This window comes from Balaenoptera acutorostrata, chromosome 10 (genome assembly GCF_949987535.1).
Source record: "Balaenoptera acutorostrata chromosome 10, mBalAcu1.1, whole genome shotgun sequence".
Classification (NCBI taxonomy): domain Eukaryota; kingdom Metazoa; phylum Chordata; class Mammalia; order Artiodactyla; family Balaenopteridae; genus Balaenoptera; species Balaenoptera acutorostrata.
In genome coordinates, this window is record NC_080073.1 from 66,331,815 (window position 1) to 66,471,197 (window position 139,383).

The 139,383-nt window shown below is 48.0% G+C and overlaps 5 protein-coding genes, 1 long non-coding RNA gene, 1 other non-coding gene and 1 pseudogene across 33 annotated transcripts; 6 read left to right on the forward strand and 2 right to left on the reverse strand.

Moving 5' to 3' along the window:
- The first annotated feature begins 25,569 nt into the window (after positions 1–25,569).
- Positions 25,570–39,812, forward strand: KIFC1 (kinesin family member C1). 3 transcript variants are annotated; one of them, XM_057555751.1, is made up of 11 exons: positions 25,570–25,675; positions 31,695–31,832; positions 31,945–32,038; positions 32,554–32,607; positions 32,720–32,770; positions 32,977–33,377; positions 34,056–34,835; positions 35,636–35,926; positions 36,028–36,101; positions 36,229–36,304; positions 39,686–39,812. In XM_057555751.1, exons 2-11 carry the CDS (start codon positions 31,806–31,808, stop codon positions 39,728–39,730), a joined length of 1,893 nt encoding a protein of 630 aa, XP_057411734.1. In that variant the 5' UTR covers positions 25,570–25,675; positions 31,695–31,805; the 3' UTR covers positions 39,731–39,812. The 3 variants fall into 3 exon arrangements, with proteins under 3 accessions (XP_057411734.1, XP_057411733.1, XP_007186954.2); XM_057555750.1 differs by lacking the exon at positions 25,570–25,675 and adding an exon at positions 25,696–25,869 and having other exon boundaries at positions 31,692–31,832; XM_007186892.3 differs by lacking the exon at positions 25,570–25,675 and adding an exon at positions 25,696–25,869.
- Positions 39,813–41,003: 1,191 nt separating this feature from the next.
- On the forward strand, positions 41,004–46,204 carry PHF1 (PHD finger protein 1). 9 transcript variants are annotated; one of them, XM_057555549.1, is made up of 15 exons: positions 41,005–41,254; positions 41,978–42,156; positions 42,248–42,329; positions 42,430–42,525; positions 42,964–43,064; positions 43,160–43,308; positions 43,489–43,584; positions 43,784–43,852; positions 43,997–44,120; positions 44,231–44,298; positions 44,466–44,570; positions 44,678–44,867; positions 44,952–45,046; positions 45,321–45,398; positions 45,565–46,204. In XM_057555549.1, the coding sequence occupies exons 2-15, from the start codon at positions 41,998–42,000 to the stop codon at positions 45,851–45,853; spliced, it is 1,701 nt and encodes a 566-aa protein (XP_057411532.1). In that variant the 5' UTR covers positions 41,005–41,254; positions 41,978–41,997; the 3' UTR covers positions 45,854–46,204. The 9 variants fall into 9 exon arrangements, 6 of the variants coding, with proteins under 6 accessions (XP_057411534.1, XP_057411532.1, XP_007186951.1 ...); XM_007186888.2 differs by having other exon boundaries at positions 41,006–41,254; positions 45,318–45,398; XM_057555551.1 differs by lacking the exon at positions 44,678–44,867 and having other exon boundaries at positions 41,004–41,254; positions 45,565–45,772.
- A 96-nt stretch (positions 46,205–46,300) lies between these two features.
- Positions 46,301–47,914, reverse strand: CUTA (cutA divalent cation tolerance homolog). 3 transcript variants are annotated; one of them, XM_007186886.2, is made up of 6 exons: positions 47,800–47,914; positions 47,189–47,397; positions 46,970–47,029; positions 46,815–46,860; positions 46,642–46,691; positions 46,301–46,522 (listed from the first exon to the last, which is right to left on the reverse strand). In XM_007186886.2, exons 2-6 carry the CDS (start codon positions 47,368–47,370, stop codon positions 46,396–46,398), a joined length of 465 nt encoding a protein of 154 aa, XP_007186948.2. In that variant the 5' UTR covers positions 47,371–47,397; positions 47,800–47,914; the 3' UTR covers positions 46,301–46,395. The 3 variants fall into 3 exon arrangements, with proteins under 3 accessions (XP_007186948.2, XP_007186949.2, XP_007186947.2); XM_007186887.2 differs by having other exon boundaries at positions 47,665–47,800; XM_007186885.2 differs by lacking the exon at positions 47,800–47,914 and adding an exon at positions 47,580–47,732.
- Positions 47,915–50,036: 2,122 nt separating this feature from the next.
- On the forward strand, positions 50,037–81,072 carry SYNGAP1 (synaptic Ras GTPase activating protein 1). 11 transcript variants are annotated; one of them, XR_009009529.1, is made up of 20 exons: positions 50,037–50,121; positions 53,434–53,555; positions 55,692–55,797; positions 62,085–62,176; positions 62,602–62,723; positions 64,907–65,060; positions 65,286–65,384; positions 66,772–67,398; positions 67,529–67,673; positions 67,891–68,035; positions 69,564–69,800; positions 69,931–70,132; positions 70,347–70,525; positions 71,182–71,223; positions 71,627–72,701; positions 73,104–73,277; positions 74,405–74,616; positions 75,749–75,839; positions 76,704–76,783; positions 79,537–79,673. XR_009009529.1 is itself a non-coding variant. In XM_057555002.1 (19 exons), the coding sequence occupies exons 1-19, from the start codon at positions 50,055–50,057 to the stop codon at positions 79,681–79,683; spliced, it is 4,038 nt and encodes a 1,345-aa protein (XP_057410985.1). In that variant the 5' UTR covers positions 50,037–50,054; the 3' UTR covers positions 79,684–81,072. The 11 variants fall into 11 exon arrangements, 7 of the variants coding, with proteins under 7 accessions (XP_057410985.1, XP_057410986.1, XP_057410992.1 ...); XR_009009531.1 differs by having other exon boundaries at positions 75,736–75,839; positions 79,537–79,592; XR_009009532.1 differs by lacking the exon at positions 79,537–79,673 and adding an exon at positions 77,679–79,260 and having other exon boundaries at positions 75,736–75,839.
- On the reverse strand, positions 68,029–83,122 carry LOC130709070 (uncharacterized). 2 transcript variants are annotated; one of them, XR_009009533.1, is made up of 8 exons: positions 82,963–83,122; positions 79,259–79,362; positions 77,705–77,837; positions 75,301–75,565; positions 73,684–73,870; positions 71,743–71,825; positions 69,937–70,618; positions 68,029–68,209 (listed from the first exon to the last, which is right to left on the reverse strand). It is a non-coding gene; the product is annotated as an uncharacterized LOC130709070 (long non-coding RNA). The 2 variants fall into 2 exon arrangements; XR_009009534.1 differs by lacking the exon at positions 69,937–70,618.
- On the forward strand, positions 81,890–82,415 carry LOC114238454 (GTP-binding nuclear protein Ran-like; annotated as a pseudogene).
- A 142-nt stretch (positions 83,123–83,264) lies between the features above and the next one.
- Positions 83,265–120,645, forward strand: ZBTB9 (zinc finger and BTB domain containing 9). Of its 4 annotated transcripts, none has more exons than XR_009009615.1 (3): positions 83,265–83,516; positions 83,772–86,462; positions 120,364–120,645. XR_009009615.1 is itself a non-coding variant. In XM_057555683.1 (2 exons), the coding sequence occupies exon 2, from the start codon at positions 83,778–83,780 to the stop codon at positions 85,188–85,190; it is 1,413 nt and encodes a 470-aa protein (XP_057411666.1). In that variant the 5' UTR covers positions 83,265–83,516; positions 83,772–83,777; the 3' UTR covers positions 85,191–87,989. The 4 variants fall into 4 exon arrangements, 1 of the variants encoding a protein (XP_057411666.1); XR_009009617.1 differs by lacking the exon at positions 120,364–120,645 and adding an exon at positions 94,686–94,703; XR_009009616.1 differs by lacking the exon at positions 120,364–120,645 and adding an exon at positions 89,273–89,724.
- Positions 97,353–97,425, forward strand: TRNAG-UCC (transfer RNA glycine (anticodon UCC)). The gene has a single exon. It is a non-coding gene; the product is annotated as a tRNA-Gly (tRNA).
- Positions 120,646–139,383: the final 18,738 nt, after the last annotated feature.

Sequence of the window (139,383 nt, forward strand, 5' to 3'; positions counted from 1 at the left end):
AACTGTTGAATTCCTAATCTTATTTTTCCTTTTCTGGTGGGCTCCTCTAGCCAGTTTTTCTAAGTTATCATTTGGGAGAAATATCCCTTTGGACTGTGACAGAAGTTTGGCTGCTGGTAGTCCCTTTAAGGGCAGCATTTCTTGTGGAAATATCAGCAAGGTGATTTCCCTTAGCTTCCAGAGAGTCAAGTTCAGAATGCCCCAGAATCTTACCAATAGTTAAAGTGGCAGGTAAAAGTATCGCACCTAATAATTTCTGAACATAGGGGCCATTTTAAATTTTGTTTCCACTGGAAGTAAGGAAGCCACAGTGCTTCCACAACATTCCAAAATCATGAACTACTCTGAAAATATATCTACTATCAGTATAAATACTGGCAGTTTTGTCCTTGGCTGAAGTACAAGCCCATGTAAAAGCATATAATTCAGCCTGTTGGCCATAGGTAAGGATGCTGCCTCAACATCAAAAGGAGTTGTAGTAGGATACCCAGCACAGTATTTACTGTTGTCACCTTTTAAATAAGAACCATCAGTAAACCATAAGAAGTCAGAATTACCCAGAGGAATTTCCTCAAGATCATCAAGAGGAATCACAAGGTGGTCCATCAGCATTAAGCAGTTGTGAGGGATTTCACTGGTGAAAAGGGGAGAAGAGTAGCAGGGTTACGATTACTAGAACATAAATGAGTTACATGAGACCATTTAACAAAAGGACTTCATAGGAGGGGAGGCATCTGGCTGAGAAATGTTCAGTGTAATGAGAATTCAGGGGCGCTTCTACTGCATGAGGTACAAATGGCTAAAGGGGATCCACAACAATTTTCTCAGTGGCTTCAACCTAAAGGGCAGTGACCATAATGGCTCTAAGGCAAGGGGCATAATGGGTCAATGGTGGTCCCTGTGTTTTTGGGTGAACACCCGAAGGACATTCCCTTAGTTTTCATATACAAAAAGGAAAAAGGGAATCTGATAATTGGGATGCCTAATGGCGTGTGGGTTCATCAGACTCTCCTTTAAAGCCTTAAATCTTAGTCCTCCGGTTCTTTCCATAAAATTGGGTTGGGGTTGTTATTGTTGAGTAAAACATACTGAGGTTTGGCCATAAGAGAGAAATTTGGAATCCAATTTTGGCAATAACCAATTATCCAGAGAAAACCTCACAGTTGGCACTTAGTTTTGGGTTTTGGGAAACTTAGGGTACCATGAAGTCTAACTGGATCTAGGTGTAGCCCTTGTTCTGATAGCAGATGCCCAGATATCAAATCCGGGTTTGGGCAAACTGCATTTTCTCTTTGGCAACCTCATGTCCCTTTAAGGCTGAAAGCTTTAGCAAACTGGATGCTGTCTCCCTGGGAGGAGCCTTGAGAAAGAGAGCAAAGAAGCAAACCATCTAGGTATTGCAACAAAGTAGAACCTCTAGGGAACTTTCTGTCATCCAGATAAGCCTTCAGGATTTGTGATAAATAAGAAGGACTCTCAGTGAAACCCTGAGGCATTACTGTCCCAAGGGAAGGCAAAAAGACATTGGCTAGTTCATCAAGAATGCATTGCATAAACCAATTATAGTAAAGAATTTATTTCCAGTGGGAATGGATGTTAGTGAGATATGAGGGTTAGAAAGCAAAACATCCTTGAGTGGTTTTGAGAACTGTGGGCATTGAAGCAGAATAGAAGAGGAAGAACATGGCAGATGCTTCAAGGTGGCCACAGCTGATGTTTATGAACACATGTAAGGCCTCTTGTGGGCTCATCTAGAAATACCAGGAGAGGGAATTGTTTGCAGGACTGGCCAATGCAGGTTGAGACCTGTGGTGGTCTGTGACATAGGTGATCCCCAGTGGGTGCCTCCCAATATTCACAACCTCGTGTAGTCCCCTCTCCTTGAATCTGTGCTGGCCCTGTGACCTGATTTAATAGAGCACAGTGGGCGTGACTATGTGCCAGTTCTGAGCCTAAGCCTTCAGAAACCTGATAGTTTCTATTTTTACTCTCTGGGAACTTTGAATCTCCAAGTAAGAAGTCTGTCTACCCTGTTGGAGTGACTGCACTGAGAGGCCACACGGAGAGGGAGAGACCCTGAGATTTCATGACAAAGCACTGAGAACTGAGGCCTCAGAAGTGTGACCACAGTTGAGCAGTTCTAGTCATCCCCTGGCCACTGGGAGCCCTCCGAGCTGAGGCTCTAGACACATGAGTGAAGACATCCTCATGGACCTTCCAGCCCCAGTGGACACTACAGGGCTCAGAGGTGAGCTGTGACCTGCCAGAATTCCTGACCCACTGAATTGTGAGAAACAATAAAATGGTTACTGTTTTAAGACACCATGCTTTGGGGCAGTTTGTTATATATCAACAGATAACCAAAACTGAACCAGAAGAGGAACTTTGAGTTCTCAATGTTTGAGGAACTTCCTCTACAGACCAAGGTCTGACAACATTTAGACTGTACTTGAAAAGAGCCAAACATACAAGGCAGCTAAAAGTATATGCTGGTCTGGAAGAAAACATACATTTTTAGAATTTTTAAAAATCTTTAAGAAGAATGAACCATGGGTATTGTTTTCTTCACCCACGGTTATATGCTTCAAAAGCCTAAGTTTAAAGAGAAGAATAGGAAATGCTCCCAAAAGTACCTCCAGACTGGGTGACCTTTGGACCCATCCTAGTCTGAGCTCCTTCTAACACATGGCAAGGGAGCTGGGGCCTCCCTCTCCACTTGTGATTTTTTTTTTTTTTTTTTTTTTGCAGTGGCTTAAATCTGATCCCCTTAGTTTAAAACCAGATTAGGTATACTTACTTTTATGCTTGTTTTAAAAATAAATTTCTACAAAGAAGAAAATACTCACCTTTTTAAAAAAATTTATTTATTTATTTATTTGGTTGCACTGGGTGTTAGTTATGGCAGGCGGGCTCCTTAGTTGTGGCATGTGAACTCTTAGTTGCGGCATGCATATGGGATCTAGTTCCCTGACCAGGGATCGAACCTGGGCCCCCTGCATTGGGAGCGTGGAGTCTTATCCACTGCACCACCAGGGAAGTTCTGAAAATACTCATCTTTATAGAGTCGTCCCCATGTAGTGCCAGCACATTCTCTCAAGAGGCACCTTAATATAGGGAAAGGATGGTGAGGTTAGTAGTCACAGTGGATAAGGTTTGAATCCCACCTCTTTCATGTTTTAGCTGTGAGGCTTTGGAGAAGTTATTCAACCTCTTTCAGGCTCTGCTCTCTCACCATTAAAAAGTAAGAATGATAATACCTACTGAAACCAAGCAGGACCCTGCAGGACCTTCCTGGGGATAGACCTCCCCCCCACCTCCCACTGTGTCCCCTGCCTCTTGTTTGTAAAAAAAAGCCTTAGCCTCCTAGGCCTTCCCCAAGTTTCAAAGAGCAAATTTCATCAGAGAAGTAAAAAAAATGCAGAAACAAAGGAAAACAGTCAAGCAAGACAAAGTAATAATACTTTAGCCATAAAACAAACTCAAGGACATTTAGTTCCTCCTCAGGGGCTATAGATCATATCTTGAGCCATATCCTTGAGTTGTTTTGCAGATACTAAAACCTCCACCAGGTGGAAGACGTTAACTGCATTCTGACCACCAGCACAGAGACAGTTGGAAGATCCCACATGCCGAGGAGCAACTAAGCCCGTGCGCCACAACTACTGAGCCTGCGCTCTAGAGCCCGTGAGCCACAACTACTGAAGCCCGCATGCCTAGAGCCCGTGCTCCACAACAAGAGAAGCCACCGCAATGAGAAGACCATGTACCACAACGAAGAGTAGTCCCCGCTCACCGCAACTAGAGAAAGCCCGCGCACAGCAACAAAGACCCAATGCAGCCAAAAATAAATAAATAAAGTAAATAAATTTATATAAAAAAAGAAACAGTTTTAGAAGAATAATTAAAGAGTTCATTTTTCTCAACACTGTCACACATTCGATACATTCACACACATACATACGCACATATTCACACATGTGTGCATGCACACAAACAGAGGACTAGATAAAAATTCACTAGACTTTGGAGAAGGGAAGTCAAGTAGAAACAGGGAGCTGGAATGAGTAATGTATGGAGAAACTATACATGTGCTTTTCTCTTTGCCCTTAGCAACTAAATGACCTCCTTCTTATTTGGTAGTGGCATCAATCTGCTTGTGAGAAGATTAGGATTGTTTCAGAAGGAATATAAAGAGAAGAAAAGAGCTAATATGCATCTATTGAAATTCAGAATAGGATTGTTCGGGCTTCCCTGGTGGCGAAGTGGTTGAGAATCTGCCTGCCAATGCAGGGGACACGGGTTCGAGCCCTGGTCTGGGAAGATCCCACATACCGCGGAGCAGTTAAGCCCGTGAGCCACAACTACTGAGCCTGCGCGTCTGGAGCCTGTGCTCCGCAACAAGAGAGGCTGCGACAGTGAGAGGCACGCGCACCGCGATGAAGAGTGGCCCCCGCTCTCAGCAACTAGAGAAAGCCCTCGCACAGAAACGAAGACCCAACACAGCCAAAAATAAATAAATAAATAAATAAATTTATTTTTAAAAAAAATAGGATTGTTCAGCAAGACAATAGGCTTGAAATTGGACTCAGAGAGAAATCATTTTATTTATTCATTTAGCTCCCATTTAACATAATCAAGATCCAGATCTAGATCCAAATTTCTACCAAAGGAAGAGTTAATTTAATCTCTCGTCTCTGATTGCCTCTTCTGTCCATAATGACAATCATAACATTTACCTCAAAGGATTGCTTCCAAAAGGAAATCCTGTCTTCTGAAGTGGCGACTAGAGCCAGGAAACCAAGGATATGGTATGAAAGGAATAAAAGAGAAGCCTGCCCCTTCTTGTCTTGGGGACTGAAGAAGAAAGCCGGGAGGTGAAAATGAGATAGACATCAAAGAGGCTTATCTTGGAATTGGGGAAATGGCTTCAAAAACAGCCAGAAAATAGAAGAAATCACTGAAGTTGGTACAAACTTGTGTCCAATATAGATACGTGGGCAAACCAGGGTGAACAAGAGGGAGAGAGGGTCTAGTTTTCACTTTAAGTTCTTCCCTAGGTGGGTACTGAGTTGAGAGCCATGGGCATGGTGTGGAAGGAAGGTGGTGAATGGGCAACAGAGGTGTGCAGTTTGGACAGCTTGGGTCAGGGGCTATACTGGGGACATGGTAGATATTCAGGGGGTCCACTGGGCTCTCCAGAACCACAGGGAGTTTGAGTCAGCCAGGGAGTACCAGTGAGATCAGACCCAGCCATGAGAGACCCTTGAGATACTCTAAGTGCTGACATTAGCCAAAGACCAACAGGGTGAACATGACCAAGTACATATTGACCCAAACACCAGAGGAGCCAAAGGACGCAGTGAGAGCACGAGGACCCTCATTCTCCTCCTACACCTGTCCCCCACAAGAGAATTTAAGCCTCTTCTCTCTCTTCATGCACTCCCAACAGCTACTTGGCAAGAAGCCTGGGAGGAGAGAAGACTTCTGAGATTCTGAGCGTTTTTACCTAGAGAGACTAAGAAGTATCTGAACAGCATGTTTATTCTATGGCATTGTACTGAAACAGCTCCAGCCTTTACTGCTACCCAGTAGATGAGGGTTGTAAGAAAGGCCACATTGCTTATAGATAAACTTCATTTCCTCACACCTCTGAGTTTTGCTGTAAGATAATTGATCCTGATAAAGAGCTTAGACATTGGTAGGGCCCCCAAAATGGCCTGCAATAGTTAGTTTTTGCTGCGTAAACAAACATCTCCAAGATCTCAATGGCTTACCATAACAACCATTTATTTTTATGTTCATAGTGCTGGAAGTTGGCTGTGGTTTGGCTGGTCCAAGTTGGGCTTGATCAGGATGGATAAGACTCCAGGCTTCTGGTTGTGTTTAGTTCTGGTCCAGTGTCTTTATTCTGGGGCCCAAGCTGAAGGGACAGTAGAGGTCTGGATTTTACTTTTCTCTTGTCACATCACAGGAGTGTAAGAGGCCAAGTCAAATTACAAAATTACATCTGCTTATATCATTTCTTCTGACATTCTGTTGGCCCAAGCAAGTCATGCAGCAAAGGACAGGGATGTATACTTAAATGATAAGGGAACAAATAACTGGGAATAATAATCCGAATCACCACAAGGCCATTGTCCCCTGCCCACCCCCCAAGAAGTAATACTCCCAAATTGATCTGGGAAATACAGGGGCCAAGTTTCCCATGTGCCAAGAGAATCATGGAGTATCACAGGGGTCCCAAAAGCCAGCACACCAAGGGTGATGGAGCAGGATGAGGAGAGCCTAGGTCTTGTTGGATGATATACATGAGGGGCTTTACCAGCTGCCTACCTCCAGATCTTTTTGTAAAATGAAACAATTTAATGTCTTCATTATTAGCTGAGTTTTCTGTTGCTTACAGCTGAATGCATCCTAACTGAGACAAGACTCTTATTAGCCCTATTTTTCCATGAGGTCCAGAGAAGTAATTGCTGGAGGTTGAATTTGAACGCAGGATTTGTCTCCAGAGCACATGCTTTTACCTGCTATGATATCCTGCTTTCCAAATCTTGTGTGAGGCCTTCAAGTCTACTCTATAGATCAATATTTCTGAGTCACATGGAAATAGCTCTCTAGGTAGATACCAGAGACTGACCCAACCATGGTCTCCCATACAGGAGGTGTTCAGGCAGGGTTCATTGGATGAATGAACAAACGGTCTAGGAGCAGGGCCTAATGAGCCTCATGGCAAGTCTAAAGGTCCATTTGCCAGTGTACTCAGTTATCGAAGCTCAAGGGGCTAACGGATGCTAGTCAAAGTCACATGAGACAGATAAGCTAGGATACCCGGATATCATGTCTTTCCACTGACTGAATTTCTTGTACCTCTGTACAAGGCACTTACTGGTACTGAGGTGCAGGTGTAGAATAAACATAATAGTTACTGAGCATGAGTCAGTGGGGTCAGGACATGGTGAGGAAGGTTTCTCTAGGGGCCCGCAGAAGCCGTTGAGCCATCTCTGCCTTGAGTAGACTTGGGGATTTTTAAAAATTTTATTTTAGATTTTTTTAATAGAGGTAAGTTTCATGTGTACAACATTATATTTCTACTTCTGTTTACACTAAAGCGTGTTCACTGCCATGGACTTGGGAATTTAAAAAATATAACCTAATTTCTGAGGTTTGGATATAATTTGGTCATACAGTACAAAAATATTAAAAAAAAGAAACTTTTAAAAAATGTATTTTTTATTGAAGTATAGTTGATTTACAATATTGTGTTAGTTTCAGGTATACAGCAAAGTGATTCAGTTACATATTTTTCAGATTCTTTTCCCATATAGGTTATTACAAAATATTGAGTATAGTTCCCTGTGCTATATAATAGGACTTTGTTGTTTACCTATTTTATATATAGTAGTGTTATATGTTACTCCCAAGTTCCTAATTTATCCCTTCCCCCCACCTTTCCCCTTTGGTAACCATAAGTTTGTTTTCTTTGTCTGTGAGTGTTTCTGTTTTGTAAATAAGTTCATTTGTATCATTTTTTTTTAGATTCCACATATAAGTGATATCATATGATATTTGTCTTTGTCTGACTTACTTCACTTGGTATGATAATCTTTAGGTCCATCCACGTTGCTGCAAATGGCATTATTTCATCCTTTTTTATGGCTGAGTAGTATTCCACTGTGTATCACATAGAAGATGTATCACATCTTCTTTATCCATTCATCTGTTGATGGACATTTAGGTTGTTTCCACGTCTTGGCTATTGTAAATAGTGCTGCTATGAACACTGGGGTGCATGTATCTTTTCTAATTATGGTTTTCTCTGGATATATGCCCAGGAGTGGGATTGCAGGATCATTTTTAGTTTTTTAAGGAGCCTCCATACTGTTCTTCATAGTGGCTGTACCAATTTACATTCCCACCAACAGTGTAGGAGGGTTCTGTTTTCTCCACACACTCTTCAGCATTTATTATTTGTAGACTTTTTAATGATGGCCATTCTGACTGGTGTGAGGTGATACCTCATTGTAGTTTTGATTTGCATTTTTCTAATAATTAGCGATGTTGAGCATCTTTTCAAGTGCCTTTTGGTCATCTGTATGTCTTCTTTGGAGAAATGTCTCTTTAGATCATCTGCCCATTTTTTATTGGGTTAAAAAAAAACAAGAAACTTTAACTGATATTTCGGGGGACTCTGCCTGCAGTAATAAGAGAAATCTAACCCTGTCCAAGCCCCTCCCTCTATCTGTGAGAGAATCTCGAGGAATCTCTGCTGTCTTCCCCATGATCCTGCATAGCGCTTGGCTCTCAGGTGGCACAATGATCCTCCCAGAATTTCTAAGTGTCCAGGGCCATCTTTGGTAGAACCCTGGGGTTCTAGCAGGCCTCCAGTAATGGTGGGGTCCCTGGTACTGCCATGTCTCTGCCCTCCATCACTGTCTTTTCATACTGAGCTTCTGCACAGAAGGACCTGGATGGTGCCTCCACCTCCTTCCATATTTCTCTGCTCCCACAGCTGGGGCTGCAGTCTTTCTTGGTTCTTATCTTCTCCCTTGTTCTAAAGCAGAAGGTCTTCACAAGCAGCTTAAAATTTCCCGTATACAGGGATAACTTGATTCATGTCCCATTTTGTGGCTGCTTCTTTCACTCATTCATTTAATCAAACAGTCAACATACATTTATTGATGGGTAATGTTGTGCCATCCATGTGCCAAACACTGGCGTAGTGGTGAACAAAAATGAGGTCGCAGGGAATTCCCTGGCAGTCCAGTTAGAACTCCGCACTGTCACCGCCAAGGGCTTGGGTTCAGTCCTTAGTCAGGGAACTAAGATCCCATAAGCCATGTGGTGCGGCCAAAAAAAAAAGAGGTTGCAGCTTCTGGTCCAGCTGAGAATACTAACATTCAGTGAGACATTGCAGTGAAATGTGAAGGGAGTTATGATAGAGGAAATAAAGTGTGCTATGAGAGGCATGGAACACAGACATCTAACCTAGTGTGGGAGGCAGCAAAGAGCTTTCTAAGGATGTGAAGTTCACGATGAGAACCGAAGGGTGAGCAGAAGTGAACCCAGTAAAAGAGTGGGAGGCTGAGGGGCTCACTGTTTTGTAAAAGTTGTTTCTGATGGTAGAAGAATGCTTCATCAGATTATCATTACCTGCATACAGAGTTACAACCAACATTAACAACAACAACAACATACACCTTTCCAGAGAAGAGATAAAAGAGTATATACTTTAAAACTACCAGGGGGGGGCTTCCCTGGCTTCCCTGGTGGCGCAGTGGTTGAGAATCTGCCTGCCGATGCAGGGGACGCGGGTTCGAGCCCTGGTCTGGGAAGATCCCACATGCTGCGGAGCGACTGGGCCCGTGAGCCACAATTACTGAGCTTGCGCGTCTAGAGCCTGTGCTCCACAACAAGAGAGGCCGCGGGAGTGAGAGGCCCACGCACCGCGATGAAGAGTGGCCCCCGCTTGCCACAACTAGAGAAAGCCCTCACACAGAAACGAAGACCCAACGCAGCTATAAATAAATAAATAAATAAATAAATAAATAAATAAATAAATAAATAAATAAATAAATAAACTATTTGGGGGAATTCCCCTGCGGTCCAGTGGTTAGGACTCGGCGCTTTCACTGCAAAGGGCCTGGGTTCAATCCCTGGTTGGGGAACTGAGATCACACAAGCTGCGTGGCACAGCCAAAAAAACTATTTTCTGAAACTCACTGACAAGCATAGTGGGAAAAATCCTAAACAAAAGTTTTGCAAATCAGACCAAGCAGTGTTTGTGTGTGTGTGTGTGTGTATACTATCAATACTAACTTGACAATTTAAAAAAAACATAAATAATGATTAGTTGTTTATAAGGATTTGATTATCTACATAGAAAACCCAACACATGGACTTCCCTGGTGGCACAGTGGTTAAGAATCCGCCTGCCAGTGCAGGGGACACAGGTTCAAGCCCTGGTCTGGGAAGATCCCACATGCTGCGGAGCAACTAAGTCCCTACGCCACAACTACTGAGCCTACGTTCTAGAGCCCGCGAGCCACAACTACTGAAGCCCGCGCACCCAAGAGCCCATGCTCCGCAGCAAAAGAAGCCACCGCAATGAGAAGCCCGCGCACCGCAATGAAGAGCAGCCCCCGCTCGCCGCAACTAGAGAAAGCCCGTGCACAGCAATGAAGACCCAACGCAGCCAAAAATAAATAAATAAATAAAATAAAACCCAACAAATAAATAAATAAAAGAAAACACAACGCATTATTAGAATTTATAGGGAAGCTTAGAAACATTACTGAATAGAGGTTAATAAGTAAAACAATCAGTTTCCTTTTTAACAGTAGCAGATAGAAAGAAAACATAATTTAATAAAAGCCCTTTACAATACAATAAACATTTTAAGATAACTAGGAATAAATCAAAAAAATTTTCAAGAAATTTCTGAGAAAAATTACCGTATTTTATTGAAGACCTAAATAAACAGACATACGTGTTAATGGATAAAAAGACATAATATAACAATGATGTCAACTCTTCCCAAATTAATCAATAAATCTAAAGCAATTCTAATAAAAATTCTCAGTAATATTTTTTCTGGACTTCATGAGCTGATTCGAAAATTTATATGGATGAACAAAGGGCCAAGAATAACCAAGAAAACAAGTTTGAGGGTTTGCCTTACCATATATTCCCTTGACCCCAGCCTCTAATCTGATCTATATCTATGGATTTGCCTATTCTGTATATACTATATAAAAGTAATGATACAACATGTGACCTTTTGTGTCTGGCTTCTTACACTTACCATAATGTTTTTGAGGTTCATCGAAGTTGTAGAACATATCAGTATTACATTCCTTTTTATGGCTGAATAATAGTCCATTCTACGTATAAATCACAATTTGTTTATCCACTTACCAGATGATGGACATTTGGGCTTTTTCCACCTTTTGGCTATCATTAAATGATGCTGCTGTAAACATTCTTGTACAAGTTTCTGTGTGGACATATGTTTTCATTTCTCTTGTGTATATGCCTAGGAGTAGAATTGCTGGGTTATTCAAAGATAAAAAATGTTGGACACTAGTTAATATGGTAAGAACATATGGTAGTCAGTAGTATACTAATGCATTAGGGAAAAGAGTCCACCATGAACAGAACTCAACTTGGATTTGTACAGAGGTAACTGGGCATTTTAAAAGGAGAATGAGGGAACAGAGAGGGGGGTGAGGGGGAGCTCAGTAGAGTCAAGGAAGTGAAAAATTACAAAAAGCAGGAAGTGGGGGTTTGGTCCATGTGAAATCCATTTGGGTTTGTTAACTGGTGCTTATCCAATTTAGACTCCTACCCTCCCACAGAGGGCAGGAGACAGGGGCCCTATCTTCAGGTGTTGACTGGAACAAACAAGATTATTTTGGCAGCTTTGTGTTTTCTCAGGCAGACACGTTAAGGGTGGCAAAAGTCATCCTGGGGATGTGGCCTTGAGCTGTTAGAAATTATGTTTGTGTTTGTTTAAGTCTTTTTTAAAAAAATATTTATTTATGTGGTTGTGCCGGGTCTTATTTGCAGCAGGCGGGCTCCTTAGTTGCACCTTCAGGGCTCCTTAGTTGTGGCATGCATGTAGGATCTAGTTCCCTGACCAGGGATCGAACCCAGGCCCCCTGCATTGGGAGCACAGAGTCTTATCCACTGCACCACCAGGGAAGTCCTCTGTTTAAGTCTTTGCAGGCCAAAGCAGAAAAAGAGCTTAGAGGAACCTGGCTAGAGTTTGGTCAGGGAGAGAATATTTTTCAGTCAACCCTAGTTATCTTTGTGTACCTTTTGGAATACATGTGAATTATTGCTATTCCAAAAATTAAACGAATAATAAAAAGAACATTATAGTAGACATCATATATAGGCATATAACCAAGAAAGAATTACCATCTAGAATTTATGGAGAACTTCCACAAATCATTATGAAAAAGACAATCAACCCAAGAGAAAAATGAAGACAGTATGAAAGACAATTCCTCAAAGAAGAAACAGAAAATGCAATTTAAAATAACAGTGAGGGACTTCCCTGGTGGCCCAGTGGGTAAGACTACGAGCTCCCAATGCAGGGGGAGCTAGATCCCGCATGCATGCTGCAACTGAGTTCACGTGCCGCAACTAAGAGTCTGCACGCCACAACTAAGAAGTCTGCATGCTGCAACTAAAAAAGATCCTGCATGCCACAACAAAGACCCAGAGCAGCCTAAATAAATAAATACTTAAAATAAAATAAAATAACAATGAGATAACATTTGACATCAATCATATTGGCAAAGATAAGTCTGGTAATATCAAGTGTTGCTGAGGTTATGGGGAGATAGGGACCCTCTTACATTGTGTAAGAGTGTAAACTGGAAAAACCACCGTGGAGACCATTTGGCAATATTTAGTAGAGTTGACAATATAATTCCACTCATAAACTTATATCCAAATTCTCCCATATTTGCATAAGAAGGCATAGAGAAGTATGTTCACTGAAGCATTTTCTTATATAGCAATAGTTTGGAAATATAATATCCATAAATAAAAGAATGGAAAAATTATTTGTGGTCTACTTATATAATTGCATGTTACAGAGCTGTGCTGTCCAATATGGTAGCCACCAGCCACATGTGCCTATTTAAACTTAAGTTTAAATTAATTAAAAGTAATTCTAGGGGAATTCCCTGGCAGTCCAGTGGTTAGGACTCGGTGCTTTCACTACCCCCCGGCTCGCGGCAACTAGAGAAAGCCTGCGCACAGCAACGAAGACCCAACGCAGCCAAACATAAAGAAAGAAAGAAAAGAAAACCCAACACATTATTAGAATTTATAGGGAAGCTTAGAAACATTACTGAATAGAGATTAATAAGTAAAACAATTAGTTTCCTTTATAGCAGTAGCAGACAGCAAGAAAACATAATTTAATAAAAACCCTTTACAATACAATAAACATTTTAAGATACCTAGGAATAAATCAAAAAAAATGTTCAAGGTATTTCTGAGAAAAATTACCGTATTTTATTGAAAGATGCTAAAGAAGACCTAAATAAATAGACATACGTGTTAATGGAAAAAAAGGCTTAATATAACAATGGCGTCTACTAAAAATTTTTTTTAAAAAAAGATAAAATATCAATTTGTGATTATGGTGTTAAAAGACATCTCATTATATATTTTTATTTTATTTATTTTATTTATTTACTTTTGGCTGTGTTGGGTCTTCGTTGCTGCACGCAGGCTTTCTCTAGTTGCAGCGAGCGGGGGCTACTCTTCGTTGCAGTGCGCAGGCTTCTCATTGCGGTGGCTTCTCTTGTTGCAGAGCACGGGCTCTAGGTGTGTGGGCTTCAGTAGTTGCGGCACGCGGGCTCAGTGGTTGTGTCATGGGCTCTAGAGCACAGGCTCAGTAGTTGTGGCGCACGGGCTTAGTTGCTCCGCGGCATGTGGGATCTTCCCAGACCAGGGATCGAACCCGTGTCCCCTGCAGTGGCAGGTGGATTCTCAACCACTGCGCCACCAGGGAAGTCCCCAGGAGTTTGCACTTTAGACTTCAGCAATGAGAGGCAATGCTTCTTAATCCAGGGAGTGATGTGATGGTATTTGCACTTTTGAAAGATCACCCTGACTTCAAAGTGGAGAAAGAGTCAGCGGGAATTAGGAGAGGATGGGAGAGGCAGTTGGATGCCACTGTAGTAGTCCAGGTGAGAGGTGAGAGGTTGGAGATATGGAAGGATGCGCAGCAGGTAGAATCTGCAGGGCTCAGAGGTGGGTGAGTTAGGAGGCTCGCAGTGATGGTGGAGAGAGGGTAGTTGAAGGGAGAATGTTAGATTTCTGGCAAGACTGGTCAGAAAGTGGGAGACAGGCACAAAATGAGGAGCAGTTGCTGCGAGAAGCTGTGTTTGGACATGTCGAGGCAGGGTCGCACCTACGGTGTGTGGGCAAAATCTATAAACAAATTGATTGTAAAATATACTACAAAATACATTTTAAAAAAATAAAATATACTACAAAATACATAGGCCCAAGTGAAGTATAGTGATATATTGGTGAAAATTTATATTAATGGGCAAAATATGTACTTACATATTTCTTTAACTGTCTGATCTGTACATATGAAGATTTTTTGTGGTTTCCAGGCATCGTCTCTTCCCATTCAGGTCCAGGAACCATTGTTTCTTGTTCTTTATTGTTCAATGTACCGTTCCTGGATAATTTCATACCTCACGCCTTGAGGAAATACAATGTCATGGCTCTTTGGAATATGTTTGTATTGGAACAACATAGATCTCTCGCCTTTGAGGTTCCCTCATATTGTTTACTTAATACTGGTACATCATTACCTGGGATGCTGTGTCACGTATGAATCCTGGCTTCTGACAACTCTCTCAACGGTTGTTACATAGCTTCACTGATTATGACCGCAAACGCAAGACTTAGAGTACGCAGGAAAAAGTAAAGGATTTGTTTTCTGGTCATGTTAAACTGATCGCTTGGAATTTGATAATCCACACATACGTCAACCCATGTTTCAACCATATATTCTCTCCGCCTCTCTAGGACACAATCGCTGTCTTCCTGGAATGTGATTGTTTTCAGGATGTGGCACCCCTGCCTTTTACACACAGCCACCGGCAGGGGGCAGCAAGAAGAGCAGTCTCATTTATATGAGGTCCGTCCATCCCTTTGAGCTGCATGACTAGAGACTAACCTCGGACGCCGCCACATCAGCTGAAGAGAAGGGCCGGCCTGCATGCGGAGCTGAGGTCTTGAAAGTCTGAGGAGGAGGTAGGCAGAGCCACGCCCAGGGGACAACCTGGAGTAAGGTGCAGACTGTAGAGCAGGTGGGTGACTTTCCTGGGGGCCAGTGGAGCTGGTGGAGCGATGCCAACAGCCAGGGACACACACGAGGTTAAGGACACCTTTGACCACCTTGCACCTTTTCCAGCCTCATCTCCCCAGATTGTTCTGTGCTCCAGCCCTTTTCAGTTCTGCGCACTTGAAGAGTCTGGCTCTGGCCTTCCATGCCCAGTGATGCAGTAACTCATAGTGTTGTACGTGCTGTGCTAAGTATGTCACATTCATGATCTCTTAGTTTTTTGTCATTGCCTATCTGCTCATCTGTTTGTACTCCTCACTGGCAAGAACTTCAGAAAAGTCAGGGACCACGTCTGTCCCATTCACTGCTGTATTCCTAGCACCCAGCACAGTGTGGCATGTTGGAGGAGCCCCAGGCTCCATGCTACAATTGGCCCAGGATCAAGCGATTTTTACACTGAATTTGAGTCTTGCAAAAAATGAAGCAAGATGTTAACACTGATTTTCTTTAATAACTCAGTTTTTCTGAGGAGCAGTGACCAAACAAAGGAAGATGATTCCCTAGACTTACTTTAAAGGGCGTATCTTGCCTGGACTTTTGACACTGCTTTTTGGAGTGGCTGTCTTCTGGCATGCCTGTCCACGCAGATGGAGGGTATGGCAGTGGTGAGTGATGCCTCCTTGGCAACTGTTTCTGGAGACTGGAGGTGGAGGTCTTCATGTCTAAGGCAGGGATCTCGAGGCAGGAGAGTGTGTGCAGAGACCCCCTGGTTTATTCAACACCTTCCATTTCCCATTAAAGACATGACAGTAGGATGTAGAAAACCACATTTCTTTCTTCTAACCAAACTTCTAGCCCACTTAAATGACCACTTATTTCTAAGTCCAGATATGAACATTTCCAGCATAAAAAACTCTCCGGGACCTTCATTCATTACCGTTTGTCATAGTGGAATTTTGTGACACATGGTTAGAAATAAGATTCCCGTGTAGCTTGACATGAAGCACGGATGACACCTGCTTCTGAAGATGCCCTCAAGCCCAGTGCCACACAGCCGTTCTCAGCCACAGTCTTGCTTCCCCTCCTATTCTAGATCTGTGCCTTTCACTGGATTTGGGTAGTTTGGGAGAGCAGGGAGAGGAAGGAGGAGATGGCAAAAGCAACTCCAGCCATCTGTTTGGATTTAATGTCAGGAGCTCTCTTATCTTTCTGAAAACTGGAAAGCCACTGGGGAAATTACCACATGGACTAAATATCTCTATTAGTCTTTGGGTAGAAAAACGCGAACTGAAATTTTCCATCGTCCCCCGTCTGACTTTTGTGTCCTCAAAAACGTAAATTGGGGCTTCCCTGGTGGCGCAGTGGTTGAGAATCTGCCTGCCAATGCAGGGGACACGGGTTCGAGCCCTGGTCTGGGAAGATCCCACATGCCACGGAGCAACTGGGCCCGTGAGCCACAACTACTGAGCCTGCGCGTCTGGAGCCTGTGCTCCGCAACAAGAGAGGCCGCGATAGTGAGAGGCCCGCGCACCGCGATGAAGAGTGGCCCCCGCTCGCCGCAACTAAAGAAAGCCCTCACACATAAACGAAGACCCAACACAGCCAAAAATAAATAAATAAATAAATAAATAAATTTATAAAAAAAAAAAAAAAAAAAAAACGTAAATTAATATCATTTGGGAGAGGTATCGTCAGTCTCAAGGGAAGCTTTTTTAAAGTAATTTTTTCGTATCTAGGTATGATAACCATGTTACATGACATATGTAAACATGGTGAAAAGTTTAGCATTTTTATTATTTTTCCCCACTCTTTTTCTTATGTATCCTTTTTTTTTTTTCCTAAATATAATTTTGGATGTAGTGTATATACAAGATGGTGGTCTTTTTCACTTACATTACATTATAAATGCTTTCCTTTGTGGAAGATCAGATACAGTGATGTCTATAAAACTCTTAGAGGAAAACATAGGCAAAACACTCCATGACATAAATCACAGTAAGATCCTTTTTGACCCACCTCCTACAGAAATGGAAATAAAAACAAAAATAAACAAATGGGACCTAATGAAACTTAAAAGCTTTTGCACAGCAAAGGAAACTATAAACAGGATGAAAAGACAACCCTCAGAATGGGAGAAAATATTTGCAAACGAAGCAACTGATAATGGATTAATCTCCAAAATATACAAGCAGCTCAATATCAAAAAAACAAACAACCCAATCCAAAAATGGGCAAAAGACCTAAATAGACATTTCTCCAAAGAAGATATACAGATTGCCAGGAAACACATGAAAGGGTGCTCAATATCACTAATCATTAGAGAAATGCAAATCAAAACTACAATGAGGTATCATCTCACACCAGTCAGAATGGCCATCATCAAAAAATCTAGAAACAGTAAATGCTGGAGAGGATGTGGAGAAAAGGGAACCCTCTTGCACTGTTGGTGGGAATGTAAATTGATACAGCCACTATGGAGAACAGTAAGGAGGTTACTCAAAAAACTAAAAATAGAACTACCATACGACCCAGCAATCCCTCTACTGGGCATATACCCTGAGAAAACCATAATTCAAAAAGAGTCATGTACCACAATGTTCATTGCAGCTCTATTTACAACAGCCAGGACATGGAAGCAACCTAAGCGTCCATTGACAGACGAATGGATAAAGAAGATGTGGAACATATAAACAATGGAATACTACTCAGCCATAAAAAGAAACAAAATTGAGTTATTTGTAGTGAGGTGGATGGACCTAGAGACTGTCATACAGAATGAAGTAAGTCAGAACAAGAAAAACAAATACCATATGCTAACACATATATATGGAATTAAAAAAAAAATGGTTCTGAAGAACCTAGGGGCAGGACAGGAATAAAGACGCAGACATAGAGAATGGACTTGAGGACACAGGGAGGGGGAAGTGTAGCTGGGACGAAGTGAGAGACTGGCATGGACATATATACACTACCAAATGTAAAATAGATAGCTAGTGGGAAGCAGCCGCATAGCACGGGGAGATCAGCTCGGTGCTTTGTGTTCACCTAGAGGGGTGGAATAGGGAGGGTGGGAGGGAGACGCAAGAGGGAGGAGATATGGGGATGTATGTATATGTATAGCTGATTCACTTTGTTATACAGCAGAAACTAACACACCATTGTAAAGCAAGTATACTCCAATAAAGATGTTAAAAAAAAAAGATATAGTGATGTGTTTTTTGAAAGCAAATGTGTTATGATATCTTTTTTTTTTTTTTTAACTTATACAACCCACAAGGAGAGAAACTCGAGATTTGGAATCTAACTTGGCAAGATAATACACAGATATGATTTTTTTAAAAAATAAATTTATTTATTTATTTATTTTTGGCTGTGTTGGGTCTTCGTTTCTGTGCAAGGGCTTTCTCTAGTTGTGGCGAGCGGGGGCCACTCTTCATCGCGGTGCGCGGGCCTCTCACTGTCGCGGCCTCTCTTGTTGCGGAGCACAGGCTCCAGACGCGCAGGTTCAGTAGTTGTGGCTCACAGGCCTAGTTGCTCCGCAGCATGTGGGATCTTCCTAGACCAGGGCTCAAACCTGTGTCCCCTGAATTGGCAGGCAGATTCTCAACCACTGCGCCACCAGGGAAGCCCCACAGATATGATTAATTATAACAAAATCAGCAAGTTCCTGGCTGGGTTAACAATGGGATAAACAATGGGTTATCAATATAAGGTATCTATACAAATGTAACTTCATATAACAAATATAACCTTATCTCGAAATGAACAAACATAATTTGCTATAACAAACATTCTGACAAATGCAATTTCCTGTAACATATAATTAAAGCTTTCAATTTTAGGTTATAATTTCTGGAGTTAGAAGTAGCTTAGCACAGGGCTACCAGACTTTATCCCACTTTTTAAAATGGAATGGTAGTTACCTTTATTAGAGACAGAGCATAGGTAAAATCTTAAAAAACCTTCTTCCCCTTGCCAAATATTGGTTGATTGTGACCTGGAGTCTGCCAGGATACTACTTACACCTGTACCTGTACCAATCCTGCACTGAAAAACCTCATGTCAACAAGTTCTTTTCTTGCAATGTTTCCCTTTAGATATCACCGTGACTTGTGTTACTGGTTTGAACCAAGATTGAATGAATTACAGTCTTTTTAAATTTGTAAAAATTTTTATGCCACACCTGTTACTGTCGAGTCTTCAAAATCACAATTTTCAGTGGCTACGTCATGTGCCACGTGTTCTCAAATGCCTTTCTTTCATTGTTCCATCTCGCTTTACAATCGTACACTGAATGATATGGCTCTGTGTTTCATGTCTGTCCTTTCATTTGACTATAAGTTCTCTAAGGGCAGGGCCGTGTCACTTTTTGGGTTTTTTACCTTTTATTGAAGTATGGTTGATTTACAATGTTGTGTTAGTTTCCAGTGTACAGCAAAGTGATTCAGTTTTATATATATATATTTCTTCTATATGGTTTATTACAGGATATTGAATATAGTTCCCTACGCTATACAGTAGGCCCTTGTTGTTTATCTATTTTATATATGGTAGTGTGTATCTGTTACTCCCAAACTCCTAATTTATCCCTCCCTACCCCCTTTCCCCTCCAGTAACCATAAGTTTGTTTTCTATGCCTATAAGTCTGTTTCTGTTTCATAAATAAGTTCATTTGTGTCATATTTTAGATTCCACATATAAGTGATATCACATGGTATTTGTCTTTCTCTTCTGACTTACTTCATTTAGTATGATAATCTCTAGATCCATCCTTGTTGCTGCACATGGCATTATTTCATTCTTTTTTATGGCTAAGTAGTATTCTATTGCATATATATATGCAATATATCTTCTTTATCCATTCATCTGTTGACAGGCATTTAGGTTGCTTCCATGTCTTGGCTGTTGTAAACAGTGCTGCAATGAACACTGGGGTGCCTGTATCTTTTCAAATTAGAGTTTTCTCCAGATATATGCCCAGGAGTATGAATGCTTGATCTCATAGGGCTGTGTCAGTTTTGGCTCTGGGTTGAATCAACCAACAGCAGCCCACACAGTAGATGTGTTGTCCCTAGTGTGTGTATAGATTGAATTTGTATTATGCAATATAGTTTTATCATCTTCTATTTAAAAATTGTCCATGGGGCTTCCCTGGTGGCGCAGTGGTTGAGAATCTGCCTGCCAATGCAGGGGACACGGGTTCGAGCCCTGGTCTGGGAAGATCCCACATGCCGTGGAGCAGCTAGGCCCGTGAGCCACAACTGCTGAGCCTACGCGACTGGAGCCTGTGCTCTGCAACAAGAGAGGCCGCGATAGTGAGAGGCCCGCGCACCGCGATGAAGAGTGACCCCCACTTGCCGCAACTGGAGAAAGCCCTCGCACAGAAACGAAGACCCAACACAGCCATAACTAACTAACTAAATAAATAAAATTTTTTTAAAAAAAGCATTAAATGGGGCACAAATTACTTTATTAAAAAAAATTGTCCATTGGTGAAATTTTTGTCTGTTTTTAGTAATTTGCTTTCGTAAATTTTTTTTTCTTGAAGTATAGTTGATTTACAATGTTGTGTTAGTTTTACGTGTACAACAAAGTGATTCAGGGGGCTTCCCTGGTGGCGCAGTGGTTGAGAATCTGCCTGCCAGTGCAGGGGACACGGATTCGAGCCCTGGTCTGGGAAGATCCCACATGCCGCGGAGCAGCTAGGCCCGTGAGCCACAGTTACTGAGCCTGCACGTCTGGAGCCTGTGCTCCACAACAAGAGAGGCCACGATAGTGAGAGGCCCGTGCACCACGATGAAGAGTGGCCCCCACTTGCCACAACTAGAGAAAGCCCTCGCACAGAAACGAAGACCCAACACAGCCATAAATAAATAAATAAATAAATAAATAAATAAATAAATAAATAAATAAAAGTGATTCAGGTATACATATATATATGCTTTCGTAAATTTTTGTGCATATTTCCGATTATTTCCTTAAACTAAACTCTTAAATTAGAATGCTACATTAAGAGGTTTTGGTACTATCAAGTTTCCTGAACTTGTCGGAAAGAAGTACCGATTTATACTCCCAGCAATAATGTATGGGATTATCGATTTGACAGGAAAACATATTTCATTATTCTCATTTTCTTTTCATTCTATTTATCTTATTGTGTAATATGGTTCAAAATGCAAAAGTACTGCCCCCTGCCCCGGCACACTTTGAGTTGCCTTGTCATCATGTCATCTTGGTCTTCACTTCCTACTCAGCCTAGAAAATATGGGGGCTTTTTTCTCACCCCAAACACTTCTTTCCTTGGGGGATGAAAGGCTGATGGTGCACCTCAGGCCTAATGGTAGTCATGTTCTTCTGCCATGAGCTACTCAAATCATGGTGCCTGGAGAGATCTCCATAACGGTCACTTGTGGATTTGGGGCAAATGATCTGGAGTAGAGCTCCTCCTCTGCTCACTGTGTTTCCAGAAGGTGAGTGTGTGAGGGTTCCTGGAGATCCCCTCTGTGCCTTTTTCCCTAGAGCCTGCAGACAAGAACCAGGGGGTCACTGCAGCATTGGAATATTCCGGGATGAGCCGGAAGCCTTCCTCTCCAGAATAAATCACAAGGCCCACTCCTCCCTGGGACTGTCTGTGGAAGTGAGTGGGTCTCTCCCTCACAGGAGTGGTATCTACCTATGCCTTGGTTGTGTTATCAAATGGAATTCTGGGATACAGGGAGAACAACTTGGGAGAAATCAACCACCTCTGGCTGGGGACCTCAGCTCCTGGCCTGCACCCACATGTCTCCACCCCTGTGAAATGGAAGCTGCTTTTTCTCTTTACTTTTACTTATCTTGCTGCTCCCAGCTGAGATGAGAACTTCCTCTGGAAATATTTCTCCCACTCCTCACCTCTGAGCAAGGTGATCTGACTCTAGCACCTGTCTTCCTTCTACCATATGGTAACATTTTATTGTCTGTGTCCCCTTCACTCCCAAACTGGAAGCTCTGGGAGGAAAGAGATGTTTATCTCCTTCATCAGTGTAGCCCAAGAGCCTAGCACAATGCATGACAGAGTGGGCACTTAAGAAATGATGAACTGTACTTGAAAAGTGAGTGACATTTTTATAACAATTTTGAGAAATAAAATTCATTCTTTTAAAATGTACAATTCATTGGCTTTTCGTATATTCACAGAGGTGGTCAACCATCACCACTATCTAATTTTGGAACACTTTTCATCAATCCAAAAAGAAACCCGTACCCATTAGCCAATCACCATTCCTCCCTCTCCTGGTCCCTGGAACCACTAATTTACTTTCTGTCTCTATGGATTTGCCTATTCTGGACATTTCAGATAAATGGAATCACACAATATGTGGCCTTTTGTGTCTGGCTTCTTTCATTCAGCATAATGTTTTCAAGATTCATCCATGTTGTAGCATGTATGAGTACTTTGTTTTTATGGTTGAATAATAGTCCATTTTATGGGTATACTAAATTCTGTTTATCTAAAGAGTCACATTTTTTGGTTTGTTTCCTTGTTTGGTTTTTATCTTTGGAATTTCAACTAGGCAACAACAGGTATGGAAAAAATGTTGCAAGGCAGTACAACAATACAAACAGTGGTTTCCGTGGCTAGCAGAATGATGGATTTGTTTTCCTCTAAATATTTTCGTTTTTCTTTAAATTTTTTTTTTTACTTAAGTATAGTTGATTTACAATGTGTTAACTACTGCTGTACAGCAAAGTGATTCAGTTATACATATGTATACATTTTTTAATATATTCTTTTCCATTATGGTTTATCATAAGATATTGAATATATAGTTGCCTATGCTATACAGTAGGACCTTGTTGTTTAGCTATTTTATATATAGTAGTGTGTATATGTTACTCCCAAATTCCTAACTTATCCTTCCCCCGCGACCTTTCCCCTTTGGTAATCATAAGGTAACTTTACTGCACACTTTGCCATCTGTGGAGAGGCCTACAAAGGGCTGGGCAGGGAGAAGGGAATCCACCAGAGAAACAAGGAAGAGAAGCAGTGGAAGAGGGGACATGGGGTTCAGGAATGTGATTTCCAAGGTAAGAAATCCTCCTCAGCTTGCAGGAGGGGTCTCTGGCGAGGGGGAAAGGACCACCAAGGGCAGTCCCACTCAGTCTGCTTCTGAGATAGGCAGATGAGAGAGATTCTAGCAGGACCAGGCATCATGGACTCTATCATCCCCCTTAGCCCAACACCAAGGCCTTGGAGAGAACTGACATCTTTACAACATCAAGTCTTTCTCTGCAAGTACATAGTATATCTTTTCATTAATTTAGATTTTCTTGAACATCTTCCAATAAGTTTTATCATTTTCTCCACAAAGGGTTTACATTCCAGTTGTTAAATTTATTCCTAAGTAATTTGTATTTTTATTGCTATTGCAAATGGTATTTTTTAATTAAAATTTTTATTGCAGTATAACATAAAGTGCAAAAATCAAGTGCATAGCTTGACTTTTATATATGTATATAGTTATGTAACCAAATGGTACATTTTAAAAGTTACACTTTCTGACTGATGGCTGCTGATAGAAATGCAATAGATTTTATATATTGATTTTTTTTCTGTATTGATTTCCCACCCAGCAACTTTACTAAACTCACTTATTAATTCCACCTGAATTTTCTTTTGGGGTTGCTACACATGCAAATACTGTATATGTCATCTGCAAATACTGAAATTCTTGTTTCTTTCCAACGTCTATATATTTGCTGTTGTTGTTTATTGGACTGGCTAAAACTTCCATTATCGTATTGACTAGGATTACTGAGAGCAGGTTTCCTTGCCTTGTCTCTCATCTTAAGAGGAAGGCTTTCGGGCTTCCCTGGTGGCGCAGTGGTTGAGAATCTGCCTGCCAATGCAGGGGACACAAGTTCGAGACCTGGTCCAGGAAGATCCCACATGCCATGGAGCAACTAAGCCCGTGTACCACAACTACTGAACCTGCACTCTAGAGCCAGCGAGCCACAACTACTGAAGCCCGCGCACCTACAGCCCATGCTCCGTGACAAGAGAAGCCACCGCAATGAAAAGCCCGCCCACCGCAATAAATAAAAAGAGGAAGGCTTTCAACACTTCACCATTATTGTGATGTGTGCTGTTGGATTTTTGAAGATGTCCTTTAACAGGCTATGTTCTTTTTTTCTTCAATATCAATGGATGTTGAATATTTTGAGTAGTTTTTCTGCATCGATTAAGATGAATAAACTTTTTCCTCTTTAATGTCCATATTTCTCCTAGTCTAACATTTCTTTTTTAACTTTGATAAATGTCTTTTGATATACATTTCTTCTCATGTTTCCCTTCTCAGTTCTCTTTACCCATCCAGTGTTGGTCTTTCCCAGTTTCCTCCATCACTACTCACTCTTCAAGCTCCTGCTCCGTGTACTTTCCTAGGATTTCAAAGGTTGGGGGATGATGGCAGGGTTTTTAGACACTGTGTCTCCCCACAGTCTGCTCCCCATCACAAGCACGTTTGAATTCAAGTCAAAGCACTGGATTAGAAGATATGTGGCTTGAGTTCCAATTCGGTCAATCTCCAATTATGCACCAAGACAAATCCCTTAAGTCCCCTGCCTTTCAGTCTCATAAATAAAATCCCTGCCCTGCCTACCCCCAGGATGGTTGGTAACTAAGAATAGTAGAACAACTCTGCAAATTATTCACAGGTAAGGGGTTGTTGTTTTTGTTACTACGGTTATTAGAAGTAGTGTGAGATAACTGATATAGCTTGGTGGGGTTTTTTGTTTTGTTTTGTTTGGCCACGACTTGCAGCATGTGGGATCTTTGTTCCCCAACCAGGAATCGAACCCGTTCCCCCTGCAGTGGAAGCTCAGAGTCCTAACCACTGGGCCGCCAGGGAAGGCCCATAGCTTGGATTTCGAAACTAGTGGAATCTAGATCCACTCCCAGTCAGCAGTGTGACTTTGTACTTGTTACTTCACCTTTCTGAACCTGGCTCCTTCATCTAGCTTGCAAATAAGAAATGCAAAGCACTTGACACATAGAGCCCAGTGAATTGAGGGATCATTAAAAGGGATAATGCACGGGTACAGTTAGTCTGAAAAGCATAAAAAATATTCCGTAAACGTAGGCAGTAAGGCCTCCATGGACTCTAGACTCGGAAAGACTCAAGCCAGTTCTCCAGCACCAGTTAACAGCGCCCAGGTACGTAGGCGGTAAGGCGAGGAGGCTGACTGGAGAGAAAAATCCTCTCCTGGGCCTCGAATTCCACCGTCGGGCTTCCATGGAGCGCCAAGCTGTACTCAAGGTCCTTAAGTTTGGTGAGAAATGCCAAAGAGACCGGGGAATGGGCAGACTCAGCCACTCTGACACCCGCATAAGAGATCCAGCATCAACTTCCGGGATCAGTTCTAAGCATCTGGGAGACGTCGTGCACCATCCGCAATCACATCGATCCAGTCGGGACTAACGAGTGCGCTTCCTACCGCCGCCGCTAGGGGGCGCTGGTCCGGCTCCGCACCCCGCACGGGTTCTGTTTGCGCACGCGTGATTCCTTTCCTCCAGCGTCCCCGCCCCCACACGAGTTACGTTAGGGCGGCGTGTTCCCTGCAATTTCTGACGCAGCGAGCGGCGGCCGGGAGCCGAGCGGAAGTCCAGCGCGACTCCAGCTAGAGGAGGGGTGGGGTGAGAAAAGAAACAGTGAGGCCGGAAGTGTGACTAACCCGCCTGCCTCCCTGTGCAGGGGAAGCAGGAACGGGAAGGCGGTGGCCGGGCGGGGTGTGGCCTCGGGAGGTGGAGGGCGCTGCGATTGGCCCTCGGCTGTGGCGGCGGCGACGATTGGCCCCTGAGTGCGGAGCGAGGTGAGCAGGGTAGCGGCCGTTGAAATTCAAAAGTGGCGGGTGTGGCGCCGGGCTGGCAGCGCCGGAGCCCGGAACGCGCGTGCTCTGTGTCGCGAGCGCGCGAGAGAACGCGGGTCCCAGGAGCCCCGGCGCCCTGTCCTCTTCCATTGCGCTTCCCTGGCGTGTGTGGCACGGAGCTGGACATGGAGCCGCAGGTGAGTAGGGGTCGGCGCGGGGACGACAGCTGGCCGCCCCACCCCCCAGTGCTGACGTGCCGGCGGCCTCAGTTCTGCCAGCCTGCAGGGCCAAGGTCGTGCGCCCCCGCACAGTGGAAAGAGATGAGGGGTGGTGAGTGGAGAAGGCAGGGAGCAGCCCCAGGAGTTGGGGGTGGGGGGAGTCTGCCTGCCTTCCCGCAGCTTCAGGGTGTCCCCCACGCCCTTGCTCACTTTCATGTTTCCAGGATTTCCCATTTCGAATTCTCAGGCTTGTCTGAACACGTTCCCACCTGTCCATTCCTACTCACTATTGCAGTGTGAGTTCTGAGATGACCACTAGCTCTAGGGAAGTAGTGTCTGAGGCCAAATCCCTGCTGATGTCCTTTCGTGTCCTCTCTCCTCTTTGCGGCCTCTTCGGGGTGTAGGAAGGGGAGAGGGGGAATGGAGTACTGTGAACTGAAGGACTCCTCATTATCTCTCCTTCCCCAGGTTTTGCAGAGATCTCTGCTCAGTGGGACTGGTTAACTTAATTTCTTCTCTCATCAGTGCCCTGCCGCACCTCACAACCACCTGCAGCCTCCCCTCTCCAGTGGAGAGAGGTGTGTTTGTGACAGTGAGAGTGGGTTGACTTCTGGTGCCAGAAAAGGCCTCCTGCCTGAATCCTCTGTTTACTAGTATTCACATTCAGATTTACCCAAAGTCAGGTTTCAACTTGAAGAGATACTCTTTGTATCCTGCCAGCCAGAGAGCAGAGCAGTGTGATGTGACAATGAAAAAGAATAGAAACCTTCTCATATTTATTCATCACATATTTACTGAGCACCTATTATGTCCTTGGGATGCGGCAGTGAGCAAGCAGAGATCCCTGTCATCATGGAGCTGCCATTCCATGGGGAGACAGGCAATATGTGATAAGTAAATTATATAATGCTGTTAAGAAGGTGATAAGGGCTATGGAGAAAAGGAAAATTTTGAGCAGATTAAGAGAGGGAAGGGAGGCCAGCTGGCAAGATAGACTGTTAAATTGGGTTGTCTTAGTAAGCTCCATTAAGAAGGTGAGAGTTGAATAAAGACTTGAAAGAGGTGAGGGAAACAGGCAAGTAGTTATTAAGATCATTCCAGGCAGAGGGAATCCGATAGAGCAAAGCCACTAGAGTTGTGTAGCAAACCCGAAATGGAATGAGCAACGGGGAAGGTTGTGGGAAGGGATGTCAGGTAACAGAGAAGGGGGTGTTGAACGCATTGCTCCTCAAAGGGGCCGTTGTGAAGACTTTGATTTTTTTTCTCTGAGTGAGATGGGGAATCACTGGATGGTTTTAAGCAAAGAGAGACAAGATCTCTCTTACAATTTAAGATGACCACTCTGGCAGCTGCATTGAGATTAGACTGTAAGGGAGAAAGGATAGAAACAAGGAGAGCTTTTAGGAATGGGGCAGGTTTTCTCAACTTTCACATTATTGACTTCTTATGGGGGGCAGGGGGGATTGTCCTATAAGTTGTCTGTTGTTTAGCAGCATTCCTGGCTTCTCCCCACTAGATGACAGTAGCAACCCCCACCTAATCATGACAAAGTGTCTCCAGACATTGTCAAACGTCCCCTGGGGAGTAAAGTCATCCCTAGTTGAGAACCATCCCTAGTTGAGAACCAGTAGAGTGTGATAATCCAGGTGACAGATGATGGTAACTTGGATCATGGTAGTAGCAGGGGAGGTGGTATTAGGCTTCCAAGTGGAGACATTGAGAAGGTTAGTTCCACATGACTTCAGGGTCAAAGTCTGGCTGGAGACAATAGTTTGGGAGTTGTCAGTATATGAATGGTGTTTAAAGCCATAGGAGTGGCCTAGAGTGTAGATAGAGAATAGAAAGACCACTGTTAAAGTTTGGGGAGATGAAGAGGATCTACCAGGGAGGTAGGAAAACCAGGAGAGGATGGTCTCCCAGGAGCTAAATGAAGTGAGTGTATTAAGGAAGAGAGAGTGATCAGTTGTATCACACGCTGTTGATGGGTCAAGAAACAAAAAGATAAAGAATTGATTTAGCAACACAAGCAGACTTGTGACCTTGAGGGCAGTTTTGGTGGAATGGTGGGAGTGAAAGCCTGACTGGGACAGGGTTAGGAGAGAAAAACTCTTTTTGGTTGGAAGTAATAATAGCATGTATTATATACTGATTGGAATGATCCAGGAGAGAGTGAAAATGATGGTGCAGAGGAGAGAAGGAAGGGTTGCTGGAGTGCTGTTCCTGTGTGGGTGAGGGTGGGAGCGGATGCGCACGTGCAGGAGATTCTTTAGTAGCAGGGCATCCATCTCTGATCCAGGGAAGTGGGTATAGGAGGGGTTCCATGAAAATCTGTTTTTATAGAAGGTTAAGTGCATATGCTTATTGTGGAAAGTTGGGAGTCATCCTGTCTAGCTTTATAGATGGGAGAAAAATAAATACTGTACTCTTAGGAGTTGCCCTGTATAAACAAACCTTTGAACACATTTTCTGAACCCACACAAATTCCAGGGAGGTAGGTCTTTAGTTGATCCACTATGGTAGTGTAGGGAGAACGAAGGGCACAGGTAATTTAAAAATTCAGTGTTTGACCTTGAAATACTTAAAAGAAAAATTTAGTTTTCATACTACATTTGATTAAAGTGAATTAAAATCAGCATTCTTTGTGCACATTTCTGCAGGTGGCAGGAAAAGAGAACACCACCTCCTTTTTTTTTCCTTTTTATTTGTATAGGAGCCAATGGTTTGGATGTATTGCAGTTTATTTGAGCATTTCCCTGCTGGTGGACATCTAATTTCATTCCTTGAAAAATGTATTGAGGGAATTCCCTGGCAGTCCGATGGTTAGGACTCCGTGCTTTCACTGCTGAGGGCGCAGGTTCGATCCCTGGTCGGGGAACTAAGATCCCACAAGCTGTTTGGCGCTGCCAAAAATTAAAAAAAAAAAAATATTGAGTCCTACCATGTAGCAGACATTGTACTGGGCACTCTGGTTCTATAGTTGTGAACAAAACAGGCATGTTCTTGTGATGCTCACAGTCTAATGTAAGGAAAGACAATAAACCAATAAGCTAAAAATTTAAAACCCAGGATATCAAATTGTTTCAGAGTTTTCTCTTTAGTGATGTTCTGTGAACATCCTCAACCTCACTTTCCCAAAGTTGAACTTAGCATCTCTTAAAAATTAGCCCTTCAGGCGCTCTCAGGTCTCTCCATATTATTTCTTACAACTGCATGTGAATCTACAATGGTTTTAAAATGAGAAGTTTAATTAAAAAACAAACAAACCCAGATTTTCCTCCTGTGATCTTGGGAACCAGGGCAGGCTTCTTGGAGTCAGACTGGACTCCATCTCCTTCACTGCCTGACCTCTGGCTACTCCCCCTCCCCACCCACCCGCACGCCAGCTCTGCTTAGCCATCAAACTCTTAGAACATCCCCTCTCAACTGAGTTCCAAGAGAATTAAGATCTAATGCCCTAAGGCATCCTTTGTATCTAATGCATTAACTTCTCTCTGAGGCACCTAGGATGGTAAGAGCTGTTTTTTATATTCTTGGGAGAATTGAGAAAACAGATCATTTTCTGTAGAGCTTAATTCTCTTGTACCCCAGTTTGGAAAGGCTGCCCTAGAAAGTAAGCTCTGGGCAGGCAGGGACTTTACATTCATTACTTTCACCCCAGAGCCTAGAAGAGCAGTCATTCAACAAATCTAGTGCAACAAATCCTTGTTGAATGGATGAATGAAGGAATGACGCCATCCCTCTGCTGTGATAACCCTCATCTTCTATTTCCATTCATTCTTTGCATTGCACACAGTTCACTTTTTCAGTAAAGATCGAGTCATACTATTCTCATGTTTAAAAATCATCAGTGTCCCTCTTGTCTTCAGTAGACCCCGGATTCCTTATCATGGCATACCACTGCCACAGTCTTTCCCTTCTACCTCTCTTCTCCTCTCCCCACTTTCTATGCACATCCCTTTGTTCACTTGAACAGAATAATTTGTCATTCCTTACAAGTCCCTCTCCTTGCTTTCTGCTTGGAATGCTCCTCATTGGCCCAAGCCCATCAAGCCAACTCTTCCTCATCTTCAAGGCTTGGCCTAAAAATACTTTGTAGAATTGTGTCTGACACTCTCCCCATCTAAACTGGATGCCCACCCCCTCCTTTGGGATCCTTTTATGATAGCACTTGGTAAAGATTTAATCATCTCTTTAAATGCTTCGCTTGCCTACTGTCCTGTCACAATCTTGAGGGCAGGGACCACGTCTGTTACTCCAGAATCCAGATCATTTCCTGGCATGTAATAGGCACTTTGTAAATATTGAATGAATGAAGTAAACTGAAGGGCAGAGAGAGATTGGCCTTGGAATTAATAGTTACCTATAGTGAAAATCAGAAGTTGATCTATACATTGTGCTTTCCTGATGGTGGGATAGGAGTAGGGTGACCACTTGTCCTGGTTTGCATAGGAATGACCTGGTTTTAGCACTGAAATGCTGTGTCCCAAGAAACCTCTCAGTTCTTGGCAAACCAGAATAGTTGGTCATCCTATGTAGGAGTAACCATAGGGTGGGCATGATCCCCAGGCACTGAACTGGGCTGCTTAGAGGAGAGGATCTTTCTTTCCCACGCCCCTACTTCATACCTGTACTTCGGTGGTCTTCAGACTGGTCATGCCCCTGCTTCCTCGTCTTCCCCATGCAAGTCAGCCTACTTACACCTCATTATTATTAATTTATTTATTTATAAATTTATTTATTTTTGGCTGCATTGGGTCTTCGTTGCAGCGCATGGGCTTTCTGTAGTTGTAGTGACCAGGGGCTACTCTTCGTTGCTGTGCGCGGGCTTCTCATTGTGGTGGTTTCTCTTGTTGCAGAGCACAGTCTCTAGGTGCGCGGGCTTCAGTAGTTGTGGCTCGCGGGCTCTAGAGCACAGGCTCAGTAGTTGTGGCTCATGGACTTAGTTGTTCCGCTGCATGTGGGATCTTCCTGGACCAGGGCTTGAACGCGTGTCCCCTGCATTGGCAGGTGGATTCTTAACCAGTGTGCCAACAGGGAAGTCCCTATTATTATTTATAATAGGCTCTTTTGTATGTTTTTCACATGCCTGATCAGAAACTGTATCTGGCTCTCCATATATGTAGGGCTAAAGCTTAAACTCCTTAGCTTGGCATCAATGCCCTATGAGACAGTGTGGTCAAGTGGTTACAAACATGGCCTCCAGAACCAGACTGTCTAGATTCTAACCCTGGCTTTGCTTTTTATTCACTGATGACTTTAGACCAGCTAGTTTACCTCTCAGCCTTCCTTCCCTCATCTGCAAAATGAGGCTAATAATAGCTCCTCCTTAGTGGGCTGGGAGGTTTAAGTCAGTTGATACAGATAAAGCATTTGAAACAGTTCCTAATAAATGTTACCTGCTCCTCCTGCCCAGTCTTCAACCTTATTCTTCCAACTCGCTCCCTTGTTTATGATCTCAGCTTTACCTAAAAGGGCGTAGTGGTTTCCCAGCTGTACCATGTGCAAGCTTAAGGTTTTGCCTTCTGAAAGAAGTGTTCCTTTTCCCTGCTTTTTTAAGTACTGCCCTTAAACTTAGCTGAAATTCAGCATCTGTCCAGCTATTCCCTTAGGGATTGTGTTACGTCCCACCTCTCTCCATGGTTTTTAGACGGCACATCATCTGTGAGCCGCAGTTTGTGGCACAAGAGGTACTCATATAATGCTTGTTGGTGCTGATGAGAATTAGGCTGGGGGGCCATAAACGGGAGTTCTTGGGACATTTGGGCCACAGGGTATTGTCTGAAGGGTCTCTCTCTTCCCAGCAGAGGTCCCCCTTGTTGGAAGTGAAGGGGAACATAGAGCTGAAGAGAGCCCTGGCCAAGGCCCCTTCCCGGCTCCCTCTTCCGGGAAGCAGGCTGAAGAGGGGTCCTGACCAGATGGAGGAGGACTTGGAGCCTGAGAAAGTGAGCTGGGTTTGGAAATCCATGTATGTTTGTGTGTGTCTGTGTGTGTGTGTATAAAACCATCAGAGAGGGTAACTATGGACTCTGCCCCCCCATCCTTGTCTTTCCCCAGAAAAGGACACGAGGCCTGGGCACCAAAGTTGCCACGTCCCGCCCCAGAGCAACGGCCCTCACCACTGTGCCACAGACACAAGGCCAGACCGCAGGTGGGCTCCAGGGCACAAAGTCCAGTTCTCTTCAACTCACTTCTTTCTTTTTCTTTTCTTTCAATCTTAGCTTATTTTGAATAGGTAATATGTTTCACTTGTTTCAAAATTCCAAAGGCACAGAAGTTGTTATACAGTGAAAAATCTCCCTCCTGCCCATGTTCCCCAGGCACCCAGTACCCCGCCAGGGGCAACTGTGAGTCCTTCCAGGGATGTTCTGTGGGTTTGCAAGCAAATATGGGCGTGTTCCCCAACATGTTTTACACACATGCTAGCGTACTTTACACCTGGTTCTGCCCCCTTGCTCTTTTTGCTTGTCTTGGTTCAACTTGTTTCTTGGCTTGTTGGTCCTAGGAAGGATATCTCTAGGAGTTGGTCAGATTTAAGGAAAGAAGGAAGTTATCTTATTTCTTCTAATCCTCTGAAAAAGCAGCTCCTCTGCCTTCAGCCCAGCCAGAGTACATGCCACCCTGAGAATCATGACTCTGCTTTTCCTCTCTCCAATCTCCCGACAGTGCCGAAAGTTCCCAGGAAGACAGGACCCCGATGTTCCACAGCTGTCGCCACAGGTAACAATGCTTAAGAGCTGGGGCCGAGAAGGAATTGGGGGTAAAGGGAGAAGGATGGAGGTGGAGGGACCCTGATGCTATAATTCCTTATGTCACCTCCCCAATTCTCTAGTGCTGAAGAATCAGAAGCCAGGCCCTGCTGTTCCTGCCCAGAAGCCTGGCAGTAGGTGACAAATATAATCCTTGGGTGAGAGGCTGGGATAGGGAAGAGGAGGTGGTGAGTACCCAGAAAAATCCTTTTGGTCTCTTCCCTGTCTGAAGAAGAAGGAGATGGAGGGTCAGGTGTGAGGCCCTAAAGGCTAGGAGGGAGGAGAGAGCGAGACAGAGCCAAGAGTTCCCTGACCTTTGTCTTTTCTGTGCCCATCTTAGCAACAGCTGCTCCTCCTGTGGTGGGAAGGAAGAAACCCAGCAAACGTCCGGCCTGGGACTTAAAGGGTCAGTTATGTGACCTAAACGCAGAGCTGAAATGCTGCCGTGAGAGGACCCAGTTGTTGGACCAGGAGAACCAACAGCTGCGGAACCAGCTCAGGGAGGCCCAGCAACAGGCCACGGAACTGGGGGCAGAGCGCAGGACACTGGAAGAGGAGTTGGCCAGGATGCGTGCGCAGGCTGAGCAGGGCCAACGGGAGCTGGGGAACCTGAGTGCCCGGGTCCTGGAGCTGGAAGAGCGGCTGGGCACGCAGGAGGGCTTAGTGCAAGAGCTCCAGAAAGAACAGCTGGAATTGCAGGAGGAGCGGAGGGGACTGGCTGCCCGGCTGGAGGAGCAGGAGGTAAGGGCCAGCTTCGCGCCAAATGCTGACCCTTCTTTCTAGGTTGCCTGGAAGTCAGTTTGGGCTTCGAATCCCTGACCACCTCTCACTGGCAGTACACCTCCGTTCACTACCCTGCTCCCCCGTCGCCCCCACCCCCCGCCCACTCCTGACTCTGTCTTGCTTTCTGCCCCACTTCACCCTATCCTGACTCTGTTTCTGTATCTCCCCCGGGTCTGTGTCGCCTCTACTTCTCCACCCCCTTTCTTCTTTCTCTCTTTTCCTGATAAAAATTCCCACGCATTCTCTCTCCTTCTTCTCATCCATTTGACTCCTTGGCGAGCACCAACTAGATTGCATTACTTGTAGTCTCTCAAATGACTCGATTCTCAATTCAGGGCATTTTGCATATACACGTCCCTCTTTGTGGAGTATTCTTTCTGCACTCCATCCTTCCCTTGGTCCACTCCCATACTTTTGGGTGTCAGCCTAGATATCATCCTCCTTGTGCCCCTTCTGGATGCTCCCATGGCACTCCCTATTCTAGTACTATGATTCCTATTTCCGTATCTCTTTCTTTACCAGACTGTGAAGTCCTTGGGGGCAGGGCCCAGCCCACCTCCCACCCTCGCATCCCATCATGACTTGTTCTTATTCTTGGTTGCATCTCACCCTCTGTGTCTGCTCTGTTCTGGACAGGGGAGGCTACAGGCATCAGAAGCTGCTCTGTCGGGCAGCCAAGCGGAGGTGGCATCCCTGCGCCAGGAGGCTGCAGCCCAGGCGGCCTTACTGGCTAAGCGGGAAGAACGTCTCCATGGGCTCGAGATGGAGCGCCGGCGGCTACACAACCAGCTGCAGGAACTCAAAGGCAATGTCCGTGTCTTCTGCCGGGTCCGCCCCGTCCTTCCAGGGGAGTCCACCCCACCCTCTGGCTTCCTGCTATTTCCCTCTGGCCCCAGCGGGCCCTCCGACCCTCCAACCCGGCTCAGCCTCTCCCGGTCTGACGAGCGGCGTGGGACCCTGAGTGGGGCGCCAGCCGCCCCCACCCGCCATGACTTCTCCTTTGACCGGGTATTCCCACCAGGGAGTGGACAGGACGAAGTGTTTGAAGAGATTTCCATGCTTGTCCAGTCAGCCCTGGATGGCTACCCAGTATGCATCTTTGCCTATGGCCAGACAGGCAGCGGCAAGACCTTCACCATGGAGGGTGGGCCTGGGGGAGACCCCCAGGTGGAGGGGCTGATCCCTCGGGCCCTGCGGCACCTCTTCTCTGTGGCCCAGGAGCTAAGTGGCCAGGGCTGGACCTACAGCTTTGTGGCAAGTTACGTAGAGATCTACAATGAGACTGTCCGAGACCTGCTGGCCACTGGGACCCGGAAGGGCCATGGGGGTGAGTGTGAGATTCGCCGGGCAGGGCCGGGGAGCGAGGAGCTTACTGTCACCAACGCCCGATATGTTCCTGTCTCCTGTGAGAGAGAGGTAAGCGCTGAGGGGCACTAGGCCTGGACACTGGGGAGGCATGGGCAGGGTGACAAGGATGGAGGTGGACGAGCAGGGGCAGGAGAACGTTAAGGATGAGGAAGGGTGAGTGGTGAGGGTAGGTTGCACATTCAGTTTTGGCTGGTGGGCTATGAGGTGCATCTGCCTTTGTGGAACCAAGGAGTGGAGAGAAGTGATGGGCCTGCTGAAGCAGGTGCCACTGGGCCCTGCCCGTCAGTCTCAGGTCTCACCTCTGCCCACTCTTCTTGCTCAGTTCATGACATCCATGCTGGCCTCCTGGCTGTTCCTCAGCCTGCTCGTCACACCCTCAGATCAGGGCCTTTGCACATGCTGTCTCCTTTGCCAGAACATTCCTGCTCCTCTCCTGGAAGGGCTTGCTCCCTCACTTAAGATTTTAAGGCATTGAGGCCATCCCTGGCCATCCTTTTTTTTTTTCCCTAACTTTTGGCCGCACTGCACAGCTTGTGAGATCTTAGTTCCCCAACCAGGGATTGAACCCGGGCCCCGGCAGTGAAAGCACAGAGTCCTAACCACTAGACCACCAGGGAATTCCCGCTGGCCATCCTTTCTAAAATTGCAACCGTCACCCTCACACACTATTTTTCTGTTTTATTTTACTCCTTAGTACTCTCGGACACACTGTGTATTTTACTTATTCTTTTGCTGGCTAGAAAGAAAGCATCAGGAGGGCAGGTGCTGAGTCTTGCTCATCGCCTTACCTGACCTAGCTATGCACTGACTTCTGCCTGCCTTTGCCTCTTGCTGCTCTCCATCCCCAGGTGGAGGCCCTGCTCCATCTGGCCCGCCAGAACCGGGCTGTGGCCCGCACAGCCCAGAATGAGCGATCGTCACGAAGTCACAGCGTGTTCCAGCTGCAGATCTCTGGGGAGCATGCTGGCCGAGGCCTGCAGTGCGCAGCCCCCCTCAGCCTTGTGGACCTGGCTGGGAGTGAGCGGCTAGACCCTGGCTTGGCCCTCGGCCCTGGGGAGCGGGAACGCCTTCGGGAAACGCAGGCCATTAACAGCAGCCTGTCCACGCTGGGGCTGGTCATCATGGCCTTGAGCAACAAGGTAGTAATGGGGGTGGGGGCAGGCGGACCCCAGGGAGAGGTTGGGGCTGGCCATGCTGAACCCAGCCCTGTCCTAACCACCTGTCCCCCGCAACCCTCTAGGAGTCCCACGTGCCTTACCGGAACAGCAAGCTGACCTACCTGCTGCAGAACTCTCTGGGCGGCAGCGCTAAGATGTGAGGGGAAGGGGTGGGCTGGGAACCACAATGTTGGGGTCAGGGTGGGGGAGGCAACACCATGAAGACCTGGTCCAGGCTCTGCCCAGCCACTGATGCTGGGGCTTGGCCCCCTCTCTCTCCACAGGCTCATGTTTGTGAACATTTCCCCCCTGGAAGAGAACGTCTCCGAGTCCCTCAACTCCCTACGCTTTGCCTCCAAGGTGCGGTCACTACCAGTCCCATCCCTGTCAGGCCTCCTGGGGATTATATAGGCTTCTCCACCCCTACCCTGCTGTCCTTCAGACCAGGGGGCACGGTTCATCCAGAATGGATGTACATTTGCCAGGCATCTGGGGCACTACCTACGTGGATCCTTTTTTTTTTTTTTTTTTTTAACTATTGACTTTTGGGGGTTTTTAATTAAGTTTTTAAAAATAGGTAGTTGAAAGGTCAAAACTATATCAATAGAAAGCTATATACAACAAGTGAGATTTAACCACCGCCCCGTCCTCAATTCTCCCCACTTGCCCTAGTAATCATTTTCATCATTTATCATTTTACTTATCCTTCCAATGTTTCTTTTTGCAAATACAAGCAACATGCATGGGTTTTACCTCCTTCTTATGTAAGACATCTCTTCTCCCCCTCTCATATATTATGTTGTCCCGTGCTTTTTTTTTTCTCTTTTTGATTAACAAGACAGCCCCAGGATTATTCCCCACTAGCACAGAGATGATCCCATTATTTTTACATCTGCCTAGGACTCCACTGTGTGGATGCACCAAAGTTTATCCACCAGTTCCCTCTACTGGACACTTGGATTGTTTCCACCCTTTTACTATTACAAACAAGGCCATGTTGGCTAACTTTGTACATTATCATTTTATATTTGTTTAGTTACATCTAACTATCTAGGGGGAGATTCCTTGAAATAGAATTTCTGGATCAAAGACGTACAGGTTTTTCAGACTATTCCAAATAGTGTGAATTCAGGCTCCAATCCCCACGAAGATCAGCTGTGTCCATGGCCATGAATTCTCTAGGAGACTTAAGCTCCCTCTACTAGAGTTAAGTCAGGATGTTTCTTTTTTTTTTTTTTAGAAATTCACGGTCTTTTATTTATTTATTTATGACTGTGTTGAGTCTTCGTTTCTGTGCGAGGGCTTTCTCTAGTTGCGGCAAGTGGGGACCACTCTTCATCGCGGTGCGCGGGCCTCTCACCGTTGCGGCCTCTCTTGTTGCGGAGCACAGGCTCCAGACGCGCAGGCTCAGCAATTGTGGCTCACGGGCCCAGCTGCTCCGTGGCATGTGGGATCCTCCCAGACCAGGGCTCGAACCCGTGTCCCCTGCATTGGCAGGCAGATTCTCAACCACTGCGCCACCAGGGAAGCCCAGGATGTTTCTTTACTGTCTGCCTCCAGAGAGTAATTTTTTCCTCTGGTTACTTGTTTTCCTGAGGGTATATATAGCCCTACGATGTGTTCTGGCTTTATTCGGGGTCTCTGATCATGTGTGCCCTTCTGCACTCTTGCTGCCATGGTAGTAGTCAGCCACCTTAGCACCCTGCCCTGGTCTTCTACTTTAATCAGGATTTCCCTTGCAAGCTTGCAAGTTCAAGTAAAGTTCTTTTTTTTTTTTTTTTTAAGTTTATTTATTTTTGGCTGCTTTGGGTCTTCATTGCTGCGTGTGGGCTTTCTCTGGTTGCGGCGAGCGGGGGCTGCGCAGGCTTCTTATTGCGGTGGCTTCTCGTTGTGGGAGCATGGGCTCTAGGCGCACGGGCTTCAGTAGTTGTGGCTCGTGGGCTCTGGGTGCACAGGCTTCAGTACTTGTGGTGCAGGGGCTTAGTTGCTTTGCGGCAAGTGGGATCTGCCCGGACCAGGGCTCAAACCCGTGTCCCCTGCATTGGCAGGTGGATTTTTAACCTCTGCGCCACCAGGGAAGTCCCCAAGTAAAGTTCTATCAACATCATTAACACCCAACAACATGAACTCTTTAATATCCTCTAATACCCAGTTGATGTTGAATTTCCCGATTGTCTCAGAAATGCCTTTTATACATTAGGTTTGCTCTGTTCAGGATCAAAGCAAGGGCCGCCCATTTCATTTGGTTGAAATTGTCTCGAGTTTCTTTTTAAATTTTTATTTATTTATGGCTGCATTGGGTCTTCGTTGCTGTGCGTGGGCTTTCTCTAGCTGTGGCGAGCCGGGGCTACTCTTCATTGCAGTGCGCGGGCTTCTCACTGTGGTGGCTTCTCTTGTTGCGGAGCACGGGATCTAGGTGCGCGGGCTTCAGTAGTTGTGGCACATGGGCTTAGTTGCTCCACAGCACGTGGGATCTTCCCGGACTAGGGCTTGAACCCGTGTGCCCTGCGTTGGCAGGCGGATTCTTAACCACTGCGCCACCAGGGAAGTCCGAGTTTCTTTTAATCTATAATAATCTCATCCCCTTTTATAGCATTTATTTGTTGAAGAAGTAGGGTCATTTGTCCTATAGAATATACCATATTCTAGATTTTGGCTGGTTGCTTCCTCTTTCCTTCACAATTTTTGTAGATTTAGAGGCTTGATTTGAATCAGGTTTAAATTTCGTGGGAAAAAAACTTCGATGGTGTGATACACTTTCTATTGCATCGTATCAGGAGGCACCTAGTATCTAGTTGTTCCACTTTTTTTCCCCCTCCCCCTAATTGTTCCACTTTTAATGATATAAAAATTGATCATTGGATTTGGGTATTGTCAGCCTGATCTATCCATTTAAACACTCCCTATCAACTTTTTCCCCTAGTGATTTTATCAGTGATGCTATCTAGATCTATTATTAGGGAGTTTTTAAATGGTGATTTTTTTAAAATGGTGATTTTCTAATTTTCTCAGTTCTACATTTATTAATCACAATTCTGTAAATAACTCCCCCTTGCCATCTATTTGGTTATTCTGAAATTCAGTCCATATAGGTAAGATAGGATAAATGCTAGATTCTTTATCAATTTTCAGTATTATAAGTTGGTATCCTGGCAACTTTCAAAGGTGAACAGTGAGTTTTTATCCAGGAGGTAACATCTTACAGATGCTTGTACTTTTGGTATATATCCTTTGCGGTCATTATTCTTTCTGATGCTCAAATTGCCCATCTTTGGCCAGTGGAATCTCCACCTTGGCTCCTGTGTCCTTTAGATAGGTCCCCAGTAGTCTTTACTCCAGATCCATCTTGTACATTTCCTCCCCTAGGCTTGGAATCATTAATTTTCCAAATAGCCTTGGTTCCTAAATTTGTGTTGTTCTTGTTTTATCTAGCTTATTAAGCATTAGTGTTGGGAGGGCTTTGGGGGTGTCTAGTCCGAGGTACTGCTAGAAACAGAAGCTCCTCTCTCTGCTCCTGTGTGGGGCTTTTGTCCCTTCTCAGGCCTTTCCTCCTCTTCCAGACCTAGAATACCTCGTGGGCATGGGAGAACTGAGACCAGCCTGAACCTCCTTTCAGAGCCCTTATTTTAGGATTCTCTGAGGGCAGCCCTAATATTGGGGGTTGGGAGGTGATTTGGAGAAAACTGTTCTTTTGGTTACTCTGAAAACTTTACTTTGTTTGTCTAAACCCCCTGCCCGCAGGTGAACCAGTGTGTTATTGGTACTGCCCAGGCCAACAGGAAATGAAGATGGATCTAGATTTTGTGTGTGTGTGTGTGTGAGACACACGGGGAAGGGGGTGCGGTGGGGGGTGCTTTATTGGGAGGGGGGCACTGTGATACCTGGGCCTATGAAATAAAGAAGAGGGTTTTTTGTTTTTGTTTTTTTTTTAATAAAGGTTTTATTAGCGGTTGCCCAATAAGGGAGATATTTTTCATACCTGTAAAGATGGAAACTGTGGATCTTCCATTCTGCCAAGCATTTGTGTGTGTTGCGCGGGGTTAGGGCTTCGGCTTTTCTCCCTAACAGACAATCCCCGGAGTGGGGTGGCCTCCAGCTCCCATACCCTGCCCCCGTCGTCCACGCCTAGGAGTTGCCCACTAGGTATCCACAGTCACTAGTTGTGTTTCCCCTTTGCCAAAGGCCACCCCAGCCCGGGGCAGGAACTCCTCTGGCGAGTGTGGGAAGGTAGGAACCCGAGCCCAGGGGCGTGCCTGGCGCTCCCTCCCACAAACTGCTGGCTCTTTCCTCCCGCTCTTTCCCTGCCTTCCCGTTCGAACCGCCGGGGCTGGCCCCGCCCGCTGCCCATTGGCTGGCTCTCGGCGGCGTCACCGCCTCGGTACTAGCCCTCCCGGTCCGTGGGCCCGCCTTGGAAGCGCGGGGCGGGACGCAAGCACCGACTCCCTCGCGCCAACCGCCGAGGGCCACCGCCCCGTAAAGGAGAGGCTGGGTCCTCCCAGGTGCCGCGCGCGCGGGAGGGGTCACGCGTGCGCAGAAGCGCGGCGACGGTGGGCGGGGGGGGGCAGCTAGGCACAGCGAGGGCGGGGCCGGAGCAAAGGCGGGGGGAGGGCGGGGCACTCGAGGGAGGAGGGCGTGGCGGGGGCAATGAGAAGGGTGAGTGGAGGGCGGGGTCGTGAACTAGGGCTCGGGGGGTGGGACTTGGAATGACCCTGAAGGTTAAGGGGGCAGTTAACGGATATGGCATGGGGTGAGGGCTCGGCCGGAGGCCGGCGGCCGGGAGGGGGAATTTCCTCCTGCCCCGAGGGCAGGTCTCCCTTTGGAGGATGGGGCTGCGGGGATTCCCTCTCCCGCCGGGTCCGACAGTCCGCCCGCCCCATCCGCGGAGAAGGCGCTGCTTGCTCGGCACCCTCCAGGCCTGTTGGAGGTGAGGGAGGTGGGGTGAGGTGGGGCCCGCCCCCCTACCCCCCGGCTCCTCCTTCCCCCCAGTCCTCCCCTCCCACCACCCTCCCCCCGAGCCGGTTTGTCCCTCCCCTCCCCTTTCCTCCCCTTCCCTTCCCTTCCCTTCCCTTCCCTCCCCTCCCCTCCCCTCCCCTCCTTCCCCCCGCCGCCTCCTCCTCCTGCCGCTGCCGCTGCTTTGGCTGCTGCGTCATACGCCCCAGAGCCGCCGGGACGGAGGGGCTGGGCCTGGGGACCCCCCGGTCTCTGCCTGCACGCCCCCCGACGCCCAGACGTGCCCTCCCCGCGCGGGGGGTTCGCCTCGGTCTCCCACGTCTGCCTCTGCCCGGCTCCCGGCGGCCCCAGCTGTCACTGGTAAGGAGGCGGCGGGAGGCGCCCGTGGGGGGGCAGGGAGCCGGGGGTCGGCGCGCAGGGCGCGGGCGGGAGAGCCGCGCCGCCTGGGCATCGGGTCGGGCCGACTCAAGTCCCCTCTCGGACTCGCCGTCATGGGGAGTAGAGACCGAGACTGGGACACGCCCCCCTCCCGGGGCACTCAGGGAAGTTATCTAACCTGGGGGCGGGAGCCCCGAATTTAAGGGTGACCTGACATAACCTGGCATCAAGATGATTGTTCTGAATGAGACACGCGGGCCCGGGAGGCAACCGTTTCCACTCTGGAAAACATCTCCAGAAAAAGCTCCTAAAACACATCTCTGGGAAACAGTACCCCAATTATGATCCTTCTAAACAGCAGTAGAAGGTGATAGTAGAAATTGAGTGGTAACCTTTGCCTCTGCAACCATCGTTTCTGTTAAAATCTCAAGGCCAGGATATAACATCCCAGGGGAGCTCTGGAAGCTGGGAAACTAGAGAACTAGGTTGGTAGGGGGGGTAGGGAGAAAAGAGCCAGTGGTGACTGTGTTGGGAGAGTTGGAGTCAAGAAGCTCGGGAGGGGGGCCCAGTGGTTTCCTATCCAGGTGTCTCAGGGAAATGGAGACTGGGGGCACACCTGCTTGAGTCCTTGACAGAAAAATAGGCATAGAAAATGGGGACCAGTTCCTCAGTATTCATAACTTTCTCCTCCCATCCCATTTCTAGCTAGGCCCCCCCAGGATGCAATGGCACAGCCCCCCCGGCTGAGCCGCTCTGGTGCCCCCCCACTTTGGGACCCAGCTTCCCCTGCTCCCACCTCAGGCCCCAGGCCTCGACTTTGGGAGGGTCAAGATGTGCTGGCCAGATGGACAGATGGGCTGCTATACTTGGGGACCATCAAAAAGGTAAGACCTTTGATCTCTGACTTGTCACCTTTTCTCATTTCCCTTATCTAGTTCTGACTTCCATTTGATCTTCTGTGCTCACCCATTCCAGGTGGACAGTGCTCGGGAGGTGTGTCTGGTCCAGTTTGAGGATGATTCCCAGTTTCTGGTTCTATGGAAAGACATCAGCCCTGGTGAGAGGCCTGAGGGTGTGCATCCCGTGGAAAACAGAAACCTGGTATGGGGGGCAGAAAGGGCTTAAGGACAGGCCTTCTGACACTCTGTTCTTCACAGCTGCCCTCCCTGGGGAGGAACTCCTCTGCTGTGTATGTCGCTCTGAGACTGTGGTCCCTGGGAACCGGCTGGTCAGCTGTGAGAAGTGTCGCCACGGTGAGAGAGCGGGACACCTGAATGGTCCAGCTTGCCCTGGGCCTTCCAGGCTGCCTCTCACTCTTCCCTCTAGCACTGGTCCTTATACCACCTGTCCTGGCCTGAGTCCCCAAGTCACCGCTCTGGCCCGTCTCCTCAACCCTGTAACCTCACTCCCTTCCAGCACAGGGAGCGGCAAACATGGGATGGGACGTGTGAGCTCTGCAGGCAGAAAGTAGTTCAAATACATCCTTTTCTATCCATGTGCCCTTGGGCAAGTCCCTAAACTTTTAAGAGCCACAGCTGCCTCACCTGCTATTAAAATAAAGGTAACACGCCCACCCCAGCAGGACCACGGTCAAGAATGAAATGAGATGGGTAAGACTCCTCCTGTCCCAACACCTAGTGCAGACAGGTATGCAACGCAATGAGTGGTCTATCAATACTATCGTTATTCAGCTTATCACCAGGACTGCCACGTTCCAAGGGCCCCAGCCCCCGGAGAGGGAGAGGGCACATCCTGGGTCTGCCGCCAGTGCGTCTTTGCCATCGCTACCAAGGTAAAGGCACCTTCCTGTGGGAGCCTCCCACCCCCAGCCTCTCCCAAGTCCTTTCTTCCCCCACCCCTGAGGCCGCCTGCCTGTTCCACCTGCAGAGGGGAGGTGCGCTGAAGAAGGGCCCCTACGCCCGGGCCATGCTGGGCATGAAGCTCTCCCTGCCGTACGGACTAAAGGGGTTGGACTGGGACGCTGGGCATCTGAGCAACCGGCAGCAGAGCTACTGTTACTGTGGTGGCCCTGGGGAGTGAGTAGTGAGGGGCGGGGGTTAGGGAATGAGTTGTGGGGGCGGTGGTGGATGCAGGGAATGAAGGAGAAAGAACGGTGGCTGGCTGGAGTGTTGAAGGTGTGGGAGAAGGTGGTGAGCTGGGTTTGGGGCAGTTAAGGAGGGGTATTTGGGGGTCACTGGTCCCGTGTTTCCCCTCAGGTGGAACCTGAAGATGCTGCAGTGCAGGAGCTGCCTACAGTGGTTCCATGAGGCCTGCACCCAGTGTCTGAGCAAGCCCCTCCTCTACGGGGACAGGTGAGCCTGGCTGGGCTCTCCAAGAGCTCTGCTCCATCACCTCCGTCCCCCACCCTTCCATCCCAGACCTGGTCTCTTCCCAACCTCTGCATCTTTGCTTACCCGTTGGCCCCGTCCTTGCTTGGGAGTCCCCCCCCCCCCACCAGCATGATGTAGTTTTCCTGTAAAAAGTATTTTTCTCCCTCTTGCCCATGTCCAGGTTCTATGAGTTTGAATGCTGTGTGTGTCGGGGGGGCCCTGAGAAGGTCCGGAGGCTACAGCTTCGCTGGTGAGCTGGATGGGGCATGACCTCAGTGTAACTCCTCCCTCAGCACCCCCAGTTTTACACCTTACAGGCCCCAGCCCCCCGCCTTGGGACACCCCCTGGCTTTTGTAACCCTTCTACCACCTTGACAAGTTAATGTTTCTCCAGGGTGGACGTGGCCCATCTTGTCCTCTACCACCTCAGCGTTTGCTGTAAGAAAAAATACTTTGATTTTGACCGTGAGATCCTCCCCTTCACCTCTGAGAATTGGGACAGTTTGCTTCTTGGGGAGGTAAGGGGTGGTGCAGCTCTGGGGGTCAGGGTGGACTAGGGAGATGTGGAGAAGAGGGTAAGGGAGAGAATCACTGCTCCCCTGACCCCATTTTCCTTCCCCTCCCCCAGCTCTCAGACACCCCCAAGGGAGAACGTTCTTCCAGGCTCCTCTCTGCTCTCAATAGCCACAAGGACCGGTGAGTTGGAGGGAGGCTCAGAAAGAGATGGAGATATGGTATGGCAGCCTGGGAGGGGAGGGGCTGCAGCCCACCTGGAAGATCACCTCTGAAAAGGACTGAGTAATGGCACAGGAGGGTCCCTTTTCTACGGTACTGACCTTATGTTATTTCTCTCCTTACCCCAGTTTCATTTCAGGGAGGGAGATTAAGAAGAGGAAATGCTTGTTTGGTCTCCATGCTCGGATCCCTCCCCCTGTGGAGCCCCCTACTGGAGATGGAGCCCCCACCAGGTCACTGGTCCAGGGGGGATGGGGAAGTTCTCAGGGTGTATGTATGGAAACGGGGAGGTCTTGGGGTGTCCGGGAGGGGGCTGGGGGGATAAGGAGGCCTCTTACAGCTTCCCTTCAGGGCAGGGCCCTGGGGGAGGGGTCTCACGTCCCCTGGGGAAGCGCCGGAGGCCGGAGCCAGAGCCCCTGAGGAGGAGGCAGAAGGGGAAAATGGAGGAGCTGGGGCCACCCTCAGCAGTGCGCAACCAGCCCGAGCCCCAGGAGCAGAGGGAGCGGGCTCGTCTGCAGAGGGCACTGCAGGTACAAGGGCAGGGGCACCCCGTGGGGCAAATGGTGGTGTGGGAAGAAATCAAGGATTATCTCTCAGTCCTCTGCTCCTTCTAGGCCTCAGTGTCTCCACCACCCTCCAGCCCTAACCAGAGTTACCAGGGCAGCAGCGGCTACAACTTCCGGCCCACAGATGCCCGCTGCCTGCCCAGGTCAGTGCACCTCCTGCCTCCAGCCAGGTGTACTCCCTTGGAACCTCTCTTCCAGTCGTCTACATCTTCTGGACTTTCTCACCCAGAATTCTTTCCCCTCTCTCCCTTGGCTGCCCACTTCTTTTCCTAGAGAGACCTAGAGCCAATATCTGCTTCCCAGTATTCTGGGGACAGGGGTTCCTTGAGGGTAGTGTTTGAGCTCTGCCCTCTCAGGGGAGAGGGTCCTGTTCCCCTGCTTCAGGTCCTGACTTTCCCCCTCCCCCAACCCTAGCAGTCCCATCCGGATGTTCGCTTCCTTCCACCCCTCTGCCAGCACCGCAGGGACCTCTGGGGATGGTGAACCCCCAGACAGGTGAGATTCTACTCCTTTACCTGTGATACCTCTGTGCTCTTCGCCTCTGTGCTCTTAAGTTCCTTGGTCTCTAACCGTTTTTTTTGTTCCTCTAATCCACATACGGTCTCCATTTCTGGTCAGTCCTTAATCTCCGTCTGGACTGACAATTGCCTTCTCTCCCTAGGTCACCCCTGGAACTTCACATTGGTTTCCCCACAGACCTCCCTAAAAGTGCCCCCCACTCGATGACTGCCTCATCTTCCTCAGTCCCAGCCCCCTCCCCAGGTCTTCCTAGACGCTCAGCACCCCCTTCTCCCCTGTGCCGTAGTTTGTCTCCTGGAACTGGGGGAGGAGTCCGAGGTGGGGTCGGCTACCTGTCCCGAGGGGACCCCGTCCGGGTCCTTGCTCGGAGAGTACGGCCTGATGGCTCTGTGCAGTACCTGGTTGAGTGGGGAGGAGGGGGCATCTTCTGAACGGCCTGCCTCTGCCCACTTACTTCCCCATTCACATACACCGGCACTTTCATACCCTGACCTCTGACCTCACCTACAGCTGGGATGTACCTGGGGCGGTAGGGGGTACTTCGCCCTACTGCCCAGGCTGGAATCCAGGTGGGGGGTTGGGGAAGAGGCTCTCTCTTCTCTACTCCCTTCATGATTCCTGACCCTTCCCCCATTCCTCTTCCCATTTCCTTTGATGTTATTTTGTTACAGCTTTTTAAATATTTTTAAAAATTATTTAACCCCTGGGGATGGAGACTGAGGAGGGGAGGATGATAAAGGATCCTGGGCTCTGTATCATTGAAATAAAGATAAATAAACTTAGCAGCTCTGAGTCATTCTGAAAGATGAGAACAAAGGGACTAGAAGCACTTCTGATCTTCCCAACCAAATTCACTTTTTGACAAGGAAAAAGGAAAATGACAGAACTAAAGCTTTATTAAGGGTCCGGTCATCACCTGGAAGGCTGGGGGCACTGAAGTATATGAAGGGAACGTGGCAAAAACAAAGGCTCATCACGGTGGGGCTGTGCCGGACTCAGGAACTGACCCTGTAACCTGGCGCACCCAATGCAGGTACGGGGAGTTCCCCTGTTCCACAGGCAATGCAATCACCTCGGCCACTTCGTAAGGGTGCACAGAACTGGGAAAAAGATGGGGGATCACTCAAAAAGATTTACCCGAAGGAGCCCACCCCCTCAGACTGCCCAGCAAGTCTCACCCCACAGGACACACCCTCACCTCTACCCATAAAGTCCTCACCGAACAAAATCTGTCAAAGCTGGAACCAAGGAACTTTGGGTCTTAATCATCTAAGGGGGGGAAGACAGTTGAATCAAAGGGTGAAATTGATTTCAGGATCTCAGACGAGGGACGGGGATCAAAGTAAGTGGTCAGGGAATTAAGTTTTTGTTGGGTGAGGGAACGTTTCTCACCATCAGCACTTCACTGTCCTCCTCAATCTTTCCTTTCCACTCATAGCTGAAAAGGTCAGGAAGAGAGCGTTGTGGCAGCAAAGATTTCCCCAAAGGAAAAAAGACTGCCAGTCAGACCCGAAAGGTAGGTTAACCTCCCAACTTCTATGACTCACATGGATGTAATCTGAGGAATAAGGTTGACGCAAGCTGCCAGGTGCTTCTCCACCACAGCCCTGAAGGTGAAGAGACAGCCCCATTTAGAGACCCCGTGACCCGGATTTTTGCACTGGCAGCCCAGAGACAGGCAGGAAGCAGCGGGAGGACACTCTTCTCCCCCACCTCCAACTCTCCCTTCCTAAGCATCCTTCCTTGCTCCACACTGAGGTCCCCACCTGGCGATCTCCTTGGCGACCTTCTCGTTGGGGCAGGTGACAAAGGCTGCAGAGACCGAGCCGGCAACATAGGCGGAGCCCGAGGCCGGCGAGGGCTGGGACGGGGGGCTTCCTGAAGCCATGGACAGCAGGGCTCGGGGTAGCAACAGAAGGCGGTAGACTACAGGCAGCAGGGCCGGCATCCAAAGAAGCGAGAGGAGCAGAGCGGCCTGAGAGCAGGAGGTGAATTCTGTGTCTCCCCATAAATACCCCAGGAAATTGCACCCCAGGAACCCTTTGCTTGGATAGACAGGCTCTGCCTTCCCTCTTCTGCACCCCGAAGGAAAAGGTCCCTGAAGCTGAGAGAGAAACTTGGAAAATTAAGACAAGACAAAGACTCGGTTTTCACTACCTCCTCCCGGGCCAACCTCTGGGATTTGGGGTGCGGGTGGTGGTCGAAGCTTCGAGGACCGGAAGAGGCGGGGCCGGTCACTCACCCCTCCGCCGAGCAGGAATGCGGGAGCCCGCCCCCCCCTCATGCAGCCTATGCTGGTAGAGGAGAGTTGAATATCAAAGGCCACACGTTACGCCGAGAAAGGGCCCCAAAGCTAGGAAGAGCGGCCTCTTCTTACCTGGGCAGCAGCCACGTGATAAGAAAACAGCGCTGGCCACGTGACAGTAGAAGCCGGACCGCCCTAACCCCCAGAGCCAGCCAATCCTTGCCCTCACGTGGCCAGTTTGTCCCGCCTCCTAGTGAGGGAGGGGCGAAGAGGGAGCCAACCAATCAACAAACAGATCTGCAGACGTGCACGGAAATGGGACACCCGTTTCCGTGTAAACCGGAAACGGCCTATTGCAGGCTGAGGATAGCTGCAGCGGCGTTCCACTGTCACGTGAGGGGGCTGGTCCCCTCAGGCGGCGGTACCTCAATGAGCTACGCGAAGAGACCAATCGCGGGACAGCCTCGCAGGCCACGTGATGAGAGACCTGGCGCAAGGAAAGGGGGTCTGGAGACCCCGCAGAGTCGATGCGTTAGGTTGTGGAGCGGGGAGTCATCCTTAAACCCCAGAATGTGCCTAGTAACAGCCCCTAAATTGTTCCCGAGGCCTTAAGGAGTGGGAGGGTCTTAGGAGATTGAACCTCAGGGGGTGGAGAGAACGCCCCCTGCCATTTTGGTTAGGAGTGACAGATGCCTGAATTAGGGAATGCACAAGTATAACCTGAGGAACCAGCTGTCCCTGGGTAGGGGGGAGTGATTAGGCAGACACGGCATGGCAAGACCATGCCTAGGTGAGGAAAGATGCATTTTAAAAAAAGGACAGAGTGAGACCCAGTAAATGGGATAGAAGATGATTAAAATGGGGCTGAGGGCGCTCAGCCCTCTTAACTGAAACCCGAAAGCTGGAGACAGACTGGTGAATCGGTATGGGGTGTGGAGGAAGGGCTGCAGGTTGGGGATATGGAGAGGACACCAGGAAGTAGTGATGGTTCTTTTGTCCCTTATCCCCTTGCTGTTTCACTCTCCGGGACAGGTCTACCTCTCAGTCTTGGGTCTCCTTCCCTTAACCCATCCCCCTAGGAGCCAGGACCTGTCCTACATAACCTCCCTGGGGCCCAAGCACATCCTGTGACCCAAAAATGGAGACAGGGGCCAATGAGAGGAGAAATAGGTGGGAGGAGGCAGGGAGAAAAACGCTCTGCGTCACCCCCTACCCAGTATTCCCCCTCCCTCCTAGGTCTGGGGTCTCTGGTCTGCTCTGTGGGTATGACTGGGCATTTCCCAGGCTGAGTTCTCTCATGCCTGCCTCTCTGGGGCTGGGGTCTCCCTGAGATCTCTGTCTTTGGGTTTGGAGTTTGTCTCTGAGATAGATCTCTGTGGGGTCTTTCAGTATTTGCATTGGCATCTTTCTCAGGACTGAGTTTCCTTGGTTTTTGTTTAGGGGGTTTCTGGGTCCGCGATCACCCTCTCTCAGAGATCTTAGAAACTCTTCTTTATGAGTCTGGGGTCTCTGAGTTCTGCATCTCCGGGCTAGCTGAGTGTCTCTTCTGGCCCCGCCCCCACCGCCCCCAGGGTCTGGAGTTTCTGTGTCTCTCGAGTTGTCAGTCTCCGAGTCTGCGGTTTCTTTTCTCTGAGATCTAAGTCTGGGGTCTCATATCTCTCTCTGGGTCTGAGTTCTCAAAGACCTAATTCTAGGTCTGGGTTCTTTCTGAATCTGGGTCTCATCTATTTCTTTGAGTCTAGTTCTTAGGTCTCAGTCCCTGAGATCACCGTCTGAGTCCTGAGTCTAAGATTTCTGTGGCTATGGAGAACCTTTTAGAGACTGGATGCTCAGATTTTGACCTTTGACCCATCTCTCAGAGTCGGGGGCGGGGGGGTCTGAGGTCTTTTTTCTGAGACTGGGGTCTCTTTTTCTCTAGACTTTGGTTTTGTGCCTCAGATTATCCCCCACCCTCCCACCACCCCGGGTGGCAAGGTATCTTTCTCTGTGGGTCTGGGGTCTCCCCATCTCAGGGTCTGGGGTCTGCATCTTTAGAACTACTCTCTCTCTGGTGTGTTTTTGAGTCAGGGGTCTCTCCCTCTCTGGTTCTCACTGAGTAGGGGTGGGGGCTGCAGAGACTCTCTCCTCCTCCTCCTCCTCCTGCTCTTTCCTCTCTCGCTCGCTCCCCCGCCCCCCCCCCTCCCTCTCCCTCTCCCTGCTGCCGCTGCTGCCGTTGGCTCCTATTCTCCTCCTCCTCCTCCTCTCTCCTCCTCTCTGCTCCTCTCTGCTCCTCTCCGCTCCTCTCTCCTCCTCCTCCTCCACCTCCTCCTCCTTCTCCCCCTCTCTCTCCCCCTCTTTCTCTCCTCTCTTTCTCCCCCGGCCCCCCCGCCCCCTCCCCCCCAGGCCTGATGAGCAGGTCTCGCGCCTCCATCCATCGGGGGAGCATCCCCGCGATGTCCTATGCCCCCTTCAGAGGTACGGTGGTGAGGGGAGGGGGAGGGCCAGTTGGGGGGGGAGAGGGGGGAGGGGCGGGGGGGCTGGGCAGAGCTGGGGCCAGGGAGGGGAGCAGCTGAAATGGAAGGGGAGAGGAGGACCGGGAAGGCGGGGATGGGAGCAATGGGGAAGGAGGGATTGGAGGTCAGAGAATAGGGGTAGATAGGGGCCGGAGGGGCCAAGAAACAGGCCTTGAAGGGGGGCTGAGGGGAAAATGATGAAGGGGAAAGAGATCGCCAGAAAGGGTGGGAAGATAGAAGGACAGGGTTGGGGGAAGAGCTGCAGAAATAATTTGGAGGTGGGAGCTGAGAGATGAGGAAAATATCAAGGAAATAGAAGGACAGAGTTTTAGGAGAGGGGCTAGGAGGGGAAAATGAAGAAAATGAAAACATAGGGGTGAAAACAGAAGCCAAGAAGATAGGAGGTAGAATATGGTGGGGGGCTCAGAGTATGGTAGGGGGTAGAAAAAGACAGGAGATGGAGGGAGAGAAGAAGGGGCCAGATGGAGAGAGAAGGAGGCAGTGGGGGGAGGGGGGAAGAGGAATGGAGGGTCCAGATGGAGGGAAGAGAGGAGAGAGAGAATGGGGAATGGGTTGGGGGAGGAGAGACCAGGGCAGGGGGAGGGCCAAATTCAGTGTGTGTTTGTTGGGGGGGGGGGGGGGAGGGGGCAATACAAGTAAAACTGAGTGATGGGAGTAGGGGGCGGGTTAGGACCCTGCCCCACACTCTGACCCTCATCAAGTCCCTTGACCGTTGAAATGTAATCCCTGGGGTCTTATCCACTTCCTTTACTTCACCACTTTTACCCCCCTCCCCCACCTCCAATCCTTATTTCCATTCCCCCTCCCTCCTCTGGTGTCCATCACCTATATCTTTCCCCCCATATGGTGTCCGTTCCTTATATGAGTCCCCCTTCTGTCCTTCCCCTATATCAGTCCCTTCTCTGGTGTCCATTCTCTTTCTCCCTCACTTCTATCTGGTAGCTCCCTTATATCTCTACCACCTCTTTGCCCCCTCCTTCTTGACCCCCTTGTCCTAGTACTCCTGTGAGGTCCACCTCATTTCCTCTGCCCCATGTCCATTTGGGCCCTTCTGGTATATTCCCTGTCCCTAAAGATTTACCATCATTCCTGTCTCCTTTTCTCTTAGATCCATCCTTGTTATTTCTTCTCCACCCCATCCTCTCTTCCCCACCCCATTCCCCATCTTATCACCACTAGTCTGTGCCTACTCACTTTCCCCTAAGACCCCAGCTCTTATCACCCATTCCTCTTTTCTTGGCCCCTCTACTTCCTGGGGTGTTGGAGATTTGGGGAGCAAAGACACAGGTTTTGGTGGTTGGAACAGGACCTACAAGAGATCCCTATCTGAGCCCCGTGGAATTGCTCATCCTAGTAAATCTTTCCCCTTTCTCAACTGTGTTTCTGTCTCTTGCATCTGCTTCCCAGAATCATCCTTACTTAAGTCCAGACAATATTTGTGTGTGTGTATTTCCAGAGTTGCTCCTAAGCTAAGTTCCCCATGTCCTTCCCCGCTCCCGGAATGTGTCCCCTGAAGTCTAACCTGCGTCCCTGTGGCTGCAGCCTGAACCAGTCCCTCCCGTAATGATGATATGTATCAACAGATGTCTCCTCTGGGGGTCCTCAGGGTCTGATTGCAGTGGGCATGTTTCCTGCAGTGTCTGCAGTCCCAGAGCCTGGGTTTTGGTAATCTCTGTATCTAGAGGGTATTGGTTAGAATCTCTGAGGTGGCATTGAGATAGTGAGAGTTTCAAAGTATTGGGGTTTCTAGATACCTGTATTCTTGGGGTTCATCTCTGACTCTGACCTGCAGATTGGGTAAATTTGAAACACGTTTATAGACAGAAAGGGGCTAGATTTTTCAAAACTCCTATTCAGAGCTTTCAGTTGGAATGAAGTTCAAAGACCAGTTCTTTTCCTGCAATATACCCATGATTAATTATCCTGTAAAGGTAACAGGATTTTTCTTCCTCTAAACTCTGACTCTGATTCCTTAAGCCTATTTTCTATCACTTTGATGTCACCAATTTGATTTCTGTCTTCTATAGGGCCTGTCCCCTACGTCCCTGTGATGGTGTGTGGCATTGGGGTTTAAAGGGGAAGCAGTTTGCAGGGATGGCGGCATGGGAAGAAGAACAGCAAAGTTGGGGAAGGGGGACCCTGGGGGGGGGGTCTCCCTTAGTCTACTGTTCTTCTGTTTTAGAAGTTTTGTCCCCAACCCCAGCTTTAGTCTTGGGAGACCCGCTCTAAGTCACATGCCTGGATCTTCCATTCTTCCCTCCCCTCTTTCTTCCTCAAGCTCCTTACCGAGCCTTGGGGAGAGGTTCCTAACTTGTAGAGTTGGCTCCCATCCTGTCCGTGGAGACGCGGCCGGGGTGGGGGCGGCGGGGGTGAGGGGGTGGCATAGGGACAGTATTGACTCTTCGACCTCCGACCTCTGGGCATGGAGTAGGGGAAGACATCAATTCAGTATTCATTCAAACAGCATATTTCCTACCTCCTCACTCCCCATCCCCTCCACAGCCAGATGCCTACAAGACCCATACTCCCCACCACCACTAGCAGAACCAGATCTTTCCCCAAAGGATGAGCAGGGTTGGGCTAGGGGAGGAGGGAGTGGAGGAAAGAGGAGAGGCAGGAGGGGAGGCCCTCTCATGACTCTGACTCTGGGAACAGGTAAGTTCCCTCACTCCCTCTCTCTTCCAGATGTTTAGCTCTCAGAGTCTCATGACCCAAATGTCCCTACATCCCCATCCTTCTTTCCCACAGCTCTGTAGTCTTCCTCTTACTCCCTTGCAGATGGGTGGTGCCACGTCCAAATCCTTGTCTTCTGCAGCTATCTGGATGCCCTCCCTCTTCCCAGACACTTGCCACCAACCTCCCTGTGTTTTTCTTCTGCCAGTTTTGCTGCACCCTCCACCTTTTTATTTTTCTGAAGTGGTTGGAGAGCTCCTTCACCTTTCTCTGCCTCCAATCTTGTACCTTCTCTGTCATGATATAATTCCCCTCTCTGAACCACTCCTCTGTATTTCTTCTGCCAAGTCTCCAGAGCCCCCTGTGATGTGATTCCCCTCACCTCTTTTTCCCCAGATAGAGAAGCTTATCTTCTATTCCTGTAAAGTTACCGAGGGCCTCACCCCCATCTGTGATCTCCTCTAGGCGGGTGGGTTCCCCTTCTGCCCCTTTATGGACTCTCTTCTTGCCATTTTAGACACCTCTGTCTCCCAAATACATAGAGCCTCCCTTACCGTTTCTGTGTGTCTCTGCCCCCTAGATGTACGGGGACCCCCTATGCACCGAACCCAATACGTTCATTCCCCATATGATCGTCCTGGTTGGAACCCTCGGTTCTGCATCATCTCGGGGAACCAGCTTCTCATGCTGGATGAGGACGAGGTGAGCAGGGTGGGAAGGCTGGGAAAAGACCTCTGGGTAGTGTGGGAAAATGTGGAGAGAAGGATGGGGAGAATCCTCATTAGCGAAGGGACGCGAGACACAAAGAAGGCAAAGAGAGAAACACTGGCAAGTGGTAGGAGGAGGGTGGCCACTGAGATTGGGGTTGGGATGTCAGAAGGGGCAGGTGTTCTCTCCCCTTGGCCAGGGGGTCTTTGAGGGCCATGTACAGTGATGGGGAGGAGATATGGTTCTAAAGATTTGTGGGTGCCTCCTGTTTCACCCTGCTCATATTGTGGGATAGGTTAGGCTAGGAAAGGGAAACTAAGGGGCTTGGAGGAGGGGTAAAGACATGGGGATCACTTTGGAGGGATTGTCTCCAAAGCAATCCTCGGGACCCTCTCCTCTCCCCCCACTCAGTAAGCCCCATCACTGACCACTCCCCATCCTTTCCCTGGCGTGGGGCAGAGTACAGGACTCAGAGAGTGGGGTCTCTGAGTGGGGAAACTGGGAAGGGGCTGCAGGGTACCAGGAGAGATGACAGAGGTCAGTAGGCCTGGGTGTGGTTGGTGGTGAAGATGGGGAAGGCTGAGATCAGGGTTTAGAGAGACACTGGGAGGGCTTTTGCCAGGGACATGGGGAAGGAATATAAGGGAAGAGATGCCTGGGGTGAGGGGAACTGGGAGTATGGGAAGTTGTCTAAAGGAGTAAGAGTGGGATAGGGGCAGGGACTAGCCAGAGTGAAAGATGTGAAATGAACAGAGCATCCTTGTGGGAGGTGGTGGCCATGCAGGGTGATTAGAGTGTGGGTTCTGATTTTGGAGCCGGGTCAGCAGTGGAGGGTCCATCAGAGGAAACAAGATGTGAATATGAAGGGTGGACGCCCAGAGGTGTGATTGGGAGTGGGGGTGATTTGGAGACCAGCTTTAGAGAGTGATAGGGCAGCCTGCAAGACCAGAGGGGTGGTGAGAGATGTGCCCCGAAAGCTGTCAGGGAGGGTGTAGCGAGGCAGGGTTAGAACTGGAGTTGAGGTTAACCAGGGTTTCAAGGGATCTGGGGGGCAAGTGAGTGTGGAGAGATGGCTGGGTAGAGAGCTTCCAAGGCACAGAGTCAAGTCCAAGTGTCCAGGGGAGGACACGGTGACTCAAGGGAGAGGTGGTTTGGGGAGTCAAGTTTTAGGCACTGGGGGGCATTTGAGTGATTCACTAGTGGTCACCGGTCTTGACCAAGGATTTGAGGTCTGTAGGATGAACTGGGGAAACTGGAGACTGTGTGAGGATGAAGAGGGAGGACAGTGGGTGGGGGGATGAAGGAATGACAGAGATGGGGACAGACAGGTCCAGGGGACCAGTGGCCAGAGACTGAAATAGGAAGGGTGCGGAGGGGGGGAGTGGGAAATGACAGAGTGTAGGGCCACAGGGAGCTGGAATTGGCTGAGTTGTGGAGCCTGGGCTGGGGACTAGTGGGGTGGGTGGTTCTTGGAGGGGTGGAGAGGGGGAGGTTAGGAAGGAGGTGGCAAGGGCAAGTTGGGGATGAGGCTTAGGGAGAGGTGATGGCTAAAGGGAAGTGAGAGAGGCTGAGTGGGGGGCGATGGAAGGAGATGAAGGGTGGGGGGAGGTGACCAAGCCCTCTGGGGGGTGGGGACGTTGGGTCCCATTCTGGCCGCAAGCCTGGCCGTGGGAGGGAGACAAGCTGTGGATTCTGATTATAAATGCAGCTTCTGCTACCCCCGTGACAGCCACGGAGGGAGGGAAGGGGGTGAGGGAGGTGGGAGGTTGGGAGGAAAACAGGGAGAATGGAGGAACTGAAGGTCAAGGGGAAAGTGGATTCAGGGAGCAGCGAAGGCCAGAGGGGTTGCGGGAATTCCCTGGAGGGTGTTTCAAAAGAAATGGTGGAAGAAAAGAGGAGGGTGGGACGGGAGGGAATGAGGGAGACAGACTCGGAGGGAGAAGGGAACGAGAAATCGAGAAATCCACTCATCCCGAGACACTTAAAGAGTATAGAGGGGCGGGGGCAGAAGGTGGTCAGGCCTGGTGGAAAGGCAGGCTCATCCTTCCTTGGTGGGGGGGGGGGGGGGGGAAGAGGAGGGACGGCCTGGGCCAGGGAGGTCTGACACCCCATCCCCCCCGCATCCCCTAGATACACCCCCTTCTGATCCGGGACCGGAGGAGCGAGTCCAGTCGCAACAAACTGCTGAGACGCACAGTCTCCGTGCCGGTGGAGGGGCGGCCCCACGGCGAGCATGGTACGGCGGCCGAGCAGGCTCGAGCAGGCTCTCGTGCCCCGGACAGTCGCGGGGAGAGGGCTGAAGGTGGACAGGGTTGCAGGGGAGGGGGAGTCCGGGAACCGAGGGAGCTGTCAGGGGCCGGGAGGAGGCGGAGACAAAGTCTCGAATTCTGCGAGTGGGAACCTGGGCGGAGCAGGCGCCCTCCTCTGGGATCTGAGCGGGACGGAGGCTGTGGGTGAGAGGCCCCAGCGGTCCTTGCTGTTTCGCTCCCTTTTTCCTCTCCAGCAGCGAAGTTTGACTCTTTCCCCGGTGCTTGCAAAAATAGTCTCCTTAGATCTTTAGCTTCCTGTCCGAGTGTCCCTTGCCCCTCCCAGCCCCAGGTCTGGGATCTTGGAAAGAATGACCTAGTTCCTGCCCGGCCCCCAGACCTCTGCCCCACCCCCACGCTCTTAATTCTTCTTCCAGACCTTCTGGCCTGTGGACCCTCCCTGTTTTCTTTCCCCTTTTCCCCTCTTCTCATCAGCTGTTTCTGTTTTCTGCAATTCTGTCACCTTCTTTCTCTTTCCTCCCCGATTTCTTTATTTTCTCTATCCCCCTTGATTCCTCTGCCTCTCCCCTCTGCTCCCGGTGGATCTCCATCAGACCCCCATCTCATCTCCTTTCTGCCTGTCTGTGGAGCTATGTGCTCAGTCTGTCTCTCCAACTCTCCCTCTCTCCATCTGTCTCTTCCCCTCCCTCCCTCTTTCTGCCCCCCCTCCACCCCCCTCTTTAGTCATTTAAAAAAAGATTTTTGTCTTCCTGAGAAGTTCGCTTAAAAGGTTTCCATGGGAACAGTGAGGGGAGATGAAGGCAGAGAACAGAGATCTGCAGCCAAGGTGCAGAGAGACGCCCTCAGCCCCCGGAAGCCCCCTTGTCACTGCCCCCTACCACTCTGTTCCCCTTCCAGGACCAAGGGTCCAGGTCCTTCATCCCCTCAACCCCTTGTGACCCCTTTCTTCCACCAGCTACCCCTCCCCTCAGGGAACCAGGCTTCCAGTTTCTCTTCCTTGGAGAGAGCCAGTGGCCTGTCTCCATCCCTTGGCTCCCTTCAGCCCTCTTCTCATAGGCCCAGGCCTTACTGCCCTTGAGGGACAGCTCTGGGACCCTGGGTGGATGGGTGGCCAGGGGTGTGTGTCATTGTCATGGAAACTTCTGACCATGGGGGTGTGTGGGTAGCACATCTCTGTGAGGCAAAGCCAGGTGGTGGTGGTGGAGTGTGTACAGAGAATGTGTGTGATGTCTGTCACATCTGTGTGTGTGTGTGAGAGAAAGAGAGAGTCAGTCATGTCCATGTCTGGGAAAGGTTTGTGTACATGTGTGCATACCTGTGTGTCGAGGCCAGAATGGTCACATGCTTGTGGAACATGTTTATCATATATCCGGTGGTTGGCGTCTCAGCCCACATATTCCCCTTCTTTCTCCTTACCCTCAGTCCTCAGGTCTGGGGTCTCTGGTGTGGGTCTCCTGTGTGTTTAGGGGGAGGGCACCCATGTGTGTTTGGAGTTGGAGGACGGTATGTGGAGGTGTTTGTGTTGGAGGTTCAATAGGGGTTGGGAGGGGGTCCAGGGGTATATATATTTAGGGGGAGGGTTTAGCGAAAGAGTTGATAGCTGGTGAACGTTTGGGGGTCTCAGGTGGACGTGGAATGTGTAAAGGGCATGGAGGATGTGCTGCAGGGAACATAGGAGTCTTTGGGGCCCTGGAGACCTGGGTCTGAGAAGGTCTGTGCAGAGGCTGTGGACTCTTGAGCCCAGGAGAGGTCGCCGGACCTTTGAGGGGCATCGGCATCCAGGGCTCCTCCTCTGCTGGGTGGAGCCGCCGCCCCTCGTTCCCTCCGAGGTTTTGATGGGGGGGTCCTGCTCAGGAGGATGGTGGGAGGCCCGGTTGGTTTTGGGGGTCCCCTCGTCCCCCTCCCGCGTCTCTCTCGCGCTGTCTCCGGGCGACGGGGCTCGTGACAGAGGCGGCCACGGCAGCAGCGGTCGCCTAGCAACGGCGGCGGGGCCCGGGCAACGGCGGCAGCGGCGGGAGCGGCGGCGGAGGGAGCCGTTCCCGCGGCCGTCACCGCTCGGCCGTCCCGGCCGTCCCGGGCCCCGCCGCCGCCCCCACCGCGCCGGGCGGCGCGAGCCGGGCCGCGCCGCCCCCTCTACCGCTGCACCCCGCCCCTCCCCCGCGCAGGGGCGGGGCCCCTCCCCCACCGGGGACACCCCCCCCCCGACACCCCCGGGGGGCGGTGCGAGGTAAGGGCGGGGCCGGGCGGACGAGGAGCGCTCGCGTGGGGGGCGCCGCGCTCTTGGGGGCGGGGGCGCGTGTGTGCGTGGGCGCCGGGAGGGGGGTGGGGAGGCCGCGGCGGCGGCGGCGGCGGCGGCGGCGGCGGCGGCAGCTGCTCCCTCCGCATGTTCTCGCTGCATCTTCCGAGTGGGGGCAGTTATGGTAACTGGAGGGGGACAGCGGAGGTCGGGGGGTCGGGGACAGGCCTCGTGGGGCCAGGGTCTCGAGCGCGCGGGGGCGGCCGGTGTGGGGTGGTCTTGGAGACCCTCGGTGGAGGTGGCAGCCCGGGTGTCCGCGTGTGTGTCGCTGTCCAGGCTTGTGTCCCCTGTGTGTTGGTGCCATGTGCACACGGGGGCCCAGTTCCTCGTGCACACATGTGCAGCCAGCGGTTTTCAAGTCTGTCCTGTCGTATCCTGCCTCTGCCGGCTTCTCTGCCCCTCTTGCCTAGGGGGCTGCTGGGCTGACCACTGGCTTGTGGGGCAGCTTTTGGCCATACTGGTACCTGTCACCTCTGACCCTGAGAATGCATGTTCCTTGCTGGGGCTCACCTCCTATCAGCCTCCTGTGTGTGGGGATGTGTGGCTGCATGAGAAGGATTTTCTGTGTCCCTGGTGGCAAGTGTGTGTCTTTGCATGTGTGTTCCATCATTGGCCTGGGTATCTGTGTCAATCCCAGCATGGGTGTCCAGGGCGTGTCTGGATGTGGGTGGTGTGCAAGTGGGGGGAGAGAGTAAGTGTGTGAGTGTGTTCCTTGGAATCCTACCATGTATGAAACACCTTTGGGCTAGCAGGTGTGAGCCCCTGCTCGGTTAGGGAGTGGGGACAGAAAAGCTGAAAAGGGAAAGAGCGGGGTAAAGAGGAAAAGTGGGGAGTTGGGGGAGAGGGGGAATGAGAGAGGCCTGGAGAGGAGAGAGAGCCTGGGAGAGAGAATAGCTGGAGAATAGCTGGGAAGGTGGGAGATAGTGGAGCCAGATTTAGAAGAGAGGAGAGAGGAGAAGAGGTTTTAAGATGGGGAACTGGTTGGAGACAGCAGAGAAGGGGCCTGGAAGCTGGGGAGACAGCTTGTGGGGCGGAGAGAGTCAGGCCTTCGGTAAAGTGATCTCAGAGGAGAAAGGGCAAGACGGGGTTGGGATTTGTGTAGGCCGTGTAGGATCAGGCTTGGTTGGATCAGGGGAGGCCATCATAGAGGCTGGCTCACAGTGAGGCCTGGCACGGCAGGAACTGCTGTTAGAGGTTCCTGTTCCCAGCACAGAGTTTGCCCCTCATTTCTCTGCTCTCTGTCCAACTCTGTTCCTCCACCTGCTTTGGCAGCCTCCCTTTGTGGCTCCCCTTGAGAGCTGCCAGCTGGGTGTGACAGGGAGGAAAGGCCAAAGGGAAGGTTAGGGATTTGGGGGATTGGAGGGCAGGGGGAGATTCTGTGGGTGATGGCAAAATTAGAGAGGTTGGAGAGGTGGGAGTCTAAGCCCTCGCTGTGTGTGTGTGTGTGTGTGTGTGTGAGTGCAATTGTATGTGTATACAGGGTGTGTACATGTGTGGGTGTGTGCACAATGCCTGTGTTACGGGTCTGTGTAGGTGGCTGTTATGCGTGTGCATGCGTGTATACATCGTGCAGGGATGGGACATGGAGACCCAGGATCGTGGTGTATGCTTATCAGGTTTGCTCTGTGTGTGGACATGGGCGTGTGCCTGTTTTCTGCACATGTCACTGCATGCAGCACTAATAACAGGATGTCCTGTGATTCTGTCACTCCGCCCCTTTCCCCTCTGTGTTTCTGCTCTTCTTTTCACTGTGGCAGTGAGGGTCTTTGTAAGTGTATGTGTATGTGGCCTCCGTGTACCTCTGACTTATATGTGAGTTCATGGATCTTAGTGCTTGGTTGTATGTATAAGGTTATATTACTTCAAGAACCAAGCAAACCAATTAGCAAATCCGTTCTCCTTCTGTTAATTCTTTAGTTCCAAAATGGAATTTTAGTGGATTTGAAGTTAGACTTTCTGCCTTTATTACAGGAGCTTGCATATGAAAATAGTGGCTTGAGCTACATTGCATGGCATGAGACAGGCAGCTAGACCTGAGAAAGGCAAAGACTAGGAAGGAGATATTCTGAACCCTTAGATGCATTGTTGAGTGTGTAACAGAAGGGTAATTAACACGTTTGCTCCTTGGTCTGTCTGTATTCTGGTAGCAACCACGGATTCATGTGTTGGAGTCAGGGAAGGGCTGGGGGAGAAGAAGGGGTTGTCCTGAGACAGTGGTTGTGGTTGTACTTTTCATGTGAATGAAGGATATTTGTGCTTTGGGGATACGGGGATACCTTGATGTGGTCAGGATCATGGTATACTCAAACATGTGTTTTAGAGGTTAAAGTGGCTTCCCCTGTGTGGGGGCCCTGTGTGTGTCTCTGGGTTAAATGTCCCCTTCTGTAACGTGCTGCCCACATGACTGCCCAAGGGACTCGGGCCCCACATCCACACTAGCAGCTCTCATGTGAGTGTCTGGGTCCAAGTATGTACTCCCCTGTTGCAGTGCTCACATATGTCTAAGCATGTATCCTGTGGGGTATGTGGGCCCCAGGGTCTCAGAATGTGGACCCGTGGCACCCCCCATGCTCACAGTTGCCTGTATGTCTCATAAGCACCTAGATCCCTTTTTATTTTTTGTATCATGGGTCTTATGTGCACGTACCCCCCACAGCTCGGTGCATGTTTTTGTGCTTTACACATGTGTTCCTGAGGGACTGACAAGGGTTCCTGTGTCATGGGAGCCACATTTTTGTGTGCACATCTCCTAACATCTCCAGGCTTTAGAGGCCTAGGGAAGCTGGAGACTGATTCTAGGGCAATTTGCAGGAGATTTGCAATTCAGGAAGCCGACAGTGAATGTGTAGCTGTGGCCCTCCCTTGTTTTGGAAACTAGAGGGTTAACAGGCAGCTCTTCCGGTCCAGCCCCCCCAGCATGTAGCTTCTTGTTGCCATGGAGATGGTAGCCCCGCCCCTGATGCAGTACCTGCCCCCCCATTGGCTGCAGTGGTGACTGTGGGGCTGAGGGGGGAGCCCAGGCCTGGGCAGCCATTCTGGAGCTGGAGCCCGAGCTTGGCATCCCCCCACTTTCATTCTCCTCTAGCCACTTGGCCCCTCTAAATTCCCTGGCAGCAGAGCCTCAGCTTCCCTCCTCCCAGCTGCCACCCTTCTTGACTCTGAGCAGTCTGAGCTTCATCGGCATTCATCTCCCCTCCTCCTCCTCTCCCTGCCCTCACTTGGGAGTCCCCCGAGTCCCCACTGCCCATCTTCCCCACTCCCTGCCCGTTCCCCTGCATTCTTCTCTTTTCCCCTCCCCCCCTTCACTTCTGAGTCCCTGCCACTGCAGTGCACGTGGAACCAGCCCCTTCTCCCCTCCCCCCAACCCCTTCCTTGAATTTTCTGTCCCCAGGCTTTTTCCGCTTCCACTCCTCACAGGTCCCTTCCAAGACTTCCCCCTCCAGTCCAGGGAGGGGGTCATGGGAGGTAGCTCTGGCCCTCCAGACAGACAGGGGTTCCAGGAGTGGGGGCCAGGTGGAATATGTGCCCAGCTGAGGGAGGAGGAAGGCCTGCCTCTGGTCAATGACCTTTAACCCAACTTCCCCCACCAGCTCGCCCCTTCCTGGTGGGGTGGGCACCAAGGACCTAGGTTCTGTGGATCTTCGGTGTCCTTTATTCCTGGAGTTTTACTGACCCTCTCAGCCATGCCCCTTTGCTGACTGCCAGGCCCAGCCCCAGTCATGGGCCTAAGGCCTCCCACCCCGTCCCCCTCCGGGGGCTCCGGCTCGGGTTCCTTGCCCCCTCCTTCCCGCCGCCAGCTTCTCAGCCGCCGCTGCTCTTCCTGCTGCTTTCCGGGGGGTAGGTGAGGCTGGAGCTAAGGGGCAGAGGGAGGTGGGCGAGTGTGCTGGGGCCAGGGGTGGAAACCTGGGCTAACGGCGACCCCCTCCCCAACTTCCATTACGGCCCTTTTCTCCCCTCCAGAATACCACTTGGGTCGCTCGAGGAGGAAGAGCGTCCCAGGGGGGAAGCAGTACAGCATGGAGGCCGCCCCCGCTGCACCCTTTCGGCCCTCGGTGAGTGAAGGCGCCTGCCAGATGTGGCTCAGCTGGGTCCCCTCCCCTCCAGCCCCAGCTGGAGCCTGAGGATTATGAGAAAGGGGGAAGGAGGGGAGAGAGAGAAAGAGAGTATGTGTGTATGTGCCCCCACCTCTTTGGTTTCCCCCTTCTTGGCTCTGCCCCCCTGCTTCTCAGACCAGCCCTCCCACCTTCTCCAGGCTGGGGTGTGTGTGTGTGTGTTTGTGTGTACACTCGCATCCGTGAGAGCACAGGAAGACAAACTGGTAGCAGGGCTCCTATCCCCCTTTCCTCGCCTCTAGAGATTTCCCTTCCCCCACCGCCCATTCCCACCTTCATCCAGGGACTCTTTACCAGCTGAGCGGTGAGGAGGTAGAACTGACCCTACCCCAAACCACACCTATCCCCATTTCCCCCCCACCCAGCAAGGCTTCCTGAGCCGGAGGCTAAAAAGCTCCATCAAACGTACGAAGTCACAACCCAAACTTGACCGGACCAGCAGCTTTCGCCAGATACTGCCTCGCTTCCGAAGTGCTGACCATGACCGGTACAGGGCCTGGAGTGGTGGGCTAGAGCGGGGTGGGATGAGTTGGATGCAGTGTAGGGGCCTCCAGAGTGAGGTTGGAGGGGTGGGGGTTCTCAGAGTGTAGAGCTTGATGGCTTCAGATTGATTGAGAGGTGTGGTGGGGCAGGAGTCAGAACAGAGGAGCAGCAGGAGAGGGGCGGGGTGCAGGGTGCCCGGAGAGGGTGAGCAGCGGGGCAGGAAAGGGGGTGAAGGTGAAGCCAAGGAGGGATGGACTCTTCTGACCAACAGAAGGATGGGCTTCAGCCCAGGATGGAAGGAGCTGTACAGAAGGACAGAGAAGGAGTGACAGAGCCTGGGAGGAACATTTAAGGAATCCAGGGAAGGGGTGGTGGGCTGGTTGGTAGGAGGGGAGAGTGTGATCCAAGTAGAGGGTATGAGGGAAGGGTGGCAGGGTGGGGTGGGGCTGGCAGGTATTATGGAGGAGAGAAGGTGCAGCGTAGAGCGTGACAGAGAAGGGGAGGTGGCATGGGTATGCAGGTCAACAGACTGTGGAGGGGAGGTTGGAGGGTTAATCCATGGACTGAAGCCTGAGGAAGAAGCCCGCAGATAAGTCCAGAGGGCACTGTCTCCGAGGTTGGGCTTGAAGGAAATCTTGTTTGCTCCCGTGGTCTGCTCTTTGGGGTCCCTCTTTGGGTTTCCCCCTCCCCCCCGCCCCAGGGAGAACCCTGTCCTTCCTTTCCCCCACGTCTGGCCGCCCCCGGGATGGGGCAGGTAGGGGAGGTTGGGATAGGTGAGTCACACCTTCCCCTCCCCCCTCCCATGTCACCGGAGCTGGATTTGGGGAGGGGGGGTGTGAGGGCCTGGTATTCCTGGCCGCGGGGGCGGGGGGGCCGGGGGAGCGTCGTGCTGACGGCAACAGAGCCCAAGATGACGGGGCTGCTATAAATAGCTCCATGGAGGCTCCCACACCCGAGCTCCCCCTCCCGCTTCCCTACTGCTCTCTACTCTTCATCCCCTAGCCGGCTCTGAGCAAACTGTCCTGTGGTCCCGGCCTCCACTCCCCTCAGTGCCTTTCACCTTCTGCCCTCCCGCACTGATTTTCCCAAGTTCATCCCCACCCCCACCCCCACCCCGTCCCCCACCTCTGTTCCCACGTCCAGCTCTCCAGTGGCCTCTCCTCATCTTCTCCCATCCTGTCTTTCTGCACACACCTTTCCCTCCTCCTTTCTCCTTCTCGCCCTATCTGTTCTTCCCCAGTCCCCACTTTCAGTCCCTTATCTCCATTGTCACTCTTCTGCCCAAAATCCTTCTTCTATTTCTTATGATTTTCCCTCACTCTTTCCCCCGATTCTGCTAAAACTTGTCCTCTTAGCTCGTTCATTTTTGGATTTATTAAGTGCTTTTCAGTCACTACCTGTGTGCCAAGGCCCAGACCAACATCTTTGAACTTCTGCTTCTTTCTTTTTTAAATTTATTTATTTTATTTATTTATTTTTGGCTGCACTGGGTCGCTGTTGCAGTGCGCGGGCTTTCTCTAGTTGCGTAGAGTGGGGGCTGCTCTTCATTGCGGTGTGCCGGCTTCTCATTGTGGTGGCTTCTCTTGTTGCAGAGCACAGGCTCTAGAGCACAGACTCAGTAGTTGTGGCACATGGGCTCAGTAGTTGTGGTTCACGGGCTTAGTTGCTCCGCAGCATGTGGGATCTTCCCAGAGCAGGGCTCGAACCCGTGTCCCCTGCATTGGCAGGTGGATTCTTAACCACTGCACCACCAGGGAAGCCCCTGTATTTCTGGTTCTTTACTCCCACCTTTTCCCCCTTATATTGAAGCTGTGGTTTTGGCGGGGGAGGTGTCATATAGAAGTCCCACCTAGAAGTGTCCAAGGCCCACCTGTTCTTTTTTTTTTTTCTTCCATGGTCCCTTTCTGGGTTGAGATATTTCTACGTGTCCCCAGTCCTCACAACCCCTTAGGTGGTGGACTGAGGGGAGGGAATTTCTTAAAGGGTTCTCATGTCTCTCACATCATTCATGTCCTTCCCCGGGGATAGGCTGGGTTTCTTTCTGTCTGTGTCTGTGTACATGTGGGAAGTGGGTTTAGGAGCCCCTTTCCCCAGGTCTCCATCCTAGAGCCAGGTTGGCGATGCAGGCCTCTGGGTGTGTAAGCAGAGTGGGGAGCTGATTCTCCCTCCTGGACCCCCGCCTGCCAGGGCCCGGCTGATGCAGAGCTTTAAGGAGTCACACTCTCACGAGTCCTTGCTGAGTCCTAGCAGTGCGGCCGAAGCCTTGGAGCTCAACCTGGATGAAGATTCCATTATCAAGCCAGTGCACAGCTCCATCCTGGGCCAGGAGTTCTGTTTTGAGGTAGTGGGTGTAGGGGGCTGGGGAGGGCCAAAGGGCAGGGGTCATGGAGGGGGAGGGCAGAGAGTCCTGGAGAAAGCGGCAGAGGTGGGGACGTCAAGGAGACAGAAGCCTCTGGGGCTGGGAGAAAGGAGGATAGGCCGGGGAGGAAGAGGTGGTGGTGGACTCTCAGTCCTTGGGAGTCATCACTCCTCTAGAGCCCCAACTGACCTCCACACCCCTCTCTAGGTAACAACATCATCAGGAACAAAATGTTTTGCCTGTCGTTCTGCGGCCGAAAGGGACAAATGGATCGAGAATCTACAGCGGGCGGTAAAACCCAACAAGGTATTGGGAGTACAGGGTACACAGACAGCATGGGCAAGGCAAAGGTCAAGCTGCAGGGGAAACTGGGGGCCTAGGGGAGAAGGGGACCGAGGAGGAGGGGACCCCCATTTTCCTCTGAGTCCCCCATTTCTTTTTCCTTTCTTTCTACCTTATGATGTTTCCCTACCATAGAAATCATAGACTTACGGAACTGATGGGGCTCTGGAAGTCCTCTGGTGCATCTTCCCTGCAAGCAGGGATGTCCCACTAATACCTGACAGGTGGGCGCCTGGCCCCCGCTTGCAGTGTTTCTGCAGGACACATAGATTTGTCAGGTAGATGAGTCTTTAGACCTTGGTTTCCTCTCTGTACGACTGGTAGGAATGGTGTTGAACTACATAATCTCTAAGGTCCCTTTGGCTCAAAAATTCTATGAGTTTGTGTTCTTCCCAGGAGAAATGCTCCCAGTTCCGTGAGCTGTTCTTTGTTTTCCAGTTTCCAGTGAGCTCACAGTCCTCTTGGCCTCCTCTGTGGAAACCCTTGTTTGTCAATGTCCTTCTTAAAAACTAGACCCAAGATGCTGGATGTGATCTGCCCCATGCAGAGTACAAACACCAGGCTCTTTTCACACTGTAGCATCACCTGAGCCTCACTGGTCAATTGTCATCCTCCAGGCTCTTTTCACACTAACTATATAGTCTCACCTTCTGCATTTATGCATTTTTTGCAATTACCTTCCGATTGTCTTTGAAGGACTCCTCAGTTCTCCTGTTCAAATTCCACCTTAATATTTTGGGTTTATCATTCTAGCTTTTAAAATCTTTTCTCAATATGAATTCTGTCATCTGATGTATGAGCTCCCTCTGTATCAGTTTCCTGTGGCTGCTGTAACAAATTACCACTCTCTGGACTGCTTAACACAACAGAAATTTATTCTCTGACAGTTTGGGAGATTGGAAGTCAAAAATCAAGGTGTCAGCAGGGCCTTGCTCCCTCGGAAGCTCTAGGAAGAATCCTCCCTTGTCCCTTCATACCTTCTGGTGGTTGCCGGCAGTCTCTGGCATCCCTTGACTTGCTGCATCTGTGCACTTTCTGCCTCCATCTTCATGTGGTCATCTCCCCTCCGTGTGTCTCTGGTCTCCAAATCTTCCTCTCCATATAGACCCCAATCATTGGATTTAGGGGCCACCCTTGTCCAGTACGACCACGTCTTAAGTGACTATAGTCACTTAATATGACTATAAGATATGAATTCCGGGGTGACATGGTTTAATCCCGCACACGCCTTCTCAGCCCTGTGATTGCTGGTGTCGGAGACTGTCTGGCTTTTTCACTGTCTCTCCTCTTTTGGTGTCTCTGTCTCTCTGTCCCTTCCCCTTCATCTGCCGTGCCCGCCCTACCCTGCCAGGACAACAGCCGCCGGGTGGACAACGTGTTGAAGCTGTGGATCATAGAGGCACGGGAACTGCCCCCCAAGAAGCGGTACTATTGCGAGCTCTGCCTGGATGATATGCTGTATGCACGCACCACCTCCAAGCCCCGCTCGGCCTCGGGGGACACCGTCTTCTGGGGCGAGCACTTCGAGTTCAACAACCTGCCAGCCGTCCGGGCCCTGCGGCTGCACCTGTACCGTGACTCAGACAAAAAGCGCAAGAAGGACAAGGCGGGCTATGTCGGCCTGGTGACTGTGCCTGTGGCCACCCTGGCTGGGCGCCACTTCACAGAGCAGTGGTACCCCGTGACCCTGCCGACAGGCAGTGGGGGCTCCGGGGGCATGGGGGGCTCGGGAGGGGGAGGGGGCTCAGGGGGTGGCTCAGGGGGCAAGGGCAAAGGAGGTTGCCCGGCTGTGCGGCTGAAAGCGCGTTACCAGACAATGAGCATCCTGCCCATGGAGCTATATAAAGAGTTTGCAGAGTATGTCACCAACCATTATCGGATGCTGTGTGCGGTGTTGGAGCCCGCCCTGAATGTCAAGGGCAAGGAGGAGGTCGCCAGCGCGCTGGTTCACATCCTGCAGAGTACGGGCAAGGCCAAGGTGAGTACTGGGCCCTCAGGACAAGGTGACCTGGGAGTGCACACTCGCGGGGATAGTAAGGGTAGGGCACGTCTGTCTTCATCAGCTTGGGTTGGACAGAGGCTGACCCTTGCCTTTTCCTGGCCCCCAGGACTTCCTTTCAGACATGGCCATGTCCGAGGTGGACCGGTTCATGGAACGGGAGCACCTCATATTCCGCGAGAACACTCTCGCCACTAAAGCCATAGAAGAGTACATGAGACTGATTGGTCAGAAATACCTCAAGGATGCCATCGGTATGGCCCACCCACAGGTGTTCTTCCCAAACCTGCCAGATGCCCACCCCAGCCCTAAATGTAGCTACTCCAGACTCCAAGTCCACCCTGCCTCAGCTTGATGCTTCTGGGCCCAGAGTCCCCTCCAACCTGATTCCGAGATTCCCCAAACCCTGGCAGCCCCTGTCCCTGCCCTTTGAAAGTGTGACCGCCCTCCGCTGTGCCCCCACCTCCGCAGGGGAATTCATCCGTGCTCTGTATGAATCTGAGGAGAACTGTGAGGTGGACCCCATCAAGTGCACGGCGTCCAGTCTGGCAGAGCACCAGGCCAACCTGCGGATGTGCTGTGAGTTGGCCCTGTGCAAGGTGGTCAACTCCCATTGGTGAGACTGGGAACCCTGGGTTGGGGGGCCAGGGTTGGGGGAGTCGTGTGTTCATCTGTTCATCCATCTGTCCATCTTCAAAGAGGACTGAGAACCAGTTATGGGCAAAGCATTGTGCTTGGTGCCGTAGAGCAGACAGAGAGCCATGAGGCTTGGCCCCTGCCCTCAGAGGACCTGTACCAGAATGAGTAGGGACAGATTAGATATGCAGAAAGCCACAGAACGGTACAGTATGTGTTAAGTTCCAAGTGAGGGTACCCCCCCCACGCCTCCACAATGCAACATAAGGTCAGAGAAGGCAGATCTTTGATTGAGATAAGCAGGGAAGGCTTCGTGGAGGAGGTGCCAGGGCTGCGCTTGGAAGACTGGGTCAGGTTCTGATGTATAGATATGGTGGGCTGAGAAGACGTTTCGGGAGAAGGCTGTGGAACAGGCCCACGCGTGAAGGTGAGAGGTCCTGGGACAGCAGGCAGAGGTAGTTTAGTGGAGCGTGTGGCTCACAGTGGAGAGTGGTGGGAGACGTGTCCGGACAGGGCGAGGAGAGTTAGAATCTGAAGGCCTCCGCTGCCAGGTAAAGGAGTTGGAGCTCATTGGTAGGTCGTGGGATGCCAAGCAGTATCATGATTGAGAAGGTTAATTCTTAAGTGGAGGTGGGTGTGGCGGGTGGCTGGAGAAGGGAGAATGAAGTCCAGGCTAGCTGGGGACTGTTGTTAATGGGTCAGGCATGGAAATCATAGCCTGAGTCAGGATGGTAGCAGGAAAAGTAGAAAGGGGCTACTGTAAGGACCCTCTGTGGAAAGGATCAACAGGAGTCATTGGCTAATTGGAAAGGAGGGGGCATGTCTGTGGGGAGCAAGGACGACTCCCAAGGCCATGAGGCTGGTGGTTGGGAGACCGGTGGCCTCACTGACAGAACTGGGGAGTCAGGAGGGAGAGCCCAGTGGAGGTTGGAGGTGTGGGGGGCGATGCTGAGCTCCACTTTACACCAGATAGAGTTTAAGGTGTCAATGGGACATTGAAGAGGAGGACCAGGGAGGTGGGGAGAGTGAGCTCTGAGCCATTCCAGGGACTGGGGATCATGCCTGGGACACCTCCATCCCCATTTCCCTGGAATCCAGAAGAGTTGGGGGGTCCGAGCTCCCTGTACCTCGAGTGACCCTCCATCTCTCTCCCATCTCTGTCTCTCCCTGGTGTCTTTCTTCTCCTCCTCTCCTTGTCTCTCTCACTTGCCCCTGTCTCTCTCCCGCGTGTTCCTCTTCCCTCACCTCCTCTCCCCTCCATTCTCTCTCCCTACCCTGTCTGTCCCCTCTGTCCCCTCTGCCATAGCCCTCTTCCTCCAGCAGCCTCCTGTCCTCCTCCTGCGCTCCCTCCCTCCCTCCCTGTCGCTCTCACCTCTGTGAGGGTTCCACACCCTCACCTCCTTCCACCCCCCTCAGCATGTTCCCTGGAAGCTGAGGGTCTCTGGGGCTCAGTCCCGGTCTCTCTCTTTCTCTCTCTCTCTCTCTGTCTCCCCACCCCGTCCCCTCAGCGTGTTCCCGAGGGAGCTGAAGGAGGTGTTTGCGTCTTGGCGGCTGCGCTGCGCAGAGAGGGGCCGGGAGGACATCGCAGACCGGCTGATCAGCGCCTCGCTCTTCCTGCGCTTCCTCTGCCCGGCCATCATGTCACCCAGTCTCTTTGGGCTCATGCAGGAGTACCCAGATGAGCAGACCTCGCGAACCCTCACCCTCATCGCCAAGGTCATCCAGAACCTGGCCAACTTTTCCAAGTGAGGGAAGCCTCAAGCTGGGTGTCAGACGGGGCTGGAGTGGGCAGGAAGGGTCTCCTGAGTCCCTAGAGACAGGCATGGGTTGGAGGCCTTCTGGGTGTGACCTGTACCTTCTGGATGCTTTGGCCAGGTTTACCTCAAAGGAGGACTTTCTGGGCTTCATGAATGAGTTTCTGGAGCTCGAGTGGGGTTCCATGCAGCAGTTCCTGTACGAGATCTCCAACCTGGACACACTGACCAATAGCAGTAGCTTTGAGGGTTACATCGACCTGGGCCGAGAGCTCTCCACGCTGCATGCCCTGCTCTGGGAGGTGCTGCCCCAGCTCAGCAAGGTGAGCATAGGCCCCTTGACCCGTCCTCAGGTCTCCAGAGGCTCCTGTAGCCCGGAGACCACCCCCTGCGCAGATTCTTCCCCCCTCCTGTTCCCAGACATGTCACTGCCACTTCCAATGCCACTTCCCCAGCTCAGACTCCTTCTACCTGAACTCTCTGAGGCCCCCTTAAAGCTGGGCTGTTAGCCCCCGGGTAATAGCCTCCCCATTCCAGGAAGCCCTCCTGAAGCTGGGCCCACTGCCCCGGCTCCTCAACGACATCAGCACAGCTCTGAGGAACCCCAACATCCAACGGCAGCCAAGCCGTCAGAGCGAGCGGCCCCGGCCTCAGCCTGTGGTGCTGCGGGGCCCTTCGGCCGAGATGCAGGGCTACGTGATGCGGGACCTCAACAGGTGAGCACCCAGGGCCCCAAACCTGTGCCCTAGGCGCCCTTATGCTTCTGTCCTGGATACACTCCGCTGGGCCCCATGTGGCTTTCTCGAGGGCTTGAAAGAAAGGAAAGAGAAGCGTTTTCTCAGAGAAGACGGTAAGGAGACAGGTCCAGTCAGTAGTTAGCTGCAAGCCAGAGGGAGCAAGGAATGTAGAGCCCCCCCAAAACATGCTGAGATTCCGCCAGCTCCAGCCTGGCGTAAGCCTAGGAGGTCCCTCTCCCTGCTCAGAGCTTGGGTTCAGCCTGTACACTTGGACCAGCCACCTGGTGTCAGAACATTCAGATAGCTCTGTATTAGTTGGTAAAGCAGCACCATCCCCAGCCCCACCACCAGGACCCCTCAGACCTTGCCCCGATTCAGCACTAGAGCAGTAGCCCCTGGACCCCACCCCGCAGAGCCTCCCCACCACAGCAGCCTCCAGGCTGGGAGGCGCACAGAGCTGCAGCTGCTGCTCGTTGTTTTGATGACCATCCTGCTCGTTCCTCTGCCCGCATCTCTCCCTCCATGATGCCATACCCATCCCACCATCCCCGCCTCTCCTTCCACACATCCCCAACTTCCACCTGCCTCTCTCCTTCTCTCTGTCTGTGCTCGTCCCTCTTCCCATCTCTCTCCAGCTCCATCGACCTTCAGTCCTTCATGGCTCGAGGCCTCAACAGGTGAGGGGCTCTCCCCTCCCCCGCCCTCCTCTCCTCTCCTGTCTGCTCCCCCCGCAACCCCGACTCCAGTGGCCATCACCTCCCTCCACTCCTCTTCTCCTCCATGCACCCTCATCTCCTCCACATCTGCCCAGACCTGCCCCTCATGCCTCCTCCTTGCTGCCCCATCTCCCCTTCTCTAGGCCTCCCTCCCTTCCCGGAGGGGCCCTGTCCCATCCTATTTCCTTCGCATCCCCTCCCATCCCCCCAGCCTGCCTGCCCTCTCCCGAGCTGCAAACATCAGCTCTCAGCCCTTCCCTGCGGGTCCCACTCTTCACCCCAGGCCTATGCTGGACCACAGAGGCTCTACTGCCAGTAGTCTGGGTCTTACCTCCCACTCGTGTGCCTGCTTCCCTTCCTGCAGCTCTATGGACATGGCTCGCCTCCCCTCCCCAACCAAGGAAAAGCCCCCCCCACCGCCGCCTGGTGGGGGGAAAGACCTGTTCTATGTCAGCCGCCCACCCCTGGCCCGGTCCTCACCCGCGTACTGCACGAGCAGCTCGGACATCACAGAACCGGAGCAGAAGATGCTGAGTGTCAACAAGAGCGTCTCCATGCTGGACCTGCAGGGTGATGGGCCCGGTGGCCGCCTCAACAGCAGCAGTGTGTCCAACCTGGCAGCCGTCGGGGACCTGCTGCACTCGAGCCAGGCCTCCCTGACTGCGGCCTTGGGGCTGCGGCCCGCGCCTGCAGGCCGCCTCTCCCAGGGGAGCGGCTCATCCATCACGGCGGCCGGCATGCGTCTCAGCCAGATGGGCGTCACCACGGACGGTGTCCCTGCCCAGCAACTGCGCATACCCCTCTCCTTCCAGAATCCTCTCTTCCACATGGCTGCTGATGGGCCAGGCCCCCCAGGGGGCCACGGAGGGGGCGGAGGCCACGGTCCACCCTCCTCCCATCACCACCATCACCACCATCACCACCACCGAGGTGGAGAGCCCCCAGGGGACACCTTCGCCCCATTCCATGGCTATAGCAAGAGCGAGGACCTCTCCTCAGGGGTCCCCAAGCCCCCCGCTGCTTCCATCCTCCACAGCCACAGCTACAGTGATGAGTTTGGACCCTCTGGCACTGACTTCACCCGTCGGCAGCTCTCACTCCAGGACAACCTGCAGCACATGCTGTCTCCTCCCCAGATCACCATTGGTCCCCAGAGGCCCGCTCCCCCAGGGCCTGGAGGTGGGAGCGGCGGTGGGGGCAGCGGCGGGGGTGGCGGGGGCCAGCCGCCTCCGTTACAGAGAGGCAAGTCTCAGCAGTTGACAGTCAGCGCTGCCCAGAAACCCCGGCCGTCCAGCGGGAACCTGTTGCAGTCACCGGAGCCAAGTTATGGCCCTGCCCGTCCGCGGCAACAGAGCCTCAGCAAAGAGGGCAGCATTGGGGGCAGCGGGGGCAGCGGCGGCGGAGGGGGTGGGGGGCTCAAGCCCTCCATCACCAAGCAGGTAGGTGGGGGTGGGAGGAAGGCCGGAGGGGTGAAGAGCAGGGAGGGAAGAAGGAAACGGGTTGGGGGGGTGGTAGAACAGAGTCTGTGGTTTGAAGTTAACAATTTTCTCACTTCCTTTCATTCATTAAACAAATGTTCGTAAAGGGCGCTGTGCACTTGGCAGTGAACGACAGACAAAACTCCCTGCCCTCATGGGGCTCCTGAGGGGAGATATGATGAATAACTAATATAGCATTCACGAGGCGAGTGCTAGCGCAGGGGACAGGCTGGGGACTCTGATCTAGTGCGGGGGATAGGAAGGGGACTCTCGTCTCTTTGGGCAGTGCTCCCTCCCTCTAAAAGCACTCCGCCTCCTCCCACCTTCCCTCTCTCCTTCTGCCCCCACCTCGCCCTGCCCCAGCATTCTCAGACGCCATCCACGCTGAACCCCACGATGCCAGCCTCCGAGCGGACGGTGGCCTGGGTCTCCAACATGCCTCATCTGTCAGCTGACATCGAGAGCGCCCACATCGAGCGGGAAGAGTACAAGCTCAAGGAATACTCGAAGTCCATGGACGAGAGCCGGCTGGATAGGGTACGCAGGGCCCTCCCTGCCCCAAGCCCCGTCTTACCCTTTACCCACAGGGCAGGCTTCTAGTCCCTTCCAAGGGCAACATCTGTGGTCAGGTAGTTATGATTAAAAAAAAAGGACAAAGACCCGATGTCTTCTCCTGAGAAGCCCTCAGTCTGTCAGGGGAGGCCAGATACAGTCCGTTGGAAAACCCATTCCAACTCTGTTATTTTGGGTTACACACATCATAGGCTGTCTGGGGAAAAGCATGCTCTATATTAGGCTGCCTCTGTGTTCTTCCCTGGGGAGAACATGTTGAAGCCCTGGCTCCTGTGACTTCTCAGGAAAGAGGAAGTTACTTCACTAGCAGTGGGAGCTGTACATTGGGCGAGGGGCAGAGTGGTCGTACCAGGACCCACGCACGGCTTACCAGTCACTGTCCCGTGGGCATCGGTGACAGAGGGTTGGTGGTCGGGGGGAGGGTGGTGTGTATTGGCCCACATGTGGAAAGACTGTCCAGACTTTCAGCTGGTGGTGGTCCCGAGCAAAAGTCAGCAGGAGCTCTGGCCTTCACACACTTAGCAGAAAGTTCCTTGGGAGCCGTTTCTGTGAGGACACTGAAGAAGAGGGTAGCTGCAGGGTTAGATTATATATACAGAATACATGACTGCAACTTGGGGGAGCAGAGAGGCTTTTGGGGAGAAGTGGTCTCTGAGCAAAGGAAAATGTTGGGATTGATGTAGATGGACTTGAGCTAAGAGACTATCTTCAGGCCTTATAATAAATTATTTCCAGCACCATTTAACAAGCTGAGGCCAAAATGCATTCCACGCATTGTGTCTGTGAGTCTGTCCAGGCTCCTGTGTGGGTCCTCCCGTGTCCAGATGCACATGTGAGGGCATGTGTGTACATCTAGGGTGGGGGAGTCCACCATTTTGCTCCATCTTGAGGGAGCCTCAGCCGCACGCTAGGGCCTTCTTAAAGGCCAGTTGTGTGTGTGTGTATGACCAACAGGCAGAGAAGGGCTGGAGGAAGCTGGTGGGGTGTCCCTCACCACACAGCGGCTGTGCTTGGCAGGCAGGGGTAGAGGCTGGGTGGTGGGGTCAGGCACAGCCCCCCTCACAGTGCGGGGTCGTGTGCCCGGCGGGCAGGTGAAGGAGTATGAGGAGGAGATCCACTCGCTGAAGGAGCGGCTGCACATGTCCAACCGGAAACTGGAAGAGTATGAGCGGAGGCTGCTGTCCCAGGAAGAACAGACCAGCAAAATCCTGATGCAGTATCAGGCCCGGCTGGAACAGAGCGAGAAGAGGCTAAGGCAGCAGCAGGCAGAGAAGGACTCACAGATCAAGAGCATCATTGGCAGGTGAGGGGCGGCCCGGGGAGGAGTGGCAAGGGAGAGCCTGAGGCTGAAGAGGGCCAGCGAGCTCCCCCCAGCCCCCAACCACCATCCCCCATCCCCCAACGCAGGACACCAGGAGGAAAGCCCACCACCCTCCTCCCAGGGATGCCACCCACTCCATCATCACCAGATGGAGAGAAACCTCCCGCTTAGTGCATTAAATGTCCCTTTACTAAACCCTGATCTCTCTCCTAGTAGAGTAACTTCTGAAGCCCTTGGAAAATGTACCTCTTACTGTCCAACCATCTCTCTGTGTCTGGACCTGGCCTAGCCTGGGACTCCCCACTGGTTATTCTCAACCCAGCCTGTGATGTTCACCCCAAATCTAAGCAGGGGTCCCTTGGCCATAGTAGCCCCTGACCATCCCATCCTGGGCCCACCCTCCTCTGCAGCCGTGGAAAGGTATTCCATCAGAAAGTAAATGACGCTTGTTTTAGCCTGTGCTCTGTCAAGCCCTGGACTCCAAAGAGGTGTCTCAACAAGGGGATCAGTTAGCTAGAGAACTGGGTAGGACCCCCACTCCAACCAGAGCCAGATCCATTTCCACCCATTCTAAATGTATTTTTGAGTAAGATTAATTAGAAGAAAAAGGTTTGACTGGAAACCTTTTTGAAAACCACTGCTTTGATATCCTTTATGAGAAGTCACCTTGAGAATCTTCACAGAAGGCAGGGAGAGTCCGGGAATGATGATTGTAGAGATCCCTCTTGGGCGAGGGGTGTCTAGGGGCTGCCCTGGAGATGGCCTAGTTTCGGTGAGGTGGGGTGGGGGATGGAGAAGCCAGGTCTTCAGCCACAGGGTCTGATGGACGGCACAGTCCTGAGTGGGAGCACGGAGGGCCGGGGTGCCTGGTGGTAGGTAGGGGATCTCTGAGGCACAGAAACCCGTCCTTAGCAGGGAGATGCGGGCGTCCCTGAAAGGAAGGTGAATGACAGGGCGTCTTTTGGAGTCAGAACAATGGAGGGATTCTGACCACAGGGGAGAAGGATGCCCAAGGCTTTTCCATAGAGCGGTGGGGTTCCCCAGGATCGTGAGCTCCCCAGGCAGGCTTCGCGCCCGTGCCCGCCACTAACCCCACTGAAGCCCGTCCCTTCAGGCTGATGCTGGTGGAGGAGGAGCTGCGCCGGGAGCACCCCGCCATGGCTGAGCCGCTGCCCGAACCCAAGAAGAGGCTGCTCGACGCTCAGGTGGAAATTACAATGTCATTTATCTTCTCCGTGTCCCATCCCCATCCATCCCACTGTCCTTCGTGCAGTCACTGCACCAGCCACCCCAGCCCCATCGCCATCCGTCTCTCCCATTGTTCTCCGTTTGTCCACTGGCTGCTCATGGCAGCCCCCAGGCGACCCCATTTTCATCCCATCGTCTGTGCCTTTGTCACTCCCAGCAGTGTCAGCCCCCCTCCCCTGCCGTGCCTCCCCACCCTGCCTTTCCCACTTCTGTTTGCGTTTCAGGACCTCCTACCAGAACCTCAGACCCCACCAAGTTCCTGGACCCCTGCCCCTGCTGGGCCTGCCCCTGTGTGAGTCAGGGAGTTTGGCCTCCTCTGAGCTCCTCTCGGGACGGGAGGGCCAGAGGCTGCAGTTTGCTAGAACAGAGCCCAGGGCAGTAGGAGTGCTAGTGTCCCCAGGCTCCGGCTGGTGCCCTGGGGACGTGGGGTACTTGTCACTGCTGTTCTCTGGGCCCCCCAGTCCCCATCACTCCTTGACAGCCACCGCTGGGCCTCCTCTTCCCGACTCCTCAGATCCTGAAAGCCCCCTGCCCTGTAAGCTCTCCCTTCCTTCCCTCGGTGTTGAAGGCTTAGCCGCCTTCTTTGGCCTGCCTCTCCCTGTGGTCGTCACTCCTGACTGGCCTCTCCAGCTCCCGGCTGCTCTCCCTCTCTCTCACCAGCCAACCTTTAGGACCTCCCTCCTGCCCCCTTAACCCCTCGTTCTCCCCCAATTCTGCTCACTTCCCACCCATGCTCCTCTTTCCTCTGCTCTGACCTCCAGGCTTCCCCCCCAGCACCACCAAGGCTCCTGACCCCATGACCCCACTCTCTCCCCCTGCAGCTCCTCATCAGGTAATTCTCCTGGTTCCGCTTTGACCACGGGCGGAGGACACAGGGGGAGGTGACTCCGGACCACTGCAGGTTGGTCGTGAAGCCCACTCCCCTCTGACTCTCCAGAGCCTCTCCCCCGCTCACTGCTGCCCCCCACACCCGAGGACCTCTACAGACCCGACCCTCCGGACACCTCCTGCACAGACCTGTCTCCCCAGGCATTGTCCCAAGAGCACTTCCTGCCGCCTCCCAGAACTGTTCAGCGACACCTGACCAGTACCAAGCACCTTACCCTAGATGGCCTGCACATCCCCAGATCACACTCCCCTTCCTACACACCTCCCCGCGGCCTCCTCCTGACTCTCAGTCCTCCTCCTCTACCTCTCCAGTGTATGTCTGTCACCCCCCATTTCACCAAAGCGTCCTTGGGGGTTGGGATGTTGGGGTCAGGGTTTGTTAAAGGGGTGGTGGTGATGCTGGGTTGGGGGCCTCTGGCTAAAGGGGCTGTGCTGGCTGCAGCAGGTAGGCTGGGGTTTCCTCTTCCTTCTCCCACACCTTGGTTCTGTAGAGAGCCCTCCTTCCTCCCACCCCTCACCTGTTTCTCTCTCTTCCTTACATCTGTGAGGTAGAAGGCATCTGGAGCTCCTATTCAGCCCCACTGGGTGGGAATTAAGAGTGGGTAATTAATTAAGGGAGACTTTGGGGTGCCAGGAAAGGATGCTGTTCAGATGTCAGGACAGTAAGGGTGAGTGGAGCAAGGAGAAGGAGCGAGAAAGGAACCTTGACAGATGTTAGGATGTGGACTGGTGCATGTGGCATTGGGAGTTGGAAGTGGGGGGAGGTGTCCTCCTAAGTAAGATCGTGGGCTTTGTAGCCATGTTGATTGAAGGCAGAGATGCCAGAACCAGCAGATTAAATAACCTCTCGTCGGTGCTCACAGCCCTGGGCTGCTAATGCCACTCACTCCCCCTCTCCCGCCACCCAGTGGCCTTGTCGGACACAGAATCCTACCTGAAAGGCCAGTAAATGGGAACCAGTCAGCCACTGACATCACTTCTGAGATGCTTTATCTTCTGCGGGATTGATCTGCAGTGGGCAGTGTCTCCTCACACTGTAATTTTAACTCTCTGCCTGCCCGGCCTCTCTGTCAAAGTAGTTGGTGAGTTAAAAAACAGATGCTGCAAGGCACCAGGGGACCTCACCATTTAAAGGACTCCTGTGGTGAATTCTTTTGTAAAATGAATAATGGCACCCTAATTTATCTCCTTTCTAAATTTGGGTCCTTGGGGGTGTTGGGGGCATGCCTGTGTGCCGTTGCCAGCAGACAAGCAGAGGGAAGGGAATCTGAGGTTTCCTTCCCCTGCTCTCCTGCCACACTCAGGATACCCTACCAGACAGGATTTCCTCTCTCACTGGCTGTGCAAAGTGTGGGAGAGGCAAGCTAAGAGGGTGGCTTTGCTTAAATCTTGGGTTTGGGTAACCTTCTGAGAGATGAGGAGAGGTGACCTGGGAGCCTCTGCTTGGAGTTTTTATATCTTTTAGAGATTCTGTCAGACACAGCTAGGTTGCCAGGATTCAATGCCCTATGGTCCAGGAAATAATTTGGACACTTTCTCTAAACCCCTTTCAAGTATTGGTCCCTCTGCAACTCAGCCATTAACATAAAAATTAATTATGTACCTGTATTTTTAAAAGCCTAAGCAAGCAACCCAAAGGGTAGAGCACATGGCTTTCTTCTCTCCCAGCAGAGGAACAGAAGCCAGAGCTGAGGGGAGGAGCCAGGAGTTGGTCCAGGAGGGGTAGGAAGGGGTAGAATAGGACCAGGGGTGGGAGTAGGGTTTGGTACCCCTCACCCTCTAACTGGAAGCCCAGGGTGAGGGAATGAAAGGAGCGTGGGGGTGGAAAGGAATGAAGCCCTTCTGTTTCCTGGGGATGCAGAGCTTGGGGCATGCTGCGTCTCTGCAGAAGCTCCTAGTCCTTTCCTTCTGCCGTTATTGTGAGCGAGAGGCGGCCCCTCCCACAGTGTTGTCTCCTTCCCACATCACTTCCCTGAATCCCCTTCCTTTCCCCCCAGTACAGTTAAACCTCTCTAATTTGGAATGTTATATTTGAGAAGCTGGCCACTCTGAATAAGTGACAAAACTGAATGACAGTGTCTATTTAATGAAATGCATGTCTTCATACTATATACAGTAAGTAGAACTCAATGAACGAGGCTTTCCCACTCGAGGCCCTCAGGGAGCATGTGTTAATGAGTAGATAGGATTGAAAAGTCTGTTTTCTGGTATAGGTTAAATATTCCCTCCCACAGACACGTTCCCACTATTAATTTTGCTTAGCACACCCTTTCTTCACAGATAAAGGAAAACTCAAGCCCAGTTTTTGTTCAAATTATGAAAAAAATCCCCAATCCATGGGAGTTTGGATTAATGAGGTTTTGCTGTACTGCTTCCCCTTGTTCCCTCTACACAAAGTTCCCACCTCTGATTGGGGGTGGCCTGGGAGGGGGGGCACTGGGAAGGGGAAGATGTAAGGGTTAGGTTGGGGGTGAGATAGGAAACTTACTTCTTTTGAACTGGGTTCCTGATGTGACTCCCTGGGTTGAAGGCCCCTGTTAGGAGTCAGGGGTGAGATTCTCTTCTCCCTGATCCCAGAAGATGTAACTTCTCCTACAGGTGAGAAACAAAGGAGGAGGATGCGGGTGGGGGTGTCCTGGGGGAAGGGGGTGGGACGTGGTTTGTGGAGTGGGCCAGCTCTGGGGGAGGCCACTGCTAGGGGGCTGGCACCCAGGCCCCCGCGAAGCGTCTCAATAAGTCCGCGCTCTCCTCTTTGGTGTCTTGCAGGAGAGGCAGCTTCCCCCCTTGGGTCCAACAAACCCGCGTGTGACGCTGGCCCCACCTTGGAACGGCCTGGCCCCCCCAGCCCCACCTCCCCCACCCCGGCTGCAGATCACCGAGAACGGCGAGTTCCGAAACACCGCAGACCACTAGCCCACCCTGCATCACAGACCTCCTTCTCCCTCCCTGTGCACCCCACCTTGGAACGGCACCAACCACCAGGACTGGACGTCGCCGAGGGACAGCGGGATTGCCTCCCTGAATGCCTCCCTGGGGGGCACCAGTCCCCCACCCCCACTGCACCATTTCCAGGAGGGAGAGCAGGGACCCTCAGTTGCTCCCTTTTCCTTCCTGTTGGGGTGCTTCCCCCTGTGACCCCCAGGAACCCTTGCCCCAGGACACCACCTACCCCACACAGACCCCTTCACTCCGGGGTGCTATCCCCATCCTCTGCCTCATCGTTCCCCTGAGCACTGGGGGACAGACCCTCACCCCACCGTGGGGGTGTGGCACCTCCAAACTTTCAACTTCAGGGTGATTTTTTAGCAGTAACCAGAGCTGACAATCTAACTCCCCTCCACCGCCCCATTTTGGCCTCCCCTGTCCCCCTTGTTATGGGGAGGGGACCCCAGGTGAGGGGGCCCTATTACCCCTTGATTTCTCAGGAGCGTCTGGGGGGGCTCAGCACGCACAAACTCCTTCTCCTCCTACCACTCTTAAATTTACTCCCTCCCCACCCAGAACCCAGATGGGGTGGAGGGGCCACCGGGGCAGGGAGGGGGCGGCAAGGGGGGAATGGGAGTTGTCTCCCCTTCTTCCCATACCTGATCTGCTCTTGGCTGGTCCCAGAGCGGGGTGAGGGGGCTTGTGCCCCCCCCCTCCCCCAGTGTGTTGGGTGGGGCGGAATTGAGGTTTGGGGGAGGGGTTAGGGTTTAGGAGCGGGTGTATGTTGGGGAGGACAGACTAGTTGATCTGCCCTACCCTGACACACACAGCCCCGCTGCCCCTCCCCTCTCTTTTCTTGGTCTCTACTCCCAGGGGGAGGGGGAAACTTACTCTAGGAAAAGCCATGTCTCTCTCCCCCAGGGTGGGGGGACCTGTGTTGGAGGAGGGGTGTTGGGGGCCCCCTTCCATGACTCTGTCCCCCGGGGGAGGTAGGACAGGGCTGGGCTTCCCTCTCATCATCCCCCCCTCCCCAATCTCCCTCCACCTTCCTCCCTCCCGCCAGGTCCACAATTTTTCGGTGTTTCTCTGTACATAGCTCTCTGGCGGGATAGGGGAGGTAGGATGGATGGGGTTTGGTGTGGGTAGGTCACAGGAGGGGAGAAGCCCCTCCTTGGCACCTCCTCTTCCCTGACTGCTGTCCCCTACCCAGCCTTGCCCCCTCATCCCTTCTTGCGTTTGGTATTGAGACTCTTCCCAGACTCCACCCTTCTTTCTTTTGTATGGACAGTTCCCCTTCAGTCCCATCCCACTATACACATACACCCAGCCGGGGCCAAATTTATACTTATATAAAAGTTGTAAATATGTGAAATTTTATCCCTGTGCCCTTTCCTTGCTTTCCCAACCTCAGACCCTACCCCTGGACTCCCTTTCCTCTTCTCTTCTTTGGCTGTTGTAATTATCTGGGGTTTGTACTGTACATATCCGGGGTGTGTGTGTGGGGGCTGGGGGCAACCCCTCTGTACAGAGCTTCCTGGCCCCCTCCCCCCCATGCTTCCCTCCCCCGGCCACCACCTTAAGGGTAGGGAGATGTTCTTCCTACCTATTTTATTTTGTTTTCAACGTTCTCCCTCCCCACCCTACCCCACTCCCAGCCTACTCTATCCCCAGCCACTGTCCCTTTTTCTCCACTCCCAGCCCCATTTCCTTTTTTTCTGGAGTGTGTGGTGAAACAGAAAAATCATGTTTAATAAACGGAGATTGTTCTTTTATCGCTGTGCTGACTTTCCTAGGCTGGGACCTCCAGGAGGACCAGCAGGGTGACGAGCTGCTTTTTGAGAGGAAGCTGACAGCCTAGGAGGAACTGTATATCCTTGTGTGGTGCCGTAGTCTTCACCCTAGAATATCGCTGTCCCGACCAGCGAGGAGATTTATTGTTTTAGAGTAGGGGTTTTGCACTGGCCAAATTTCCTCCGTCTGTCTCTCCCCTCACCACTGCACTACTTAACCCGAAGGAGTAAAGAGATCAAGGAACAGCAGCATTAAATAAATAAAACATTTAAAAAAAAAAAAGGAACAGCAACATTCTCTGATAAAAGATTCCAAGTATACATCTACGTGTACCTTAAAAATAATTACCTAACTGGTAAAACTACATTTGTGAAACATCATCTGGTGAAATTGAGAAGCATGTAGCTACCTTGGGTGTTGAGGTCTATTCCCTTGTGTTCCATACCAACAGAGGACCTATTAAGTTCAATGTATGGGATACAGCTGGTCAGGAGAAACTTGGTGGACTGAGAGATGGCTATTATATCCAAGCTCTGTGCCATTATAATGTTTGATGTAATATCGAGAGTTACAAGATCGTGCGTAACTGGCATAGAGATCTGGTATGAGTGTGTGAGAATATACCTATCGTGTTGTGTGGCAACAAAGTGGATATTAAGGACAGAAAGGTTAAGGCAAAGTCAACTGTCTTCCACCGAAAGAAGAATCTTCAGTACTATGACATTCCTGCCAAAAGTAACTACAACTTTGAAAAGCCCTTCCTCTGGCTTGCTAGAAAACGGATCGGAGACCCTAACTTGGAGTTCGTCGCCATTCCTGCTCTCGCCCCACCAGAGGTGGTCATGGACCCAGCGTTGGCAGCACAGTACAAGCACAATCTAGAGGCTGCTCAGACAACTGCCCTCCCGGATGAACATGATGACCTGTGAGAAAGTGAAGCTGGAGCCCACAGTCAGAAGTCTAGTTTTATAGGCAACTGTCCTGTGATGTCGGTGGTGCAGGGTGTTTGCCACTTTATTATATAGCTAAGCAGAACATGTGCTTAATCTTTGGGATGCTGAAGGAGATGAATGGGCTTCGGAGTGAATGTGGCAGTTAAAAAAAAAAACCTTCATTTTTTTGGACCTGCATATTTGTGTTTTGGAACACAGTTGTTTCCTCCTTGAGTTTCAAATATAAGACTGCTACAGTCACACCACAATATTCAGTGATGGAATCTTGTTTGTTACTGTCATTCCCATTCCTTTTCGTTTAGAATCAGAATAAAGTTGTATTTCAAATATCTAAAAAAAAAAAAAAATTACCTAGAAATGAAGTTTATTTAATTGCTAGTTAGAGGAAAAATAAAAATTAGTTAAAATACTCCCGTGCGGAATGGAGGAAAGAACATGGTGCCTCATTGATGTGGGGTCCAGCCCCAGGGCCACCACTTGCCAGCCTCGGTTTCCCCCGAGGAAACGGGATGGAAACACCTACCTCGCTGGTGGCGGAGCCCGAGGGATACAAGGTGATGCGGTTAATACGTAGTCCATACAGTAAGTGCCCGCTTAATCTCGCCCTCTCAGCACCTACCAGAGGCGGGGGCTGTTTAATCACCGGAGGGCACTCCCACCCTTTCTGCAGCCCCGCTGGGGCCAGAGGCTTCTCGCCAGCACCGCCTTCTCACCCGCGCAACCAATCAACATGAGGCTTGTAGGCCGGCGTCTCCCGATTGGCTGCCTCCCTGGCACCGCCCAGCGCCCCGGCGTCCGCGTCCGGCGGGGAGGCGGCGGCTTCCGGCCGGGGCGGTACGGTTGCTGCAGAGGCGCCTTGGACGCCGGGCCGCGTGTGTACTCTCGGGGGCGTGGCGGCGGGAAGAGCCGGGCGGCAGGCGCTGGCGGTCTCCGGGTGGCCGCGCCTCCCCTGGAGCCGGGCTCTGCGGGCACGTGAGTGGGAGCGGAGCGGCGGGGAGAAGCCGACCCGGCCGACGAGGTCCGGCTCGCGGCTGAAGGACCTCCTCATCTCCACAGGCCCTGGAAGTTCAAGCCTCGGTTGGTGTTTTGTTGTGGTTTGTTTTCGTTTTCTCGGCGGGGGAGTGCGTGGGACTGATCTGCCCGAACCGCCGCCGACTGAAAAGTTTCCACACGTTGGGGGGCAGGGGAGGCGGGCGTTTGAGGAGACACGGTTCCCCTTATCCAGAGCTTCTGTGACCCCGTCCCTTTCCTTCACAACCCTCTTCTCGCGCGGGATCTACCCCGCCCCTCACCTCCTGTACTCGACCCCTCTGGGGTTTCTCTCTTCCCCAGGAGGCCATGGATACCTCGACGCCTTTGCCTCCCGTTGCCCCCTCCCCGGCCTGCAACCCAGCCCCACGGACGATCCAGATCGAGTTCCCTCAGCATAGCTCGTTACTCCTGGAGGCCCTGAACCGCCACAGGCTGGAGGGAAAGTTCTGTGACGTGTCCCTCCTGGTGCAGGGCCGCGAACTTAGGGCCCACAAAGCGGTGTTGGCTGCCGCCTCTCCTTACTTCCACGACAAACTTCTTCTGGGGGATGCACCACGTCTCACCCTGCCCAGCGTCATCGAAGCCGACGCCTTCGAGGGGCTGCTCCAGCTCATTTATTCCGGACACCTCCGTCTGCCACTGGATGCTCTCCCTGCCCACCTCCTTGTGGCCAGTGGTCTCCAGATGTGGCAAGTGGTAGATCAGTGCTCAGAGATCCTTAGAGAACTAGAAAACTCAGGTGGTGGGATTTCAACTCGGGGAGCGACCCCTTTCCACACACTTCTTTCCACCACATCCTCTCCAGGAGGCTGGTGCATCCGCTCTTCCCCTTTCCAGACTGTGGCGCAGTCTTCTGCTTCTACCCAGAGCCCCGTTGGAGGGGAGGGGAGTGAACTGGGAGATATGTTACAGCTTCAAGTTGAAGAAGAGGAGGAGGAGGAGGAGGAGGAAGAAGAAGATGAGGAGGACCAGGGGTCAACAGCACCCCCTCAGACGCCTCAGCCTCAGAGAGGGTCAGGGGGTTTTCCCCGCCCTCCTGTATCCCACACCCTGCCCACATCCACTACTCCTTGCAGGCTTCCAGAGGGCGAGAGTGCTCCACCTGAGCCTCCTGCCCCTCATACTGCACTGCCTCCCAAAATCTTCTACATTAAGCAGGAACCCTTTGAGCCCAAGGAGGAGATATCAGGAGGTGGAACTCAGTCTGGAGGAACAAAGGAGGAGACCAAAGTGTTTCTAGGAGGGGACACTGAAGAGAATGGAGAGCTAGGGTTCTTGCTGCCCTCAGGAGCAGGGCCAACATCTGGAGGAGGTGGTCCATCCTGGAAACCAGTGGATCTTCATGGGAATGAAATCCTGTCAGGGGGTGGGGGACCTGGGGGAGCAGGGCAAGCTGTGCATGGGCCTGTGAAGCTAGGCGGGGCACCCCCTGCAGATGGAAAACGCTTTGGTTGTTTGTGTGGGAAGCGGTTTGCAGTGAAGCCAAAGCGTGACCGGCACATCATGCTGACTTTCAGCCTTCGGCCCTTTGGCTGTGGCATCTGCAACAAGCGCTTCAAGCTGAAGCACCATCTAACAGAGCATATGAAGACCCACGCTGGAGCCCTGCATGCCTGTCCTCACTGTGGCCGCCGGTTCCGAGTCCATGCCTGTTTCCTTCGCCACCGGGACCTGTGCAAGGGCCAGGGCTGGGCCACTGCTCACTGGACTTACAAGTGACTACTGAGGCCATACACTAACTTCCAGGACAAGGGAGCCACTGCTGCTGTTGGATACTTACCCCTCACTACCATGGCACCCGAATCCTGTATCTTGTTAATTATGCCAAGAGGATAGCTATATTATGGACCTCTTGTTTTTGGGTGTGGGCTTCAACCTGACCGATTTGGAAACTCTGATTTCTCATCTCACTCCAGGTTTTGGCTAACTACCCTACAGGAAAGTGGTTTACAGGCCATATATAAATCGATCAGTTGCCCATAATAGATATTCTTTTCATACAGGAAACTGGAATTCAGATTAGAAGTTTATTTGATGAGAGAGGAGTTAGCAAGAAAAATTATGATAAATATTTCATTCAGTCTCTGTGAGTAGTTAAGGGAGCTGGTCTCCATCTAGAGATATGTTTGATTCAGAGTTCTAGTAATCTGGAGACTAAGCTCTAAGCTTTACTCTCCCTCATCATTGCTGAAATTATGTGAGTAGAGGTCTTCTTATATACTTTTGTTAAAATTTTCCAGAATCCCTTCAGATTATAAATTGCTTTCTCACTAATAGGTAATTTTGCAACACCTTTTTTTTTGTATGCTGTAGTTGAGCACTTTAACAGATTGAGCATTCCATGTGTCACTTAGACCCCTCTTTAATAGAGGATCTTAGTTCCCGGACCAGGGGTCTAACCTACGCCCCCTGCAGTGGAAGCGCGGAGTCTTAACCACTGGACTGCCCGGGAAGTCTCTCTTGTCTACCTTTGACCACCACTGATCATCCATATTGATCACACTGACTGGAATGTGACCAGTGAACTCAGGAGATGGCCACTGACCTAAAATACGCTCAGGGTAGCACCACCGCTCTGAAGAAGTGGCTATGGTCAGAGGGACTCAGGGCTGAGACGGCACATGCTGAAAACTAGAGAAATAACTGCACAGTGGGACCTCACCCCCTCCCTTTCCATCCCTACCCACACTTGACAGCCCCTTGGTCGACACATAGAAGGATAGATGTTGGAATGGGGAGATTGTCATAAGTTTCTTAATTTCTTCAAATAAACTTTGCCGTGAAAGCTAAGCTGACAGTGGACTGAATTGAGTCATTTATATGGGAGAGACGATGTGAGAACAGAGTTGCAAAGACTTGGACGTATTCCTTATGCGGCTGGGTTATGTTGATGGGGGAAGAATCAGATAGTCTCACACTGCTGCAGAGAACACTGTCCTGGATGTCAGTGGGCCAGATTCTCAGCCCTGATCTGCCCCTGAATAACTTCTGGTAAGTTGCCTTATTTTTCAGAGTCCGAACTGTTTTGTTTATTTTATTTTTTATTTTAAAATTTTTTTTTGGTGGGGTGGGTGGTATGTACCTCCTAACTGGTTCTCTGTCTTCTTTTTTTTAAGGGGTTGGTCACATGATCTTTACCTATAATATTCCCTGACTTCATGTATTAATGTTTATTGTTTGGTTTGTTCTACATTTATTGCAAAGCACTGTACTAGACCCTGACTTATACTCTACCCTCAGAGAGTTCACAGCTACTACCAAAGCTAGACATAATGACAATGTGGTATGGTAAGTCCATGATGGGAGACAGTACAAGCTACTGTAGTGGCACAAAGGAAGCTGAGTAAAGACCTGTGATGGGTCACCAGAGGTTTCACAAAGAACTCCATTGCCAGAGTGTGGCAGTGGGTGTGGGTGGCTGAATTGATGTGGAAATGGTGAACATGAGTTGAAGTCACAACTATAGAGCCAGGAGTGACAGCCTTTGCCAAAGCACGTTCCTCAAAAGTTAATAGGTATGGAACCTAAAGGGGCTAAGAAATATGACTTTATGGCTGAGAAGGTGAGTTGTAGCTGGGATCTGTCAGCCTTTCTAAAGAGCCTTGCCATGATACCATCCCCACTGTAAGGACTGTGACCACATTGGATAAGGGGCCAGGGATGGAGGCTGCCAACCTTGGATCTACTACCATCCCACCCACCTGTCATTCTTTTGGCACACGTTCTGTAGCTGACTATATCTGTTGGCCAGGATCCTTGGGTTGCAAGCAATGGAAAGTGGCTCTGACTAACCTTATCAACACAGGAATCTGAAGGATGTGGGGTGGCTCCTGGAATGGAAGGAAGGGCTAAAAGACCAGCCTTTGGAAGGACAAGACCTGGGTCAGCTCCAGGGGTTCAGGGAGCAGGAACTGGGGAATTTTTCTGGTCATGTGTTTTGGGATGATGACCCAGTCAATCTTATTTCTTCTGTCACTCATCTCAAGATAAAATTTCCCAGGAGAGAACTCTGGGCCTCAGGGCCATCCTCTGACCAGAGCACCTTGATCATATGTTCCATTGAGGCAACAAATCCTGGAATCCTCAAGGGAAATTGAACTTCTGGGACAGAAGAGTGGGGAATGGGTGCTGGCCAGCCCACAAGAACAGAGGCCCACCCCTACAATCTCCATATGTTGCCCATCTTGGGATCCGTAAAGCCTCAGATATACCTGGCACTGAATAGGTGTCCAAACTTAGGGCAGAATTGCTTCCTCCCTCTCCTTAATCCCCATAGCACTTTACTACTTCTGTAAAGCCAATTAAGACACCATGTTAGAAGTTTGGGTTTTCTTTCCAAGTTATAGGATTATAGGGAGATTGAGTTCCATGATGAAAGATTTTGTTTTAAACAAACTTAAACGTGCACCTCTCTGCTTCTGTCCTTTCCTCCTTATAGTGGAAGAGATGTCCCTTCTAATGTCCAAGGCTAGACCCCTTCCCAGAGCCTTTGCTCTTTTAATTATCCTTTCTGTGCTATATCTTCACTCTCTGTCTCTGTAGTTTCTCATTAGCATTTATTATGTTCATAGGGTTGTGAGAATTAATACATGTAAAATGCTTAGAACAGTGCCTTGCACTCAGTAAACTCGATAAATGTCAACTTATTATGAGTGAGAACAGTAGTTCCCCACACCTTTACAGGGATCAGTTCTCTCAGGGAAGGGTCACATACATAAAGGGAAAATATTTTCAACTAAAAGGGAAGTGAAGCATACAGCACTCAGTTAAGGATTAGATGTTATTGTTTTAATTATTACCTTTCTCATAAATGCTAGAGTTTTTCAGGGCCCTTTCCCCCATCTTCTAACTTGATACACTCCTGGGTGATTTTTATCCACTCTTCTGAGTTAAAGCATTTATTTATTTATTTATTTATTTACTTACTTACTTACTTACTTTCGGCTGTGTTGGGTCTTCGTTGCTGTGCACAGGCTTTCTCTAGTTGCGGTGAGCGGGGGCTACTCTTCGTTGCGGTGCGCAGGCTTCTCATTGCGGTGGCTTCTCTTTGTTGCAGAGCACAGGCTCCAGGCATGCGGGCTGCAGTAGTTGTGGCACATGGGCTCAGTAGTTGTGGCTCGTGGGCTCTAGAGCGCAGGCTCAGTAGTTGTGGCGCACAGGCTTAGTTGCTCTGCGGCATGTGGGATCTTCCCGGACTAGGGCTTGAACCCGTGTCCCCTGCATTGGCAGGCGGATTCTTAACCACTGCACCACCAGGGAAGTCCCCTGAGTTAAAGCATTTAAATACTGATGACCCTTAGTTTTTTATCTCCAGTTTTCCGTGACCCCCAGACCCACTTAGATTTCTTCCCTCTTTCCTGCCTTCCTTCAGCAATAAGTGTCTGCTGTGTACCAGGCACTGATGAAAAAAGCAGAAGGTATCACAGGGGATTGGGCCCTGGATTGTCACTTTAAGAGACAGATGTTTAAACCAGCTATGTAGGTATTTCATAGATATATCAAAAAGGAAAGGAAATAAAACAGGCAATAAGGTGGAGAGTAACAGAAAAGGAAGGCATACTGTACACATTTATCTAGTATCCAAAGGAAAAGAAAGACCCAGACATGCAAAACAGGGCAAGGAAAGTGGTTCTAGTAAAGTGTTCAGCAGATGTAAAGGCCAAGGAAGAGAAAGGGAGGTATATTTGATGAGACCAGTGGACCTGGAGAGGAATGAGATGTTGTCTTAGTCCATTCCAGCATCTGTAACAGAATACCACAGACCGGGTGGCTTATAAACAATGGAAGTTTATTTCTCACAGTTCTGGAGGCTGGGAAGTCCAAGATCAAGCACCAGAAGATTCAGTGTCATGAAGACCTGCTGCCTGGCTCATAGACAGTCATCTTGCTGTATCTTCACATAGTGCAAAGAGAAAGGGAGCTCTCTGGAGTCTCTTTATAAGGGCACTAATCCCATTCATGAGGTCTTCACCTTCCTGACCTAATCACCCCAAAGCCCCACCTCCCAGTAACATCACATCAGGGATTAGGACTTTAACATAATTTTGAGGGACATAAGCATTCAGTTCATTGCAGATGTGATTGAAGAGGTGGGCTAGGCTATATAGAGCCTTGCACATCGTGATGAGGAATGCGGATTTTATTCTAACTGCAATGAGAAGGCGATAAAGAGTTTAAAGTAGGGGAGTAATGATCTTTTCACATTTTAAAGAGATTCCTATAGCTATAGAGCGAATATTGGATCATTAAAGGGCAAGATTCTTGGAAGAAAAAAAAAGGGGGGGGGTGGTGCCAAGAGTGGGAGCAGGGAAACAAATTAGACTATTTCATTAGTGCAGACAAGAAGTGAGTAAATGCAGCAGATATGGAGAGAAGGAGATGGATTAAAGCTGTTATTATATTTTGAGGTAGGGCTGACAACGTTTTAACAGGTTAATATAGAGATTGTGGGAAAGTAAAAAATCAGGTATGACTTCTAGAGTTTTGGCTTGAGCAGTTGAATTGGAGGCCATTTAATGAGTGGGAAACAGGAATAGAACTTGGGAGTGGATCAAGGGCAGATGCATGTATTGACCAGGGTTCTTCTAGACCAGGGGTTGGCAAACTTATTCTATAAAGGATAAGATAGTAAATATTAGGCTTTGCATGCTAAGAAGCAAAATCAAGGATATTATATAGGTACATAGAAATTAAGGAAAACAAACTCCCATGATTCCTTTGAATTTATTGACAAAATTCAAATTATAATAATTGAGCACAAATTTTTGTAGTACGGGTCTGCTGCTTAATTGGGGTTCAGACTTAGTGTTTCCTATCATTAAAATCAATTGCAAATGTTCATCTGTTAGTGCTGATCTATAATAAAATTTTATGTATTTCATCTTTGAAAATGTCTTCACACAGATAGTACTGCCAAATATTGGTATCAATCCCAAGAGCATATGATTTTAACTGAGCACGTTCATCACTTGAAAGGCATTTATAGAATTCTGTAATTTATATTCTCTTCATACTTGCCTCTTATCACATCATTACACTGTAGGTCAAGCACATCCAATTGAAGGTTAGGTGGAAGTGCCACAATTGCACAGTTAAATGAAATATAGAAATTTCCTTTGCACTTGCACTGAGGTCTGAAAAACATTGCTGGAACTGTAGTTTGAGCTCAGAATATGTATCTGTTGAAAATTTGTGTAGGAATGGAGATCTTGCTTCTTGTTCTTGACTCTACATGCAATTAAAACAACTTTAATGATTTTGCTGTGATGTATGTTTCCATATAAACTCTGTTTTGCCTTGTAGTTTTTTGGCTTGTAAGAAACGGTACCACATCTGTAGCATGTCCACTGGCCGATGTATGGATGAACAAAGTGTGGTATTTATATACGATGGAATGTTACTCAACCTTAAAAAGGAAAGAAATTCTGACACATGCTCCAACATAGGTGAACCTTGAAGACATTATGCTAAGTGAAATAAGCCAGGTACAAAAGGAAAAATACTGTATGATTCTGCTTATATGAGGGACTTAGAGCAGTCAAGTTCATAGAGACAAAGTATAATGGTGGTTGCCTAGGGGCTGGGGAGAGCAGGAAATGGGGAGTTATTGTTTAATAGGTACAGAGTTTCAGTGTGGAAAGATGAAAAAAGTTCTGCAGATGGATGGTGGTGATGGTTGCACAACAACATGAATTACTTAGTGCCACTGAACTGTACACTTAAAAATGGTTTAAAACATGCTTTAAATTGTAAATTTTGTTATGTATATTTAACCACAATAAAAAAATAAATGAACCACTAATGAGCTAATGGATCTAGGCGTTGAGCATCAGTGGCTGCTAATAGCACAAAAAAGAAACAAACAGACTTTATGTGCTTCTTATGGAAAACACCACCACTACCCATTAATTAGTCTGGCCAAAAATACTGAACTTGAATGTGATCAAGCCTCAAGATATAACTACCAATTCACAGAAGATGCAGAAGGCAGGGAAACATGTTAAACCATACCACAGTGATGCAATCAGCAAAACTGAGACTGTAAGAAATTCTGGGGAATAAATAACCAGTTTTCTTCAAAAAGAAAATTGCAAGGGGAAAAAAGCGATGGAAGGTAATCTGTAGTTTAAAAGATTTTAAAGGACATTAACCAATCATAATGCGTGGACCTTACTTGGATAAAGTTCTAAAAAGATTTTTTTTTAATTTTATGACCTTTATGAGACAACTGACTGGACATCTGATGATATCAGGAGTTATTGTTAAAAATTTTAGCTGTGATAATGGTATTGTGAGTTAAGTTTAAAAAGAGGGGGAGCCCTTGTGTTTTGATGGCATTGGTTATTTATGGATAGATATATTTATGCATAGTTGTGGACTGAATAAAAATGCCAACTACATGTATGAGCTCTAGAGAATTGTATTAATTATAATTTGCATATATATATAGTCACTTTTTTAAAAGATTGAGAAATAAATTTGGAAATAGTTATATACAGTAAGAACATCTAATCAGAAATTTTATATTAAACATTCTGGTTTGTGTTCTAGTCCAAGTTAATAAAACTTTCTACTTGAATCTTGAAAACAAAATAATCAGTTGCTCTCTGTATTGACTTAGAAAGATCTCCAGCATATATATTTTTTAAATTTATTTATTTTATTTATTTTTGGCTGCCTTGGGTCTCCGTTGCTGCATGGGGGCTTTCTCTAGTTGCGGCGAGCGGAGGCTACTCTTTGTTGTGGTGTGCGGGCTTCTCATTGCAGTGGCTTCTCGTTGCGGAGCACGGGCCCTAGGTGCGCGAGCTTCAGTAGTTGTGGCTCGCGGCCTCTAGATCACAGGCTTAGTAGTTGTGACACACGGGCTTAGTTGCTCCGCGGCATGTGGGATCTTCCTGGACCAGGGATCGAACCCGTGTCCCCTGCATTGGCAGGCAGATTCTTAACCACTGCGCCACCAGGGAAGTCCTCCAGCATATATTGTTTAGTGAAAAAAGCAAAGTGCAGAACGATATATATAACATATAACATGCTTTGTTTTGTATGAGAGACAGTAAGAGTAGGGAGGAAATAAGAAAAGTATATTTGCAAAAAGAAGCACTACTGGGATAAACAAGAAACCAATAACAACGGGAAAAGAAGTTGAGCTAAGGACAGAAACAAGACTATGTGTGCTTTAAGACTCCTTTATGTGTACTTTGAATTATGTAATTCCACTAACTAAGCATGGCTTCTTGGAGAAATTGCTGATTCCATGTCTAGAAGCAGACATTTTTCAAAGTGCACCTGGGATACCTTTTCATGTTAAGAAGCAAGAAAGCTTTAGAAGATAATGTCATGTCAAAAGGACCTAGGAGCCCATGTGAAAGTGTCCCCGCTGAACAAAGTTGTCACAATCTTAGCAACTAAAAGAATAATGATTGAATTTAACACTGATTCAGTGAAATTCATTATTTTATGATGATACTCAAAATGAGAGTAAATCAAGAAGTCTCAATGGTTACTTTTGTTACCAATTTTAAAACATTTACTTTGAAAATTGGTAATTAAAGGGAAAATATTAAGTGTTATTTTGCTATTCCAGTAAAAATTTATTTTAGGATAACCAAATAGTCCTAGTTAATGAAGAAGCCTTCACAGACTTCTTGTAAACAATGTGAAAGAAACAAAATAATTAGAAAAACATAGTTTCACAAACTCCAATGAAATTATTGATTCAGGCAAGGGTTATCAACTGGTGTTAAAACCAATAGATGAGGGACTTCCCTAGTGGCGCAGTGGATAAGAATCTGCTTGCCAATGCAGGGAACACGGGTTCGATCCCTGGTCCAGGAAGATCCCACATGCCATGGAGCAACTAAGCCCGTGCGCCACAACTACTGAGCCTGCCCTCTAGAGCCCGCGAGGCACAACTACTGAAGCTGGCGGCCCAGAGCTGGTGCTCCGCAACAAGAGAAGCCACCGCAAGGAGAAGCCCACACCTCACGATAAGGGCTAGCCCCTGCTCGCCACAACTAGAGAAAGCCCGCACGCAGCAACGAAGACCCAACACAGCCAAAAATAAATAAAAATTAAAAAAAAAAACCCAATAGATGATTGATTGTTGTAAACATTCATATAGAGCCAAAGTAACACCACACAGATTACTTTCCAATCTGAAGAGGGAAAGCGTTAACTGTAAATTGAGTGATCAATTTTAGCATCACTAGTGGTTGATCATATGTGTCCTTTAATGAAATGTAATATTCACAACAATATAATAACGATATGACTTTATTCTTTCTAGTACCTCATATTCTAGTTCAGGCATCCCTCAGAGGATTTAATCCATTCGTAAAAACATGTTGGATAGTGAATTTTTAGGTAGTGGGAGTCTGTGCATCATTATTTTAAGTAGAAAAAAATAATATATTCCCAGCACATCTAAAAGCCCCAACCAATTTCCTTCAGTACTTGAAACACTCTAAAATATATATATACACACACATATATAAAACAATCAACGAGGTTTTTCTGCTTAAGATAAAGCCTTTAAAACACCAGCTATCTAATTGTTTAACACTTAATTAACTCACTAATGACTTTATTTGTGCAGTAACCCTATAAGGTACAAATCGTGTTTTCCTTTTAACTGTAACAAACGTGTACTGTAATGTAAATGAACAGTGAAATAATATGTTAAAGACACATAATGAAGGCAAATAACACCAATAATAAACAAGGCAAGTTTTTAAACATGATTACTGAAGATTGCAGTGCTTCCTGAGTGAGGTTTGGAGATGAGAAGGGAGATATGGAGGCTGTAGTCACTGTTGGTGTCTAGGGGTGGATGAAGGTGACGAAGAATGAGCTTCGGAAGAAATGAGTGAAACAGTAAATGTCCGAGGTTCATCCATTGTCAGATCCAAGAAGCTGGTGGATAGTCTGCTTTCCTTGGCAATGGAGTCGTCAGAAGTGGATGATTGTGAATCAGCTTCTGAAAGTATTGACAAAGCATGACCAGAAACTCAAAATGTACAGGTGTTACATTCCCTTTGCTTGTGTTATGCAGCTTCTGATAACCCTAGACTGTGCTGGAAATTGCATTTTTGAATGTGATTTTTCTGTTCTTGTCATGATCATGATCTCTTGTAATCAACAGCAACCATTCTGTCTACATGATCTAAACTTTCCTTTAAAGATTTATTGTCAAGTATTAGTGGCTCTTTGTATTAGTCTTCTAGGGCTGCCATGACAAAATACCACAGGCTGTTGGCTTAAACAAGAGATATTTATTTTCTCATGGTTCTGGAGACTAAGTTCAAGATTAAGATGCCAGGAGGGGGCTTCCCTGGTGGCACAGTGGTTAAGAATCCGCCTGCCAACGCAGGGGACACGGGTTCGAGCCCTGGTCCAGGAAGATCCCACATGCTGCAGAGCAACTAAGCCCGTGCGCCACAACTACTGAGCCTGCACTCTAGAGCCCGCGAGCCACAACTACTGAGCCCCCGTGCCTCAACTACTGAAGCCCGCGTGCCTAGAGCCCATGCTCTGCAACAAAAGAATCCACTACAGTGAGAAGCCCGCGCACCACAACGAAGAGTAGTCCCCGCTTGCCGCAACTAGAGAAAGCCCGCGTGCAGCAACGAAGACCCAATGCAGCCAAAAATAATAAATAAATAAAATAAATACATTTATTTAAAAAAAAAAAAAAAGATGCCAGCAGGTTTGGTTTCTCCTGAGGCCTCTCTCCTTAGCTTGCAGACTGCTGCCTTCTCACTGGGTCCTCACATGACCTTTCTCTTTGCACGTGCACTCCTGGTGTCTCTATTCTTGCAAAGACACCCCTCATACTGAATTGGGGCTCCACCCTTAGGACCTCATTTAGCCTTAATTACTTCTTTAAAGGCTTTATCTCCAAATAGTCACATTGAGCATTAGAGTTTCAACATATGAATGGAGGAGGGCACAATTCAGTCCATAACACTCTTCTTCCTCCAACTTAGTTCCTTCCAGCATTATTCCTTCCAATTGAATATGTTTCTTGGAAGGAACATGGTAAAGTTTTCCAAATCAACATTTTTAATAATTTGTCTTTATTTTCTCACACACAGGAAATAGGATATTCATAGTAAATGGAAAGGTATGTATGGCCATATATCCTTTTATGCTTTCACCTCTTAATATACTTTATCACTCCCAATATACATACTTCTAAGGGTTTTATAGTTTTAGCTTTCACTTTTAGGTCTTTGATCCATTTTGAGTTAATTTTTGTATATTATGTGGGGTAAGGCTCCACAATCATCATTTTGCATGTAGATTGTCTAATGTCCTTTCATTTTAGCCTGAAGGGCTCCCTTAGCACTTCTTATAGAGCAGGTCTCCTAGCAGTTAACTCCGTCAGCTTTTGTTTATCTGGGAATGTCTTAATTTCTTCTATATTCTTGAAGGATAGTTTTGTAGGATATAGAATTCTTGGTTGACAGGTTTCCTCCACCCCCACCCCAGCACTTTATTTATTTATTTGGCCACACTGCTCCCCCACCAGGGATTGAACCCAGGCCCACAGCAGTGAAACACTGAGTCCTAACCACTGGACCACCAGGGAACCCCCATTTTTTTTTCACCCCAGCACTTTAGTTATGTCATCCCACTGCCTTTTGGCCTCCGCGGTTTCTGATTAAAAATAGGTTGTTAATACTTATTGGTAATCTCTTGCACATTATGATTCACTTCTCTCTTACTGCTTTCAAGATTCTCTTTATTTTCGGCTTTCAGCAGTTTGATTATATGTCTCAATGTGGATCCCTTTGAGTTTTTCCTACTGGAAGTCCATTGAGCTTCTTGGGTGTATATATTCATGTCTTTTATCAAATTGGTGTGGGGGTGGGGGTTAGCCATTAATTCTTCAAATATTTTTCCTGCCCCTTTCTCTCTCTCCTCTCCTTCTTGGGACTCACATTATGCCTATGTTGGTATGTCTGATGGTGTCTCACAGATCTCTTAGGCTCTGTTCATTTTTCTTCATCCTTTTATTTTTTCTTCCTGCTCTTCAGACTGGATACTTTCAGTTGGCCTATTTTCAAGTTCACTGATCTTTCCTCTGTCTGCTCAAATCAGCTTTTGAAACCTTCTAGTGAATTTTTCATTTCAGTTAGTGTACTTTTCAACTCCAGAATTTCTGTTTGGTTTGTTTTATCATTTATATCTCTTTATTGATATTCTTTTTTCCCCCATGAATGGGCCATACTTTCCTGTTTCTTTGCATGCTTCATAATTTTTTGTTGAAAACCGGATATCTTGAATATTATGGGGGGAAAAACAAAAGAAAGAAAAGGAAAGGAAAATTACTCTCTAGGTCTTTCCAGATTGGCTCTGGGTTGGGAAAACTCCTTCAGTGCTTAACCAGGCCATTTACAACTCTTTCTTAGCCTGCACTTCCTACATCTGCGGCAGATGCCTTGTAAGTGATACCTGCCCTCTTCAAGATTTGCCCCTGAATTCCTCCGTGACTTCTAGGCTAATAATTTGGATCTTTTATTATGGCCCAACTGGGGAAATACTGACTCTACTTTGGGAGAAAATAAATTATTCACCAAAAGACTTGCAGAATCCGGTTAATATGTACCAGTAGTAACTGGGAGAATGTACCAGGGGATGGGGATCTTGAGGGTGCTGGAACAAGGGGACTGGAATATAAGACCAGATAAGGAAGACATAGTAATATAAGGACACTCTTTTGTGAATAGGATTTAATATCCTGGCAAAGACACCTGGAACTGATCCTAGTACATCACTGAGAAAGCTCCTTAAAGCTTGGGAAAACAATACCCCATAGTGAGAGAGGTGGAGGTGCTGGAACTGCCTTGGAAAAGTTAAAATGTAGACATGCTAGGGACTTCCCTGGTGGTCCAGTGGTTAAGACTCTGCACTTCCAATGCAGGGGGCCTGGGTTCGATCCCTGGTCAGGGAACTAGATCCCACATGCAGCAACTAAGAGCCTGCATGCTGCAACTAAAAGATCCTGCATGCTGCAACTAAAAGATCCTGCATGCTGCAACTAAAGATCCCACATGCCACAATGAAGATACCTCATGCCGCAACTAAAGATCCTGCATGCTGCAGTGAAGATTCCCTGTGCCACAACTAAGGCCCAATGCAGCCAAATAAATAAATAAATAAAATTTTTTTTTTAAAAAAAAGGAATAGAAGGAATTGTCTTTAAAAAAAAATGTAGACGTGCTAGAATAAATTTACCTTAAAATCAAAGAACTCGTCAGTTGACTGTTTTCCCTGGGAGGCCAGAGGACACTCCCCTCAATAAAGCAATAAGAAATCTGCTAGAGATGAGCACTGACATTGTTGAGAATATCAGTAGTAGCTGTTCTATGAAAGCTAAGATTCATCATAGAGGAGGCTGATATGGAACTGGAGTCCGTAGTGTCAGTGGAGATGACAGGATTTTGAAAGAGTAGAGGCCCTGACTTACTTGTCAGGGGCAAGGCAGACATAATTACCATAATAGGCAGCAAAGCAAGAATGGCAACTAGAGGGAAGAGACGGAGATCTGTGGCAATGGCTAATAGGCCAAAGTATTCCCAGTGCAAGGTAGATAGAAAGCCAGGTAGGATATTAACTCAACCTATATAATCAAAAAGAAACAAGAGTGAATGAGCCAAAGGCTGATGTTTGCTACTGAAAAGAAGAATCTTATCCCTCACTCAATTGCTAGACCAGAACAAGTTCTCAGACCCAGAGAAGACTGAATTATCTTGAGGAAGGACTCTGTGACAGCACGGTAGAAGTTCCTCTAATCCTAAAGGGACCTGTTGTACTTTAATAAGGGGACTGTACACAGGAAAAAAGAGGAACCACAAGATCTTTTGTGAGATGTGGATTTTAGAATCCGGAATGACACTGGTATCAGGATACAAAAAGCGACATCATGGCCCCCCTATTAAATGGTATAGGGAAGGTGGGTGATAAATGGAGTTCTGACCCAAGATTTTTTCACAGTAGGTCGTATGGGTCTGTGGAACAATCCTCTGGTAATATCCCTAATTCCCAAAAGCACAGTAAGAATGGATCTATTTAGACTCTGATAGAACCCTCCTAGTAGTTCCCTGATCTATGGAGTAAGAGCCATAATGGTAGGAAAAGACAAGTAAAAGCCCCCAAAACAGTCTCTCCTACCTCCACCAAGCCAAGATCAATTAGAAGTAGTTTTGCATCCTACATGGAATGGCAGAGATTAACATCATCCTCAAATACTTAATGCAGTTGTTATATTTCCTTTTTTTTTTTTTATATTTCCTTTTTTTTTTCTTCACTACTGTGGCTCCTGTAAAAACCAGATTGATTATGGTGGATGGTGGTGGACTATTTGATAATCCATCATAGCCTCTGGCTCTTGGCATATGGCTTTTGATCTGGTAATTGTATTCTTTTCTATCTCTATCAGGAAGGAAGTTCAGAAACAGTTCACACTCACACGGAATAGACACCAGTGTACAGTCATGGTTTTTCCCAGGACTACTCCCTTGCACCCTCTCTTGCTCTCTGTCACAATATAGGCTAACATGACCTTGATCACCTGGATAGTCTCCAGAGTATTATACTGATCCACTATATTGAAAACATCTTAGACCAGGGAGCGGGAAGTAGCAAGTACCCTGGATGCTCCCATAAGACACAGGTATACCACAAGGTAAGAGTTAAACTATACACAGATTCAGGGGTATCTCATATTGGTGCAGAATTAGGAGTCCAATGATGTTGGACATGATGCACCTTATTGTTGATGTGGATAAAGTTTTTGTGGTCTCAATAGATCAAACCAGCTATAACATTCCCTTAAACCAAAGCCTAATCCACAGCAAGGCCCTAACTCTCTTCAATTCTATGAAGGCTGAGAGAGATGAGGAAGCTGCAGAAGAAAGTTTGAAGCTAGCAGAAGTTGGTTCATGCAGTTTAAGAAAAGAAGCCATCTCCATGACACAAAAGTGCAAGGTGAAGCAGCAAGTGCTGATGTAGAAGCTGCAGGAAGTTAGCCACAAGATCTAGCTAATTCATACAAGTGGCTATGCTAAACAACACATTTTCAATGCAGATGAAAAAGCCTTACACTGGAAGAAGATGCCATCTAGGACTTTCATAGCTAGAGAGAAGTCAGTGTCTGGCTTCAAAGCTTCAAAGGACAGGCTGACTCTCTTGTTAGGGGCTGATGCAGCTGGTGACTTTAAGTTGAAGCCAGTGCTCATTTGCCCTTCCAAAAGCCCTAGGGCCCTTAAGAATTATGCTAAATCTACTCTGCCTGTGCTCTGTAAATGGAATAACAAAGCCTGGATGACAGCACTTTTGTTTACAGCATGGTAAAGACAAATACTGTATGATATCACTTAAATGTGGAATCTGAAAAATAGTGATTATAACAAAAAACGAAACAGACTCACAAATATAGAGAAAAAACTAGTGGTTACCAGTGGGGAGAGGGAAGGGGGTAGGGTCAAGACAGAGGTAGGGAATTAAGAGGTACAAAGTACTATTTATAAAATAAATAAGCTACAGAGATACATAGTACAACACAAGGAGTATAGCCAATGTTTTATAATAACTGTAAACGGAATATAACCTTTAAAAATTGGGAATCAGGGACTTCCCTGGTGGTCCAGTGGTTAAGACTCCATGCTCCCAATGCAGGGGGCCCGGGTTCCATCCCTGGTCAGGGAACTAGATCCCGCATTCCACAACTAAAAAAAAAAGATCCTGGATCCCGCAACGAAGATCCCACCTGCCACAACTAAGACCTGGCAGCAGCCAAATAAGTACATAAATAAATAAATAAAATATTTTTTTTAAAAATTGTGAATCACTATGTTGTATACCCAAGACATGTAATATTGTACATCAACTATATACTTCAAAAAAACCCACAAAACTATAGTATAGTGTAAACATAACTTCTTTTTCCTTTTTTTTTTTTTGGCCACACCCTGCGCAGTCCCTTAGTTCCCCAACCAGGGATCAAACCCGTGCCCTCGAAGATGGTTATTTTGAGACTGTAGTCTGCCATCTTCTTGGTCTGCTGGCTTTCTGAATAAAGTCGTACTCCTTGCCTCAAAAACAACAACAACAAAAAACCCCATGCCCTCTGCATTGGGAGTATGAAGTCAAACTGGACCACCAGGGAAGTCCCTGTAAACATAACTTTTATATGCACTGGAAAAACAAAAAATTTGTGTGACTTGCTCTATTGCAGTATGTGCTTTTTTGAGGTGGTCTGGAAACAAACCTGCAATATTTCCGAGGTATGCCTGTATTAGCGGAGGGATCACCCACACCCTTGAAAAGTTCTGTGGTTGCTGTCCATTGTAGGCCAGTTATGCATGTAGGAGATGCCTGATTTCAATGAAGATGATGATATTCCATTGTAGCAGAGGCCAAGTGTAAGCACTTAACCATCACCCGTAAAGGGCATCACGGGTATTTCAGTAATCAGAACATTCTGGTCTTCAGAGATCTTTAGTGATACCTAATTGATCATGGTGTCCCTAGGAACAAAATTGATAATCAGCCTACTAGAATATTGCCTGATCTATATAACAGGAAAAACTCTAGGTCTGGTAGCCCAAAAACTTAACTTGAGTCACCATAGTGGAGAATGATGCCCTCTCGCCCAGTCCGAGGCTTAAGTCAGTTTACAGACCCAGAGCCTTTTGAAAAGGCCAGGTTCCCTTGAGGAAGGACCTTGCACTGCTGCCACAAATAAACACCTTAATCTTCCTCCAAGTATTTCCCAAAGGGACCTATAGCCATTTACTAGATGACTGTACACTGGGGAAAAAGAAATATCCAGACCTGTGGTTATTTCCCTGGTTACTGGAAGTATAATTGGATTAGATATATTTGGCAGCTGGATGAATCCCACATTGCCTCTGCCCTATGGGATCATTATGGGGTCACTGTGGTAGGGAGGGCTAAGTGGAAGTCTCTGGAACTTCCACCCCTTGCCAAGATAGTGAACCAAAAGTAGTACTGCATCCCTGGGGGAAATGCAGAGATTGATGCTCCCATTAAAGACTTGAAGGAAGCAGAGGTCGTGATTCCTAATCCTCCCCACTTAATTCACAGTTTGGCCTCTACAAAAGTCAGGTGGATCTTAGAAAAATTACTGTGGATGATCATAAACTTAATCTGGTGGTTATTCTGACTGCAGCTACTGTCCATGTATAATCTCTTTACTGTAGTATCTTTTACTGGACCTGTGACTCATCTAGAAATTGTGTGTCTGTATTTCAAAATTATAAAAATATGGAGCTTTAAAAGTATCTTTTAAAAAATAGGTTTCTAGCTTAGTTGCTTTGTGGTCTAAGCATATGGTCTTATATGATAATAACCTTGCAATTTGTTAAGACTTATTTTGTGTCCTAATACATAGTGAATTTTTGCCGTTTTTGTAAATGTCCCATGTGTACTTGACAGGAATGTAAATTCTCTAATTGTATGCAAGTTTGCTAATCTATGGTGTGCTAATATATTTCTTACTTTGCTTGATCTAGAAATTTCTGAGAGATATGTTAAAAATCTCCCATTGTTGTTAGAAATTATAAATGTCTCCTTATAATTCTGTAAGTTTTTGCTTTTTATATCTGTAGACTATATGATTTTGTGCATACAAATTAAGAATTATTAATTTCTCCTTATGAATTTTATCATCTGTGATTATGTAGAGATTCCCCTTCATTTCTAATAATGCTTTTTCTTTTGATTAATTTTTGTCTGGTATGTCTTTTTCCATCAATTTATTTTCAACGTTTCTGTGTCTCTCTCTCTCTCTCTTTTTTTTTAGTGTTTATTTATTTATTTATTTGGCTGTGCCAGGTCTTAGTTGCAACATGCGGGGTGTTCGTTGCCACGTGCGGGATCTTTGTTGCATAGATCTTTGTTGCATACGGGATCTTTAGTTGCAGCATGTGGGATCTTTAGTTGTGGCATGCAAACTCTTAGTTGCAGCATGTGGGATGTAGTTCCCTGACCAGGGATTGAACCCAGGCCCCCTGCATTGGGGCGCAGAGTCTTAGCTACTGGGCCACCAGGAAAATCCCACTGTGTTTCTTTATTATTTATTTATTTATTTTTAATAAATTTATTTATTTTTAATAAATGTATTTATTTTTGGCTGCGTTGGGTCTTCGTTGCTGCGTGCAGGCTTTCTCTAGTTGCGGCGAGCGGGGGCTACTCTTTGTTGCGGTGTGCGGGCTTCTCATTGCAGTGGCTTCTCTTTGTTGCTGAACACGGACTCTAGGCACACGGGCTTCAGTAATTGTGGTACGTGGGCTCAGTAGTTGTGGCTCGCAGGCTCTAGAGCGCAGGCTCAGTAGTTGGGGCACACGGGCTTAGTTGCTCCACGGCATGTGGGATCTTCCCGGACCAGGGGTCAAACCCGTGTCCCCTGCATTGGCAGGCGGATTCTTTTTTTTTTTTTTTAATCAGTCATCAATTTTGTACATATCAGTGTATACATGTCAATCCCAATCGCCCAATTCAGCACACCACCATCCCCACCCCACCGTGGTTTTCCCCCCTTGGTGTCCATACGTTTGTTCTCTACATCTGTGTCTCAACTTCTGCCCTGCAAACCGGTTCATCTGTACCATTTTTCTAGGTTCCACATACATGCATTAATATACGATATTTGTTTTTCTCTTTCTGACTTACTTCACTCTGTATGACAGTCTCTAGATCCATCCACGTCTCAACAAATGACTCAATTTCGTTCCTTTTTATAGCTGAGTAATATTCCATTGTATATATATACCACAACATCTTTATCCATTCGTCTGTCGATGGGCATTTAGGTTGCTTCCATGACCTGGCTATTGTAAGTAGTGCTGCAATGAACATTGGGGTGCATGTGTCTTTTTGAATTACGGTTTTCTCTGGGTATATGCCCAGTAGTGGGATTGCTGGGTCATATGGTAATTCTATTTGTAGTTTTTTAAGGAACCTCCATATTGTTCTCCAAAGTGGCTGTATCAATTTACATTCCCACCAACAGTGCAAGAGGGTTCCCTTTCCTCCACACCCTCTCCAGCATTTGTTGTTTGTAGATTTTCTGATGGTGCCCATTCTAACTGGTGTGAGGTGATACCTCATTGTAGTTTTGATTTGCATTTCTCTAATAATTAGTGATGTTGAGCATCTTTTCATGTGCTTCTTGGCCATCTGTATATCTTCTTTGGAGAAATGTCTATTTAGGTCTTCGGCCCATTTTTGGATTGAGGTGTTTGTTTCTTTAATATTGAGCTGAATGAGCTGTTTATATATTTTGGAGATTAATCCTTTGTCCGTTAATTTGTTTGCAAATATTTTCTCCCATTCTGAAGGCTGTTTTTTCGTCTTGTTTATGGTTTCCTTTGCTGTGCAAAAGCTTTGAAGTTTCATTAGGTCCCATTTGTTTATTTTTGTTTTTATTTCCATTACTCTAGGAGGTGGATCAAAAAAGATCTTGCTGTGATTTATGTCAAAGAGTGTTCTTCCTATGTTTTCCTCTAAGAGTTTTATAGTGTCTGGTCTTACATTTAGGTCTCAAATCCATTTTGAGTTTATTTTTGTGTATGGTGTTAGGGAGTATTCTAATTTCATTCTTTTACATGTAGCTGTCCAGTTTTCCCAGCACCACTTATTGAAGAGACTGTCTTTTCTCCATTGTATATCTTTGCCTCCTTTGTCATAGATTAGTTGACCATAGGTGTGTGGGTTTATCTCTGGGCTTTCTATCGTGTTCCATTGATCTATGTTTCTGTTTTTGTGCCAGTACCATATTGTCTTGATTACTGTAGCTTTGTAGTATAGTCTGAAGTCAGGGAGTCTGATTCCTCCAGCTCGGTTTTTTTCCCTCAAGACTGCTTTGGCTATTTGGGGTCTTCTGTGTCTCCATACAAATTTTAAGATGATTTGTTCTAGTTCCGTAAAAAAATGCCATTGGTAATTTGATAGGGATTGCATTGAATCTGTAGATTGCTTTGGGTAGTATAGTCATTTTCACAATATTGATTCTTCCAATCCAAGAACATGGTATATCTCTCCATCTGTTGGTATCATCTTTAATTTCTTTCATCAGTGTCTTACCGTTTTCTGCATACAGGTCTTTTGTCTCCCTAGGTAGGTTTATTCCTAGGTATTTTATTTTTTTGTTGCAATGGTAAATGGGAGTGTTTCCTTAATTTCTCTTTCAGATTTTTCATCATTAGTGTATAGGAATGCAAGAGATTTCTGTGCATTAATTTTGTATCCTGCAACTTTACCAAATTCATTGATTAGCTCTAGTAGTTTTCTGGTGACATTTTTAGGATTCTCTATGCATAGTATCATGTCATCTGCAAACAGTGACAGTTTTACTTCTTCTTTTCCAATTTGTATCCCTTTTATTTCTTTTTCTTCTCTGATTGCCATGGCTAGGACTTCCAAAACTATGTTGAATAATAGTGGTGAGAGTGGACATCCTTGTCTCATTCCTGATCTTAGAGGAAATGCTTTCAGTTTTTCACCATTGAGAATGATGTTTGCTGTGGGTTTGTCGTATATGGCCTTTATTATGTTGAGGTAGGTTCCCTCTATGCCCACTTTCTGGAGAGTTTTTATCATAAATGGGTGTTGAATTTTGTCAAAAGCTTTTTCTGCATCTATTGAGGTGCTTATATGGTTTTTATTCTTCAGTTTGTTAATATGGTGTATCACATTGATTGATTTGCATATATTGAAGAATCCTTGCATCGCTGGGATAAATCCCACTTGATCGTGGTGTATGATCCTTTTAATGTGTTGTTGGATTCTGTTTGCTAGTATTTTGTTGAGGATTTTTGCATCTATATTCATCAGTGATATTGGTCTGTAATTTTCTTTTTTTGTAGCATCTTTTTCTGGTTTTGGTATCAGGGTGATTGTGGCCTCATAGAATGAGTTTGGGAGTGTTCCTTCCTCTGCAATTTTTTGGAAGAGTTTGAGAAGGATGGGTATTAGCTCTTCTCTAAATGTTTGATAGAATTCACCTGTGAAGCCATCTGGTCCTGGACTTTTGTTTCTTGGAAGATTTTTAATCACAGTTTCAATGTCATTACTTGTGATTGGTCTGTTCATATTTTCTGTTTCTTCCTGGTTCAGTCTTGGAAGGTTATACCTTTCTAAGAATTTGTCCATTTCTTCCAGGTTGTCCATTTTATTGGCATAGAGTTGCTTGTAGTAGTCTCTTAGGATGCTTTGTATTTCTGCAGTGTCTGTTGTAACTTCTCCTTTTTCATTTCTAATTTTATTGATTTGAGTCCTCTCCCTCTTCTTCTTGATGAGTCTGGCTAGTGGCTTATCAATTTTGTTTATCTTCTCAAAGAACCAGCTTTTAGTTTTATTGATCTTTGCTATTGTTTTCTTTGTTTCTATTTCATTTATTTCTGCTCTGATCTTTATGATTTCTTTCCTTCTGGCAGGCGGATTCTTAACCGCTGCGTCATCAGGGAAGTCCCTGCATTAGTTTCTTTATTGTGTCCCTTAAGCCCCTTCTAATTTTGAACAGTCCCTTTTTTCATGACACTGATTAGCTGAATAGACAAGGCTGGTTGTCCTGTGGAATAGCCCACCTTCTGGTCTGATTGCTTCCATGTGGTGGTGTTTAGCATGTTTCTCTTTCCTCTAGATATCCTTTAAACTGCAAGTTAGATCCAAAGGCTTGATTAGATTTAAATCAAACTTTATTGGCTAGATCACATCACAGGTGATGCAATATTCATATCAGAAGACAGTAATATCTTACTGATCCACCTGTTATATAGTATTCTTGTACAAAGTTATATGCTAAGATTGTGTCCTTTGTTAATAGTTTGCTTCAGATTTTTTCTAGACAGAACTTCTGTTGATAGATTCCAGTGAGGATACAATGAAAAAGAGACTGGGAAGAGTGTTGGAAAAACGCATGCTGAAGATGGTGGACATATACATTTAACTTCTAACTAGGGACTTCCCTGGTGGTCCAGTGGGTAAGACTCCGCACTCCCAATGCAGGGGGCCTGGGTTCTATCCCTGGTCGGGGAACTAGATCCCACATGCATACCACAACTAAGAAGTCTGCATGCTGCAACTAAAGTCTGCATGTTGCACATGCTGCAACCTAAAAAACATGCCACAACGAAGATCCCAAGTGCTGCAACTAAGACTCAGCAGAGCCTAAATAAATAAATAAATAAAACAAAAAAACCTTCTAACTAGCATGAGTTGGGACCACTTGGAATATGCATCTGCACAGGTAGGAGAATTTTTCTAGGATATAAATCTAAAGAGTAGCACTGCTGGGTAGGAGGCAATTTCATCTTCAGCTTTTCCAAATTACTTGATACCAAATTACTCTCCAATTTTCCTATTTACACCTCCACAAGCATCAGGTAGATATTTCTTTTTCCCAATGCTTGGTATTTTCAGATTTTTTTTTTTACTTTTGCCAATATCATTATGTGAAATAATATCTCATTGTGGTTTTTTAAAAGTTATTACACACATCATGACATTTCGCCCCTAAATTCTTGAGTATTCATCTTATGAAAATAAGGACATTTCTTACTTAACCACAATATCACTATCACTAATAACATAATAATTCCTTACACCATCTAATACTAAGTCTATATTCATATTTCTCCAGCTGTCTAAAAAATCAGTAAGAATTTAGGTAAACCTGAACAGGAGTAGACTGTATACTGGGGGTTTGTTCAAGTCACCTTCATTCTCGAATGATGGTTTAGCTTAGTCTAATGGTCTAAGTTGCCAGATATTTCCTCCAAGACCTATGAAGATAGTAGTGCCCTGTCTTTTGGTTTCTGTAGTTGCTGTTGAAAAATTTGCTATTTGTCTGGGCTTCACTGCTTTGTGGAAAACATATGTTTTCTTTCTGCTTTATTTTCAAATATTCCCCCAGTCTTTGAGTTCTTCAGTTTCTTTCTGATGTATCTGGGTGAGGATTTAGTGTATCTTGGGACTCATTTCCTGACACTGAGAATTCTTGTCCAAAATCAGTTCTGGATGATGATCAACCATGATCTGTTCTCATCATGTCATTATCTGTTTTAAGAGCCTAAAATAGTGCCTGACATACATTAGGTGCTTATAAATAGTTGTTGAATGAATCTGTAAATAAATGAGCCTTTTTCTCCACTCCCCCTCGTTTTCTCTATTCTCTCCTGCTCAAAATTTTTTCAGGTATTTGTTAGAACATTTCATTCTATCCACCATGCCTCTTCCTCTCTTTTACACATTTTTTATCTCTTTATCTTTCTGGTCTACATTTTAGATACTTTTGTCAGATTTATCTTTCAATGCCCAATTCTAACTTCAGCTACTTCTAATCTTCTGTTTAACCCATCCATTGAGTTTATATTAGTCATTTGTAATCATTGATGCCTGGCTAATCTTTTTTTTTTTTCTTTTAAAGGGGGCCTTTTTTTTTTTAAATTTATTTATTTTTGGCTGAGTTGGGTCTTTGTTTCTGTGTGAGGGCTTTCTCTAGTTGCGGCGAGCGGGGGCCACTCTTCATCGCGGTGCGCGGGCCTCTCACTATCGTGGCTTCTCTTGTTGTGGAGCACAGGCTCTAGATGCGTGGGCTTCAGTACCTGTGGCGCGTGGGCTCAGTAGTTGTGGCTCGCGGCCTTAGTTGCTCCATGGCATGTCGGATCTTCCCGGACCAGGGCTCGAACCTGTGTCCCCTGCGTTGGCAGGTGGATTCTTAACCACTGCGCCACCAGGGAAGCACGATTCTGTGTTTTATGACTAATCATTTTTAATCATACTTATAGCTTGAATCTTGTAATTCCATTGTCTGAAGTGTTTGAGGGTCTAATCCTGCTGTTTGTTATGTAGGCAAACTCTCATTCATTGTGGATTATTTCCTTGTGGGTTTTCTGATTTTGGGTTGTGAGCTCATGTTGATGGCCTTGAGACAGACCTTGATAGGCTATTGTGAAGATCAGATAAATTAACTCATATGATGGTGTGTCTCAAGACCAGGTGAGAATAAAATCACATTGAAAAGAATACATAAAAGGGCCAGAATGATCCACCAGGTCATGCCGTGTAAAAATAAACAAACAAAACAAAAAACCCAACAGAGTGACATGCTTAAGCCATCAAACCCTGGGAAGAATCACACAAGGGAATAATATCAAAAACTCTCTTCCAAGCACCAAGCACTTTACTCATATTATCTTTAACCTTTATAACAACTGCAAGGAAGGTAATATTCTCATTTTATGGAGCAGAAACTGCAACAGGGTCATTAATTTATAGCTAATTGGGGAACCCCAGTTAAAACCCAGGTCTGGATGATTGTAAAGTTCATGTTCTTTCAGATTCACTCCATTATCCCTCAAAACTATTATTAGAAAAAAAGAATTATCATTTGAACTACATATGTATTTTTTCCCAGTTTCAATTTTTCTTTTTTTTTAAAGACACCAATTGTACTTGAACATTTGTTACTATTTATTTATTTATTTATTTATTTATGGCTGAGTTGGGTCTTTGTTTCTGTGCGAGGGCTTTCTCTAGTTGTGGCAAGCGGGGACCACTCTTCATCGCGGTGCACGGGCCTCTCACTATCGCGGCCTCTTCTGTTGCAGAGCACAGGCTCCAGACGCGCACGCTCAGTAGTTGTGGCTCACGGGCCCAGCTGTTCCGCGGCATGTGGGATCTTCCCAGACCAGGGCTCGAACCCGTGTTCCCTGCATTAGCAGGCAGATTCTCAACCACTGCGCCACCAGGGAAGCCCCCCCCCCAGTTTCAATTTTAATTCAGGCCAGTTACCCCCATGGATCATAAAAATGTGTTAAATAATTAATGAAAAGGGAAAAAGAATGCATAAAACTACAAAAGAATTGCATTTTAAGTAGAGAAATTTTAGTTTTCATTTTTCCAATTTGGGATTTTATGTACAAAAAAGGCAATTAACTTACTTATGAGACACCCTTAGAGCTCCCAGAATCAAATAAAAATGTATCTGAGATGAGCATTCCAAATCCAACAAAGCAAACAAGTGTAAATTTAATTCCTTAATAAGGAATTTGCAGATGTAGCCTCAACATAGACAATTTTACATCAATAAACCGGGAACCATTAAAGCCAATTGGTAGCAATAAGTTTCAGTGTTTGCTACCCAGGCCCAGACAGGCTGATGGGATGGGCCCACTAGGAACATTAGGTTCTGGGCCCACCCCTCTTGCCTGTCAAGCTCTTCTGAAGGTCATCTTCCAGGGAAGAGCCAGGGATGTTCAGGAATTACCAACTGTTTTAAATATTGTCAACATAAATTGCACCCAGCATTTGAAGTTAGGGAATCTGATTTTGATAAGGTAGACTCAATTCACTATTTAAAATATATGGCATGAGTTTATTTAAGGTACAGGTCTGGGTCTCTTGATTTAATCAACAGTCCACCAAAAGTTGGTACTTGTCATTTGATATAAATTTAATATATAATCTTCATATCCCAGATTTGGCTGTAGGTTACATTTTATTATACGGACTTTAAAAAGTTTAATGCTGTTAAATAATTAACTAAATAAAGTTAATCAACTTTGCAAATGTATCCACAGAAAATGGAAAGATGATTTTGTTAATGTATTTAGCAAAAATAGATGATGCAAATAACTGGAGTCACTGGGAGATTAACTCTGTCCAACTAATTGGTCAGATTTGCATTTTGGCTGTTTATTTTTGCCAGACTCTGTGAGAAGACCAACCACCATTACAAAAAAATACTGACATTATAAAACTATTTTATTTTTCTAAAACAGCCATGCCATATAATCTGGATTATTTCTTCTATGACAAATGTGTACTGACTTTAACAAAACAAATTAGATGATTTTAATACTATGCCAGCAATACAAATAAAATATTTTAAAACTGAATTTTGTAATCGTCTCAACTAAAAAAATCACCTTGGCTTCTATTGAGTTAGAGCCCCTTAAAGATAAGCCTTCTTCCTTTTTCAGTTTCCACAGGCTACAGAGTGAATTATCCCAAATGAAAACCTTCTTCCCACATCTGCCTTAATAAAACCACTGCCAGCTGCATGAGGGCCGTCATCCCAGCTGCTTGCAGCCCGTGCGAGGCTGGGATGGCGGCCCTCATAATTGTCTCTGCACGGGCCTGTGCAAGGGTTTCTCTGAGCTCTGACCCTAAGGTCAGGACTGTTAGGTGACAGGGGGTACACATGCCACTGCACAAAAGCACTATAGGTGCCTCTCTAGAAGGTAGTACTCTATACATATCCGCAAGCATTGCCCAAGGATCCCAGCTCCCTGAATCCTGCCCAATGTTGAGTATTTCCCTCCTAACTTTTCTCTCTCTGATTGGTATAGTGGTTATCTCACTGACATGAGTTTCTCATCACTTATTGCATTTATCATTTCTAGAAGTTCAATTTGGTTCTTTTTCAAACCTGCCATATTACTTTTTCTAGTTTCCTGTTTCCTGCAGATATATTCAACCTATTTCTTTAAGATCATACACCTCGTTATTTTATAGTCTGTATCAGATAGTTTCAATATCTAAAGTCTTTACATGGGGCTGCCACTAGGCCATAGGACACCTTTAAGCGAATTAGAAAAAGTGGCCCTCTTCAAGCATATTTTTGGAAAAGTTAGAAGATTATCAGAAAACCTGACCAGCTCTGCCAGGGAGACAACTTTCCAGCACTCTGGAGGCATACACATGCACCCACACTGTCACCCCCTCACACAGTCCCTGGGTGCTGGACACACAGCTGCTGATGGCCATATACTCTGTGCCACCCCTGCCACCAGGTGTCAGATTTGGAGTCTAGCAGCCACAGAAATTGGGCTTCTAGGGCAGTGGGCTGGAGCCTAATTTCCTTGTGCCCCAAGTTATCTTTGACTGTATGCTGGTCATTATATTTGAAAAATCGTTTGTAGGGATAATTTGAGGGCGAGGATGAAGGTAATTTCCTCCATAGAGAATTTGTTTTGCTTCTTCCAGGAGCCTGGGTACATTGTCGGTACTGAGCTACCCAAAGTCAAGTCTTGGGATACCCTGGCAACCCAGGCAAACAGAACCAGGCTGTCATTCTGGCAGGTTGGTCCACTTCTAGTTTACCCTCATCCTGGCTTACTGGGGGGAAGGCGTCTCCTGTTTGACTTCCCACCAGGGCAGGTCCTGGGCTGTGATGGATACCCATTCATCTCAAGACGCCATCAAAAGGAAAGTTCAACCCTCCCCTAGTGGGCAAAGGTCCTTCCATCAAAAGGAAAGTTCAACCCTCCCCTAGTGGGCAAAGGTCCTTCCATCAAAAGGAAAGTTCAACCCTCCCCTAGTGGGCAAAGGTCCTTCCATCAAAAGGAAAGTTCAACCCTCCCCTAGTGGGCAAAGGTCCTTCCTTAGTGGGAGAGCAGCCTCTGGGCTCCTCCCTCTTTGGTTCTGGTGACCTACAGAGTGATGCTGTCCCATCTTGTCAGTTCTTTACAGAGGATGTTTTCAACATTTTATCCAGCTTACTTAGTTGTTTTCAGCAGGAGAGTGGCTGGAGAGAGCTACCCTGCTATTACCTGAAAGAGAAGTCCTGTTGTTTTCATCTGCATTTCTTTGATTAGTTGTGAATCCCAGTATCTCTTCTGACACTGGTAGCAGTTCAAGTTTCCTTTTCTGTGAAATGCCCTCTTTTCTCACGGCCTCCTGCCTTTCTCTTGTTGATTTGCACGTGTTTCTTAAACACTGTAGGTATTAATTCCGTGCTCGTTTAATATCTTTTCCCAGTCTGCTCTCTATCCTGTCAGTACCTTGATGGTGTCTCTTATTAACAGAAATCCTGGATTTTGATGTGGGCAAATTTACTGTACTGTCCTCCTCTAGAAGGCTAGCAATGTGTCATTATCATCCTTCATGACTGTTGCTCAGACAGAGCCAGTTCTCCCAGCCTCCTTTGACCTGAACCAAGTAAAAGGGCGCTGCCCCAAGCTTGCATTTTCACAGGCTAAGTCTGCAGCGTTGGCGACCTCACCACGTTGCTGCTTCATTTGTTAGCTTCCCATAAAAACCCCAATCCCTCACATGTGTTCCTGTTAAACCAGATACCCCCTCATCCTGTGCTTATGAAGTTAAGTTTTAGACCTTCAGGCAGAATACAGATCTCTATTATTTTTCATCCTGATTCAGCCCACCATTCCAGGCTGCTAGGTTATTTTTGGAGCCTGATTCTGTCATCCGGTTCTTTGGCTGTCCCAGTTTTGTGCCACCTGAAACTTTGATAAATATGTCATCCATTCCCATGTCCAAGTAACTGGTAAGAATGTGGAACATGAGGGGACTTAGGCCAGAGCCCTGGACCATGTCCCTGGAGGTCTCTTTCGGGCAGATATTGATCAATTAATGATCACATTCCACCAAGAGTGACTGTGGAGCATTTAAATGCCTGAGCCTGGGCTAAGCGCTGGGAGTACAGAGGTGGCAAATGAAATAAGTTCTCCACCCTCAGAGGGTTCACATTCTAGTGGAGGAGACAGATGCAATTAAATATGATATAGGGACTTCCCTGGTGGCCCAGTGGTTAAGACTCTGCGCTTCCAATGCAGAGGGTGCGGTTCGATCCCTGGTTAGGGAACAAAGATCCCACATGCCATGCGGCCAAAAATAAAATAAAATAAAATAAAGCCATTAAAAAAAAAAGATATAAATTCTAAAACACTTGTTCACTGCTTTTGTTTTTACAAAGAACTCCCTCATGGACTATCTCTTTTGAGCCCTGTTTGGGATAGGCAGCCAACCGGGAGTAAATTTATTTAACCAAAAACCATCCTACATTTCCCAAGTTCTCCATAAGGCTGTTAGGAAATTAGTCCAACGCTTTGCTGAAGTATACAGTACTAGTAGAAGTATTCCCACCAGGACAGAGACCTGTTCCTTGTGAATGCACGCAGTGCCCCTTTATAACTGCTTATTATTTGTTCATAATCCACTGCCAGTTTCCTCTGTGGCACTCCCTCAAAGGCCTCCAAGGCAAGTTCCCTCATTCTGCTGGGATGTAATTCATCAGGGCCAGGAGATTCAAGACGACCTTACAGTCCTCACATCCTCACTGTTTATCTGAAGAGGGTATTTACCCTTCAGGCCAGCAATTCAAGGGAGCCTGGCAAAGCCCTCTTCAGGGTCCACTCCAGCCCCTCTGCTGCTGGGAGGTGGTAGCACAGTGTTTCTCCAGCTGGGGGGTGGGGGTGGGGGGGCTGTCCCTTTAGTGAATTATGAAATGCATTAAGCGGGTCTGGACCAGCATTTCCTTTAAAATAAAATGGAATGAATAGAATAGAAAGAATCAAGGGTACACATTTCGTGAAATTTTCCTTTCAGTTATATATTATATGTATGTGCTCTGGATCTAAAATACATCCCTGGGCTTCCCTGGTGGCGCAGTGGTTGAGAATCTGCCTGCCAATGCAGGGAACACGGGTTCGAGCCCTGGTCTGGGAAGATCCCACATACCGCGGAACAGCTGGGCCCGTGAGCCACAATTACTGAGCCTGCGCATCTGGAGCCTGTGCTCTGCAACAAGAGAGGCCGCGATAGTGAGAGGCCCGCGCACCGCGATGAAGAGTGGCCCCCGCTCGCCACAACTAGAGAAAGCCCTTGCACAGAAACGAAGACCCAACACAGCCATAAATAAATAAAATAAATAAGTAAATAAAGCATGACACAAATTAAGCAATGTGAATACCATCAAGCTTTAAAAAATACATAAATAAAGTAAAATACAATAAAATACATCCCTTACTGTGGATCTTAGTCCAAAAAGTTTGAAAGTTCCTGGCATAGTATTAAACTGGTCCTGTTGAGTCAGCAATGTGACTTTGGGCAAGTTAACCTAAGAGAATTTCCTCATTGATTAAACAAGATTGTAACCCCTATCTCCTTGGGTTGTTGTGAGGATTAAATGACATAAGAAGTGCAAATTGCTTAGGTCAGCACCCGGAATGTAATGTGTCCAGAAGATGCTTTAAGGATACGCGTGCAGGGCCTCATTCCTTTCTCATCCCCAGCGCTATTAATTTCACTTCCTACTTTTTATTTTCGGCAGTTTGGAGAAGAAAGTCTGTGGCTTTCTAGCAATCCTGGATTTTATAGATATTATCTCTCTCATCTCAGAGGGTTTCAGGGCTCATAAACCTGCTTCTCCCGCGGCTCGAGGCCGGCGCTGTCTGCAGTTTGTGCACGGATCTGCTGGCCCCCATACCACCCTCTGCCGTCGAAGATCGGCCTCCCGGGCCCCTCTGGTTACGTGGGTGGGGGTGGGGATGAGGGTTTTGTTTTCAAAAGCAGGCTCTCTCCTTCCTTTCCCCTGCCTTGTCCTCCCAGCCTTGTAAGCTTTCTCACGTCCCGGGTTCGAGGTGATTCTCCTCTTGCTTGCACCCCGGCTTCTTGGCCGGGGACCGAGGCGCGCTCACCCATCGCCCCGCCTCATTCTGGCGTCGCCCCCGCCGTTCTCGGGCCGAGGGGGCTGGGGCCATCTGCCCGCCTGAGTCTGGGGGGCCGCCCAGATGGTAACCTCGTCTCTGGGCCCGGGTCCAAGGGGCGGGACGGGCAGACTGTGGAGCCCACCTCCTCCCAGGAGCAGGCACCTGGTTGGCTGCTTTATGGCCACGTGAAAGCACGGCAGGCCTGGCTCAATTCTGTCCTCATTCCATCAGGCCTTCACGTCAAGTGCTGAGGATATGGAGATGCTCAAGTATCGGTCCCTGCTTTTAAAAAGCTCAGTCTAGTCCTATGTCTTTAATGCCACCCCTCAAAAAAATTCTGTATCAAGCAGCAGGTGTGGTGGGGAGAAACTCTAAGAAGGTTCTAACAGTGGAAATTAACCTATCTTAATAATAAAATTTAAAGTCAAATATGTAGTGAGTTTATAAAGTAAGGAACAGAATCAGGATCAAGGAAATTTGAGGGATGAAGCAAAGTTTGATTTTAAAAAAGACTGTTCCCATTTCAAGGGTTTTCCTCTTAAATTGTCTATAAAACAGGAACCATCCTCGTTTTTATTTTCAGATTACATATTTGGTGCCATGTGTCTAGAGGATAGCAAGATACTGGGACATCACTTTGAGGCCGTGCTGAATGCAGCATCACACCAACAAAACCCTGGGTTATAAAGATGTCCACTCCACTTGTGGAGACAGGTCCCTAAGTGACTGTGGGACATTCCCCTCTCTCCACAACTAGCAAAGAAACATCACTTAGAAAAAACTTTGCAATTGGTACATCAGTAGGCAATGAAATGGATACTTCTCAAATGTTCCAAGGTTATACACCCTTTTCAGCAATCCCATTAGAACTAGGCTTTAATCTTTATTTTAAAAAATTAATTAATTAATTAATTTTTGGCTGTGTTGGGTCTTTGTTACTGCGTGCGAGCTTTCTCTAGTTGCAGCAAGCAGGGGCTACTCGTTGCAGTGCGGGCTTCTCATTGCGGTGACTTCTCTTGCTGCAGAGCACGGGCTCTAGGCGTGCGGGCTTCAGTAGTTGTGGCAAGTGGGCTCTAGAGCACAGGCTCAGTAGTTGTGGTGCACGGGCTTAGTTGCTCCGCAGCATGTGGGAATCTTCCCAGACCAGGGCTCGAACCCGTGTTCCCTGCATTGGCAGGCGGATTCTTAACCACTGTGCCACCAGGGAAGTCCCTTTAATTTTTAAAAATGACTATTTGATTAGATAGAAACTATTTTTCTACAAACCTCCTTTAGCCAAAAATAGGTTATAAATTTTTTTAAACCTGTGCTTTACAAACCATGTGCACTTTGTGTGTCAAATTCAATTCCAAAAGAAATTGATGTTAAATAAAAAAAAAGAAATTGGTGTTATGGGAAGATCAGTTGAGCAGAGCCCTAATCCTGAAAACATTACAGTTGAGTGTCCGGCCCATCTTATCCGCAGTGAGAAGTGTATGCAAAACAAGCAGAAATGTTTGCTTCCATCATATGGTTTGAAGTACATCTGACAATGGGAGGATGGGAGGAGATATGGGGCTCCTGCTGGTGTTGGGGGTGACACTTGCCAGCCCCCGCAGCATTTCTTCAGCTAGGGTTGGCTGAAAGAGACAGAAGGGAAAACGGGGTGGGGGGTGAGGTGACTCAACACTTCGAAACACTTCGATTTGGCATTCCTCAGTCTGGGAATGAGGACAGAGAAGGGGAAGAGCTGGGAGGTGGTGAGTAATTGCTGGGGTGATGATAGAGGCCAGCGAGGCAAACCTATGGAGGGAGGGTTGCATGCAGTCCAGCCTCAGTGAGTCCAGGAGAAGGCCAGGCACCCTCCCTCTGCACCCCTCCCCCACCCAGTGCTGTGCAGGGGGCAGAGCTCAGGGAACAGCTCCTGCAGGTAGCAGGCAGCAGTGGTCCTCCTAGACATCACCTAGCAACTGCTCAGAACGAAGATGCAGGAGAAAGCTGATTATTTCTCCCTCCCCTTCTCCTCCAGTTCATTTCATCAGCTGCATTAGACAGGATGCTAGCTAGTCCCCGCCATTGTGGAGCTACCTTCATAAGCTGATGACCCTGAACAAGTGAGTTGAAAGAATAGGGCACCCAACTTCTTTAGGGTGCCTTGGAAAACCTTTTTGAAAAAGTTATGTTTCAACTAACCTGAAATACATCCTGCCCCCCAAGTCATCTTCCTCCAGGTGCTATCCCTTTCCAGTGAGTCATTTCATCCTGGCATCACCATCTTTTGTCTGCACATCAAAATCTGGCCTACTCTGGGCAAGGCCCCTTCTCTTTTGTTCAAGACTGAGATTGCCTCACCCTACCATTCCCCAGAGCACACCACTATTTGTGTCCCTGTCTAAGCAATCCTATTGGAAAGAGCTGGGGCGGACTTTTGCCATTCATTGGAGATCTGGGCACTGGCCTTAATGCCAAGCATAATGTAGGTGTCCTGCATGTAAGACCGCTTCTTTCTCCTGGAAGCTGGGGGATTGGATTTAGTCTGTGAGGACAAGTCTCTCATGGCTTCAGGAGGACATGCAATTTATTTTATGGATGGCTGCCTCAGTACCAAAGGTAGCCCTGTCTCTGAAAGCCTTCAGCGTAGCCTTCAGGGCTTCCAGAGGTGCCCACAGGAGCTCGGGCCATTATAAATTTGTTCTCTTCTAGCTCCTGCCCACCTGCCTTGGCAATGCTGTCCCCCCAACCCCCAGTCAAGCTTGTGTTGCTTCCAGGCATCTAGAGACCTGACGCCCACTGCAGTGGCTGATTCCAGAAAGGCCATGGCTGTGTAACAGGAATGCTGTGATACAACTCCTTCCCCGCCTCCTCCATCTCCTCCTCCTGAGAACGTGTGTGTGGGGGCGCAGCATCCGACACGGAGAGTTGGGTATAACAGGATCCTTGCTTTCATCAGGCAAGTGTGACTCAGTCTTACCCTCTAGCTCTACACATGCTTGCCGTCTGCACTCCCTCTGCCCCCGTTCTCTCCAGAACTGGCTCACATGCTTCCTTACCGTCCCTCCACCGACTAAACCTGTAGTGAGTGGGTTGAATGGTGCCCCACAAAAGATATGTCCACATCCCAACCCCAGGAACCTATGAACGTTAACTGATTTAGAAAAAAAGGTGTTTGCAGATGTAATTAAGAATCTTGAGATCGTCCTGGATTATCGGGCGATCCCTAAATCCAATGGCAAGTGTCCTGAGAGACACATAAGGAGAGATACAGACAGAATAGAGGGCCTTGTGAAGAAGGAGGCAGAGAATGGAGCGCTACAGCCACAAACCAAGGAACATCTGGAGCCTCCAGGTGCTGGAGGAGGCAAAGGGTGATCCCCTAGAGCCCTTGGAAGGAGCCCAGCCCTGCTGGTACCTTGGTTTTAGACATCTGGCCTCCAGAATTGTGAGGATAAATTCCTGTTGTTTTAAGCCACCAGCTGATTGTCATTTGTCATGGTGGCCCCAGGGGACTAATACACCACCCTTGGACAAACCCAGTGTCCCATTCCGAGTCCCGCTCTTGAAACGGAACAGGACCCTATGGTCTATGCCCCCCATGTCCTCAGCCTGCCTTTTGTTTGTGGAAAAACTTTTGCCAAAGAATAAGTTTAATCAGAGAAGTGAGACAATGCAGAAACAAAGGAAAACAGTCAAAGGGGACCAAATAATAATAGTTTAGTCATTAAGCATAGTCAAGGACTTTTAGTTCCTTCTTAAGGGCTACAGATAATATTCTGAGCCATATCCTGTGAGCTGTCTTACAGATACTGAAACCCCCACCAGGCTGAAGAAGTTTGGCTGCGTTGGGTCTTCGTTGCTGCGCACGGGCTTTCTCTAGTTGCGGCTCGCGGGGGCTACTCTTCATTGCGGTGCGCGGGCTTCTCATTGCGGTGGCTTCTCTTGTTGCGGAGCACGGGCTCTAGGGTGCATGGCCTTCAGTAGTTGCAGCGCATGGGCTCAATAGTTGTGGCACACGGACTTAGTTGCTCTGCGGCATGTGGGATCTTCCCGGACCAGGGATCGAACCCGTGTCCCCTGCATTGGCAGGAGGATTCTTAACCACTGCGCCACCAGGGAAGTCCATGGGTGGACTCCCTGATGGACCTTGAGAGTCCACTTTTGGCCGAAGGCTTTCCCACACAGTTCTTAAGCCTTCTTCACAGTATAAATACGCTGATGGACAGTGACATGGGGCCGACCCCTGAAGGCTTTTCCCCACTTGCCACACATGCAAGGCTTTCCCCAGAGTGCCTACTCAGAAGAACCAAGTGTTGGGAGCTTTTGTACCCATGGGGCTTCTCTCCGGTGTGAACTCTGCAGTGAACAGAAGTTAGTGTGATATACATGACAGCTCTTCCACACTTGTCGTGTGCACATGGCCTACTTGGGATGTGAACTCTGGTGTGTAATGAGGTGTGACCCGTCTCTGAAATCTCTCCTGTATTCTTTTTTTTTTTTTTTTTTTAAATTTTTAATTTTGTATTTTTCTTTTTTTTTTTTTAAAGGATTTTCTTATTTATTTATTTATTTATTTATTTATTTTTGGCTGTGTTGGGTCTTCGGTTCGTGCGAGGGCCTTCTCCAGTTGCGGCAAGCGGGGGCCACTCCTCATCGCGGTGCGGGGACCGCTCTTCATCGCGGTGCGCGGGCCTTTCCCTATCGCGGCCCCTCCCGTCGCGGGGCACAGGCTCCAGACGCGCAGGCCCAGCAATTGTGGCACACGGGCCCAGCCGCTCCGCGGCATGTGGGATCTTCCCAGACCAGGGCTGGAACCCGTGTCCCCCGCACTAGCAGGCAGACTCCCAACCACTGCGCCACCAGGGAAGCCCTCTCCTGTATTCTTTACGTTCTATACAGCTTCTCTCCAGTGTGGACTGTTTGACCAACAATAACAGTGGCCTCCTGGGGACTTCCCTGGCTGTCCAGTGGTTAAGACTTCGCCTTCCAATGCAGGCGGTGCAGGTTTGATCCCTGATCGGGGAGCTAAGATTCCACATGCCTCACTGCCAAAAAACACAACATAAAACAGAAGCAATATTGTAACACATTCGATAAAGACTTTAAAAATGGTCCACATCAAAAAAATCTTTAAAAAAACAAACAGACAGTAACAGTGGCCTCCTGAGAAAAGGCCTCTCTGCACTCCTTACAGATGTATTCCTTCCCATTCTGTATGCTCATCGATGGGAAGAAAGGGCCTCACATCTCAGAAAGTTCTTCCATGCTTGTGACACCCATGGAGCTTTCTCTATTATGAAGCACTGATGAGCTTGAGTGGTGATTCTGATCCTTTCTTCACACCCTTGGCACTCAGACTTCTCCCCACGTGGTGTAAGCTGGGGACTAGGGCTATGATTCTACCACATTGCTCACACTCTTGGGCCTTCTCTCCGCAGGGGACGGTCACAGCACTAGACTCGAAGAATTCCCCATACTCGCTGCGAGCATGGGGTTTCCCTCTGGCATGAGCGCCCTGATGTATGAGAACATGTGTCTGTTTCTCAGCGCTTTCTCACACACCTTACATCTACGAGATTCTTTGCCAGTGGAAGTCCTCCAGGCTGCAGGAACAGGTGAGAGCAAACCTTTCTCCAGCGAGGATTCTCTGCCAGGCAGCAAGTTGTGACTTCCTGGTGGATCCCTTTCTGCACGCACTATACTTGCAGGATGCTTTCTTCTAAGATCTTTTGTGGTTTCTTGGGATCCACGAGATTCTACAAAATTAGATCTCTGGAGCCTAGCCTTTGGGAGTCCTCACAATGCCTTCTCTCCATACTTCATATCCTCAGAAAGGCCCTGCCTTATAGAGTTGATTCCTGGTTCTGCTCTCACCATCTGACAAATAACACATGACTTGATCCGCATCTTGAGCAAAAATTAACCTGAGAAGAACAGAATAATCAAGTGCAACAAAGAGAGAATGACAGCATCCAGCACTTATCTTCACAACCCTGAACAGTAAGGACTGGGAAGGGGACCAAAACAGAAACCTCCAAGAGCCAGCAGACAAAGAGTGTACTGGTGCTACGTGGAGAATAAAAGGGAGGAAACAAAAGACAGGACAAAACACTGGGGAAGAAACAGGGACGTAGGGCCCCAGCCGGAAAGGGGTGAGAAAACAAAGCAGCAGGTAAAGGGCAACGGCTGAGGGCCAAAGGTCCTTGGCATCTTCACCACACGCAGACTGACCAGGCGTTGGGCCACTGTCCCCTCTGTGCAGGCGGCTCACCCAGACGAGGGGAATGCACGGCGAGGTGTTAATGTGGAGGTGTCCATCAGATTCTCACCTAGTGGCTTAGAGACCAAGCGAAGAGGAGGACTCATCTGAGTCAGCGCTCCACCTCGGGTTCTTCAACATTGTAAATGGCGCAAGGGAAGGAGCTGTAACAAGGCGGGGGGTGGGGGGCTAGCGGACTCACCCCCTCACCTGTGAGTGAGTCTTCTGTCCTCATCTGCCTGCAGGTGTAGTACCCAGGATGCTTCCCTTGTTCCAGGAGGATGATCAGATTAGGCTGGAAGAGTGAAATTCTGTTCATAGCACCGAAAACAGGAAAGGGGAGATAATAGATCAAAACCAGCCTTAGCCCTTCTGTCAGTGGGAACCAGATATGGCTGGAGACACAACTGGAGAGCTTGCTGGGAAGTGCAGACAGGCAGGACGACCATCTCAGGACAGAAGTAAAACTCCCACAGGCAGGGCCTTCAATGCAAAGGCAGATGACCCAGGTGCCAGGGAGGTGAGGGTAGACTCAGAGCACAGGAAAGCTGCCCATTTCCAGTGAGGAAAACATCAGAACTGAATATTAAGGAGAAGCAGAAATAGCCCATTTTTCATCAAAAGGGACCATACAGCTTGCAAGGAGTCAGAAACTAAAACCAACTAAATGGAAACCTTCAGACCACATCACTAACACATGGGTGGCAGCAATGACTTGGTTAGCAAGGAATGAACTGAGTCAGATCGCGTTCCCCAAATTCCCCATCACATCCTAATGGAGATTCCTCTCGGAGGGGTCAACGCCTGTCCCCATGGGTGAAGGGTATGGTCACAGCGTCACTCATCCTCAAAGGTGATCCTGAAGCATGTGATTTCTACCTCATCAGGAGAATAATCCCTGAGGGGCACAGACAGATTCAGCAGGGTAAGGGGGAGGCTTTGAGTCTTGTGTTTATGTCTGATGAGCAAGAAGAGCTCTCCAACAAGAGGCCGGGGGTCAAGTCTAGGGAAACTCTTCAGCAGGGAAGGGCATGGTCATGTCTGTGTGGTCAGCAAATGTCTGAGCAAAGGAAGTGCAAGAGGAAAATTCCACTTTCCTCCTCTACTCTCAATACTTCTGGTCACCAAGTGCGTTTAGGGGAGGGGGCGTGGCGGGGGGAGGATTGGGTGGAGTAGGGTGTTCCTACACCAAGCAATTCTCACCCCACAATTTACTTCATTTCAGACACTCTCTACCTGGAGTGTTGGACCCCACAGGTCAAGGGCTCGGTCCCAGAAGACCGCCCCCACAATCTCAAGTCCAGGTTGTCTGTCATCTGGTTGTCTGACTGACCAGCTTTAAACCAGAGGTTTCCACGACCCCCTCTCAGGTTGGGTTAATTTGCTAGAGTGGTTCTCAGAACTCAGGAAAACAGTGTACTCACTCCGGCCAGTTTATGACAAAGGATATTAAAGGATACGGGTAAACAGCCAGATGAAGAGCGCTTCTGCCCTGTGTGGACCTAGGCTGTGCCACCCTCCTGGCATGTGGGTGCATTCTTTTTTTTTTTTTTTTCCATTTATTTTTTGGCTGCCTTGGGTCTTCGTTCCTTGGGCTTCTCTAGTTGCAGCGAGCTCCCAAGAGCGCGGGCTACTCTTCGACGGGTTTCTCATTGCAGTGGCTTCTCTTGTTGCAGAGCATGGGCTCTAGGCGCATGGGCTTCAGTAGTTGTGGCTCGCGGGCTCTAGAGTGCAGGCTCAGTAGTTGTGGCACACAGGCTTAGCTGCTCCGTGGCTTGTGGGTTCTTCCCGGACCAGGGCTTGAACCTGTGTCCCCTGCATTGGCAGGCAGATTCTTAACCACTGTGCCACCAGGGAAGCCCTGGGTGCATTCCTGTTCACCAGCCCCGAAGAGCTCATCAAATCTCATTGTCCAAGAGTTTTTTAATAGAGCCTAAAATCCAGCACCACCCCCTTCCCAGAGGTCGGAAGGTGGGACTGAAAGTTCCAGTCCTCCAATCACTTGGTCTTTCTGGTGTCCAGCCCCATCCTGAGGCCATCTAGGGCCCCACCCTAAGTCACCTCATTAGCATAAACTCCAGTGTGCTCAAAAGGGGCTCCTTATGGCTAACAAAAGACACTGCTATCATTCAGGAAATTCCAGGGGTTTTGGGAACTATGTGCCAGGAACTGGGGACAAAGACCAAATATATTTATTATACCACAGGAAGGAATGCAAACCTTGTTTGAGTGGCAAGGCAAGGTCTTGGGAAAGAAGCAAACGGAAGCAGGCTTACCAGACCCAAGTGCTAGGGCTGGAGTGGCCATGACCAGAGGGTGGATACTTTGGGGTCACAACTGGCAGAAGCTAGAGCAAAAGTTTGAATTTGGACCAAAAAAAAAAAAAAAGACAGTCCCCCAGCTTTGTGCCCTGACCAACTCCCATGACCAGGGAGGGACCACACACACAAGGCAGGAATATTTACAAAGGGAGGAGTGTGCACAGCCCTGCAGTTCTGAACCTGCACCCAAATCCACTTCAGAAACCAGACTCTAAGGGTAATAATGCATCCCACCTCTCTCAAGTGGGAGAGTAAGCCAGGTAGGCTTCACTTTTAAGAATTTTAAAATCTACCCATACGTACCCTAACCATTTTTTTTTTTTTTTTTTTTTTTTTTGGCTGCACCGGGTCTTAGTTGCGGCACACGGGATCTTTAGTTGAGGCATGTGGGAATCTAGTTCCCTGACCAGGGATTGAACCTGGACCCCCTGCATTGGGAGCGTGGCGTCTTAACCACTGGACCACCAGGGAAGTCCACCCTAACCATCTTAACTTGGGCTGCTAAACAAGTAAACAATTAAAAGTATCATAAATGATAAATATCCATTGGCCAAAAAGATATGGCATATCTATTGTACATAGTGAAATACCACGCACTGTAAAGTAGATCTATATAGAAAGACTTGGAGATGTCTTCATGATGCAGGAAGTTGCTGTAAGTGGAACAAGGTTCAGCTTGATCCTTTTTAAAACATATATTCATACATAAAATCTGGACAAATTTATTCTAAACTCTTGAAAGAAAGGATTGAGAGAGGTATTTGCTTTCCACATTTTTTTAAACATAAAGAACCTGTATTACTTTCATAATCAAAAAAAGTTTTCTTTCAAAAATTTTTATTATGGTAAAATATAAACATAAAGTGTATTCATTTTTTAAACAATAGCAGAGATTGATTTGTCACTCATGCTACATGAGGGCTGTAATTGGCTATGGCTTTGCTCCAATGCATCCAGGCCAAAAGAACAATCCCGAACAAGACTTTCTCATGGATGAACCCAACCAGCAATCACTCTTTTTAAAAAAGTTGTGGCAAAATGTGTGTAACATAAAATATACCACTTTAATAAGTTTTAAGTGTACAGTTCAGTGGTGTTAGGTAAATGCACCCTGCTAGGGAACCATCACCACCATCCATCTCTTGTAGAACTTGCTTCATCTTCCCAAACTGAAACTCCATACTCATTAAACTTAACTCCTCATCCCTCTTTCCTCATAGGCCCTGGCAACCACCATTCTACTTTCTGTCTCTAAAAACTTGATTCCTCTAGGTACCTCATATAAGTGGAGTCAAGCAGAATTTGTCCTTTTGTGATTGTCTTATTTCATGAGCATAATGTCCTCAAAGTTCATCCATGTTGTAGCATGTGGCAGAATTTCCTTCATTTTAAGCCCAAGTAACTTTCCATTGTGTGTGTATATATATATATGTACAGTATATATATATATATGTATAGACACACACAATGTGCTATCTATATATCTATATATATATCACAATATACATATATCGATATATACCACATTATTTATCCAGTCATCCACTGAATACCTGGGTTGCTTCCACCTTTTGGCCATTGTGAATAATGCTGCTATGAATATGGGTGTGTAAATATCTACTGAAGTTTTCAGTTCTTTTGGGTATATACCAAGAAGTGGAATTGCTGGATCATATGGTAGTTCTATCTTTAATTTTTTAGAGGAACTGCCATAACATTTTCCATAGCAGCTGCACCAGCAATGCACAAGGTTGCAATTTCTCCATAGCCTCACCAACACTTGTTATTTTCTGTTTTTTTCATAATTAGCCATCCTAATGGATGTTAAGCGGTATCTCATTGTGGTTTTTTTTTTTTTTTAAAGTACTCGAACTGTGATTTTTCTTTTAATTTATTTTTATTAATTTATTTTTGGCTGTGTTGGGGCTTCATTTCTGTGCGAGGGCTTTCTCTAGTTGCGGCAAGTGGGGGCCACTCTTCATCGCGGTGCGCGGGCCTCTCACTATTTTGGCCTCTCTTCTTGCGGAGCACAGGCTCCAGACGCACAGCCTCAGTAGTTGTGGCTCACGGGCCTAGTCGCTCCGTGGCATGTGCGATCTTCCCAGACCAGGGCTCGAAGCCGTGTCCCCTGCATTAGCAGGCAGACTCTCAACCACTGCGCCGCCAGGGAAGCCCCTCATTGTGGTTTTGATTTGCATTCCCCTAATGATTAGTGATGTTGAGCTTCTTTTCATGTGCTTATTAGTTATTTGCGTAACTTCTTTTAGAGAAATGTCTATTCAAGTCCTTTGCCCATTTTTTAATGGAGTTTTTTGCTGTTGTTGAATTGTAGGAGTACTTTATATGTTCTGGATATCTTTCAATTTTTAAAAACTTTCTTAAAAAGCTTTTTGCATGGAAAATTTTTAAGATTCACGAAAGTAGAAAGAGTAAACTGCAGCCATAAACATTCTGCCATTCTTGTTTCACCTGCTAGATCTGATGACCCAGAATATCTCAAAAATATTTCATACAGTTGGATCAGGATCTTGGGGATTTTTTAGCTCTTTATTTTGACATAGTGATAGATCTACAGGATATTAGATCTTTGTATCTGGAGTTAAAACAGCACACAGGCTGAATGCAAAAGGTGAGTACTTTATAAGCAAAGGCATGCAGGAGAGCTGGTGTCTCTGAGCTCATCTCAGCCCTTCCCAAAAACCACTTATTTCACAAATCAGAATGGGAAACTATAGGAGAGAGAATTTGTAGCCAGGAAGAATGACAAGGTCCATCACTTCATAATATTACAGTTATTTTGGTTTCACAGAAAACATCCTTGGGAAAACATTTCTATACAGGGTAGGCTGTGGAAATCACACTTCTACCAAAAATGAACTGTAACTATTAATGGGACAGATTTTTTAAAAAGTTTCCAATGTGATCAGAGTCACCTACTAACACCATTCTCTTCTTTCCTACTAACAGAGACACATTGTATTCAGGGTGACAAAGTGCTCAGCTAAAAAGACCATGTCTCCCAGCCTTTCCTGCACCAGGGCTGGTTCCAGGATACAGTTCTGGCCAATGAAAGGGAAACAGAAGTCACTGGACAGAGCTTGCAGAAAGCTCTGTAAAGTCTTTGAAGTGTGATACTTTGTTAGAAATGCAGAATCCTTGGGTAAATGCCAGCTTTTCACCTGAAAACTATCTACTTATGTGGCAGGAAGAAAAACCCATGTACTGGTCAATATAGGTGTGGATAAGGAGACCCTGACATGCATGGTCTTTGATGTAACTCGGAAGACTGCAATGCAGATATTCTTATCCAAACAGGTTTTAACAGGCTACCACCTAGCTTGCAGACCCCACTTATTAAGATCAAAGCCCCTTTTTTGAATTCTGTGATATAGTTTGATTTTCCACATACTTTCTTAGAGGGAAAAGATGTGTGACCAACTTGCAGAAATAGTCTTGTTGGCTTGCCAGATATATTTCTTGTTGTAAATCTGCATGCTGGTTAACTATAACAGCTTGGAAGTTACATAAATGTCCAACAATAGGGAATCAGTTAAGAACAAAATTCATTATAGAACATATGTAGAAGACGATGCAGGCATTAAAAAACATGACGTAAAAGAGCAGATACTGCCATGGGAAAATGTTCACAATTGAGGACATTTTAAAAATCAGGTTATAAAACAGATGTACTAAATGATTCCAGCTATGTTTAAAAATATATATACTCAGGGGAAAAAAAAAAACCTGGCAGAACCTTACTAAACATGGGATTATGTCTCAGGGTGCAATTGGAGATGATTTATGTTATTTTGTAATTTTGTAAATTTATGTCTTTATTTTTCTGTATTTTCCACATTTTCTGTCATGAACAATAATTACTACTATAATTGGAAAATGAGAAGCAATGAGTTTTTAAAAAATTATCACTCAGATTACCTTAGGCAAGTTAATCAACCTCTCTGTACCAGTTTCTTCACCTATAAAATAGGGATAAAAGCACCTCCCCCTTAAGGTTACCAAGACAGGTAAACCCTCAGAACAGGCCCAGGCAGGTGGGAGTTGCTCAGTGAAGGTCAACTATTAGCACGGAAATGAAAATAGCATAGTTTTGCAAACACGGGGGTGTGAGCCTAAGGGGCCAGGTTTATCTCACCTGTGGTGACCCCACTTGCCAAGCCAGCCTGAGAGGTCAGCACGCTTTTCCCTCCTGTTCCAACGTGAACAACAGGTAACAAAGACAGAAAAGGAAACTTAGAGTTGAGTTCACAAACTCACAAGTCTTGTGAGTTTTGAACTGGCAAAACTGGCACCAGGTAGGAAAGGTAAACATGAGAGAAGCAGCTGGAATCTGACAAAGGGTGGGGGGCTATGGCTCCCTGGAGAGGGGGGACTCCCCAGAAGTACTTCAATTCAACTTATTTTATTTATTTAATTTTTAAATTCAGATATAATTGATTTACAATATTGTGTTGTAATTCAACTTATTTTAAAACCCTGCACTGGCCTAACAGCCCACACCTACCCTGGAGCTGCCCTAATTTGTGCATTATTCACAAAAAAGAACAATTTAAAGTGGTCTGAACTTTACAGGTTTTTGCACAGGACACACCAGTCAATGCTCCAGTTTCTTCAGGGTGTTCACAACTGGGTTTCAAATATTTTTCAGCCTTTGAGTGAGCTGTTGTGAAAGCAGACAGCAAATGAACACTTTTCATCCTCACATAACATCAGTGGCCACAGCAACAACAGAAACCAATTGCATGACCAACCTGCGGGGAAAAAGGATTCCTGGGTTGCACAGTTTAGGGGACCAGGAGGCAAGATAGTCTGACTGGTTCCAGTCAGAAAGAATGACTGGGGAGGAAATTTAGAGTAGGAACTGATACTGGAGAAATGTGATCTGTCCTAGAATTCCAGGGACTATATGATTTATTGTTGCAATGGGAATACCTCTTACTTCAGACAGTGAAAGGGAATGCTATTAATAATCGCACCAGGCCATTGGGTCTTAACTGGAATTGCCTCAAGCAAATTGGGACATACGGCCACCTACTAAAATGGAAGTTGTCCCTAAGGTCTAGGGTAAATTCCAGCTCTTCACCTGAAAATTATTTATGTGGCAGGAAGAAATCTCTTCAAACTGAGGCAGGAGGTAAATGGGCCCCAGGCTGAACAGCTGGAGTCTGACCCTATGGACAGATACTCCAAGATGAAGAGGAGGAGGGGCTGAGCCCTGCCCAGGGCTGGGCACATATTTCTCATTCTCAAGGTCAAGGAGACCTTCCTGACTACACATGCACAGAAAGGCTCCTTGAAGGTCAAAAAGGGAGGGGGCGCCACCCCATAGTAGGTGATGTCAAGCTACCCATAGGCCTCTTCGCTGGAATCCACCTTGGCTAAGAGATGTGTGCGCACACATGGGAGGACCCTTAGATAAATCAAATACGGACTCAGAACCAGGCAAAGCAAGATGAATGGCCAAAGGAAACCCGGAAGAAATGCCCCATATAAGTGATTCAAACTACTACGAGGGTGTGACTCTCTGACCCCGCCTGTGTGTCTATCCACATGTACTCTTTTTCCTCCTAATAAACACTTTACTTGTTTCACTACTTTCCGTCTTCGTGGGAACTCATTTCTGCAAAGCCAAAGGGCCAGAGCCTTGTCACTGGTCACTGGTCTAGTGGCTAGGATTCAGCGCTCTCACTGCCGTGGCCTGACTTCAGTCTCTGGCTGGGAACTGAAATCCTGCTTCAAGCTGCTGCAGGCTGAGGCCACCTGAGATCAAAACGACTGTGTCCTAAGTAAATAATTCAGAAGACCTATTTCAAGCGCTTACTACACAAGAGTTTGGGGTCTTCCTCTCTGGACACCCTGGACGAAACAAAAGGCAGCAGAGATGAGCTGATCTCTGTCTCTCAGGCCCCTGGTCCCTCCTGAGATTCCTGATACCATACCAGCCTGGGAAGGCGATGGGGATCTGAGCAGAAGCTCTACGTGGACTCAGCAGCGTCAGGGGCCATCCCACCAGCCAGCCTCTGCTCCCCTTTCCTCACTAGACTCCAGGGGTTACGGGTCGGCCACTGGCTCAAAAGCCACTGGTGCATCAGTGACAGAAGAGGTTATGATTACAGGCCTAAAGACCACGTGAATGGCTGGGATCAGCTGAGACTTAAATTTGATGTGTGTTCTACTTAACAAGAATCCTCCAGATGTGACAGATGGAAAATGGGATTCCATTACATCCCCATGTTCTGTTTGATAATTATCTTATTCAGCCCTTTTCCTTTTTTAAAAAAATAAATAAATTTATTTATTTATTTATCATTTTTGGCTGCGTTGGGTCTTCGTTGCTGCACGCGGGCTTTCTCTAGCGAAGACCAGAGGCTACTCTTCCTTGTGGTGCGTGGGCTTCTCATTGCGGTGGCTTCTCTTGTTGCGGAGCATGGGCTCCAGGCGCACGGGCTTCAGTAGTTGTGGTGCACGGGCTTAGCTGCTCCACGGCATGTGGGATCTTCCCCAACCAGGGCTCGAACCCGTGTCCCCTGCATTGGCAGGCGGATTCTTAACTACTGCACCACCAGGGAAGTCCTAAGGCTATTCTTAAGGAGTCTTTCAAGACTCCTGGACTTCAGAGATTGTTACTATATCTTGGGAAAGTGACCTTTAACTTTTAAAGTCTCTAATTCTGATTGGTTACTTAATAATTTGTAGTCCTGGTAGCACTATTTAAATATATTAGCAACCTCTTCTACTCATAAGACCATGGAGGCAAAAATGAATAAAAACAATGACTTTACTGGATTTAGTTTTTAAACAGAAGTCTAATCAGTTTAAGTTTAATGTTTAGGTTAACCTTATCAGCAATAAAGCTCCAACTGTTTACATGTCTGGTGGTTGAAGTTATCCTTTCGCCTTTAGGAAACCTGTGGAGAGGCAGGACCAAGCTGTCTCGATCTTCGGGAGCTCATCAATGCTGCACTAGGGCCAGGGCCCGATTCCTCAGCAACCAGGAGAACCTAGAACAGGTGTGGGCTCTTGGTCCTCCAAGCAGCCAGGGAAGGTCTTCATCTTCAAAGGACAAAACAGCCATTCCTGTTGAGAGAACTTTCCAGTCCTCTTCCCATTACCCTGGATGAGAATTCCCTATGGCTTCACCAAGAGGACACAGGTGAGGAGGAGGGTTGGAGGTCCCATCACCATCACCCAGACACCTTTTCTCAGTCCAATGTCAGAATAGGGGCCATTGGATTCAGAGTGGTGCTTATTTGAACACGAAGGTTCTGAGAATTTGGGGGTTCTAGATCCAAGTCCTGTTCTCTACTCTGCTTCCATTTCCAAAGGAAGATGAAGATGCAAATTCTAAGTAGAGCACATGGGACTTCCCTGGTGGTGCAGTGGTTAAGAATCCGCCTGCCAATGCAGGGGACACGGGTTCAAGCCCTGGTCCGGGAAGATACCATATGCCGCGGAGCAGCTAAGCCCGTGGGCCACAACTACTGAGCCTGCGCTCTAGAGCCCACGAGCCACAACTACTGAGCCCGCATGCCACAACTACTGCAGCCCACGCGCCTGGAGCCTGTGCTCCGGAACAAAGAGAAGCCACCGCAATGAGAAGCCTGCACACCACAACAAAGAGTAGCCCCCACTTGTTGCAACTAGAGAAAGCTCGTGCACAGCAACGAAGACCCAACACAGCCAAAAAATAAATAAATAAATTTATTAAAAAAAAAATAGAGCACATAAAAACTGTAAATGCTACACTCTGCTCATTTAGAAATCCTAAGTCCATTGGGCCCTGATGAAGGTGGAAAGATAACCATCTTGAGCCTTCCTTCACAGGAACTGTGAACCAGAAGAGACCAGAGAGAAAAAGGCTGGATAATCACTGGCAATAGTAAAATCAACCAGGAGGAGCCTATATTCTTAACAATGGAACTCACAAGCCTTTGGAATTACTTACGAGTAATTATCAGTACAAGTTGAAGGCAGGGCAGGTCGGTGGTCCCAAGGCTTTCCTGCACTCACCCATCTGGCTCTGGTTCTTTGTCCAGCCCAGATACACAGGTCTCCCCTTTTTCCAAATGGCTTAGCACCTCAGTTTATAAACTGCAAATCCTATTTATGGGCAAGGAAAAGGGTCAGCATTTCAAGAAATCAGGGTATCAGGACAACTCTGCTGGGGGCCCCAGTTAAGCTGTCCTCCTCTTTGTCCCCGCCCCTTGGCTCCTACCCTCAGGCTCTAGATACTCATTTCCTTCCTTCTTTCCTTCCTCCCCAGGACTAGCTGAAGACTTCTCAGGTTTCTGCTTTCTTGCAGTCCACTCTCACCTAAAAAAGCTTCTATGATAAAGGTTTTCTGCTGGTCACTACGGAAATAAAGACAATGGGCAGGTAAATCCTCGTCTATACGGTTGACCCTTGAACACAGTGTTAGGGGTGCCAATCCTCTGAGTTGTCAAAAATCCACCTATAACTTTACAGTGGGGCTGCCATACCCACAGTTCCGCATCTGTGTATTCAACCAACTAAGGATAGAGTAGTACTGCAGGACATATTTAGGGAAAGAATCAGTTTGTAAGTGGACCTGTTCAAACCCATGTTGTTCAAGGGTCCACTGTATTTCCGGTTTTCCTTTTTAGATGCTAATCCTGGGAATCTCTTTTCACCCCACTTTCATATCAAGGACAGAGTTCAACTCTATCCATTCTTTACTTTTTCCAACACTTGGGGTAGGGGACCCCTTTTCGTTTTTTTTTCTCATTTTTTTTTATTATTGGCTGTGTTGGGTCTTTGTTGCTGTGCGCGGGCTTTCTCTAGCTGCAGTGAGCGGGGACTACTCTTCGTTGCGGTGCGCAGGCTTCTCATTGCAGTGGCTTCTCTTGTTGCCGAGCACGGGCTCTAGGCACGCGGGCTTCAGTAGTTGTGGCTCACGGGCTCTAGAGCGCAGGCTCAGTAGTTGTGGCACACAGGCTTAGTTGCTCCGTGGCATGTGGGATCTTCCTGGACCAGGGCTCGAACCTGTGTCCCCTGCATAGGCAGGCAGATTCTTAACCACTGTGCCACCAGGGAAGCCCAGGGACTCCTTTTCTAACTACAAAGTATGAGGGGCTGGCAAAGGAGTCCTCCACCTTAATGTCCCCCCAGTTTAATCTAATTAAATCATTCTGTTACATGATTACAGTGACAAAAGGAACTAAGGACTCATTTCTTTTTTCTTTTTTTTTGGCTGCACCACGTGGCATGCAGGATCTTAGCTTCTTAGTTCCCCGACCAGGGATCCCTTGCCTCCTGCAGTGGAAGCACTGAGTCCTAACCAGTGGACCACCAGGGAATTCCCAGGACTCATTTCTTATATTTGGGGAAGTCAGAGAAATACACTGCCCCTGGGGTCAGAATATTCTGAGGCCTGGAAAGCAGTGTGGTCCTGGTGAGCACATCTTTTTTGTGTGTCTGGGATGACATGAAAGACAATAGCAGTGGGCAGCCACCCTAGAAACCTACCAGTTGGTCCCAGGCCTGGGATCCTGCTTATAGAGAACTCCAGGTATGAGAAAGGCAGTAACTGAGAATGCTGAAAAACTGCACACTTTTAACAGATAAGAATCGGGCGACATGAGTCTACGAGTAGAAATATCTTTCCTCAGGGCCCAGGAGCACCTCTGGGCTCTCTCTCTGTCCATGGTGGGGGTGGGGGGGGGATCAGGAACTGCACGGCTCCACCCAGCAGCACTCTCACCAGAAGAGTGCCATACCAATAAGGGACACAGGCAAATTCCAAGCCTTTTGCCTGACCTAAAAATAAGTAATGCAGGGACTTCCCTGGTGGTCCAGTGGTTAAGACTTTGCCTTCCAATGCAGGGGGTGAGGGTTCGATCCCTGGTTGGGGAGCTAAGATCCCACATGCCTCGTGGCCAGAAAGCCAAAACATAAAAAAAGAAGCAATATTGTAACAAATTCAATAAAGATGTTAAAAATGGTCCACATCAAAAATAAATAATGCAAAGAAAAAATAAATACTGACTAAAAAAACAAATACTAAAAAAACCATAAACAAAACCAAAAACAAATACAAACAAAAAAATTAGAAACTTGAGCTCAGGGGACTTCCCTGGCGATCCTGGGGTTAGGACTCTGCGCTTCCAGAGGTTAGGCACAGGTTCGATCCCTGGTCGGGAAACTAAGATCCCGCAAGCTACGTACACACGTGGCCAAAAAAAAAAAAAAAAAAGAAACTTGAACTCACAGGTCTACTTGGACAAATTCTGGAAGCTCTCCAGTCCCTGAAACGTTTCACAACACACGAGAGGGGGAGTGCAGAGGAAGACCCAGTTAGAAACAAGGTGCAGTTAAGCCTTCCAGTCAGACCGACTCTGGGTCGCAGGAAAGTCCTTACTCGGGGCGATAGCAATTGCATAATTCTTTAGCATTCCGTCCGCGTAGAGAGCCTTCCGAGGAGGGTCCAGGCGCTTCCACTCTTCATATCTGAAGCCCACGTCCACATCCTCCAAGGTCACCGGCTCTTGGAACTGAAGGTTTGTCCACTATGGCCGGGGTCATCCTATCACCTGCTTCGCCAAGAGAAGTGGGGGATGGACGGGCCTGAGAAAAGGCAGTCGGGGGGCAGAGCCCCGACGACCCCAAGCACGGGGCGATGCACAGCCGGCGTCGACCCCCGCCAGGGGCTTGGGACCCGCACCCACTGTCACCTCGGGCGCTGGCGGCATGGCAAGTTGAGGTCAAGGGGAGCACAGGTGGATAGAGTGCAGCTAGTCCGCCCTCCACAGCGCGATTTCGACCAATTCCCTTCTAGCGGCAAAACGACGAGCCAGCGGACCTCGAGCCTGAAGGAGCCTCAGACCCCGCCCCCAGCCGACTTCCGGTCCTCTCTAGGCTGTGCGGAGGACCCTGCGTCTCTGTGGGCGGCTCCCTGGGACGCCTGGGTACCCCGGGTCAGGGCTTTTACCGTAAACCTGCGGCCCGGGGTTAGGATACGCGGGGACGCTGCTTCGAGGCTTAGCCTAATCACTGTTCAGATTTTATGTGAGTCATCTTTCAAGATACTTTTACCCACTGTATTTCCTATTGGACATCTAAAAATTAATAATAAATAGGAAAAAAAAGCAATGGTACTCCTAATATACGGAAATAACGAGTTAACATTTTAGTGAATTTTACTCTGATGATTTTCTACACATAGTTTGATATTTTTGTGTTTTTGTCATCTCCAGTTTTTCCACTTAATTCTTTCACGGAAGCACTCCTCTCCCCACCCCCGTACTGTGGTGCGCATTGTAATAGTCCATTAACTGGATTATCATCCTTTATTTACTCGTTCGATGTCAAATCACCTGGATTGTGCCTGGGAATACCGGCCTTCCTTAGAATGGAAGTTGTGTCTTTGCCTATCCTCTGGGAAGTGCTGAAGCTCGTCCTTGTGTTTTCTCTCCAAACAGCTCTTGAGGATGGTGCTGGTTCATTACACAGCCCCCCTCTAATCAAAGGAGGACCTTCTTATGATCTCGCTTTCCAGAGGAGTTTAACTTTTTAGAGCAGTTTGTTAGTTTTTGGCCTATGGACCCTTCGAGTTTTGAATTTGAGTGGTGTTGGCTGCTAGAAAGCTTAAAGCAAATCTTTCCGGTCAAGGATATATGACTTTAGCACGTGTATTTTTTGTATTGCTAACCCTACTCTTGGCACCCTCCCACTTTGCTATCTTTGTTTTCCATCCCTTTGCCTTATATTTCTTGTTTGATTTAAACGTATTTTATCTTGTTCTTTGGTTTAGGCCTCTGTAAGCCATCTTAAATTCTTTTTTGAAACAAGGTGGTGTATAAAATCATAAATAAAATTGCTCAACAATTTCCCTACTGTTGAAATAAACTTTCCTAATATTTAGCTCTTTGAAATTTTGTCACAGATGAGCATTTTTGACCATAAAGTGCTTTTTCTATTTAGATTTTTTTTTAAGCCAAAGTCCTAGAAAATACTGGATCAAGTGAAAGGATATTCAATGAGTATTCCTTGAGGCTTTTGGATGCTGTGGAATATAGAGATGATGGGGGTGGGAGGGCCAGCTAACATTTATTGAGGGTTTACTCCATGCCAGGTACTTGCTAAACCCTTCACGTGAGTCCTACTCTCAAAATTCTTTTTTTTTTTTTTTTTTTTTAATTTTTAATAATTTATTGTTGGCTGCGTTGGGACTTCGTTGATGCACACACGCTATTTTCTTTCTAGTTGCAGCGAGCAGGGGCTACTCTTCGTTGCAGTGCGGGGGCTTCTCATTGCGGTGGCTTCTCTTGTTGCGGAGCACAAGCACTAGGCCGCGGGCTTCAGTAGTGGTATGCGGGCTCAGTAGTTGTGGCGCGCAGGCTTAGTTGCTCCGCGGCACATGGGATCTTCCTGGACCAGAGATCGAACCCATGTCCCCTGCATTAGCCGGCAGATTCCTAACCACTGCACCACCAGGGAAGTCCCCGTGCATTCTTTTTTTTTTTTTTTTTTTTTTAAACCAAGGAGGAGAGAAAGACAAGGGCTTCTTCTTCTTTTTTTTTTTTTTAAACCCCACATTTGTTTATTTATTTATTTATTTTAGGCTGTGTTGGGTCTTCGTTTCTGTGCGCAGGCTTTCTCCAGTTGTGGCAAGCGGGGGCCACTCTTCATCGCGGTGCGCGGGCCTCTCACTATCGCGGCCTCTCTTGTTGCGGAGCACAGGCTCCAGACGCACAGGCTCAGTAATTGTGGCTCACGGGTCTAGTTGCTCCGCGGCATGTGGGATCTTCCCAGACCAGGGCTCGAACCCGTGTCCCCTGCATTAGCAGGCAGATTCTCAACCACTGCGCCACCAGGAAAGCCCCCCGTGCATTCTTATAAAAGTTAAATAACCATAAAAAACAGGGCCCAGTGAAAGAGTTCCCAGTAACGAGGGCTATCACAGATCGGGGAAGGACAACACTGTGAGATGAAGGTAGTCGGCTGCCTAGGAGGCATATAACCTAGGGACACATCTGAGAGGAGAAAAGACTATTTGCAGTTGTTTATATTTAATTTTCAATTAATTAAAGTTGTAAATTTACAAACAAATTTTCTTAAGTTTAACTTACTTAACTTTAATGTTCTGTTTAGAAATCTTGTATTTTTTGTATAAAAATAAGAGCAATAACTTGTTCCTTGATTAATGTTCAGTTAGCCCATGGGTTTGCCATATTAGATTTGCTTGAACATTACTCATGCCGTTTACAAAGTTAGTTAATTAAATTCTCTTAAATATTTAAACTACATTTACAAATTTAATATACTTGCTTTTTTTCAAGCACTTCAGATGCCTCATAGACAGATTTACAAGTCAAACAAGAAAAAAATCTTCTTAAGCATGTAAATAACTCTCCTAAACCTAATAATTCAAGCTTCTAAATGTGGCAAATCAAGTTGTCTTCAAGATATCCATACCATTTACAAGTGTAATCAAATTATCTTATACTTTTCAAGCTTCAAATCACGTCTATAATAAATTACACAATTCAATTTGAAATCACAAGATTAGGGTGGGGGGGAGGGATAGACTGGGAGTTTGGAATTGACATGTACACACTGCTATATTTAAAATAGATAACTGGGGCTTCCCTGGTGGCGCAGTGGTTGAGAATCTGCCTGCTAATGCAGGAGACACGGGTTCGAGCCCTGGTCTGGGAGGATCCCACATGCCGCGGAGCGGCTGGGCCCGTGAGCCACGGCTGCTGAGCCTGCGCTTCTGGAGCCTGTGCCCCGCGACGGGAGGGGCCGCGATAGTGAAAGGCCCGCGCACCGCGATGAAGAGCGGTCCCCGCACCGCGATGAAGAGTGGCCCCCACTTGCCGCAACTGGAGAAAGCCCTCGCGCGAACCAAAGACCCAGCACAGCCAAAAATAAATAAATAAATAAATAAATAAAATAGATAACTAATAAGGACCTACTGTATAGCACAGGGAACTCTGCTCAATATTCTGTAATAACTTAAATGGAAAAAGAATTTGAAAAAGAATAGATACATGTATATGTATAATTGAATCACTTTGTTGTACACCTGAAACTAACACAATATTGTTAATCAACTATATTCCAATATAAAATAAAATTAAAAAAAGAAAAGATGGGGCTTCTCTGGTGGCACAGTGGTTAAGCATCTGGCTGTCAATTCAGGGGACACGGGTTCGAGCCCTGGTCTGGGAAGATCCCACATGCCGCGGAGCAGCTAAGCCCGTGAGTCACAACTACTGAGCCCGCACACCACAGCTACTGAGCCCGTGCGCCACAACTACTGAAGACCGTGCACCTAGAACTGGTGCTCCACAACAAGAGAAGCCACTGCAGTGAGAAGCCCGTGCACCGCGGCAAAGAGTACCCCCTGCTCGCTGCAAATAGAGAAAGCCCATGCGCAACAACGAATACCCAACGCAGCCAAAAAAAAAAAAAAAAAAAGATAGCCAGGACATGGAAGCAACCTAAGTGTCCATCAACAGATGAATGGATAAAGAAGATGTGGCACATATATACAATGGAATATTACTCAGCCATAAAAAGAAACGAAATTGAACTATTTATAGTGAGGTAGATGGACCTAGAGTCTGTCATACAGAGTGAAATAAGTCAGAGGAAAATACTGTATGCTAACACATATATATGGAATCTAAAAAAAAAAAAATGGTTCTGATGAACCTAGGGGCAGGACAGGAATAAAGCCGCAGATGTAACGAATGGACTTGAGGACACGGGGAGGGGGAAGGGTAATCTGGGACGAAGTGAGAGAGTGGCATGGACATATATACACTACCAAATGTAAAATAGATAGCTAGTGGGAAGCAGCCACATAACACAGGGAGATCAGCTCGGTGCTTTGTGACCACCTACAGGGGTAGGATAGAGAGGGTGGGAGGGAGACGCAAGAGGGAGGGGATATGGGGATATATGTATACATATAGCTGACTCACTTTGTTATACAGCAGAAACTAACACACCATTGTAAAGCAATTATACTCCAATAAAGATGTTAAAAAAAAAGTCAGCGACTTCCCTGGTGGTCCAGTGGTTAAGACTCTGCACTCCCAATGCAGGGGGTGCAGGTTTGATCCCTGGTCAGGGAACTAGATTCCACATGCCTCAACTAAAAGATCCTGCATGCTGCAACTAAGACCCGGCGCAGCCAAATAAATAAATAAATATTAAAAAAAAAAAAAAAAGTCAGGAGTTTGACAAGCAAAAAACAACAAAAAAAGAAGTCACAGATTAATTTGTCAGATTCTCTAATATGTCAAATTCTCTTAAAACTTATAGACACATTAGAAAACAAACACACAGGGCTTCCCTGGTGGCGCAGTGGTTGAGAATCTGCCTGCCAATGCAGGGGACATGGGTTCGAGCCCTGGTCTGGGAGGATCCCACATGCCACAGAGCAGCTAGGCCCGTGAGCCACAATTACTGAGCCTGTGTGTCTGGAGCCTGTGCTCCGCAACAGAAGAGGCCGCGATAGTGAGAGGCCCGCGCACCACGATGAAGAGTGGCCCCCACTTGCCACAACTAGAGAAAGCCCTCGCACAGAAACGAAGACCCAACACAGCCATAAATAAATAAATTAAAAAAAAAAAATGTCCTCACTTCAGTGGACAGTATAATTAGGAATTTAAAAAAAAACAAACAAACACACAGAGACTATCTCAACCTTCCAAAATCTTTTCCCTAACCATTGCATAAATGAAGTAACATTATGGGTTGTTTTTATTTAGTCATTTCTATTTTTCTTCCCAAGGTGATAGAATAAAATACTTTCTGTTCATATTTTTCTTGCCATAATTCTACAACCATCTTCTTGATTTACCCCTACAACTAGAGAAAGGTCAGAT

What these genes read in the sequence shown, in the direction of transcription:
- SYNGAP1 (XM_057555002.1), top strand. Translation starts at nt 50,055, where the DNA reads ATGAGCAGGTCTCGCGCCTCCATCCATCGGGGGAGCATCCCCGCGATG. An exon ending in CGAAGTGCTGACCATGACCG is followed by an intron (nt 62,724 to 64,906) that starts GTACAGGGCCTG and finishes CCCGCCTGCCAG; the next exon opens with GGCCCGGCTGATGCAGAGCT. An exon ending in GTGATGCGGGACCTCAACAG is followed by an intron (nt 70,526 to 71,181) that starts GTGAGCACCCAG and finishes ATCTCTCTCCAG; the next exon opens with CTCCATCGACCTTCAGTCCT.
- CUTA (XM_007186887.2), bottom strand. Translation starts at nt 47,706, where the DNA reads ATGAGGGGGGGGCGGGCTCCCGCATTCCTGCTCGGCGGAGGG. An exon ending in CATTCCTGCTCGGCGGAGGG is followed by an intron (nt 47,398 to 47,664) that starts GTGAGTGACCGG and finishes TCCTGCTCTCAG; the next exon opens with GCCGCTCTGCTCCTCTCGCT. An exon ending in AGGACAGTGAAGTGCTGATG is followed by an intron (nt 46,692 to 46,814) that starts GTGAGAAACGTT and finishes TCCCCCCCTTAG; the next exon opens with ATGATTAAGACCCAAAGTTC.
- ZBTB9 (XM_057555683.1), top strand. Translation starts at nt 83,778, where the DNA reads ATGGATACCTCGACGCCTTTGCCTCCCGTTGCCCCCTCCCCGGCCTGC.
- PHF1 (XM_007186888.2), top strand. Translation starts at nt 41,998, where the DNA reads ATGGCACAGCCCCCCCGGCTGAGCCGCTCTGGTGCCCCCCCACTTTGG. An exon ending in ACTTGGGGACCATCAAAAAG is followed by an intron (nt 42,157 to 42,247) that starts GTAAGACCTTTG and finishes CACCCATTCCAG; the next exon opens with GTGGACAGTGCTCGGGAGGT. An exon ending in CCCCTCCTCTACGGGGACAG is followed by an intron (nt 43,585 to 43,783) that starts GTGAGCCTGGCT and finishes GCCCATGTCCAG; the next exon opens with GTTCTATGAGTTTGAATGCT.
- KIFC1 (XM_057555750.1), top strand. An exon ending in AGGACTTGGAGCCTGAGAAA is followed by an intron (nt 31,833 to 31,944) that starts GTGAGCTGGGTT and finishes GTCTTTCCCCAG; the next exon opens with AAAAGGACACGAGGCCTGGG. An exon ending in GACACAAGGCCAGACCGCAG is followed by an intron (nt 32,039 to 32,553) that starts GTGGGCTCCAGG and finishes ATCTCCCGACAG; the next exon opens with TGCCGAAAGTTCCCAGGAAG.